Source organism: Grampus griseus, assembly GCF_964374135.1.
Source record: "Grampus griseus genome assembly, chromosome: 18".
NCBI lineage: Eukaryota > Metazoa > Chordata > Mammalia > Artiodactyla > Delphinidae > Grampus > Grampus griseus.
In genome coordinates, this window is record NC_139012.1 from 59,156,449 (window position 1) to 59,278,344 (window position 121,896).

Genomic DNA, 121,896 nt, shown 5'->3' on the forward strand with positions numbered 1-121,896 from the left:
ATGTAACGTTGCTTCTCAAAGTGTGGTCCATGGACCAGGTGAATCCATAACGTCTATGAACTTGTTAGAAATGCAGGAATCTCGGACCTCAACACAGACCGATCAAATCCTGATCTGCATTTTAACAAAATCTCCAGGTGATTCATGTGCCTATAAAAACTTGGGAAAGACCGCCTGGGCAAGCCTTAGCTCTTATTATGGTGTGGAGAAGAATTGTCATGCATGGGGAAAACCCCTTCCTAAAAATTGTGTGTTGCCCCAACATGCAGGGGTTTACAGAGTGAGGTGACTTTGGGGATTAGGCCAAACGAAGGACAATGCCAAGGGCCGCCACATGCTTGGCCAGCAGAATCTTCTCCCCTGGCCCCGCTATACTCCATCCTTAGGCCCTGCCTCTCTTCTCGATTTCAGGCTAATGCACGCCTTGCCACGTGGCTCCTGGTTTATTTCTGGGCCTGATTCCTCTCTGCAGTACAAGTGAGGCTCAGTGTTCAGTGCTTGTTCCAGATGAAGGGAAGTGGTATCGTCTGCCATATCCCATGCCATGGAAATTTACTTTACATTGTCAGAGGCACCCTCCTTTGTTACCACTGTAAGTGCACCTGTAATTTTATCTCAAACCAGCTGCCCATTTAAAAATGTATTCCTTTGTGTAAAGCCTGAGACAGCCCCACAGTTAACACCTCTGCCACTCTTGTGCAAAAATAACGATCGTGGCCTATTTGTGGGCTGGTTCTTTTTAAATTTTTATTAGAGTACAGTTGATTTACAATGTTGTGTTACTGTTAGGTGTACAGCAATGTGAATCAGTTATACATATACATGTATCCACTCGTTTTTAGATTCTTTTCCCACAAGCTCATTACAGATTATTGAGTAGAGTTCCCTCTGCTATACAGTGTTGGGAAAATAGGAAATCAGTGGATTCTGCATTAGGGGTCCTTGGGCCCCTATGTCGTCATTTGACTGGTAAGGGCCACCCAGGGCTGGGAATGCAGTTTCTTTGAGGGCATGGTGGTGGCTGGGTCTTCCCCAGGAGCAGCAGGCGGGCTACAGCCACCGCACAGCTCTCTGGACCTTGTGACGGGGTTGGGAGCTGGCGGGTTTGGGGATGTATTGTCCACTCCCCCATGGAGCCGCTCCAGCCTCTCCCTGCCCCATGGACTCCCCCTCACCTCCTTTGCTCACAGCCGTAGCCTCTTAACACACCATGAGATGCCAGATGCGAAGTGGTTTGGAACAAAAAGGGAGGAAGAAGCAACAGCTTCACTGAGGCCCCTGCGCTCATGCCGCCCCCTCCTCCCGCTGTGGTTTAAAGATTCCGTTGTGGGCACAGAAAGCTGCATGTCTTTATGTCCCCAAAGGGAGTCGTTCAAATTTGCAAAGCCTCCATCCCAGCACGCAGGAGTCCGAAGGTTTTCTGGACCAAATGATCTCCCCCAGTACCAATGTTATTGTTTTAATATAATGAAAAATGCAGTGACATCAAGGGCTCACAATAACCTCCATCATTCATCCTTTCAAGCCCTGCAAGTGTATTTAGTAAACGGATAGAGTAATCAGGGAGCACAAGGCAAGCTGCTCTATTATTGAGGTTATTATGGAATCGGCAATGTTTCCCTTCTTATTATAGTTTTCCAATTAGTGGGAAAGCAATGGCAATAGCCCAGCTTGGGGTCTCCAGGGAGATGCCTGAAATTTTACATGGGACTTAAAGGGGTAGTAGGAGTTATCAGGGCTGCGGACTTGTGCTAATCTTCCCTTTCACCAAGGGATTAGGTGGAGAATTGTGGATTTGCAGTTTTAATCAGAGGAGCTGCTGGAACTTTCATCACGGCTCTGAATCATGCCCGTGGCTCCTTCCCTCTCTGACGGAACAGGTTCACTGGATCCTGTGTGTGCAGGATCTAGGATTATCAGGGCTTTCTGGAATTGGCAGCCATGCGGGCAGCTGTTTCCTGCTCTGCGTCTGAGGAACCTTCACTCCACTCCAGGCTCTGTGCCCCCCTGTTCCTCCATGGGTGTGTCCGAGGACACCATACTTAGCTGGGCACCTCCCCTGCTCCAGCCATCCTGGCCAACCCCACTGCCTGTGCCCATCGTCTTCCCCGGAATGATGCGTCTCCTTCCTCTCGGGCCTCTACTAATCTGTAAATAGATCCTTGCTTCTTAAAAAATAGAGTATGCTGACATCCGATTATAAGAACAATTCATTTTAGAAAATGTTGATAATACAGAATATAACATAAACCACCATGTATCCCACTGCCCCCAAAGGTAATCATTTTTAGCTCTTTACCGAGGGTTTTCATATATACACCTTCATTTACTTTCCGCACTTGACAGTGTTTCATGAGCTTTTGCTCATGTCATCAACATTTCTTCTACAGCAGTGTTTTAGAGGGCAGAATAGTATCGGATTGGCCAAAAAATTGATTCGGATTTTTCCATAAGATGTTATGGAAAAACCTGAACGAACTTTTTGGCCAACCCAATATTTTATTATATGGATATCTCGTTATTGTTTTAAAATCAGTTCCTTATTTTGGGCCATTTAAGAGGCTTCTAACAGTTCTTTTATATAAACTATGCTGTGATGAATGTCTTTGCACATATCTGTTATTATTTCCTTAAGATAACATCTTAGAAGCAGAATTGCTGTGTTAAAGTGCATGTGAATTCTGAAGGGTTTTGAACGATATTGACATTTTAGGTTAAATAAATATTGCTCCAACTTCCTTTGGCCCAGCAAGCAGTTGTACTGTTCGGAGTGCACCCTAGTTTCACCAGGATAAACCTGTAAGTTTGTGAAGGGTGGGAACCACACCTCCTCCTTTTGTCCCTGCACCAAATGTGGGGCACTAGGTCTCTTGCCCAGCTAATCAAGGCTGGACCAGGTGAGGAACTCACTCTCAGGGTTATACAAAGTTCAGGGTCACATCTGGTCTTTATTTATAATACTGATCATTTTTTCCTGCATGGAATTTTTGGGCATCAATTTTGATTTTTAAAATAATATTGCATTAAAATATTATTTATCTCGATTACTAATTTTTGGCACTCCCTTAAATTTTGCTCCCGAAGTGAATGCCTCACTCTCCTCACCCTATTCGTGCCCTGTGCCAGCTTTCAAGGTCTTCCCCAACCTACTGTCACTTTCAATGCAGGGCCTTGACCGTGTTGTCCTGCCTGAGCTGACCATTGGCCGAGCAGTCAGCCATGTCTCTCTGGTCCTCTTTTTGCAACTGTAAATGTGTCCCGTCCCTTGTAGATGTAGCTGATGAAAATGAGAGCTCTAAGGTTGAGGTCATCTTTGCCCCACTTCCCTACTGGGTGTCTGATGCTTCAGGAAGGGGAATCACTGCTTCAGGGCAAGAGAATGAGAGCCATACTTCTTGGTTCTGGGCTTTCCATGGGCAGAGGTTTAATTCTGGCCAGGAGGTTCAGGAGCCTCCCAGCGATCCTCCCTTCCTTCCCCTGCTTTCTAAATCCACAGGCATCCTGCCCCATGGTCTCAATTAATGGTAATAATTATGATAGTAATAATAGACAGTGTGATCAAGCACTTACTGCATGCTCAAGAGAACACAGCCAGGAGGAGATGGGAGTCCTCATTTAAATGCAAGTCACCTGGCCATGGCAAACTGATTGCAGATTATAGTGATTACAGCTCTGGGCTTGGCCTACTGTGTTCAAAATCTAATTTGGCCATTTTCAAGGTGGGTGACTTGGGGCAAATAACTTAAGCCTTCTTAAGCAAGCCTCAGTTTCCTCAGCTATAAAATGGGAATAACAAGAGTGGCCGTCTTTTTTTTTTTAATTTTTATTGGAGTATAGTTGACTTACAGTGTTGTGTTAGTTTCTGGTGTACAGCAAAGTGATTCAGTTTTGTATATATATATACATATTCTTTTTCATCTTCTTTTCCATTATACGTTGCTTATTACAAGATATTGAATATAGTTCCGTATGCTATACTGTAGGGCCTTGTTGTTTACTTTGTAGAGTAGTTTGTGTCTGCTAATCCTAAACTCCTTATTTATCTGTCCCCCCACTTTCTCCTTGGGTAACCATAAATCTGTTTTCTATGTCTATGAGTCTGTTTCTGTTCTGTGAATAAGTTCATGTGTATCATATTTTAGATTCCACATGTGATACAATATTTGTCTTTCTCTGTCTGACTTACTTCACTTAGTACGATAATCTCTAGGTCCATCGTTGTTGCAAATGGCATTATTTCATTCTTTTTTTATGGCTGACTAGTATTCCATCGATGTGTACCACATCTTCTTTATCCATTCCTCTGTTGACAGGCGTTTAGGTTGTTTCCATATCTTGGCTATTGTAAATAGTGCTGCTATGAACATTGGGGTACATGTATCTTTTCAAGTTAGTTTCCTCTGGATACATGCCCAGGAGTGGGATTGCTGGATCATATGGTAGTTCTGTTTTTAGTTTTTTAAGGAACCTCCATACTGTTTTCCATAGTGACTGTACCAATTTACATTGCCACCAACAGTGTAGGAGGGTTCCCTTTTCTCCACTCCCTCTCCAGTGTTTATTATTTGTAGACTTTTAATGATGGCCATTCTGACTGGTGTCAGGTGATACCTCATTGTAGTTTTGATTTGCATTTCTCTAATAATTCGCAATGTTGAGCATCTTTTCATGTGCCTATTGGCCATCTCTATGTCTTCTTTGAATTGTCTGTTGAGGTCTTCTGCTCAGTTTTTGATTGGGTTGTTTTTTTGATTTTGAGTGGTATGAGCTATTTGTATATTTTGGAAATTTAGCCCTTGTCAGTTACATCGTTTGCAAATATTTTCTCCCAGTCTGTAGGTTGTCTTTTCATTTTGTTGATGGTTTCCTTTGCTGTGCAAAGGCTTATAAGTTCGATTAGGTCCCATTTGTTTATTTTTGCTTTTATGTATTGCCTTGGGGGACTGATCTAAGAAAATACTCTTACGATTTATGTCAGAGAATGTTTTGCCTATGTTTTCTTCTAGGAGTTTTATGGTGTCATGTCTTATATTTAAGTCTTTAAGCCCTTTTGAGTTTATTTTTGTGAATGGTGTGAGGGAGTACTCTAACTTCATTGATTTACATGAACCTGTCCAGCTTTCCCAACACTACTTGCTGAATAGACTGTCTTTTCTCCATTGTATATTTTTGCCTCACTTGTTGAAGATTAATTGATCATAGGTGTGTGGGTTTACTTCTGGGCTCCAAGAATGTCTGTCTTATAGGTCATGCTTTGCCAATAAAGTACCAAGCCCAATGTTCAGCACACAATAAGTGGTGATTCAGTGTCAGTGTGGCAGAAGCAGTAGTGACCCTCCAAAATCTGTTCTCTCCTTCTTTTATTGTACCAGAATCTCCCATTTTTACTAGGCATATGGTCATACTGAATAAAGACACCTCTTCACAGCCCCCACCAGTCAGTGTGGTCACCCTACTTCCAAGCCTTTAGAGAATTATAGGCTCAATCCCGGCACAGAAGGGGCCTTAAGAAATCATCTTAGTCTTTTTTTTTTTTAATATTTATTTATTTACTTGTCTGCACCGGGTCTTAGCTGTGGCACGCGGGATCTTCGTTGCAGCACGCGGGATCTTTGTTGCGGCATGCGGACTCTTAGTTGTGGCATGCGAACACTTAGTTGCGGCATGTGGAATCCAGTTCCCTGACCAGGGATCGAACCCGGGCCCCCTGCACTGGGAGCGCGGAGTCAGCCACCGGACCTCCAGGGAAGTCCCTCCGTCTTTATTACACAGTGTGTGTGGTCTGAGGCCCAGCAGTGCAGCCGTCCCCCGTGGGCTTGTCAGAAAAGCAGAGTCTGAGATGCTACGCAGCCCTGTGGAATCAGAACCTGCATTTTTACAAGATCCCCAAGTGATTCCGGGGCACCCTAAAGCTTGAGAACACTAATCTAGTCTAATCCTTAGCTCTGCCTCTCCGTCCCCCATTCATCACCTCTGCCATCTCTCCATTGCACCCCTACCTGCTCTTTCTCCCTCTCCTTTCCCTCTGGTGGCCCTCCTCCCGTATGGGGCAGAGAAATAGGACAACTTGATGCGATGTCCTTGAGAAGTTGCTTGCCTGCTTATCTAGGCTCTCAAGGTGCTCCTGCCTTCCTCACATTCTGGATGTCCCCGTACCACCGGGCTTGGCCCTGACTTACAGAGGAATGGTGGTTGCTTATGTGGAAGCAGAGTCACCAGCTTCTGCAGGGACTGCAGCATCCTCAAACCTGCATGAGAAGAGAACATGTCCCTGGTGGGCCCTAGAGGACATACTGTCAACATAGGCGCTGGGCCTGGGGATAGGCCTGGAGAGGGAGCTCAGTGAACCAAAGAGCTAGGATAGCTGAGCAACAACAGGACGGCACTGATGTCACAGCAGCCAATCCTCAAATCTGCAGACAGGGACCCAGTAGATCCTGTCAGAAAGGCCAACAGGTGTGGAATTATTTTTTCAGAGTTTGCAAAAGTCAACTTGCTCCATACTTAAACTTCTGCGTACTAGCCTTCAAATTCAGCTTTTTCAAAGATAGCAAATGTTAATTGAGCTCCTACTATAGGCTGGGCAGTGTGCAGGGTTGAGGAAGTGATGGTTCCTGTCTTCCTGTTCACAAATGGAGACAGAGACACTTGTGAATCCCTGGAATCGAAGAGGACCTGAGCTGGAGCTGTGGTATAGACACGGAGAGGACAGGAGAGATGAGGCTGGCATGGGGGAAGGTGGCCCGCCCGCTGGCTGTCAACCCCTAGGCCGTCGGTCTTGCTTCTTCCCTACCGACATCACCCTAATATTGTGCAGGTATTGGGTGATCATGGCCTTCGAGGGAGTTGGAATGTATGCAACTCCGGCAACTTGAACAAGTTAATAGAGAAAGGGAGGATTTTACTTTTTCAAAAACATCACTGTTGGAAGTAATCATGTTCCTTTTTCATCTGTTTATGTCTTTTTAGAATCTATCTCCTCCCATTGCAGTGTAAGACCCTTGACAACGGAGATTCTGCCCGCCTTGCTCAGAGCTGTTCTCCAACACTTTGGGAACAATGTCTGGCCCGTGGTAGATATTCCCATGAAACCTGAAGACCCACGCAGTCATGCAGCTCATTTCAATTCAGCAAATAGTTATTGATTTGCTGTTGTGTGCCACACCCTGTGTTGGCCCCTGGGGATACTGTGGCGAACAGACACACACAAGAAGACAAACGCAAAGCACTACAAGTGCTGGGAAAGCCCTGCGAGCCTTTCGTTAAATCAGAGGTGCCGGGAAAGCCCTCCCTGAGGCTCGAGGCAGAGTGAGAATTACCCAGATAACTGGAGGTGAGTGGGCAGGAGGGAGAGTGTTTCAGGCAGAAGCAACAGCATGAAGACTTTGAAGAGAGAGGGGACACCGTGAGCCTGAAAGATGGTCAGAGCTGTAGGAGGATGGAGTGAGGGGAAGACGGGTGACATGAGAAGGCAGAGGGGGCCAGGTGGACAGAGACGACAGAGACAGAAGGGAGAGAAGGTGGGGGGAAGGATCCAGACCAGGACTGGGTGACCGTGGAGGTCCACACGGGGGCACACGGCAGAGCTGCGTGCTAGGCACTGCAGATGTGTGTGCCTCAGTGTTGCTTAGACCTGACTGCACGGAGTGTTTACCCCATCGGCCCAAAGCCCACCACTGAGTGAGGAGCGTGGATTCCATGCTTGGCTGGAAGAGCAGTGGCGGGAGAGTCACCCCAACTCCAACAGCACCACCGGGAGGGGCTTCTGGGGCAGAAACGGTGATGGTGGTGGGTTGCTATGGAGTGGAGCTCTGGCAGTCGAGCTGGCCTGACAGTATGGGCTTTTTTAAAAAAAAAATTTTTTTAAATTAATTAATTAATTAATTTTTGTCTGCGTTGGGTCTTCATTGCTGCGTGTGGGCTTTCTCTAGTTGTGGCAAGAGGGGGCTGCTCTTCGCTGCGGTGCACAGGCTTCTCATTGCGGTGGCTTCTCTTGTTGTGGAGCACAGGCTCTAGGCGTGATGGCTTCAGTAGTTGTGGCACGCGGGCTCAGTAGTTGTGGCTCGTGGGCTCTAGAGCACAGGCTCAGTAGTTGTGGTGCACGGGCTTAGTTACTGCACGGCATGTGGGTTCTTCCCAGACCAGGGCTCGAACCCATGTCCCCTGCACTGGCGGCGGATTCTTAACCGCTGCGCCACCAGGGAAGTCCTGATAGTATGGGCTTTTAAGAAAATGCTGCATTAAAAAAAAAAAAGAAAAAAAATATATTTATTTATTTATTTATTTTATTATTTATTTTGGCTGTGCCAGGTCTTAGTTGCAGCAGGCAGGATCTTCATTGCAGCACGTGGGATCTTTAGTTGCGGCATGCAGGTTCTTTAGTTTCGGCATGTGGACTTTTTAGTTGTGGCATGCGGGCTTCTTAGTTGGGGCATGTGGACTCTTAGTTGCGGCATGCATGTGGGATCTAGTTCCCCGACCAGGGATTGAACCCAGGCCCCCTGCTTTGGGAGCTCGGAGTCCTACCCAGTGGACCACCAGGGAAGTCCCAAGAAAATGCTGCATGTATTCCTTATTATTTTATTGACATGTGCCTTTAATTTTAATTAAAATAACAGGAAGGAAGTATCTGAGGCTTTTCCTGGGGGGCTCTAAGCCCTGCATTTAGCCTGGCGAATAGGACTGGGTACACTTTCCTCCCCTGGGTCTTGCTCAACTGATGATCTTTTGTCTGAAAATGCTTCTCGCTCTGGCAGGACTTGCTATTTCAACTGAACTCAAGAAGTATTTCTCGAGCACACACTATATCAGAAGGGCTACAGAGGTAAATGAGACGGTCCTGGCTCGGGGGACCACACCATAGGGGAGAGGTATGTAATCACCAGAACTATGGTGCAGGGAGGAACTGCGTGCTCTAATGGGTTTAAGTAACGTGCTTAGAGGAGTGGGGGACCTGGGGGCAGGGAAGGTTTTGCTGAGGGGTGACTCTTGTACTGATGCTTGGAGGAGGGATAGGCAGTTGAAGCGGAGGGGACAGCATAAGTGAAGGACCAGAGGAGTAAACACACCCCAGTGTCGGAAGCTTAGAATGTGTGGAGGGACACAGCATGAGATGTGGCAGTGACCCCCTTGTGACAGCTTTACCCTGTGTGCTCAGGAGTTAAAATTGCCTCTCGAGACAGTGGGGAGGCATTGAAGGAGGGTAGAGACACAGTCTGACGTGTGGTATATAATGATCACCTTTCTCATCAGAGGGAGGATTGGAGAGGCAAGAAGTTGGAGATACGATGGGGCAGGGGACGGATGAAAATTTTAGTATCTGGCTAAGCAATTGGAAAGGACCAGTGGGCCTGGAAAGGAAAGATTAAATACTAGCTCTACGAGAGAGAGGTGTTTACCAACCTCACCTGAAATGAAGCTCACAAATAATCTAACCAACCTACTCTCGTAATTTCAGCAATTGTAATACACTAAGTGTAGTATAAAGGAGAAACACCAAGAAAGTCATTTATAATCAAATAACATGCGTTTCAGTATGAAGTAGTCAGATATTCTCACCCACACTAAAATCACTGTGGAGGTGACAGTCACAAATACAACATGATGTGAAGTGGAGCTCTTCACGTGCGATTTGAATACCTTGAGGAGTTTTCTGAAGTGCAGGACAGTTCTTGGAGAGCCAGTGATGTAGGGGAAGAATCAGTGGATACCAAGGTGGACTGGAAAAGCCAGGGGAGGATAAGGGAAGGTGTTAAGATGCCTCTGGCTTTCTAGTCTAGGTGACCGGGAGGAGAGCGCTGCCTCTCCAGAGGCTGGGAACTCCAGAATGGAAGGTTTGGCGGGGTGGCTCTCGTGCAGGTAGAGGAAGCAGGTCAGCACTGACTTTGGGAGAAAGCTGGGTGTGAGATGCGCAGTGGACCTCTCTGGGTAGGGCTCAGGAATTTCCCGGAAATCCATGAGCACTCCCTCTAAAACAAGAGGTCACCGAATTTGGCAACAAAGCAGTAGCCTGTGATGTGAGAGAGCCGAGGTAGTTACAGTAGTGAGGGATGAAGCTAGAACACAGATAAAGGATGACATTAGCGGTTAAGGAAGTAAAGCAGCAGGTTTTTTTTTTTTTTTTTTTTGCGGTACGCGGGCCTCTCACTGTTGTGGCCTCTCCCGTTGCGGAGCACAGGCTCCGGACGCGCAGGCTCAGCGGCTATGGCCCACGGGCCCAGCTGCTCCGCGGCACGTGGGATCTTCCCGAACCGGGGCACGAACCCGTGTCCCCTGCAACGGCAGGCGGACTCTCAACCACTGCGCCACCAGGGAACCCCAAGCAGCAGGTTTTAAGAATTGTTGCAAGGAGTGGTGAGTGGGAAACTAGTTTGGATACAGAGTGTGTGTGTGTGTGTGTGTGTGTTTGTGTGTGTTTGTGTGTGTGTGTTTGTGTGTGTGTGTGTGTGTGTGTGTGTGTGTGTGTGTGTGTGTGTGTGTGTGTCTAGTGTTAGGGGTGGGTGGCATAGAGAAGGGGACTTACTATTCATTTGGCATGTATTCTATTTAGCATTTGGAGAATTATACCCTAGCCAGCATTTTGTAAAATTTGTTGAATTAATAAAAAACAGTATCAAGGCTTTTTTTTTTTTTTTCCTTAAAAAAATTTCAAAGGCATCTGGCCCTGTGTTCCTGGTACACATCATTACCACTTGATCATTGTCAGTTGAATCTAGGCGTTGACTGGCCTTCCAGTGAAACCGAGGTAACGTAGTTAAAGGATGTGTTGGCAATTTAATTATTGTTTTCTAATGACCAAGCCAAAGGATCGCCTGGGATAGGTAGGAGATTCTGTTGGGCTAAGGCTCCTTGAAGAGACAGTGGGCAGATCACAAGTATTCTTCCATTTGGACATGGACAAAGAAAAATGTGATTTTTTTTTTAAAGGTCACCTGCCTGGTACCAGGACAGAAACTCACATAGGTTTTAGTCCTGAGATTAGTCGAATACGTAGAGGCTGACCTTTGAGCTCATTCAAAGGCAACACAGCCCCCAGCCCCTCCCTTTGAGCCCTCGGTAGAAAAATTCGTCTAATCCCATTTTACATCTCTGACCTGCTGGGCTTATTACCTTGGTGTTCTCCTGTTCACCCAGTTGTTTACTACAACTGAATCAAGCTGGTGTTTCGATAATAAACTCCAGGACAGGGAGAGTTTTCAGATTTGGTGTCTTTTTCCCTAATGTGGTTTTCATTGATTCCGAGAGTTGTTGGGACAGCAGTGGCTGGTTTACAATTCCCAGGCAGGGACTGAGGCGGTCTTGTGGGCTGGTGAGCGAGAACACTGTCTCCCTTTGTACAAAGATGGCTTAGGTTTCTTCACAGCTTCCTCTCCTGCAACAGCTCAGGAAGCGTAAATGGATTGGGGGATGGGGCACGTGTGGAATGGAAAGGTTTTGTAATTTCAAGGCAACCAAACAAAATAGATCCTGCAGAAAGGTTGTACCTCGTCACTAGCAGACAATAGGATTTCTCAGCTACAGATGGTGAAGAGAGAAGAGGCGAGCCAGAACATTACGTAGAAATTACTTGTCAAGTTCGATCAATTCAGAGAAAATCCAAATCCCCTTTGAAAAAGCACAGTTGATACTCGTAGATTAGTGGGGGATGTCCTTATAGATCCATTGTTTGGCTAAACTGTCTGCATATGCAGCATGTTTGCTAAATGAATGATAACATTTGCATCTAAATGGTCCATAAACAATTTGATTCTGCTCTACACAGGGTAATAAACAAGCCGCCTCCCCACCGTTGCACTTGTGAGCAGGCTGGGAGTGTGCGGACTCCTCTCTTACTGCTTGGACTGTGCTATTATTTGACAAGGCGCTGGGGCAGGAGTACATGAATCTATTAAGGAGAACCAGTCTCCATTATGCACTGGGATTTGAGGGAAGCTTTCATAATGTACAGCTTTTGGTCTCCGGCTGTCTGGGCAAAAATTAAAAAAAAAAAAGAAAAAGAAATCAGAAATCAGAGTTGCTGCCACTGTAGCAAATCTGCCTTGTGCGTTGGGGACAGTGTGAGGCGTTAATTACCATCTGTGTGCTGCTTTTTATGAGAGCGTTAAGTACCTGTGCCTCCCATCCAGCACCTGAGTATTTAGAGCACACATGTGAACGTGGGACCCAGGATCTGCGTTCGAGTTGATACTCTGAGGACTTTAGCTACCAAGTGGACACAGCCAGGTATTAGGATCACACAGATTGTTCCCTCCGTGTCCAAGCTGATGAGTTCCAGCTCTTAATTTGGAAGGCAGGGAGCTTAACGGCGGCACTGCCAACTTCCATTTTGCAGTTATGTCATGCCTGTTATGTCAAAACTGTGACTCTCTATGGCATCCTTTCATGAGATTTGTGACGTTCTGTTCTTTTAAAGGCTCCAAGGGGATAGTATACCTCGATTTAAGAAAGCTCAATCTATTAAATCCCGCTTCGCGTGAGAGAAATATAGAAGTACAGTTATTCACTTTGCGGAGGATGCACAATGGGGTTCTTTAAGTAGTAGATATTATGTGTGGCACTTAGTATGTGATTTAGTTCATTGTTTCAGGAATAGGTCTATTGGCAAAATGCAGTCTACTTCAAGGATTTTGGCGCTTCTCACTTCGGGTTATTCACCCCTTGTTTCCCAGCCCACACCGGCACTGGGACAAGCCAGCACTCAGGCGATCAGCCCAGTGGTAGCTGCTTTGAATCCCCAGTTGTGTTCCTGGAACTCTAAGCCTCTCATTCTTTACTGTGACAGGTAGTGTAAGTTGACTTGTGTAGTACAGATTCCAGTCCCTTTCAGTTTGATTTCTGGAGCTTAGAGAGCCTGAAAGCGAAGACCAGTTCTGCCTAGTTTCCCTGGCATTTGGAACTCCTCATATGATTTAGGGATCTGATCTCCCGGCAAGCACAGTGGCAGGGATAGCTGGCCCTTGTAGGGGAGGAAAACTACTTTCCCTCTACCCTTCTGAGTTCTTAGCTGAGATCCCTGTAATAAAACACAGATGGACAAGGGAAAAACAAACAGCAGTTTATTAACATGTGCACCTCATGTATACATGGGAGACACCCAGGAAAAATGAGTAACTCAAAGAGGTGGCTTAGAATTCAGGCTTAAAAACCATCTTAATAGGGACGGGGAGAGGCGGGTATAGGCCTTTGCGGTGGGAGGGGGAGAAATTGACTTTTAGGAACGATGCATGGACCCTTAGAAGAACAGATGGGAGGTGTGGTAGTTTGTGATGAAGTTTGTCTGAGTGTGGTGCTGACTTCTAGTTCTGTCTCCTGTGATGAGTCCGTCTTCCCTGGTTGATGAAACTCCTGGGGAGGGGATTTATGACAGTTGAGTTCCTTCTGAAGGATCTTCTTTAGGCAGATAAGGGGAGTTCAGAGAAAGCCTTTCCTTGTACAATGTTTGGGATTTTCCAAGTGCCTAGGGCTCAAAATAATCAATATACCAAAGTGGCATATTTTGGGGTGGCATGTCCTGAACTCCTATAGTCACATTTTGGGGTGCCGTATTCTGCTTTGGGGTGCCTTCACTCTTCTGAAGCAGCTGTGGCAGAGTTTCTGACCCTAGCGTCCGGCCTCCTAGCATCAAGATATCGAGAAGCAGAAGTCAACACAGTGGTATTTCTGCTGGAAGAATTCTGTGCAGTGGCTGGGTGTCTTCTCTGGCTGCTCTGTCCCTGACTTTGTGACTCTCTGGCCTGCCTGTGAACTACCTCATGTATTTTCTGCTTAAACTAGCTGTAGTAGATTTTATTGTCCACAAGTAAAAATCTTGACTGATATACTCCCCCATTCCTGTGTGTCCTGGGTGGTTCACACTGAGGCCTCTGGTGTACAGCTGTGCAGGTGGTGCACTGCACAACTCCAGAGGGCAGCATTCACCTAGGCTGAACACCTTTTCCTTGTGAACTGTTCTCCTGCAAGGCTGTTGTCGGTCTCTAAGCTCTGCTGCTCCCACTGCCTTCGTTTGGGCCTCACTCCACAGCTGGTACTGTAGCCACCCAAGTGTGAAGGGAGAATTTTCTACAAAGATGACAATTCTTTCAGCCCACGTGACCTTCTCCAAGGAATTAAAACTCTTTTAGTCTATAATTTCTTCTGTCCAGACATTTAGAACAAAATTTTCTTGGGCCTGGAAAATTGTATTAATCATATGTTTTATTTTTTATGATGTTTTGACATCTTGGGGCCTTGAGGACCTAGAAGAGGGACAGCCCCTCCTAAGGTTAGAGAGATAATTCCTAGAGAGAGCAAACAACTTGCCTGAGAGCAGGCCCTTGATATGCAAACCAACCAATCCTGAATCCACACCCCTACCCTCCTCCTTTTACCAGGCCCCTGCCCTAAATCACCCCAGGGGCCAAGTGTCCAGCAAATAAGAGACAATCCTTGTAGCCCAGAGGCCACTGAGATTCAAATACCTAATTCTAAACCTGCTCAGTGTTTCCTCTGCCTCACCCATTCTTTCTGAAAAAAAGTACCAATAATGGCTTTTGCCCATGATGCTTTCCCCTCACTCCTGCCTCCTGATCAACCCTGGTGCTTCCTTGTGTGGCTCTGTGTGGCACGGTGGGTCCCCCCTCCTCTTGGGAATTATAAATAATAAGCTTTTCTTTCAAAGGTACTTGTCTCTGTGTCTACCATCTTATCATATCTGATTAAAACAAATCCTGGGCATCTTAAAACACTGGGGAGGAAAATATTTGAGTGGCACTAGATAGTATTGTATTCCAAAGTCTTTATGTCTTATGACAACCTGGATTTCCCAAGACAGCACCCTTGTATTTTGATTGTCCTCTGCTTCCGGGAAGTTATTTAAAGGATTCCCCATCAATGCATTCCCCCTCATTGTTATAATGAAGCAGTAATCCTGGTGTTTTGGACAGGTCACTGACCATCAGACTCAAAGTCCCCTTTATCATTTATTTCAGAGAACCTAGGAGCTATCATGAGTAAGGCTCTCTGTGGCCTTCTAGAATCTCTAGCTCTTCTAGAATTTTGGAGGTGAATATATAGATTAAGATTCCAATAGGACTCTAACTTCATTCTTATATCTGGAAGAAAACTCAAAATGCCTGTAGAGTTTATAGTTACTCTACCAAGACCCTAAACAATTACGGAATCTCAGAGTGATAAAGGATCCTACAAATTACCTAATCTAGATATTTCCTCTATTACTCTCTTCATTATTCAGTGCTTCGTCATCCAGCTCTCTTCCCATTGCATGAATCCTTTCTGTCATTTCCAACATTTGCTCATCCCCTTGAATCTGTATTAAGGTTCATTGTTGTGTATTCCAGTGCAGGAGTTGACAAACTGTAGCCCATTGGACAAATCCAGTCTGCACTTTGCTTTTGTAGGTAATGTTTTATTGGAGCACAGCACACTCATTCATTCATGTATTGTCTGAGGCTGCTTCCACACCACAATGGCAGAATTAAGTCGTTGCCATAGAGGGCATATAGTCTGCAAAACCTAAAATATGTATTATCTGGCCAGCCCCTGTCCTAGCAGATAGAATGGGCTGGAGTCCTGGACATTATTTACAAGTTCTTCAGGGACAATGTCAAGTTCATCTTCCTCCATGAAGCATTTTTTAAAATCATCTAAGCTTCCATCAAGCGCCTCCTCAAACCATGCCAGTTAAAGTCTTTTTTTTTTTAAGTTTATCTATTTATTATTTTATTTTAGTTTTGGCTGCATCGAGTCTTCGTTGCTGCACGCGGACTTTCTCTAGTTGCGGAGAGCGTGGGCTACTCTTTGTCGTGATGCGTGGGCTTCTCACTGCGGTGGCTTCTCTTGTCACGGAGCACGGGCTCTAGGTGCGCGGGCTCAGTAGTTGTGGCTCACAGGCTCTGGAGCGCAGGCTCAGTAGTTGTGGCGCACGGGCTTAGTTGCTCCGCGGCATGTGGGATCTTCCCGGACCAGGGCTCGAACCCGTGTCCCCTGCATTGGCAGGCAGATTCTCAACCACTGTGCCACCAGGGAAGCCCCAGTTAAAGTCTTAATCATTTCATTAGCTCTTTATTATCTAAGTCTGTGTGTTTCTACTCGTCTAGTGAAGAGCCTGTTTGCTCTAGAACTATCTTTTTAGGAATATCAGTGTAACCATGGAGACAGTGGCTCCTTCTAGAACAAATTTCTTTACACTCCTGGGTAGTAAAAAATAGAGGTATTCCCTCCTCAGAGAGATTTGCTTATATTCCAGAGTAATAAAACTAATCTCTCTCTCCAGAAAGGAGGAGGGGCAGGTTTGCTAGCAACCCCGTATAAGATCAGAGTCTCCTGGTCTCAGGGTTCCTCTCCCTAACTTATCCCCACTCTGTGCACAGTCAGCACCTGTTCGTTGTCCTTTCGGAATTGGGGCTCAGGGAACCTGGACTAAAATGTTCTTCTCACTGTAAACTGTAGATCGTCTAAATCCATTTGGGCTCTTTGTCTCCTTCTGGCCAAATCTATGGATGCCTGTAACCCAACCCAACCACTGCTACTGGGCCGCTGCTTAGCAACTGCTGGACCATTTGAGAGTTGCTTTATGCACATTTAAATGCATTTATTTTGGCTCCTCGAGTCCACTAAGACGTTCCTGAGGGCAGGGACCAGACCCTCTTTTCCCTTTGTATCCTTCAGCAAACCCAACGTACGTAGGCATTCCGTAATATTTTTTTGCTTAGGCTGAAGGCACTCCTACATCCTGCCCTGAAGCGCTCTTCTTAATGGCACATGAAGACTTGCGACTATTTCTAAATTGCCATGGCTTCCCTGTGCCCAGGTGCCCCTGAGACTCTGGGATCTCAAGCCGTCCTGGGCTTGTTAAGCAGCAGAGGCGAGTTCCAGCCCACCAGAGCCCACCCAGAGAACAGCCCACCATGGATGCGGCAGCGAGGCCTAGGGAATACCGCTCCACCAGCCCTGTGGCCCGAGAGAACTGGCCATACAGTCGGCTCCCCAGATTAGAGGCAGAATTAGCAAGATGAGGACACTCCCCCTGAGGGCCTACTGTGGCTAGTAACCTGCACCCACAATAAAACAAATGCACTTTAGGGACTCTTTCCTCCTAGGTTTGCCAGATTTAGCAAATAAAAATACTTCTTACTTTATTTGCTAAGCAGGCTTCTTCTCTGCCCTCTCCCCTCGAGAGCCCATTCCCCAACTAAGCCTCAACCTCAGGATGTGGTCGCATCACTAAACCAGCCCCAGTGACAGTGGTTTTCCCGATTCTCTTTTTTTACAGAGCACCTTTCCCGGGTTGGTGAAGATGCAATCTGAATGTTTAGGGGATGGACCCAGAGTTTCAGGAGCCCTTCCTTGCGTGTTGCTGACGGACCTCGACCTCCTGTCCTTGTTCGCAGGAAGCAGGGCCACAGGGTAGGTGGTGGGCTCACCTTCTGAATGATCTGGAAGCTTTTCTGTTGCAGGAAGGGGGACTCCTTCCAGGGCCTGAGAGTGGGCTCTTGTCAAACACTTGGAAATGGATTGTCCGAGGAGACACACGTACTGATAAAGCAAAAGATTTTATTGGGAAGGGGCACCCGGGTGGAGAGCGGCAGGGTAAGGCAGCCCAGGAGAACTGCTCTCCACGCGGCTTGCAGTCTCAGGTTTCATGGTAATGGCATTAGTTTCCGGGTTGTCTCTGGCCAATCATCTTGCTTGGCCCGTCGCTGGTCTGACTCAGGGTCCTTCCCTGTGGCGCGTGCATCTCTCAGCCAAGATGGATCCAGCGCGAGGGTTTCTGGGAGGTTGGCAGGGCATGTTGTCTCCTCCCTCCTCCTTTCGGCCCCTCCCGAGTTCTCCTGGTTAGCTTTCCTCGGCAGCACTGCGTTCTTCATCGCGACCTTCTGATGAGGTCCTTCAAGCGGTTATCATCATGCCTGGCCGAGGCGGGCGGTTTCCGTCAACGATTCCCTAACATTTCGATGTATTGGGGTGCTTGATTTCCTGTCTGATTGTGTTTTGTTTTTTAACTCTGTAATTGCCAGAATGATGCGTCAAGTCAGATGTAAAAATCAAGAAATGTCTATCTCTGTGTATTAACAAAGTTGATTTGGAACCTAGGAAGAGGCAGAGAGAAGGGAAGATTGAATTACCTCATGGATGGGTGGTAATCCATGCCCCCAACTTTATCCTTAATAGATGCTTTTCCCAGTGGCCCCCTTACAGAGGGTGTACAGAGTTTATCTTGCCTACCTCTAGGCTAGTTAAGAAACCAGTTCAGTGATTTCCTTTGCTCTCGCCCCATAGGCAAGGCTTACATGGGGCTGAGCTCTGAGTGGCTGCCAGAAGTGGCCTGGTAATCACATTCCCCACAGAGGGCCCTGAAACGGTGACCCCTGTTCAGGCATCCTGGGGAGATTTGCAGGATAAATAAATGCCTCCCTGGGGATTTGCGAGGTATCTCCCTGTCAGGGCTGGGGGCAGAGATTTAAATATGAATTACCATCCCAACCTGGCAGGGATTTACAAGATAAGCCCCTTCTGTGCTCCTGGGGAAGATTTACACAGAAGGCTGCCTGCCCAGCCTTCTCTCACTCCTCTGTACCTACCACCTCTGCCCCCAAATGACAGGAGAATAGAGTTCCCTCTGCCACTCGGTTACAGGGAACCCCTACCCAATTGCCGTCTGCTCTCCTTTTTGGACTCCATTTAAGTGTTTCCTGCTTCTGCATCTGAAGGTAACTGTGATTGCTTCCCATCACCTCCTTTCCTGCCTTCCTTCCTCCCGCAGAAAGACCGGCTTTCTTCTTCAGGTGGCTTTATCTGCTCCTTTATTCTAGTCTCCTGTGGCCCCTGTTAGCATCCGTGTGTTCAGTTCTGGATTTGAGAATCTCATCCTCACCCACATACCTCCAGCAGAATCCTCGGGGGGAGAATGTTAAATCAGAACCCTGGGTTCCACTCTGGACCTCCTGAAGGAAAATCTCTAGTTTCTAGGGCCCAGAAATCAAGTTCTGTTGATCATTCTTAAGCACACCCAAGTCTGAGAGCTAACCTTGCATCCCAGAGTGGGCTCAGGGCTGGGCCTCCCTCCCCGGCTGACTTTCCGATGGGTGAGTTTCCCCCTTCTTTCAGTGGAGTGTCTCTCTGGCATTCAGCAACCTTACTGTGCATCTCTGAGTGTATTTTAAGGGCAAGGGCAAGCGTTTGGGACACCATGGTGTGCAGAACTGTCCCAAGAAAGGCCGTGGCCTGAAAAGTAACCTGGCTCATGAATATTCATGCTGGCCCTGTGGTCAGTTTTGATCACTCAGATCAATTCGAGGCGCTTTCTATAAACCTTTGTGAGAGCAGAAAACAGGTTCTGGGACCAAGAACGTAGGGAAGAAGATAGAGGTTAAGATGACTTGACAGGCAATAGGATTAAAACTTGCTCAATCCTGATCTTGCGAGTAACTAACAGTGGCCTGAAACTAAAGAATTAAACCATGAAGGCTCCCTTGACAACTGATCTGATAGGCCCAGAAGTAAATTTCAGGGCCACTGTTGTCAGGCAGAGGCAGGGGAGAGCTGAGATAAGGGGCACTGGGAGGAAGGGGGTGGGCAGTGACGGCCAGCGAGGGAGGCTTTGGTCTCTCTTCCCAGGGTAGCACCAGATGCTGAAATAGTACTGAGGGCAAATTAGCTGCCACAGCATTTATTCACCTTCAGCCCTACTTTCTCCCTTACATCCAATTATGACTTTAAAATGGAGGCAAAAATGAAAAGGGGAGGAAGATAATGAAACATAAGTCAAACGTGGCAGCTGGTGAATTTCTGATAATTGCACTGTCGGGTATCGCGTTTCATTTCTATTCCCTCATGTCGCACAGTAGCCTATGGAGAGAAGAAAAATCCCAACAACAACAAACAACTCCAAAGGTTCGAGGAAACAATATCAAATGCAATTTAATGACATTTTTCATGGGAGACAGAGTAGAGAGAAAGTAGAATTCTAAATCTGCTACTGCTTCTTGTCTTTAACATCATAAGAAAGCCTAGAAAATTATATATACATCAATTCAGATCAAGTAAAGTGATTCTCAATTTCCTTTCTCTGTCTCATCTCAATACCCTAAGAAAAGGTTAAAAAGGAGAGGGGAGTGTTTATAGTACAGTACTCAAAGTTAAATATTTTCATACAATATTGGAAAACACAAACCCTAACCCATGTAGGTAACCCATGTGATAATCTGATTTGGGGGAAACAAATCAACACTTGTCTACGACAGATTTCTTGGATCTCTTTTTAGTGAAGTTTTTCTTGGCTGGCCATTGTCCAGGTTAATACACTAGAGAGCTCACCAATCCTTAAAGGAAATCTTCAGAACAAATAATCTGAAGGTCTAACAATCTACTAGGAGACTCTACTCTTGATGCTATTTGTAGCTGAACTTTAATCGAAGCATACGTCTTTGATGTCCAGTCCATAGTCCCTTCCCCTTCCACCAGAAATTGCATCCAAGTGGAGGCTTCAACAAGCCTCACTTCTTTCACTTACGTTGAAGCCACTGGGATCAGAGTCACTGATTCACTATTGACCTTGGAGATTCTGCCTGCTACAGGGCACTCAGCCTGGAGTTCCTTGTGACTTTTATCCTAGTGGGAACCATACCCTTAATCTGGAAAGAGTATCGGTCTGGGTAGACTATGGATTGTGAACAGGCTCCTTGTTGGGTTGCAGTGAAGTAGCCAGATTAGCGCTAGGCTCTGTTCTTCATGTAACATCCCCTGATCTGTTCCCTTTTTTGTCCTTCAGCTTTGAGGATGTGAGGGTCCTATTTCTGTGGTCATACATTTTATGTGATGTTTGCAACTACCGCCCGCTGTGTCATTCTCAGATGTTGGATATTTCCAATCTCTAATTGCAAAGTAAAATATTTCTTTAGGTTTTGCTCTATATACAGAGGTAAGAAAAATGACCTATAAGAACAAGCAATGGGAGATTCTAATTTTGTAGAGTTTGGTCCTACTTTTGGGATTGGGATTGCAGTAGGTTGGTTTTGTGGAACCATAATTTTTCCATGAAAGTCATCAGATAGAACTTCCCACACTAACAGCAATAGGGAAGGATCTGGAATAGGGCAGGGAGTGCCCTTGAAGTTGCTTAGAGGCGTCAGACCCCCTTCTCCGGAACAATTTGTGTTTTCCCGAAAATTTGCTATTTGGCTAGCTTGGCTGTTATCTCTATCCCTGTCAGCGTGGCCACCAGGATCTTGTTTCTCCTTCCAAAGTCCCCTCTCCCCACCCTGCCATGTGCACCAGAACTGTCCAGGCAGTGGTGTGCTGGTAAAGGTTTTCACAGCTAGTTCTCCAAGTGGGAAACACCCTGGCTTATAGCATTGACGGTTTCCATAGGGTGAACACTGCCACCGTGGCCAGTTTCAAGCAGTTACCATGATGTCACCAAACATGGGGTTGGTAGCGCATCATTATATAGTATGTTCACCACACACATGTGATCAAGGTAAATAATCTTGAAAGCATGGAAAATAAGAGTAGTGAAATAATTAGGAAGTGATGAGTTTTGAGTATTTATTACCTTCTTTTTAATAGAACTTATTTAATTGTAAATTTATATAATTTAATTTTTGATAGTGGCTGTGCTTAACAGTTTGTAAAATTCCTAAAAAATTTAACAACTGTTACACAAGCCAGCTGTAGCACACCGTTCTGTCTTGGTCTGGGAAAAGAGGGAGAAAGGGAAGAAATGAAAGGGCACATTTAATCAACTCTACTAAAAGGCCTCCGTGCCATTCAGAATTTATGACTGGTCCTTCTGAGCCTTGGGTCCATGAATTTCTAGAAATGACATAGTTGGTATTGGTCTGAAGCCTGGACTTTGGAGCAAGACACGCTAAATTCCAGACCCAGCTGTACCATTTGCTACTGTGTGACCTTAAAAGTGTCTAATCCCTCTTAGCTTAAGTTTCTTCATGGGTGAAATAATAGTACCTGCTTCATAAGGTTGTTATGGGGATTAAATGAGATAATATGCTCAAAGTACTTAGCTCACTAGGTTACATAGTAAACCCTCAATAAGTGGTAGCCATGAGTACTATTATTATTATTAACCTGATCCGTTTCTTAAAGGTCCACGATAGCCACAGGTAGTGATGGGGTCTATCCCAGCTGCAGGTACATGGAGAGAAGGATAATTAAAGGCAATCTGCTTTGCCTGGCCTGACTTCCATTCTGCACTGACCATTTATGCAGGCTCAGCCTCAAGGGCAGGAATGACCTTCTCTTCACACCTCCTGCCTCAAGTTCAAATGCTGGTAACTCATTTCTTGCTGTTAAGGGCTGCCGTCTCCCGAGGCCTACTTTTTTTTTCTTTAATTGTAATTTGTATTGGGGTATAGTTGATTTACAATGTTGTGTAGGTGTTCAGCAGAGTGAATCTGGTATACATATACATATATCCACTCTTTTTTAAGATTCTTTTCACATATATCCCTAGGCCTACGTTTTAAATGCAAATGCAGTTGGCCCTGTGCATCTGTGGGCTTCGATTGTACTATGGCATTTTGTATAAGGAACTCGAGCATCCGTGGATTTTGGTATCCAGGGGTGGGGGTGTGGGGCGTATCGAGGACCCAACGCCCTGCAGACAGAGAGGGCTGACTGTACTCCTTAGAGGGTGGGTATCAAGTCGGCATCTGGGTGGGCATGAGGCAGTCAGATCCCAGGGCTCTGTGTTGGGTGGACTCCTGGGGACCTAAAAATGAGGAACCTGCAGTGGGCGATGTGATACAGGAAGGGGCCTGAGGCCACTGAAGACCCCACTCCTTGGTTCCCCTGCCCCCCACCCCTCCCCCTGCTTCCAGGTTGACCAGTTCTTCGAGCTGAGATGCCTCTCAAAGCAAAGCTACTTCAGACTCTCCCTGCTCCCCGAACCAAGACCCAGTGGACCCTCGGGACCCCAGTCCACTGACGAGGTGGGAACGTGCTGACTACTCTGGGTTCGTCTTCCTCTGGCCAGAACACCAGGTTTGCTGTCGGTGGGCCAGGTTCAAGCTGTGGTCCCAACACGCTTGGTGTGTGACTTTGGGAAGGTCGTTTCGTGTCTCTGAACTTCTGTGTTTTTCGTATACGGAGGACGCTGACGGGGATTCCCCTGAGTCTCAAATGAGGGAACCTTTGTGACCGTAAAGCTCAACACAGCGCACTTCGTTGGTACCATTTTCTAATCCCTGTGCCTTGTTTCCACTTCGCTCCTTTTCCTTCAATTCTTCACACATGGCTATAGAGAGGAAGGGCTTCTTGGGAGCACCATAGATGGATGAAAATAACACACCTCTACCCTTTAATCTAAAGGTTTCTAGGAACCAAACATATCCCTTCCGACCTGGGATCACTTATTCATAATACAGTCCTGTGTGCGCTACTAATAGCCTGAAGTTATTCTCGGTCAGGCTCTCCTCACTTGGCACCACAGGAGGGCAGAGGTGGCGTTTGCACGCGCCCTAAGGCCCGGTGGATGGTAATTATACTCTTAACGAGGTTTGGTTGGTTTGTTTATCTGGGGCACCTGTGATGCTACACAAATGTTTTCCAAGTGGTGGAGAATCAGGAACCATGGAAGGAATGCAGCCTCTAGAGGCATCAGACTTACAGCCAAGGAGGTCTTAGGTTCTGGGGAAGGGCCTGGGGGTAAAGTAAGGAGCCAGTCTCTCTTCACATGGACCAGCCAGCCTCAGCTTGTTCCCAGGCCGGCGGTGCGGTTCTGGGTGGGGGATGCTGGTGCCCTGTGGGACGTTCTGACAGCACTAAGAGGAAGGAGCTTACAACTCTTTCCTTGGGACTGCGCCCCTGGCGTTTGCCTCAATCAGTGACACGATGTTTATTGGTCTCCTTAGGGCTCTTAGAGAACAAAACCTCAGATCCCAGGCCCCAGCGGTTACTGTATAACTAGAGGGGGCTGCATTCCGAGCTCCTCTATCGACCGACCCTGCCCTTGCAGAGCTGGAGCCGCGGGTTGGCAGCACAGGTGGCTGCAGGATTACCCAATTGTTGGGGGGAAGGGTGTTGTGTTTCTGGATCAATTATTTTTGGCAGAGAAAAGATTGCTGATGGCCATTCAGGGCAAAAGCTGCCCGAAACTAAATCCTCACTGGGAGGCCTGCCAGGACCCAGCCGAGATGGCCAGGGGAGGGAACGGGACCGAGAGCAACGTCTGCTTGGTGAAAGGTCCACTGGTGAGCGTCGTGTGGGGTTTGGGGGCCCCGTCCGTGTAGCTGCTGCAACCAGGGATTGGCCGAGGGGAGAACAAAAATGACCAAAAGGAGGGGGAAGAGGACCTACTGGGAAGGCTTACAGGTATCAGCTTCCATCAGAAGCTTCCACTGAACATGCTTACTTTCTTCAAAAACACGAGAGACTTCCACAAGAAGAGGTTGGCCAAGTGTTCTGACAGCCGAATGAGAGAAGGCCATCTGCCTGGAGGCAGTATGGATTTTCGTGGCCTCTTCATTCATACTGCAACGGGGCGCTGGACGCATACTGACCAGTGATAGCGTGTGTGTGCTGAAAGGGGCCCTCGGAGCGTTTTAGAAGTAAGGGAAGGAAAGAGGACCCTCTCAGGTGTCTGAGTGATGGGGACAGCCCTTCAGGTCAGAGGACCTGGTCGCACCCTTCAAGTTCCTTGTGTTTGATGCCGAATCGTGGTTCTGCTTATGAACTGTCAAGGGCACAGAGGGCTCTTTGCCTGATACAAACGTGCTCCACCCCAGGGAAAGGATTGGTGGATTTTATAACTTGATAATAAAGCTCTCTCAGGAGAGAACGCCCTCCCAGAGGTGGGAGATTCATTTTATCCTTCGCTTTTTCCACTGCTTCTCTTCCCCTGCATCTTGCCCATCCTTTTCTATGAATTGCTCAACAGACGGCAAAGAGATTTTCAAGAAAGCACCAAACCCTTGAGGCCTTTGATTTCGGAGCAGGAAAAGATGGCCCGGGCTGACAGCAAGCTCATAACAGCCTGGCAAAAGAGGGTTCAACCTCTGCCCGTTCCCCCCAGCCCCGGGATCAAGCCAGAGGACACATGGCGTGGTGACGCCTGCAGTCCGGCACCCTGGCCTTCGGAGGAGACGCCATCTCCTTGTGTCCAGGCAGCGTGGCCCCTGAGGTTCCTGGGAAGGTGGCAGACTTGCGTCTGGTTGGTCTGAAATACATACCCCCGAGCTGGCCATGTCCCGTTCCCTAATCTGCTGTCGGCACGCATTTCAGAGTTAGCTCACTCTGAAATAGATTAAAAAGAGAAGCAAGAAATGATTTGGACACTGTCTCCTTTCAACCCCAAGAGTCTGCTTTGTGACCTTGGTGACTTTTGCTCGATTTAGAAGCAGCGGAGAAGGGAATTGCAAGGAGACGGTGGCGAGAAATCACCATTCTGACTGAATCCGATTAAAAGTGTTCTATAAAACTATACCAACAAATCAGGACAAACCTCACACCCAGATCTTGAATCACAAGATGTTTACGTAATATAATGCCCATGGCAGACGAATACCAAATACCACAAAGTACCTGAGACAAAAAAAGAAAGGAAGGAAGGAGAGGAGGGAGAAGGATAGAAAGGAGCCTGGAGTCCTGGCCTTCTGAGATCCAAGGGCCCAGGCAGAGTTCCTCGGGGAAGCGGGGACTGCACGTGACCGTCCGGGGCCTCTGCTTCACATCTCAGCTTCCGAGGAGCAGACCTCCGTCGCCGCAGTGATGGCAATCCCGATGGCAAGGCTGCCGTTGTCGGAGAAGAGCTGGGCCAGCGAGGTGTTGAGGACGAGGCAGTCCCCGTCAGTGATCACCGAGTCCACGCACTCCAGCACAGACCTGGGGGTGGCCTCCCACTTGAGACGCCGGTGGTTTCTGTTGAGCTCCAGGCGGTAGGTGAAGCAGTCGGCCTGGGTGGGGGTCCCGATGAGCATCATGGTGGCGAAGAACTGGGGGTGCCCTGCATGCCTCTCCCGTTTTCTAAGCACCAGCAGAAAGTGGTGGCCGAGGCAGGAGTGCACGATGATCCAGTCGGCCGGTGCCGGGAGGTGCATGTCCGTGGCCAGGAAGACGATCTCGGCTCCCTGGAGGATGTCCACCCTGTGCATCTGCCGCAGGTGGGGCACCACCACCTCCAGGTGGCCTTCCCACTGGCAGGAGAACAAGGGGCAGGTGCAGGGCGTCACCTGGGCAGCGTGTAGCCCCGCCTCCTGGTGCGGGGGGTGGTGGTGAGGGCGGGCGTGGTGGCGGAGGTGGGGCTGGCGGGCGTGGTGGCGGAGGAGTGGGGGGAGGAGGTGAGGGGGGAAGCTGCCGGGCTCCGGGGCGCTCTGGGTGACGGCGCATCGGCCGGACACATACTGTAGGCGAAAGAGAAGAACGTTAGTGGCGGTGAGATCAGTCTCTCAGCCTGGCTGAGACTCCCCCGGTGTTCAGAATGTGGAAAGCAGACTCTCCCTTACCGGTAGAGAAAGCTCTATTTCTTAAAAAAATGAGACCTGCCAGACTGTTTTCCAAAATGGCAGCACCGTTCTACATCCCCATCAGGCATCTAAGAGAGTTCCAATTTCTCCACGTCCTTGCCAACACTTGTTATTATCTGCTTTGACAAATATTTTAATGAGACAGAATTCATTGTTTTGAATGTTTTGCCAGATTTAGATGCTGAAGTCTTCTCCAAGTCATTTCATTTCAGTATAGAATGTAAATTTACCCAATCGGAAATAGAAGCTTCTTCAAGAGATTCCTCCTGCAAGAAGAGATTTTCCAAACGTATTAGTATATTTAAAAAAGAAAACAGGGCTTTCCTGGTGGCGCAGTGGTTGAGAGTCCGCCTGCCGATGCAGGGGACGCGGGTTCGTGCCCCGGTCCGGGAAGATCCCACATGCCGCGGAGCGGCTGGGCCTGTGACCCATAGCCGCTGAGCTTGTGCGTCCGGAGCCTGTGCTCCGCAACGGGAGAGGCCACAACAGTGAGAGGCCCCGCATACTGCAAAAAAAAAAAAAAAAAAAAAAAAAGAAAACAAAACTTTAAAACAATGAGGGACACGGTGGATGCCTTGGGTGGTTGAGATTCTGAAAACTCATCCAAGAAAATGCAATCTTTCTGCCTTTCTGATTCTTCAATTAGATACTCAGGCAGTTTTACCCTTCAAATAACTTGGATTGATGGTCATTAGTCATAAAGAACAAAGAAATCAATTTTTTTTGTGCTTTTTTGATACTGTTGATATTTTTGTGAAGGGACTGGAAGTCAATGGATTTTTTCCCCTCTATTTTATCATTACTATTATTTTTAGAACAAAATTTTGGTAAATACCTATTTGTCCTTCCAGTGCTGCCAGGGGTTGTGCTATCTGCGGTGCCCTTCTGGGTAGTAAGGCAACCATGGATCCCCGAGCTGTTTGTGTGCAGCTGGACCACAGTCCCCAGGGAGGGAGCCTGAGCTATGACTCCTGGGACTTTGCCCCACCAGGCACACTTCTGTCCTGCGTTAGGCTCACTGTTCCAGAGCAACTTGCCAGGGACTAGCCACTAGGCAGCTTCCACCCTGAGACTCTCTCGACCTTTTGTTCTTCATGACAACGTGCCCACCAATGCCCTCAAAACATCAGGAGCTGTGACAACACTTTCTGATCAGGGATCAGTAAGCATTTACTGAGCACCTGCCACGACCAGACCCAGAGATACAGCTGTGAGCAAAATCAACACTGCGTTTCTCGGTGTAGGTGGTACAGACATTAGTGCGTGTCTAATTAGTTACGGTTTTGAAAAGGCTCCTCCCTGGCACAAGGACTGTGATTCCTGTTTTTCAGTTGAAGAAACAGGCTTCAGTAGTCACGTGCCCAAGGTTACAAAGCTGGGAAGTGAAAGATGGGATTCATTTTCACGCCTCATGACTCTGAACACAGCAACTGCCCTCCCCTCGATAATCCCACCTCCAGCTCCCTCCCCCATTCTTTGAGGGTTTTTTTCTTTAATTAGTCTGTGGGATCTGGGCTGTGCAGGGGAGGTGGCCGGTCTGCAGTGGCAGCCTTCTCTGCGCTGCCCTCGGGTTCGCTCTCCAAGCCCCTCTGGACTTCGGGTGCCTCTGGGCACTTGCCTCGCTTCAGTTCCTTGCCAGCATGTAGAGGACCAGGGTGATGAGTGATGGTCTGTCTTTCATGCTCATCGCTGTTACGGCCATCTCCTCGGGCTCAGAGAGTGGCTGGAGGCCTGGCGAGCTTCCCTTTCTTTAGAGCACCCAGGGACACATACACACACACTGGGGGCCCGACTAGCTCTGTTCTGGAGTTGTTCGCCCCTGCGCTCTCCTCCGCCGGGAGCCCAGCTGACCTGGAGGGTCAGGGCCCTTCCAGTAGCTCCTGCGCAGCAGCTACTGGGCAGCCTGTCATCACCCATCCTGCACACCCGCCAAGCCACCTGCCCCAAGGGGGACAGTGTCTTCCCCTTGATGGAAAGGCTGTGTTCCAGAATCCTGCTAGTGATGAGACTGACTCAGCCTTTAGTGTTAAATATGGGGAAGGGAATTAACTAGTAGGTAGCGTCTACTAAGTGTTAGGCGCTGTGGAAAGTAGATATTTTTTGTGTCGTTATTTAATTTCTCACAGAAAAGATCAATTTTCTTACTTTTAAAAAAAGTTAAATCCGGCTTAGTTCCTACCTGCCTGCTGGTGGCTGATATCATTTAGTCAACCGGTGAAGGAGGGGGGCCAATTCCTAGGATCCCTTGGGATTGTACAAGTAGCCCAGGCTCATACACTCCACCAGCCAGATGCAAGGACTCCTCCCAGGTCCTCCCAACAGGCCAGGCAGAAGGTCAGCCTCTTCTGTTTCGCTCAAGAGGACCTGGTGTTGGCTTCTCATGGAAAGCCTCAAATGCTGTCCCCTCTCCCAGCCTCTGAGAAGCCCCCCCACCCTCATTTAGGTCACAGCAGTCACGAGAGAAACATGTTATGTGTGCCTTCTAGATGAAGGAACGGACACAGAGAGGTTGAGTCACTTGCCCAGGGTCACACAGCTTATAAGGGGTGCAGATGGGAATGGAGCCCAGATCAGTTAAAGGTGATATTGATCATAGCCTGGGAAGGTCACCAGCTGGATGTTGGCCAACTTTGGTCTGTTCCACCGTTTACTTGTCCAGCAGCCTTGATTAAGTCAGTTGCCCCATCAGCAAAATATTTATTTCATAGGGTTGTCAAGGGATCAAATGAAACAGTGCCTGTCAAACAGCTTTAATGACCACATCAAGTATTACATCAGTAAGGCATTTCCATTTGGACACGGTTTGGGATGAAGCGTTTCGGTGGCCTTCCCCCTCGGTCCGTGGCTGCCTGCCTTGGTACTGGTCAGCTGACCCTCGCACCTGGGCAGCACTCTGGGCTGAACACAGGCCACCGGAAGGGTCTGGAGACCCCAACATAGCACTTGACTGGGGCCTCCTGTCCCATGCCGATGCATGGTGACGGAATATCCTGAAATTCCCATCTCAGAAATGGCCTCTGGGCTATTCTCTGCCCTTCTGCAGATGCATCTTCCGTCTTCTCCATCCTGTTCTGTGCAGCTAGTATCAGAGATGTGAAACCAAAGTAAGGAGGGCATGAGGAAGAAACACCTCAACCTCCCGTTCTTCCCCGACCCCAGTCTCCCGCCATGCCTCCCATTGGCTAAACGCAGTCAGAGACATAGCAGAAGGAAGCCCAGGCGGTGCACTCAGCGAGGGTCAGCCCCCATTGGAAACGGCGCTTCACCAGTGAGGAGCACATGTGAAGAGGGAATGCCCATCCGTATGCAAATGTCTCAGTTCCCTCCTTTGTGATGTTAGCTGATCCGACCAGTCTGGGCCTCCTAGGCTGACCTTCGATGAGGCTGACGGGGGGAGGCAGGGAGGGCTAATATATGCCCACGATCATTAAGCCGTTCGACAAGAATGGATACAGCAGCTGACACGTGCACCGCCTCAGCACAGGCTGAGAATACTGAGCAGAGTACGATCCCAGTTCCTGTCTCAATAGCTCACTGTGATTAGTATAATATAACACAATGCAAAAGTGCAGGACCGGAGGGGCTCTGAGTGTGCAAAGTGGGGGCCGTAGCTATTCTAGTCAGTGCCCAGTGCCATTTACCCTGGGCGAAGCAGGAAGGGTGATGCTCTAACAAAGTAGGCAAAAGGTTTGCTGATGGGGTGAATAACAGGTTCCAAGGAGCTGGATCTGAAAGACCGTGGGATTTTTTTTTTTTTTTTTTTTTTTTTTTTTGCGGTATGCGGGCCTCTCACTGTTGTGGCCTCTCCCGTTGCAGAGCACAGGCTCCGGACGCGCAGGCTCAGCGGCCATGGCTCACGGGCCCAGCCGCTCTGCGGCATGTGGGATCTTCCCAGACCGGGGCACGAACCCGCGTCCCCTGCATCGGCAGGTGGACTCTCAGCCACTGTGCTACCAGGGAAGCCCCAACTATGGGATTTTTAAGAAATGAAAAGTTCCAAGTGGCTGTCACTAGAGGATCTGCCAGAGATGGTGAGGAGGGGGGCTGGAGAGCTGTCAGACCATATTGCCAAAGTCTTGGCACGGAGATGACACCCAACACTCAGGGGCCATCCGTAGGAGGGCTCAAGGGACATAGCTTCACACTTTAGGGAGCCCGTGTGGGCAGCATGATGGCCCAAGCACACCAACAGAGCCGGTTCCAGCTGTCACTCAGGATGGGGCAACAGTGAGTCCTGGCACTTGTCCAACCACTGGACCCTAGGCTTGGCCATTCCACCCAGACTCTCCCCTTGCTTCCTTTTGGCCTCGTCTTCCACTGGCCTTTCCGTTGTTTAATTGTTGCAGGGTAACAGAGCAGCCAGTGGTATAATCCAAAGTGACTGACTATGCAGATAAAGCGAGACATTATCAACTCACGGAGACCCCTGCGCTTGCTGTGCCCTGAGAAGGCGCTAGGAATAAACACAGCCTTAATTCTCCATTTCTTCCTGCTCTATCTTCTGATGCAAAATATGTTTCATTTAAATGATCTTCGGCTGAGCGAGGTCACAGGGCTGCTGGCAGGGAGAAGGGATTCTTTTAATTGGCAAAATGCTAATCGTTTTGGAAAATGAATTCTAATCTTCCCATCTGATACAGCGGATGTGTGAGTAATTACTTTCCTTCACTAAACTGTTAATGCAACATTAGTGATTACATTAATTAAAACTCTTACAGGCTGATAAACCCCTCAGTCAGTCTGCGGATGTCTTCCTTCCATTGGCCATATTTAACTTCCCATTTGGAAGAGAGACCTTGAATCAACCTTTAGAATAATTCGCAAAATTGGGTTTAGAAATGTTAGGCTTTATGGACTGGGTATAATTCTCTCCCCAAGCATTAGTGAGAGCATTTCCACTGAGGGTGTAATTGAATTTAAAAATGCCTTCCTTAATTTCATCAGCCACACTCCCATGGTTGGTAATGGCTATCCCTACATATCCTGGCACCCAAAGAGGAAACCTGCCCCTGGAAAACCACGTGACCCTTTCTCCAGCATCTGTTCCCTCTGGCCAGTGAGCTCATTTGGAGGACTGCTCTCTCCTTCCACTTGATTCCAGGAACCGAGCCATGCTAATTAATGCATTTCAGCTGAAGGCAGATGTTTTGCACCCAATTTCAAATGACAGGCATGTGTGGGACTTCTCTGGTGGTCCAGTGGTTAAGACTTCTCCTTCCAATGCAGGGGGTGTGGGTTCGACCCCTGGTCGGGGAGCTAAGATCCCACATGCCTTGCAGCCAGAAAACCAAAACATAAAATAGAAGCAGTACTGTAACAAATTCAATGAAGACTTTAAACATGGTCCACATCAAAAAGAATAAATGCTCTAAAAAAATAACGACGGGCATGTGCTTTGCATTTGCTCGTGCCCCTATTTGTGAGAATTAATGAAGTGAAGCTTTCAGTACAGGGGGGAAGGGGAGAGGCAGCGATGCTATCGATGTATCTCACACACAGGAGAGAAGAGCGGGGAGGAGTAACATTTCAGGGCAGATATCAGAACATTGGGATAAAGTCAAGGATGGAACTTAGTTGGGAATCAGGTCTGCAAAGAAGGGAGGCTGATACGACCCAGCAATCCCACTACTGGGCATATACCCTGAGAAAACCATAATTCAAAAAGATTCATGTACCACGATGTTCATTGCAGCTCTATTTACAATAGCCAGGACATGGAAGCAACCTAAGTGTCCATCGACAGATGAATGGATAAAGAAGATGTGGCACATATATACAGTGGAATATTACTCAGCCATAAAAAGAAATGAAATTGAGTTATTTGTAGTGAGGTGGATGGACCTAGAGACTGTCATACAGAGTGAAGTAAGTCAGAAAGAGAAAAACAAATACCATATGCCAACACATATATATGGAATCTAAAAAAAAGGTTTTTGAAGAACCTAGGGGCAGGACAGGAATAAAGACACAGACCTACGAGAGAATGGACTTGAGGCCACGGGGAGGGGGAAGGGTAAGCTGGGACGAAGTGAGAGAGTGGCACTGACATATATACCCTACCAAATGTAAAATAGATAGCTAGTGGGAAGCAGCCGCATAGCACAGGGAGATCAGCTCCGTGCTTTGTGACCACCTAGAGGGGTGGGATAGGGAGGGAGGGAGGGAGACGCAAGAGGGAGGAGATATGGGGATATATGTATACATATAGCTGATCCACTTAGCTATACAGCAGAAACTAACACACCATTGTAAAGCAATTATACTCTAATAAAGATGCTAAAAAAAAAAAGAAGGGAGGCTGGAACCTAGTTGGGAATCGGGTCTGCAGAGAAGGGTGAGTATCTGTACCCGCTCCAGGTCCCACTCTGTAGTCTTTAAAAATCCCCTCCGTTTCTCAGAAGGATGGTCAAGGCTGAAGGTTTAGTGTTCCACTTTCCATTTTCCTGGGACACCCACCTCTCCACCCCTCTTCCGCAAAACCTAGCATGACTGTGCATATGAAACCCAGGAGGACTCTGGAAAGCTTCCAGCAAACAGTTGAGAAATAAGTTACACGGAGATAGAAAACAACAAAGGGGCTTTTATTGCCTGGGATAGACTGTCTTCCTTAGAAAATGTGTCTCATGCTCCTTTCCCCCCAGACGGTTATACTTAGAACACAGAATGAATGAGAGCTTCGTGTGGGCAGCATGATAATGTCTGTAATTTTCTTTAAAAGGCTTTCATAGAGAGAATGTGACAGGAATGTGTACATTTTTAACCTACACTCCAGGGGCTGTCAATTCCCTAATCAGGAATTCTCACTTCAAGGTGATCACCTAACATTTTATCCGAAAGACCAGACTCCAGAGATAACGACTACAGTTGCTTCAATTAGTACCCGTATTTCTGATCCACACCAGATGCTGCTAATTACCATTTCCACAGAGGTTTCCATTGGTGAAATTAGTATTTTGTTACTCAGCATAGTAGATGCTAGAAATGGACTCTCCTTGATGAAATTCCTGGTTTTCAAGCTACGAAGATTGTTTAAAACACTTCAGAGGAATTCCACACTTTAGGGACGAGCCCGGAAGCTTGTTCCCTGACTATTTCTGCCTCCGGCCACTGAGTCAAGGACTTACCGTGGTCTGGTACCATCTCTAAGAGTATCAGAATCTTGCTCCTGGTAGATCACTGCATACAAACTTTCCTCACTGGCAATTAAAATTATGTAAATTGAGCAAGGAGACACTTGTTAGCAAACACACAGAAGCCTTGAGTCCTGAGTGTTATATGCCAGAAATAAAACAGAGGAAAGTGAGTTATTACTGTGAAAAGAGGAAGATAAAAATGTGGGTGGATCAAATTTTTAGAACCCAAGGTCCATGGGTGAAAAACAATGAAAGGGGTTCATACAGATGTCTACACCGGCACTGGTCCTATGGTCTCAAAAGGCTCGTGACTCAGCTGGTCGTCTTATAAATTCAGACTCTGGCTCTGTGAGAGGCTGTGAAGAAATGTGTGGACGACATTGTGAAAACAAAAAATATGACTCAGTCCTCAAGCACCCCAGGCCTTTCTTTAGTTCCTAGATCCTGGCCCATGACCACCCAGCATGCCTCCATCATGGTCCCAACTGGTATTGTCACTTTGGGACCATCAGCCCCTGTGAGATGGGGATGCTGCCTCCCTCCCTGACCTGAGAAGTCAAGCAGTGGTCAAGATCTGTCCGTACAATTCATTTTTTAATTTCAACTCGTTTTGAAAATCACTAGTGCGTGGCTTTCTCTTCTTAGCTAGGTTGGAAGTCAGAGGGCAGGGACAGGGTTTAGTTTGCTCAGTGCTTAGCCACGTGATGGGCAATGCCAGCACCGTGCAGTGTCTGGCATCTACTAGACTCTCCCTGAGTATTTGTTGCTTGAATGAACGAATGAACGATTCATGAATGGAACCGTGTCCTGCACTATATCCATGGAAAGGCTGCTCGTCTTCAGTCAGAGGCTCTGTTCTCTACCCTTCCTTCCTGTAGACGTATGTGTGGCGTGGTGTGTGTGCGTGTATGTGTGCGCACGTGCACGGGAGGCCATAGCTGTTGGCTTGTCAGGTAGGTCTCCTGGTGGCTCCTCACCCAGAACCCGACAGTGATGGGACAGTGGGACCTGACCAGGGGCAGGACACTGAAATGTACCCAGCTGCCATCATGGGAAGTCAAATAACAGCCTCGAAGGAGGAACTTCTCATGCCAGCGAGGGACTTTCTTTGCTTTTACTCTGTATAGAGATTATTCGGAGCCCTAAGCATCCCCTTTATCAATAGCAGATTGTTTCTTACAGTTTGTTTGGGAAGGACAGCCCTGGATCCAGCAGACTGTCTTGGATTGTCTTAATCTAACCCTCTTCGATTGGTCTAGACCCGCTTTCCCCTCTGGCACTCCGGCAGGACCAGTGACCTAACTAAAGGTTGGATGCCCCCATACTTCCAGTTTCTGTTAACAATCAGCAGGAAGTAACTTCAATCCAACCAAAGATTATGGGCCCTCCCCCAGTTTTCCCCTTCCCCATAAGGTGGGGGGACTAATGGGTTGTACCCACCCAGTGCCCTGAACTGGCCCTTCCAGACCATACTCCAGATAACTGGGATCTGGAATTCCCTACCCAGTGGCTCTGAGTCAGCTTCTGGGAGCCTGTGCTATTTCTGGGATCCATTATCCCGAAGGCGGACCGTTAGACATGAGGTGTGGCCCATGGGGGACTATTTGGGGCTTGGATGTGTGGGCTAGGGTGTCCACTTGCCTTTGCCTGGGACTCATTTCAGTGCAGCATGAAGCCTCATTAGGAAGAAAGTGAGACGGGTTGCGGACGGGGGGCTGTGGCCATCCAGATCGTTATGAAGGGTTAATTATTAAAGTAGGAGGGTACGCCATATTTTAAGTGTCTCTTACCTTGATCTTTTAAGTGTTTAGACATGCAGTGTGTGGGCTTCCGCCTTCACTTTTGCCTAGAGCCCCGCAAACATTAGGGGCGGGCCTGTAGTCAAACCACACAGCAGAGGAATCCTGCTCATTTCCATTTATTCTTTGACTCTGCCTTTTATCTGCGAGGTTTTGAGATGCTAATGAGTTTTGTGAATGTCGCCGATGAAAGACCTTTCCTGAAAAGCAACTTCTTGAGTAGTCAGACTTTTATGTCTGCAGCTGGCAAGTGAAACCCAGGGTCTGTGTGAGCAATTTAAAGGTTAGGATTTGGTTAGCTGAAGACCCGTTAACTGCAGGGGTCTGGGTAGGATTACTTAAGGACCCTGGGGGTGACTCAAGGGTGGTATACGTAGCATGCTGGCAGCAGTCTCACCTGATCTGGATAACCTCGGGTTGTGGGCAACAATTTTGCTCATGTACCTGGTGCCGCTATGGTAGGATCCGGGGCCATAAAGTTAGGGAGGGGGTGGGTCGCTAAAATGGTTACACATGCAAACGCAAACTTCAGAAGCAGATGTGTTGGCAGGCTACGAGTGGACAGCGGTATGTCCTGGGTGGTCTGAGACATTCTGATGGCCAGGCTGCCCCAAGGCCACATGCCACCCTTGTTTGTCTGGTTCTTTAAAGACATTGTGACCAGGAACTCCACAAATTCAGCTCTCTCCACCAGGGCTCTCAACCCTCCCCATCTCCCACCCCCGGGGTACCCTTTGGCCTGGCTAAGTTGTATTCCTCCTTCCATGTTCTGTACTGACTAGGGCTGCTCTGTCTGCTGCGTGTTCCTTTATGACACACAGCACACTTATGTGTTTTGCTGCTGGACCATGATGTGAGCTCAGGTGGTTGAGTGTTGCATCTGTTTCTTCCGTGCTGTATCCTCAGTGCCGGCAGTGCTTGGAACATGGTAGGAACCCGAGAAATATTTGTGGAGATGATGAACGAGTGAATCCTCTCCATTGAGCTGTCACCCTAATACAATCCAACCACTTCTCACCATCTGCCTGCCACCACTCTAAGGCAAGTCACCCTTACCGCCTTTCTGGGCTACTGTGATAGCCTCCTGACTAGAGGTAGTGGGTTGAAAGGTGGCCTCCAAAAGGTGTCCACATGGTAACCCCTGGAATTGAGAATGTGACTTTATTTGAGAAAACGGTCTCTGTAGATCTAGATAAATTAAGGATTTCAAGATGAGATCGCCCTGGATTATCCAGGCAGGCCCCAAATCCAATGACAAGTGTTCTTAGAAGAGACAGAAGAGAAGACACAGACACAGACGAGAAGACCATGTGAAGATAGAGGTGGAGGTTGGAATAATGCTGCTACAGCCAAAGAATGCCCGGAGCCACCAGAACCAGAGCAAGGAAGGATTCTCTCCTCGAGCCTTCAGAGGGAGCAAGGCCCTGCTGACAACTTGATTTTTACCATTTTGGCCTCTAAAAGTGTGTGAAAATAAATTTCTGTTATTTTGAGCCACCAAGTTTGTGGTTTTGTATGGCAACCCTAAGAAATGAATACACAAGTCTTCCTGCATCCGTTCTTGGCCTCATACACACTGTAACTTTTCTCACAAAATCTTTTAATAGTTTTCCATCAGTATCAGAGTGAAACACAAACTCCCTATCCATGCCATCAAGAACCAACATACTCTAAAAGACATACAGATGGCCAATAGGCACATGAAAAGATGCTCAACATCACTAATTATTGCAGAAATGCAAATCAAAACTACAATGAAGGGCTTCCCTGGTGGCGCAGTGGTTGGGAGTCTGCCTGCCGATGCCGGGGACACAGGTTCGTGCCCCGGTCCGGGAGGATCCCACATGCCGCGGAGCGGCTGGGCCCGTGAGCCATGGCTGCTGAGCCTGTGCGTCCGGAGCCTGTGCTCCACAACGGGAGAGGCCACAACGGTGAGAGGCCCGCGTACCGCAAAAAACAACAACAAAACAACAAAAAACTACAATGAAGTATCACCTTACACCGGTCAGAATGGCCATCATCAAAAAGTCTACAAATAATAAATGCTGGAGAGGGTGTGGAGAAAAGGGCAGCCTCCTACACTGTTAGTGGGAATATAAATTGATGTAGCCACTATGGAGAACAGTACAGAGGTTTCTTAAAAAACTAAAAATAGAGCTACCATATGATCCAGCAATCCCACTCCTGGGCATATATCCAGAAAAGACGAAAACTCTAATTCAAAAAGATATATGTACCCCAATGTTCATAGCATCATTGTCTACAGTAGCCGAGACAAGGAAGCAGCCTAAATGGCTATCAACAGGTGAATGGATAAAGAAGCTTGGGTATATATACGCAATGGAATATCAGTCATAAAAAAAGAATGAAATAATACCATTTGCAGCAACATAGATGGACCTAGAGATTATCATACTAAGTGAAGTAAGTCAGAGAACAATATCATATCACATATATGTGGAATCCAAAAGAGTGATATAAATGGACTTATTTTCAAAACAGAAATAGATTCACAGACATAGAAAACAAACTTATTGTTACCAAAGGGGAAAGAGAAGAGGAGTGATAAGAGTTTGGGATTAACAGATACACACTACTATATATAAAATAGATAAACAGTAAGGACCTATAGCACAGGGGACTATAGTCAATACTTGTAATAACCTATAATGGAGAAGAATCTGAAAACGAATATATATATATATATTCTTATATGTATAACCGAATCACTTTGCTGAATCACTTTGCTATACACCTGAAACAAGCACAACATTGTAAGTCAACTATACTTCAATTAAAAAAAAAGAAAAAGAACCAACATCCTCTGACGCCCAGCTAACTCTCTGCCTCATCTTTTCCCCCCTGCATCCCTTTGCTACTCTGCTCTAAGCACATTGGCCTCTTGCTGTTCTTTGAACACTCTGTCTACACACTTGCCACAGGGGCTTTGCACTGTCTATTCCCTTTACTTGGAACACCACCAGCTACCCACATGGCTCACTCTCGCACTTCATTCACGTCTCTGCTCCTCTACTCTGAGGCTGTCCTTCACTTATCTGTTAAAGAAACCCTCTCAATCCCCTTACTCTGCTTTATTTCACTTCCTAGTATTTATCAGTTCTATACTTATAACATTATATTATAGTATATATAGTGTAGGTCATATATTTATTTGTGTACCGTCTGTCTTCCCTACTGCAATGTATATTTCTTGGGACTAGGAATTTGGTTGTGTTCACCGTTGTATCTCTAGAACATTATCTGATACCTAAAAGAGCTCAGTAGGTTTTTTTGGTTTTGAAAGAATGGATAAATTCCTTTGGGTCTTAAACTTTTCCATCTTAGAGAACCTGGGTAAAGTGCACGTGTCACTGGAATGTTGATATGACAGGGACTCTCCCCACTCCCCGCTTCCTCCACCCCCTGCCCCCAGGTCTCCCCATCAGAGTTTTGTCCAACTCTGACCTGGCAAATTTCTCATAGCCTGTGGCTGCTGAGACCATGAACTTTTGGTGTCTGTAGGGCACTAGGGCGGCACTGGAGAGCAGTGTTCACTCGTGTGTCCCTGACCCTGGGTGTATCTTTGACCTGCTTATTTGCGGTCAAAGTAAAATGCAGCACAAACAAACCTGACCTCACTCTGACCAGACTTTGACCCTGGACCCGTGCTTGCGATCAGGCCTAGCTTATTGTGTCAATATGAGGCCTGGCCTCTAGGACTTTCAAGCCTGTCTCATCCTGGTTCCCAGTCTGTCTCCAAATCTCCCAGCGCTGACAAACTCACGCCTACACACCTGTATTCCTCTAAATCTTCTAGACGACAAGGCTGTGAAAGAAGCCGGGGGTCCCTCTCTGTCTGCTTAGGACCTCTGCTCAGAATTCTGGTTTCCTCCCCGAGGACGGCCTCACTGTCAGGAAACGCCGTGTCTGCCCCCAGACGTGGAGGTAGCAGACTTTCCCAGGATGATTGTCAACTTAGTATCCATGTACTAAAACCAGAGCTGCACAGATCTAGAGCAGAGCACCAGGTCATTTCACACACACAAATCCATCTTCCAACGGCAGGCTTAATTCTCAATAATCATCCTTAGCAAATTAGGCCTTCCTATAAGCCTGTCCCTAAAGTAAGAAGCGTGTCGTTTGACCAAGCGTAGTTGGAAAGACAGTGCTGCAGAGTAGAAAGAAAACATTTTTGAAGTCAGACCCACTGGGGTATGAATCCTGGTTTTGCTACTAAAAACTGTGAGACCATGGACTCATTAATTAACCTCTCCATAGTTGTTTCTTCCTCTGTAAAATGGGAGTTGTAATATCTCATAGGGTTGAAGTAAGGACTGAATGAAATACAAAGTACATTGTATCATGCCTAGCCCAGAGTAAGAAGATGTTATTACTATTATCATTATCACCGTCATCACTATTGTTATTATTGTTATTGAATAGCTAGCTAATCGAGATGTAAGCAAAGGAAATTCACCCTACATAATTTCTAGACACAAAACTGAATTGGATGGAATCATAAAAACACCAGAGCCCTTCCAAATCTCTCTTAAAACCTCCCTGACAGCTCTCATCCAAGACCAGTGTTTTCACTAGCAGAAAGCCTTTTACTAAGTCTTTTCATCTCATCACTGGCCAGTGGGTGCTGGCTGCAGTGTACAGAGTAATTTAATCCACGTAAGGAGCCTAGCTTAGTGCCTGGAACATAGGACGTACTCAATAACTGATTGCTGTTATTTTCATCATCATCATTGTTATCATCATCTACTAGCATTTTGGTCAGTGCAGCCCCGCTAGAAAGTTCAGGTGATCCTATGAGCAGGTCTGGTCATTGGCCCTCCCGTGTTCCCACCATTGCACCCCTTTCTCCTCCACTGAGCAAACCTGTCTCCTTGGGCCCCTCATGGTGGCCGGGCCTGAACAGCAGTGCTTCCCCTAAGACCAGCTCCCCCTGCTTAGGAGCCACATCCTACTTGCTGTCTTTAAAATGTGTTTCCTGAGAGAAGTTTGCCCTGTGTGTCTGCTTCCCGGAGCCTCATATCTACACTGCCCACTGCTCACCTGGCATATGGCTGTTAATATGTAGTTGACAAATGAAAATTCGGTAAAGGCAATAGTATTCATGTTGATCTGAACCATCATTATAAATAACATCTAGGGGCTTCCCTGGTGGCGCAGTGGTTGAGAGTCCGCCTGCCGATGCAGGGGACGCAGGTTCGTGCCCGGGTCTGGGAAGATCCCACATGCCGCGGAGCGGCTGGGCCCGTGAGCCGTGGCCGCTGAGCCTGCGCGTCCGGAGCCTGTGCTCCGCAACGGGAGAGGCCCCAACAGTGAGAGGCCCGCGTACTGCAAAAAAAAAAAAAATAGCATCTAGACATCTGCCATGTGGAAGAGTTCCTGAAAAAACAAAGGCATGGCTGTAGTGAAACAGATCAGTACGGCTGTTTGGCTTAAATGAAACAGATCAACAATACCAGGTGCTGGCAAGGACGTGGAGCAGTTGAAACCTCAGACGCTGCTAATGGGAGTATAAATTGGTACAATCACTTTGGGACCCCTTTTTTGGCAGTATCTGCTAAAACTAAATGTAGGCCAGCCCCTTTGACTCAGCAGTTCCACTCCTGGGCATTTACCTGTTGGGAAACAATTCTCTGTTGGGCTCTTGCATTTCTGTACACCTTGTAAGCAAGGCATTGAATGTCCTTTGTTCCAGACTATGTTTTCAAGGCTGTTTGTAATACTGAACAGCCTTGAGATACAGAGCTAGTGTCTCCCTAGCCAAAGGCAGATTTGCTTCCAGTCTTGGGACACAGATATTCTATCTCCCTCCAGAACTAAAGGCAGGCATGCTTACTGTCCATTATAAAAAAATGTGGGTTCCCCAAGCATTTGTAATACACCCTACTGTGTGTGTGGGCATCATTTGTCCCTTTCTGCATTAATTACCCTTTAGGGGTTGGGTCTCAAAGAACTGGTGCAAAAATGCAGATACTCTGCCTGCTGCTCTTGCTGTGGGTGAGAAGTGGCCCTTCACCTCTGACCCAGGAGTGTTGTGTCTTCTGCCAGCACCCATGAAATGGGCAGGCCACTTTGTGAGCCTGTAAATTGAGTACAATCTCAGACGCATCTTGGTTACGCATTCAGCCCCTGACAGAAGTGAGCATTGTGTGATCAAAAAACATACACATGGAAATTTATAGAAGGATTAATTCATAGTAGCCAGAAGTCTAAAAACCACCTAAGCGTCCTTTCAGTGGGTGCACTGTAGTATATTCCCACGATGGAATGCTACCCGGCTATCACAAGACAATGCAAGACTGCTACACATGTGGCTATATTTCCAAAACATGTTGATTAAGAAAAGCTAGACATAGAAGAGCACATACTTAATGATTCTATGTGTATGAAGTTCAAAACCATGCATGACTGACCTACGGTGACAGGTCTGAACAGTGGGACCTTTGTGTGGGAGCATATTGACTAGGAAGGGACATGAGGGAACCTCTTGGCGGGGGAGATGGAAATATTTTAACTTTTGATCCAGATGGTGGTTAGTTGGATGCATATATATGTAAAAATCTGTCGGGATATATACTAGAGATTGTGTACTTCACTGCACACTATACGTGAAAGAAGAAAAACCAAACAACAAACAAAAAAGAAAGAGTGGGAGCGTGGGTGTGCATGGCTGTTGTCTCCAGGTCACTGTTAAATGGGCATATCGTATGGGGCTTAAGGCAGAACTCAGAAAACCTTTTCTTTCATGTTCCCATGTGTTCATTTGATCCTCTAGTGATCTGGTTGCCTGGGATGCTAATAACTAGGGCGATTAGAGGATGGGGATGGGAGTCACAACGGGGACAGGCTCTGAGTATCCAGGGAGAGTTAAGAGTTCCTTGCTCTTGAAAGGTGGGGTCTGGCTGACACTCCCAGGGAGACTGGAAACCAGAGGAAAGGATTGAAGGTATTCACAGCTGTGCCTGGAGTTTGGCAAGCCTAGCCCTTTGGTCCTTGGGGCAGAAGGCTGTTTCCTGAGACCAGATTGGGGGCTAAGGACTGAAACTAATACCACAGCAGGACCAAGGATTAGAGGAGACTAACCCCTGGCTGCGGGCTGAGGCCTGGCTGAGTAAATGTCTCCTCCTGTCTCTGCAGGGAGGCTCTCCCCACCCCTGCTGATGGCTCCAAGTCAATCCCCTTAAGTGAGGTGGGGGCCGGTGTCTCATTGACTCTAAAGCTCTCCCAGTAGCTGCGTACATATTTAATGCAAATCTTAGTTAGGCTTAAGGGGGAAGACATGGGAAGGCAGAAAGGAGAATTGCTGCCCCCTGGGCTTGGGAGGTTAGCAGTCTGGCCAGTCCCTAATAACTCATTCATCCAATATTCATCTTTGAGTCATGACAGTCACCGTGCGTCTCTAAGGAACATGTTTATTAGTGTCCACAAAGATAATTTAGCCCAACATACTTCAAGGCAATTGAAATTGTCCCCAGAGGTGTGTTTCTTTACAGAATTCACTGTGGCTACCTTTCAACATTGGTCCTGTTTTGGTCCCGTTTCCCCCATTGGAGGGTCCTCACTTTCTACAAGGGTCCCAAACTCTCCAGCTGGCCCAAGGGGAAGGAGATGGTCCCCAGGCTCTGGCTCGGCCCTCTGCAGGCTAGGACGGCAACAGCCTGAACAGCGCCTGCAGCGCGGGTCCCCTCTGGGGTCACCCCAGGAGGTTGGGATGGCTTCCTATTTCTCTGCCATTCCCAGTGCTCTCAGGGGATGTTGTAGAAGGGAAGGCACGTGCCCTGCACTTGTATAACTCTGCTATAGCAGCGGACCCCAACCTTTTTGGCACCAGGGACCGATTTCGTGGAAGACAATTTTTCCACCGACGGTGGGTGTGCGGGGTAGTTCAGGCGGTAACGCGAGCCATGGGGAGCGGCAGGTGAACCTGCGCTCGCTGGCCCGCGCTCACCTCCTGCTGACCGGTACCGGTCCGCGGCCCAGGAGCTGGGGACCCCTGTCCTATATCATCCCTTGCAGTTTCATTAGGCCCAAAACTCTCCTTTCACTGTTCCGCAGAAAGTGGGCTAGACGCGTCGTCCTCAAACACTGCAGCGTGCATGCGAATTACCCGGGCGTCTTGTGAAAGCGCAGACTGCGATTCAGCAGGTGTGCTCCGGGACTGAGATTCTGCGCTCCTACCTGGATGCCAAACCTGCTGGGTCACAGACCACACTTTGAAGTTGAGCAAGGGGCTAGGCCCGCCCTTCCCCGCCCGCTTAGATCCTACCGGGCCATCTCTTTTGGAATCAAATAGATGGTCCTTAAGGACCTCAGACATTCCTCTTAAGTCTCTGATTCTTTTTTTTTTTTTTTTTTTTTTTTGCGGTACGCGGGCCTCTCACTGACGTGGCCTCTCCCGTTGCGGAGCACAGGCTCTGGACGCGCAGGCTCAGCGGCCATGGCTCACGGGCCCAGCCGCACCGCGGCATGTGGGATCCTCCCGGACCGGGGCACGAACCCGCGTTCCCCGCATCGGCAGGCGGACTCCCAACCACTGCACCACCAGGGAAGCCCAAGTTTCTGATTCTTTAACAAACTTTGAGGGCACCTTCGTAATAGAGGTGATCTGGCTCCCCTATTCTGCAGGATAACAGCTTGATTTGTCAGTCGTATGGGGTGCCCAGTACCCAGACAGAACCTGGTAACACGGACCCACTTCACAGGAGGGGCAGGGGGGGAGACATAGCTCTGGGGGAATTTTTTTTGTGTGTGTGTTATTATTTTTTTTAATTTTATTGGAGTATAGTTGATTTACAATGTTGCATTAATTTCAGGTGTATAGCATAGAGATTCAGTTATACATATACAAATATTCATTCTTTTTCAGATTCTTTTCCCATAAAGGTCATTACAGGGTATTGACTAGAGTTCCCTGTGCTCTACAGTAGGTCCTCGTTGGTTATCTATTTCATATATAGTAGTGTCTGTATGTTAATCCCAAGCTCCTAATTTATCCCTCCCCCCACCGACATTTCCCCTTTGATAACCATAAATTTGTTTTCGAAATCTGTGAGCCTGTTTCTGTTTTGTTAAATAAGTTCATTTACATCATTTTTAAAAAATTAGATTCCACATGAGTGATATCATATTTGTCTTTCTCTGTCTGACTTAATTTCACTTAGTATGATAATCTCTGGGTTCATCCACCTCACTACAAATAACTCAATTTCGTTTCTTTTTATGGCTGGATAATATTCCATTGTATCTGTGTGCCACATCTTCTTTACCCATTCGTCTGTTGATGGACACTTAGGTTGCTTCCATGTCCTGGCTATTGTAAATAGAGCTGCAATGAACATTGTGGTACATGACTCTTTTTGAATTATGGTTTTCTCAGGGTATATGCCCAGTAGTGGGATTGCTGGGTCGTATGGTAGTTCTATTTGTAGTTTTTTAAGGAACCTCCATTACTGTTCTCCATAGTGGCTGTATCTATTCACATTCCCACCAACAGTGCAAGAGGGTTCCCTTTTCTCCACACCCTCTCCAGCATTTATTGTTTGTAGATTTTTTGATGATGGCCATTCTGACTGCTGTGAGATGATATTTCATTGTAGTTTTCATTTGCATTTCTCTGATAATTCATGATGTTGAGCATCCTTTCATGTATTTGTTGGCAATCCGTATATCTTCTTTGGAGAAATGTCTATTTAGGTCTTCTGCCCGTTTTTGGATTGGGTTGTTTGTTTTTTTGATACTAAGCTGCATGAGCTGCTTGTATATTTTGGAGATTAATCCTTTGTCAGTTGCTTCGTTTGCAAATATTTTCTCCCATTCTGAGGGTTGTCTTTTCGTCTTGTTTATGGTTTCTTTTGTTGTGCAAAACTTTACAGTTTCATTAGGTCCCATTTGTTTATTTTTGTTTTTATTTCCATTTCTCTAGGAGGTGGGTTAAAAAGGATCTTGCTGTGATTTATGTCATGCTCTGAGGGAATTATTAAGCACAGAATGGGAAGTTGGTTTATCTTCTTTCTTTTCACAGTATTTCAATTCATTTTTTAGGAGCGAGTTTAGCTTTAATTAATAAATTCTTCATTTTTTATGGCTGCCTGTAATTTCCTACTATTTAGTTTAATTGGGTTTTCATGTTTGGAATTCAGAAACAGCTTCCTCCTCCGAGTTTTACGTAGTAATACATAAACAAGCATCACCCTCTTTGGCAGTGCCCGTTGATAGCCATGCCGTTCTGCTGTCACAGAGTGAATTCATTCATTTATTCACTCACTCATTCATTCAACAAATCTATATTGAGCTGTTACTATGTGCCATGGGACGTGCACAAGACAAGGTGGTCCCAGTCTTCACAGAGCAGGCTTTCCTAGCAGGGAGAGCACATGCTCACAGGGGTCAGCCAGGGATTTGTAGGAGAATGATCAGGGCAGTACCCTGTGCGGTGTCTTTTCTGCTTTCTCCTTTCTTAATGTCGAACCCATGGGGAGGGGAGGGAATGTAAGAGGGAAAAGAAGGTGCCTTGGGTGGGAGGTGAGGAAGGAGCTAGAATCCGCTCTAGAATCTAAGGGTCTGGTCTCTGTATAAATTACTTGCAAAGGCAGGGGGGTTTGGAAGGACTTTGTCTTCCTCCCTGTACCTTCCGCCATTCCACCGTGGCCAAAAAATTCTTCCATGAATCTAACACTGGATAATATGTCGGAAAAGAGATAAATTGATAATGGCACAAAGGCCTTCCTCCATAAAACACAGAAATGAGGAGTCCTCAATTCTAGCCCTGCTAACGTGCCAGCCTCCTGACAAAGAGTCAGAGTGAATGGAAATCTCTTCAGTTTCTCCCCATTACTGGAACTCAGCATTTCCACAGCATTTGATCTTGGCCGAGCACTTAACAGTAATTTCTTGGCTAATTTTCCCAAGTCTTAGTGGACAAGCCTTGGGATGAAACTTACATTTCCTTGTGTTGGCTAAGGAAGGAACTGAGGCGTAGAGTTGAACCCCCGACCATGTGTGATGGGGCGAGGACAGGGGCACCTGGCCGTAAAGGCTCCTAAAGAAATGAGATGTGGTCCCAATTCTTCCACTCCTTCCAAAACCCCAAGCAACTCTTTTCACTTTTCCAGGTCTTCATTTCCGTAACTGTAAAACGAGAATGTTGGCACCTGCCCTCCAACTAGAGGAGAGAGAGGAGATGTGAAAATGTGTTTTAAATGGTGAAATCCATTTGGAAGAAAGTATTATATGGATGCAAATCGTGGGCTGCTTGCCCCAGTGTAATTGTCCTGGCTGACACGTGCTGAGGGCCTGGGCTAAGTGCATTACACGCATCATCTCCTTTAATCCTCCTCTGGCTCCAGGAGGCGGGGACCATTATCACTAGCAATCTGCATCCCGGGAAACTAGAGCACAGAAAGGATGGGTCTCTCCCCAGCAATCCCACTCCTGGGCGTCTACCCGGAGGAAACCATAATTCAAAGAGAGTCATGCACCACAATGTTCACTGCAGCTCTATTTACAATAGCCAGGACATGGAAGCAACCTAGGTGTCCATCGACAGATGAATGGATAAAGAAGATGTGGCACATAGATACAATGGAATATGACACAGCCATAAAAAGTTAACGAAATTGAGTTACTTGTAGTCAGGTGGATGGACCTAGAGTCTGTCATACAGAGTGAAATAAGTCAGAAAGGGAAAAACAAGTACCGTATGCTAACACATATATATGGAAACTAAAAAAAAATGGTTATGATGAACATAGGGGTAGGACAGGAATAAAGGCACAGACATAGAGAATGGACTTGAGGACACGGGGAGGGGGAAGGGTAAGCTGGGACAAAGTGAGAGAGTGGCATGGACATATATACACTACCAAATGTAAAATAGACAGGTAGTGGGAAGTGGCCATATAGCACAGGGGGATCAGCTCAGTGCTTTGTGACCACCTAGAGGGGTGGGATAGGGAGGGTGGGAGGGAGATGCAAGAGGGAGGAGATATGGGGATATATGTATACGTAGAGCTGATTCACTTCGTTTTACAGCAGAAACTAACACCATTGTAAAGCAATTTTACTCCAATGAAGATGTTTTTTAAAAAAAAAGAAAGGATAGGGTCTCTCCCTATAACTTTGGGGTTAGCGGTAGTGAAGCTGGGTTTTGACCCTCGGGAATCTGGCTTCTGAGCAGGGGAACAGAGGCCGCCAGGCCTCCTGCCCCCTCTCTGTGTGCAGCCAAAGCTCAAGTATCCGCGTGTGGGTTATCTGCAGCTCGTATTTCATTTTACTCCAAGCTGACTCTTTCTTGCCATCCAGTTCAGCTCATTAGTTGGCAAGGGAGCTCAGGGACTTAGAACTAATCCTGATATTAAGTAAAGAGCAAAGCATAATTAGGAAGATAAATCTTCTGGGGGAAAAAATGCATGTAACATATTCCAAAGTCAAGCGTGGATGACTTTTCCCATCTTCTAGATGATCTACACCACTGTTCTCTTTTTCTAGCCCAGATAACTATGGCTTGATGGTGGATTTTTTTTTTTTTCTCTGATCAGAAGGGAATGAATTCTGGTCAAAGAAATTTCAGAAAATTCTGCATAGTATAAAGAAGAAAATAGAAAACTCAGAAGACCACTATCCTGTTGGTACCACTGTTAATGTTTTGGTGGGTATTTTTTTCAAAGCCTTTTAAACATAAATACCTAAATATTATATGTATGGTCTTGTACACTGTTTTTTCCATTTGAGAGCTTATGGAACAATACAGTACATGGCAAACAATGTTGATTAGCACCAGCATTTTTATTGGCTCCATTGGCCTCAGAGAACTCATGGAAGGCTCATATGGAGGGTGACATAATTGGTTTTGTGCACATCTGGCTGAGAGATACAGTTGCATGCCTACAATCATTTATTCATTCATTCAGCAGACCTGCCAGATATTGGGCATAAAAAGAAAACTAAGATTCAGTTCAGGTCTTCAAAGGTTCACTGTCTTGTTTCAGAGTCTCTGCATCAGTTTCTTTTGTGGCCTAATCTCACTGTCCTCTGTTGTCCCCTCCGCCCTTGTCCACAGGGTCCAAGAAGTAGCTTTGTCCCTGGAAGCAGCCAGGCCTTATTCACTGACCCTCCCCCCCACCTCCAGTCCCTTCCCCTTTTTGCCTCTGGGTTTAACAGTAGCATAAAACTAATTTATAGCTCTTGCCAGGAAGAGGACAAGTTTTCATCTCAGCCCGTCATGCGAAAAGCTGTGGTACAAATGAATAATTGTTGACCCATGCTACCTATTAGAGATTGTGCTGGGGTCACCTCGTGTGTTGTTTTAACACAAGAAATTAAGGGCCCTGGCAAAGGGGACTGAATTGGTAATGAGGTAGAACATTGTCTTTGTGGGTGACCTCTCCCGGTGCCATGTTCACAGCGGGGAGGAGGGGGTGGGACCTCGCTTCCGCGACCCTCCCACGAGAAGGGCCAATTCTGCCTGTGTCCACTTTTGATTGTAGGCTCAGGGCCATTTTCTCCCAGGGTCCTTATCAACCAGCTTGTGCCTGTGAAGCAACTAGAATATGCTGGACACCATGTGATGTGTTGAAGGGGACACGCACAGAGACGTCGCTGTTTTGGCCATCAGGGGGCTTGCCAGCACAAGCCATATGTGAAGCCATATGTTTCTGTGATATAAGAGAACGTGGAGTGATGCAGGCTGCGTTCCCTCTAGTATCAAATGGCTTGAGTTATAGGAAAAGGCTTGTGCAGGGGTTGGCCCTTGAAATGGACCAGAAATGATGGATGAGAGCTGGGTGGTGGAGGGTTGGGAAGAGAGTGCTTCCGGAGGCCAGGGAACAGCGTGAGCTTGGTGAGGAGCTAGTCTTTTCATGGACTGGTGAGGCCTTAGCAGAATAATGAGAAATAAGGCCGAATGAGAAAGGTGTGACCACATTACCAAGAGCTTTGAGAGCAAGATGGGGTGGGGGGTAGCATGGGGATTCACTGTGGATTGGTTTCATATCCTGGATACATGATCGTGATACACAGGGTGTATTGAATATGCCATGCTTTCTAATATTAGTGACTGAAAATTATAATGGAAATAGTGTGCATAGAACTCTTCACACAGCAGGAGCTCAACAGATACTTAATAACACGTTACATTATTCATTGTTTTGCCTTGTCTTCAGTCAAGAGCTACTGCCTTAAACCATCACTTTAGCATTTGAAAGTGTTTTCATGCCTAGTGTCTCATGTACTCCTGAATATAGGGAAGGTCAAGTGCACTTGTCACCCAGTTGATGACGTTTGCTGATATTCCTACATTCTAGGCATTGGTCTAGGCCGGCAGCAAAAGACTCTGGCCTAGTGTCACAGTGGCAGAGAGGCTGAGTTTCGGTGCAGATGCTGCCCGTCCAGGCTGACTCTGGAAGATGCAGGTAGCAGGAGGGGAAAACGCTCTTCATGGAGATTGGGACATTATGTAAAAGAATCAGCCAGAAAATTGGTTAAAAAAAAAAAAAGAGTTTAAGGTTCAATAAAGTGGCAGAATGACAGGAGTCTAGTTTTTTCCCAGCCACTGACCTGATGATGAGGGTGGTGAGGTTACAGAGCAAAGTGGGGTGAGCCAGGGAAGGAACTATTGATTTTATCTTTCTTTTGTATCTTGGAGTATGGTCCCTGAGCAGAAAGGAGAGTGGGAAAAGCTTCTGGATTATTAGGATGATTCTCAGCTAAGGTATTCATACGCTAGACTGGGGAGTCACATTGGCTGTCCCTAGGAGCCACGGTTCATGTTTTGGGATAGGGGGTGGGCTTCTCTGGGATGACGCACTATTTTAAAACAGAGAGCAGAGACCTTGGAGGGCTTCATGAAAGTGCCCTGCTAGCTCCAGTTCTGCATTCAGCACATTGCTGTCCCCAGTTAATATTGCCCTAGGCAAGTGAAAGATGGCAGAACCAGGAGTTCTGGGTTGAGCAGCCTTGGATTATAAAGCCTGTTCAGTAGAGTGTGGGCAGGAGCAACTTACTCTTTGAAGTAGTTTGAAATGGGGACCGCAGTTTATACAACTCTGACTTTCTCAAGTCACTGGTGGGTACGTAGAGGTGATCAAGAGTGTCTGTTGATTTGCCTAAAGCTGGAGTGTATGGATTTCATTTTATTCATTCATTCATTCACTCAGCACACTTTATCAACCATCTTCCATGTGCCAGGAACTGTGATACATCCTGATGATAAAATGATAAATAAGGCCTAGTGTCTGCCCTCTAAAGAGAGGACAGTCTGATGGAAGGACAGGCTGGAAAACAGACAACTACAGTACATGTGTGGTCAGTGCTATGGTAGAAATATGGCCAGGAAGTGATGGGAGCAGAGGAGAGACAAGGAGAGAAGTCTGGCCAGGGAAAGTTTCATAGAGGAGTTGATAGTTGAGCACAGCCTTGAAGGACAAATAGGGACTACCTTGGCAAAGGGCAGGTTGTGGGGAGAAGGAAAGGACATTCAGGTAGACAAAAAGCAAGGACATGTCAACAGAGTTGAAGGCTACAAATAATTCAGCCAGCCTGGGAAGTCGAGGTGGTCGAGGTCAAGGTGGGTGGGAATGATGAGAAATGACACAGAAGAGGCCATGGAGCTGTGGATGCCCTGCTAAGGAGTTTGGTCTTGTCATGAAGGCTTTAGTGGGTCCACTAAAGGATTTTAAGGGGGAAAGGGAAGAGGCTGACATCAGCAAATTTCTTACTAAAAATTTGACACGTAGATGGGGTGGGATGTAAAGAGGGATATAAGGTTAGTAGCAGTTAAAGTGTATATTTTTATCTAATTATATACACCCCTTTTTAGAGGTGCATATAGTTGTACACTGAAAACAGATCGATTCCTAGAAATTAAATGGTGGTTGGAACTTTTACAAATAGAATGGTTTTACATATTACATTTTTAAAAATAAAATCACTTTATATGTAATTTAGGTGAGTTCATTATTACCATTCCTACTATTAATATATTAATATTCTATAAATACATATGAATTAAAACAAATCTATCTGTAAAAAGCAAAGACTTTTTTATATTGCACATACTCCATCTTAGGCTGTAAAGTCATACATTCAAGTTTTGTGTACACTATCAGGTATTTTCTTTAATTATATTTTTATTTTGAACTCATTTTAGACTTAGAGAAAAGTTGCAAAAAGATTTCAGAGATTTCCTATGTACCGTGAATCCAGCTTCACCTAATGCTAACAACTTGTATAACCATCTTGCAATTGTCAATATCAGGAAAATAAAATTGGTGCAATGCTCTTAACAAATTACAGACCTTATTCAAATTTAGCAATAAGCTACTTCCTAAGTCTTGATTAGCATATGTTTGTTCAGGGAATCACTCAAAGGGAATAAGGGGAAATGAGAAGAACATTCAAGAGAAGGAGAGGAAAATGGCTCTTGACTTGGTGGAACATGTACCAAGTGTCCTGCGTGGAGAGCCTGGGTTGACCAAGCTGGATCTAACTTCTTGTCTCACGTTTAAATTGATCCACTGGGGTTAGTGGGCAAAGGTGGGACACACAGAGGGGTCTCCTTTCCCCCAGAGAACACCTTGAGTCATTACTAAAGGACAGTGTACAAATATGAAATGAAAATAAGCAGAGAGGAAATTTGTAAAAATTATGAAACAATGTTTTACTTCAGCTAATGCAAATGTATGTATATTTTCCCTAGAAGAGATGAGTTCACAAAAGTAATCTCAGAAGAGATGGAAAATCTAAGAAGCAATAGAGGAAGCTGTCATTCCTCTCTCACACCCTCCCAAGATGCAACCACCAGGCCCAGGTTGTTCCACAGAGGAATTCCACCAAATCTTTACCAAACAGATGATCCTTATTGTATTTAAATTGTTAAGCAGACTAAAAGGAAATCTGATTTTTAGAAAACCATCAAAATATTAATAATAAAATTTAATGAAGATAGCACAAAAAGAGAGTTTAGACTAATCTCATTTATGAATATTGGTGTAAATTTCTAAATAAAATGGTACAAATAGAGTATGGTAGCAGCATTTTGAAAGAATAATACCCCTTGGCTAAGAAGAATTCATATCAGGGATGCAAGAATTATTCAATATTAGAAAGCTGTTAATATGATTTACCATATAAATAGATAAAAAGAGAATTACATAATTATCTTCCTTGATGTTGAAAAGATATTTGATAAAGCAAAAAATGAGAGAAACTATCTGCAAATCATATATCCAATAAGGGGCTCATATCCAGAATATATAAAGAACTCTAACAACTCAACAACAAAAAAACAACCCAATTAAGGATTTGAATATGCATTTCTCAGAAGAAGATATATAGCCAATAAGCACATAAAAAGAGTTCAGTGTCATCAGCTTTCAGAGATATTCAACTCAAAACCACAATGAGATACCAATTCACACCCACTAGGACGGCTAAAATAAAAAAGATAGATAACAAGTGTTGGTAAGGAGGTAGAGAAATTGGAACACTCATACACTGTGTGTGGAAATGCAAAATGGTACAGCTGCTTTGGAAGACATTCTGGCCACTCCTCAGAACATTAAACATAGAATTACCATGTGACCCACTCCTAGGTACATACCTAAGAGTAATGAAAACTTAAGTCCACACAAAAAGTTTCACACAGATGTTCACAGAAGTATTATTCACAAGAGGCAAAGACATGAAAAAAACCAAATGCCTATCAACTGATAAATGGATAAAGAAAAGGTAGTATATCCATCCAATGGCATATAATTTGGCAACAAAAAGGGATGGGTGGGACCTTCAAGAAGGCGGAGGAGTAAGATGTGGAGATCACCTTCCTCTCCACAAATACATCAAAAATACATCTACATGTGGAACAACTCCTACAGAACACGTACTGAGTGCTGGCAAAAGACCTCAGACTTCCCAAAAGGGTCTTGGTGCTCCAGCTGGATGTCAGGCTGAGTCCCTGACGTGGGAGAGCCAGGGTCAGGACATTGGTCCACCAGAGACCTCTTGGCCCCACGTATTTCAAATGGCAGAAGCTCTCACAGAGATCTCCACCTCAACATGAAGACCCAGCACCACTCAATGACCAGCAAGCTCCAGTGCTGGACACCCCATGCCAAACAAATAGCAAGACAGGAAAACAACCCCACCCATTAGCAGAGAAGCTGCCTAAAATGACAATAAGTTCGCAGACACCCCAAAATACACCACCGGATTCTGTCCTGCCCACCAGAAGGACAAGATCCAGCCTCATCCACCAAAACACAGGCACCAGTCCCCTCTACCAGGAAGTCTACACAACCCACTGAACCAAACTTACCCAAGGGGGGAAGACACCAAAAACAACGGGAACTACGAACCTTCAGCCTGCGAAAAGGAGACCCCAAACACAGTAAGTTAAGCAAAATGCGAAGACAGAGAAACACACAGCAGATGAAGGAGCAAAGTAAAAACCCACCAGACCAAATAAATGAAGAGGAAATACGCAGTCTACCTGAAAAAGAATTCAGAGAAATGATAGTAAAGATGATCCAAAATCTTGGAAATAGAATGGAGAAAATACAAGAAACGTTTAACAAGGACCTAGAAGAACTAAAGAGCAAACAAACAATGATGAACAACACAATAAATGAAATTAAAAATTCTCAAGAAGGAATCAATAGCAGAATAACTGAAGCAGAAGAACAGATAAGTGACCTGGAAGATAAAATAGAGGAAATAACTACCACAGAGCAGAATAAAGAAAAAAGAATGAAAAGAATTGAGGATAATCTGAGACACCTCTGGGACAACATTAAATGCAACAACATTTGAATTATACAGGTCCCAGAAGAAGAAGAGAAAAAGAAAGGGACTGAGAAAATATTTGAAGAGATTATAGTTGAAAACTTCCCTAACATGGGAAAGGAGATAGTCAATCAAGTCCAGGAAGGGCAGAGAGTCCCATAATGGATAAATTCAAGGAGAAACATGTCAAGACACATATTAATCAAACTATCAAAAATTAAATTCAAAGAAAAAATATTAAAAGCAACAAGGGAAAAGCAACAAATAACATACAAGGGAATCTCCATAAGGTTAACAGCTGATCTTTCAGCAGAAACTCTGCAAGCCAGAAGCATGTGGCAGGACATATTTAAAGAGATGAAAGGGAAAAACCTACAACCAAGATTACTCTACCCAGCAAGGATCTCATTCAGATTCGACAGAGAAATTAAAACCTTTCCAAACAAGCAAAAGGTAAGAGAATTCAGCACCACCAAACCAGCTTTACAAGAAATGCTAAAGGAACTCCTCTAGGCAGGAGACACAAGAGAAGGAAAAGACCTACAATAACAAACCCAAAACAATTAAGAAAATGGTAATAGGAACATACATATTGATAATTACCTTAAATGTAAATATATTAAATGCTCCAACCAAAAGACATAGACTGGCTGAATGGATACAAAAACAAGACCCATCTATATGCTGTCTACAAGAGACCCACTTCAGACCTAGGGACACATATAGACTGAACGTAAGGGGATGGAAAAAGATATTCTACACAAATGGAAATCAGAAGAAAGCTGGAGTAGCAATTCTCATATCAGACAAAATAGACTTTAAAATAAAGACTATTACAAGAGACAAAGAAGGACATTACATAATGATTAAGGGATCAATCCAAGAAGAAGATATAAAATTGTTAATATTTATGCACCCAACATAAGAGCACCTCAATACATAAGGCAAATGCTAACAGCCATAAAAGGGGAAATCAACAGTAACACAATAATACTAGGGGACTTTAACACCCCACTTTCACCAATGGACAGATCATCCAAAATGAAAATAAATGAGGAAACACAAGCTTTAAATGATACATTAAACAAGATGGACTTAATTGATATTTATAGGACATTCCATCCAAAAACAACAGAATACACTTTCTTCTCAAGTGCTCATGGAACATTCTCCAGGATAGATCATATCTTGGGTCACAAATCAAGCCTTGGTAAGTTTAAGAAAATTGAAATCGTATCAAGTACCTTTTCCGGTCACAGCGCTGTAAGACTAGATATCAATTACAGGAAAAAAAACTGTAAAAAATACAAACACATGGAGGCTAAACAATACACTACTTAATAGCCAAGAGATCACTGAAGAAATCAAAGAGGAAGTCAAAAAATACCTAGAAACAAATGACAGTGAAAACACGACGATCCAAAACTTATGGGATGGAGCAAAAGCAGTTCTAAGAGGGAAGTTTATAGCAATACAGTCATACCTCAAGAAACAAGAAATATGTCAAATAAACAACCTAACCTTACACCTAAAGCAATTAGAGAGAGAAGAAGAAAAAAACCCAAAGTTAGCAGAAGGAAAGAAATCATAAAGGTCAGATCAGAAATAAATGAAAAAGCAATGAAGGAAAAGATAGCAAAGATCAATAAAACTAAGAGCTAGTTCTTTGAGAAGATAAACAAAATTGATAAACCATTAGCCAGACTCATCAAGAAAAAAGGGGAGAAGACTCAAATCAATAGAATTAGAAATGAAAAAGGAGAAGTAACAACTGACACTACAGAAATACAAAGGATCATGAGAGATTACTACAAGCAACCATATGCAAGAAATAGACAACCTGGAAGAAATGGACGAATTCTTAGAAAAGCACAACCTTCTGAGTCTGAACCAGGAAGAAATAGAAAGTATAAACAGACCACTCATAAGCACTGAAATTGAAATTGATTAAAAGTCTTCCAACAAACAAAAGCCTAGGACCAGATGGCTTCACAGGCAAATTCTGTCAAACATTTAGAGAAGAGCTAACACCCATTCTTCTCAAACTCTTCCAAACTATAGCAGAGGGAGGAATACTCCCAAACTCATTCTACGAGGCCACCATCACCCTGATACCAAAACCAGACAAAGAGGTCACAGAAAAAGAAAACTACAGGACAGTATCACTGATGAACATACATGCACAAATCCTCAACAAAATACTAGCAAACAGAATCCAGCAGCACATTAAAAGGATCACACACCATGGTCAAGTGGGGTTTATCCAGGGAATGCAAGGATTCTTCAATATACGCAAATCAAACAGTGTGATAAAGCATATTAACAAATTAAAGGATAAAAACCATATGATCATCTCAATAGATGCAAAAAAGCTTTTGACAAAATTCAACACCCATTTATGATAAAAACCCTCCAGAAAGTGGGCATAGAGCGAACCTACCTCAACATAATAAAGGCCATATATGACAAACCCACAGCCAACATCGTCCTCAATGGTGAAAAACTGAAACCATTTCCACTAAGATCAGTAACAAGACAAGGTTGCCCACTCTCACCACTCTTATTCAACATAGTTTTGGAAGTTTTAGCCACAGCAGTCAGAGAAGAAAAAGAAATAAAAGGAATCCAAATTAGAAAAGAAGAAGTAAAGCTGTCACTGTTTGCAGATGACATGATACTATACATACAGAATCCTAAAGATGCTACCAGAAAACCACTAGAGCTAATCAATGAATTTGGTAAAGTAGCAGGATACAAAATTAATGTACAGAAATCTCTTGCCTTCCTATACACTAATGATGAAAAATCTGAAAGTGAAATTAAGAAAACCACTCCCATTTACCATTGCAACAAAAAGAATAAAATATCTAGGAATAAACCTACCTAAGGAGACAAAAGACCTGTATGCAGAAAATTATAAGACACTGATGAAAGAAATTAAAGATGATACAAATAGATGGAGAGATATACCAAGTTCTTGGATTGGAAGAATCAACATTGTGAAAATGTCTATACTACCCAAAGCAATCTACAGATTCAATGCAGTCCCTATCAAACAACCACTGGCATTTTTCACAGAACTAGAACAAAAAATCTTAAAATTTGTATGGAGACACAAAAGACCCCGAATAGCCAAAGTAATCTTGAGAAAAAAAAACCAAAAAAAACAGAGCTAGAGGAATCAGCCTCCCTGACTTCAAACTATACTACAAAGCTACAGTAATCAACACAATATGGTACTGGCACAAAAACAGAAATATAGATCAATGGAACAGGATAGAAAGCCCAGAGATAAACCCATGCACCTATGGTCAACTAATCTATGACAAAGGAGGCAAGGACATACAATGGAGAAAGGACGGTCTCTTCAATAAGTGGTGCCTGGAAAACTGGACAGCTACATGTAAAAGAATGAAATTAGAACATTCCCTAACACCATACACAAAAATAAACTCAAAATGGATTAGAGACCTAAATGTAAGGCCAGACACTATCAAACTCTTAGAGGAAACTATAGGCAGAACACTCTATGACATAAATCACAGCAAGATCCTTTTTGACCCATCTCCTAGAGAAATGGAAATAAAAACAAAAATAAACAAATGGGACCTAATGAAACTTAGAAGCTTTTGCATAGCAAAGGAAACCATAAAGAAGATGAAAAGACAACCCTCAGAATGGGAGAAAATATTTGCAAGCGAAGCAACTGACAAAGGATTAATCTCCAAAATATACAAGCAGCTCATGCAGCTTAGTATCAAAAAAACAAACAACCCAATCCAAAAATGGGCAGAAGACCTAAATAGACATTTCTCCAAAGAAGATATACAGATTGCCAACAAACACATGAAAGGATGCTCAACATCACTAATCATTAGAGAAATGCAAATGAAAACTACAATGAGGTATAACCTCACAGCAGTCAGAATGGCTATCATCAAAAAATCTACAAACAATAAATGCTGGAGAGGGTGTGGTGCACTGTTGGTGGGAATGTGAATAGATACCGCCACTATGGACAAGAGTATAGAGTTTCCTTAAAAAACTAAAAATAAAACTACCATACGACCCAGAAATCCCACTACTGGGCATATACCCTGAGAAAACCATGATTAAAAAAGAGTCATGTACCACAATGTTCATTGTAGCTCTATTTACAATAGCCAGGACATGGAAGCAACCTAAGTGTCCATTGACAGATGAATGGATAAAGAAGATGTGGCACATATATACAATGGAATATGACTCAGCCATATAAAGAAACGAAATGGAGTTATTTGTAGTGAGGTGGATGGACCTTGAGTCTGTCATACAGAGTGAAGTAAGTCAGAAAGAGCAAAACAAATACCATGTGTTAACACATATATATGGAATCTAAAAAAAAAAAAAGGTTCTGAAGAACTTAGGAGGAGGACAGGAATAAAGACACAGATGTAGAGAATGGACTTGAGGACACGGGGAGGGGGAAGGGTAAGCTGGGGCGAAGTGAGAGTGGCATGGACTAGTATATACTACCAAGTCTTCTAATGTGTTTTAGAATCTGCATCCCCAGTTCGTCCATAGAGGCACAGGAGTGAGCTGAGAGCTTATGGACCTGGAGAAGACACTGTGTGTAGAGAAATCAGGACATAGCGGTGACCTGCTCGGACCCATGACCAGAGACCAGAGGTCAGCAAGACCTCTTAGTGGGTGTCAGTATGGATAGCTGACAGTGGCTAGAAAGAATGCCCATCGAACCCAATCATTGACAGCCCATAGGCAAGTGTCTATCAGCTCACAAGAGCTAATTGTTAAAGTTTCAGGAATTTTATGTGCTGATTGTTAAACCCAGCCATTATTAAAATTAAATTATGTAAACTGACAGGTAAATTACATTAAAAAAAGAAAGGTAGTAAATACTCAAAAGTTATCGCTTCCTAATCATTTTACTATTATATGTGTTCTTGAGGTGATTACATATCTTTAAACCTTTGTACCTTTATCTGTATGATGGAAATGCTAAATAATGGTACACATCTCTTCGCAAGTTCAGGTATAATGTCAGGTCAGTAGCTTGAAATTAGGCACGGTGAGAGTGTTTAGGAAATTGGCAAATGCTGGAAACCAGGGCTTGATTTCCTGTGTTTTTGACTGTCTAGAGTAGATTGAAGAAAGTAATGGAGAAAATGGTAATAAGGCAAATTACATTTAAAAGTGTGTTGTGTATATAGCTGGTTTTTTGGTGTGTTAAATAGCGCAAAAAATTGAGGAAATATTCTTGTAGTATTCTAAAATTATTACCTGATTCAGACAAGAGGTCATTCAGATCATTGAGGGGTGAGTGATATTCTGTTATTTACCTTTGCTGGTTTACTTTTATCTTGTTCACATAAAAGAAACTATCAACCAACATTCACAGGGAAATCATACACATTCATCAGTGCTGTGGTGACTTCTCATAGTAATCTGACCTTGTCAAAGGATGGCTGAATTGCAACCATAGGTTGGCTCTGGGTACAAAAGTTCAGCAAAACCAAGGCATTCTGTGTGGCTATATGGAATTTAAAATTAAGAATATTGTATATTTTATTATTTTTTAGAATTGTCTCACATCCTCTATATAAGTTTATAATAAACTTACGTACATATGTATACACGTACTTTTTCCCCAGAGAGCTGATTGTTAAACATAGATCAGAACATCACTCCAGGGACTTCCCTGGTGGTCCAGTGGTTAGGACTCCGAGCTTCCACTGCAGGGGGCCCGGGTTCCATCCCCGGTCAGGGAGCTAAGATCCTGCAAGCCGTGCAGTGAGGCCAAAAAAAAAAAAAAGGTCACTTCATAGGCCCCTCAAAACGTGGACACAACTCTGGGCAAAAGTGCGGAATGTTCAACTTGGCTAAGATTGTTTCCACTCTTGACGGAATGGGAACTCAATATATATATTAAATTCAGTTATAGAGAAAAGAATCTTGCATTTATTGCACTTCACAAATTATGAATATGTTTAAGATTTGTACTTATTTCTCATCTGAAAGAGCTTAGTTGAATAAGAAACTTCTGAGACCAGAGTGCCCTCGGTTTATGCCTTCCGCGGCACATCCCACACGGGGAATGAGCGGGCCTCCAACTCTGTTGTAACAATATTGATGGTCCCTTCTCAGTTCTGACACATAAGAGAAGTTGATGAGGGTCACTGAGTCTTGAAGTGGACATAAATCCTGAGGCTGCCCTGCATAACCTTTGACCTTTCAGTGGCTGCCGCCTTAAGGTAATTGGCTGAGTTGTTGGGAGTTAGGGTGGAGGGAATTGGGGATGTTGGGGGCTCTATAGAACCGAGACCTTTAAATGGACTCCATAATTTCCATTCCACATTTAAGGCTACCCTGGAAATTTATAGACTATGGTTTGGAAATCATTACAAGTACTAGACATGTTTTTCGTGCCTGCAGATCTGTGGAATGAGAATCTCTGGACGTTTTAACAAATGCCCTAAATAAATCAGATGTGCCCACTAGAGACGGAGAGCTGTGTCTCATGGGGATTTTGCCAGGCATGACTCCTGATCGTGGGCAGATCAGTTGCTTCAAGACTGCAAGGAAAGTTTCAGCCGAGGGCATCAGTAATTTGGACCGTCTTCCTCTAGCCTGGCTGAGACTCCAGTCAGGGAACACTGGGCTGAAAAGTACCCAAGGTGCTTACCCAAAAAGGTCCTACCTTCATACTGACCTTGTAAAATGTTTACAATATATTAATATTTTTAAAAGATAAGACTGTATATGCATAATGCTATTTAATGCACCTCTTATAAAAATACAATCAAAGGTATTGTGTTAAAAATTTACTGGAGGGCTTCCCTGGTGGCGCAGTGGTTGGGAGTCCGCCTGCCGATGCAGGGGACACGGGTTCGTGCCCCGGTCCGGGAAGATCCCACATGCCGCAGAGCGGCTGGGCCCGTGAGCCATGGCCGCTGAGCCTGCGCGTCCGGAGCCTGTGCTCCGCAACGGGAGAGGCCACAGCAGTGAGAGGCACACGTACCGCAAAAAACAAAACAAAACAAAACAAAAATTTACTGGAAGCACAGTCACCAGAATTGTGGTTATCTCTGGGTGGGATTGATTATAGGCGATTTTTTTCTTAGTGGTTTTCTATATTTTATAAGCATCCTTACAGAGCATGTGCTGATTTTGTCATTAAAAAAGTAAATGTTATTTTAAAAATAATGTGTGTAGCAGGGCGAGAGGGTGAAAGAGAGAGAGAGAAAGGGACAGGAATGAAACAAAGCAGAAACAGAAGGAAAAAACCACTTCCATTCAGAACTCCTCCTATCAGCAGGCCCCCTATTTGAGCCAGTTCCGACCCACAGCACCCAAAGTTCCTAAACCAGTGCAAAGTCCTGGGGCAACAAGTTGAGGGCACAGTTCAGCAAAGGTAGCTGAGGAGCTGTCGGCTTAGATCACAGCGGCCCACAGCCAACATTCTGGACCCTCCCAGGAAACCGAGCTCTGCATCCTCCCCCAGGAGATGCCAGGGCCCTCCGGTTGCTCAACCCAACCTCCACCTTTCAGTGAAGGTGAGAGACAAGCAGGTCCGGCCGTATCCCGTGTGCATCGGGGATGCTCCGCAACGGCTAGCCGGCTGAATGGATGGATGCACTTCTGCTTCGCATGGGAGTCAGCTTCCACACAGAGCCTGGGTGAAGGATGGTGTGTACCAGGAGCACACATATATCTTGGCTCGTGTTGTCGGGCTGATGTAGTGCTGCTGCAGACCACCCTGGATACTTAAAATCCAGGAGGTATTTTTCAGACTCTGCTGCCAGTGGCTGATTTGGTGGCTTAGACATGGGGTATTGATGTGTCCTGGAATCAGAGCAAATCACGTTCAGGAGATAGAAAAACGCTGCCACAGGGAGTGATGTAGGACGGGAATTTTAGCCCAGTGTTTGCGTGGAGCTAGTCAATTTCTCCACTTCTAGTCTTGGAGTCAGAGACAAACCCTTAGAGAAACAATGTGCTGCTCTACTTGTGTGACTGATGGGAATCTAGAACTGATACTCTACCGCAATGATTACTCTGAACAGATTCTACTGTGAAAATTTGTGTATTGTCACTACCGATTCAGTTACAGGCAGTTCTGGAGATACGAAGCAACAAACTTTACAAAGTTCCCCTGGGCCCTCTGGTTCATTTTCTTTAGTTAAGAGTGAGGGTCTGCATGTACCTCACCTGCAAGGGCCTGGGACAGACAGAAACCAGGCCCAGAGTCAGAAAGAAAGAAAATGCTCAGCTTGCATGCCCGTATCTCTCTGGTTGGTTTCCACAGGAATATGGTTGAGGAACTATTCTGTTACGCCCAAGAGCAGTAAAATAGAGAAGTTCAGAGCATGAATGTTGGAGTTCTGGTTCAGCTGTTTTATTCGCTGTGCAACCTGGGGAAAGTTACTTAACCTCTCTGAGCTTCCTATGTAAAATTAGGACAATGAGAGAAGTTCTGTCATAGGGTGATTTTAAGAATTAAAAGAGAGAGTCATGTACCTTAGCACATTGTCTGGGACAGAGGAGTTGCTAATCAGTGTCGGTAGTGGTAGTGATGATGATGATGGTGGTGGTGGTGTTCGATTCTGGAACTTAGCGAGGCAGGACTAGTTGGAGGGGGTGAAGGGTGATGGTAGTTCATACTCTGGCCATGAGGGAGGCAATGAACATTTCCTTAGAGAAATGAATGTTTTCAGGGAATTCCCTGGTGGTCCAGTGGTTAGGACTCTGTGCTTTCACTGCCGACAGCACGAGTTCTATCCCTGGTCGGGGAACTAAGATCCCGCAAGCTGTACAGCGTGGCCAAAAAAAAAAAAAAAAAAATGTTTTCAGCCTAACTAGATTTTGAAAACTCTGTAATTAGGCTTTGTTGATAGGACAAACAGATGTTCTGGAAAAGCATTTTTAGTGCCCCCTAAATGACACCTCTTATGGGTGACTTTTTTTTTTTTTTTTTAAATTTCAGGAAACCACTTCAGGGTCTTAGGCTATGAAACTGTGGTTCTGGTACACTTCCTGTCCTGAAGTTTCTTGCAGACAGGAGATAACTACTTTTGTTGTCACCTGCTCCAGTTTCTCCTTCCAAGGTTCCCAGGGCCACCCTATCCTGGAGTTTGCTGGTCTTGGTTTAACTTCCACTCCTTATGTATACCAACGTCTACTGACCTAGGGCTCAGAGGTCATTTTAGGGAAAGAGTCTTCCAAAGGGAAGGTGATTCTGTCTCTGGGGAACCAGAGAGCTTTTAACCTGGTCTTGCTGTGAGAAGGGCTCAGGGCCTGAACTCTGCCCTGGAACCCTGTGGGAAGCCTCCATCTGAGCTTTCAGAGATTCCTCAGCCGTCGATTGGGCAGGGATAGATGCCGAAGGACATATTCAGAGAACAGGAGCCTAGCTCTCCCCATGTGCTCCTTTTAGCCTAGAGCCACTCATCCAAAGGACACCTCCCAGCACCAGTGGAGATAGAGAAGAAACAAGTGAGTCATGTGGAGCAGACCAGGGACTTCTGAGAAGGAGCTGCCAGTGGACTCCCAAGCTGTCTGATGCAGAAACATGACCTGAGGTTGATAACGCAGGGTCAGGCTTGGGAGTGTGTTCCAAGCTTGCTAGATTTCACAGGGCATTCACTAACAGGATCTCCTTTTGTCCTCACCCAATCCCAGGAGAGAGGACGGACAAGCCCTGTGAGCCCATTTTATGGATGAGGAAACAGAGTCAGAGAGGTGACACAACTGGCCTAAGGCCTTGCAGCTAGGACATGGCAGGGCGATGGCCAGGATGTGGTCCCGTTCCTAGTTTATCCTTTCTTCCCCCTCACCCGAAAGAGGTTAAAGACAGTCCCTGCTAAAGAGCTTTCCCCAAGGACTTTGTTAACAACATCCCATTAATCCTCACAGCCATTCTGGAGCAGCGGGTGGCTAATATTATAATGATTATAATGATCGTTATCATGACATAGAATCACTGGGAGCCTGGGGAACAGCTTCCTTACTGCCTCGCTTTTCTGTGACCCATATGGGCATGTGCCCGTGTGTATATCTATATATCTAGATATAGATAGATAGGTAGATAGAGAGATAGATAGATAGACAGACCGACCTCCCCATCTGCAGGACATCCAGGTGAGGCAGCTCGCGCTGGGTGCTGAGAACAAGGGCTAAGGTCCCAGCACTTGTGAGCAGGGATTCTGTATGTTTTTCTGATGATCTAGGGGCACAAAAGCTTTTGAGGATGACAGGCACAGGAAGTTAACACGATTAGAGAAATTTGGGGGTGTCTTCACGGGCTCAAGTGCAGGCAGCAAATAAAGGTGCTGAGCCCCTCCTGACTGGGAATGTGAGGCCACAGCCTCTTCTCAGGAGTGGAAGGAAGCCAGCATACGGAGGCCCGCCCAGGCCTTCTGGGCTCCCAGGGGGCTGCTGGGAAGTGAGAGGGTACCCAGCCCTTGCTGTCATCACAGTCCACACTCAGAAGCAGATCGGCCAGACCAGCGAGAGGGTGGTGAGTCTGCCCCAGGACCGGGTCCTGGTTCACTGCCGGCCTCAGCTCTTTCCTCTGTGATGCTCTCGTGCAGCTGAGAAGGGGAGAGGGCCAGGTGGGAAGGAGGCTGTTTGGCTTCCATGGCGTAAGGGGCAAGAGGAAAATCCCTGCCTTTGGTGCTGGGGACCCTGGATGCTCTGGTCTGAACGTTTGTGTCCTCCACCAATTCATATGTTGAAATCTTAATGCCCTATGTGATGGTATTAGTACAGTAGGTGGGGCCTTTGGGAGATGCTTACGTCATGAGGATGGAACCGACATGAATGGGCTTAGAGCTCTCATAAAAGAGGCTCCAGAGATCTCCCTGCCTTTTCTGCCGTGTGAGAACATATGACTCTGGAGAGACCCCCGCCTGGTCATGCTGGCGCCCTGATCTCAGGCTTCCAGCCTTCACAGCTGTGAGCAATACATCTCCATGGTCTATAAGATGCTCAGTCTGCGGTACTTTGTTTTAGCAGCCCAAACAGACTAAGGCACTGCAGGTTGTTGCTCCCGGTGTCCTGCGTCTGAGGCCCCTTTGGTCAGCTTTATGCTGACAAGCCCTTCTTCCTGGCCTTATAGAGTCATTCATTCTTTTTTTTCTTTTTCTTTTTTTGGCTGCACTGCATGCAGAATCTCAGTTCCCCTGCCAGGGATTGAACCCTGGGCCACAGCAGTGAAAGCCCAGAATCCTAACCACTAGGCCACCAGGGAACTCCCCAGGGTCATTCATTCTTTCATTCACTCATCTGTCTTAGTTCAGGCTGCTGTAGCAGAATAATATAGACTGGGTGGCTTAAACAACAATTTATTTTTCACAGTTCTGGAGGCTGGGAAGTCCAAGGTCGAGTGTGGGTAGCTCCAGTGTCTGGTGAGAGCCCTTTTCCTGGTTTGCAGATGGCTGTCTTCTTGCTATGTCCTCACATGGTGGAGGGAGCTCTAGTCTTTTCTTAGAAGGAGGACACTAATCCCATCATGGGGGCTCCAGCCTCATAACCTCATCTAAACCGAGTTACCCCCCAGAGGCTCCACCTCCTCATATCATCCCCTTGGAGGCTAAGGTTTCAGTATATGAATTTTGGGGGGGACACAAACATGAAGTCCATAACACTCATCCATCCGTTCAAGAAGTGTTTGTGGAGCGTAGTCCCCGAGGCCCTGACAGTCCAGTGTGAGCAACTGACAAGTAACCAGCAGTGACCTTACATGGGAGAAGTGCCCTGGCACGGTGTGGTCACTGGGTGCCAGGGAATATTTAAGAGGAAAACGAGCACCATTTCAGAGTGTCGGGGGAGGCTTCCCAGAAGAAGTGACCTCGCAGGGAATGAACAGGAACTGGGCAAGCAAAGAGAAACAGGGGAGCAGGCTAGCTGGCACAGTCAGCAGCACCTGCAGAGGTAATGCCGCAGTGTGTAGGCTTCATTCTCATCTCAGCTCCTCCCCACAATCCCATGCTGCTCAGGTCTTTCTGGGCTGCAAGTCATGAGTTTATTTTCCTGCAGAGATCTGGCAGAAATAAAAAAATCACTGTGGGTGCTTGTTGGGTAGGGCCTGCACTGCTGCATGTTTTGGATGTGATGGTTAATTTTATGGGTCAATTTGGCTAGGCCATGGTACACAGATATGTGATCAAAGACCAGTGCACATGTTGCTATGAAGGTAAATATTTGGGGGACGAGATTAAAATTTAAATCAGTACACTATGAGTAGAGCAGATTACCCTCCACAACGTGGGTGGGCCTCATCCAATCAGTTGAAGGCCTTAAGAGAAAACAGAACGACGTACCCTGAGGAAGAGGGAATTCTGCCTGCAGTCTGCCTTCAGACTCTAGTTGCAACATCAACCCTTCCCTGGGTCTCTAGCCTGCCACCTGCCCTGCAGATTTTGTTCTTGCCAGCCTCCACCATCGTGTGAGCCAATTGCTTAAAATAAATCTCTTTCTTTCGATGCATTGATTGATCGATCGATCGATAGATACAGATCCTATTGGTTCTGTTCTCTGGAGAACCTTGACTATTACACTGGATAAACCCTGGCGCCTTTAGGTTGCCTTGATTCATTTGAAAGTGTTAACGTTTTATCCACCAGGAAAGACCATGCTTTCTGCCTTTTCTGCTGATCACAAAGGACTTGGTAGGAAAACAACAGCCCCGAATTCCATGCCTGCCCCGGGTCTCTAGAGTCCAGACAAGTCAATTCACTTCCTGGGAGTTGGTTTCTTCATCTGTCACACAACTGACAGCGGCAGTTCAGGTGACATGGCAGCATGGGGAGCCTCATAATAAAAATGACATAGGTACTACTTACGTAACATTTTTCCAGGAGCCAGCCCTCACGGGAAGCACATTACATGCATGATCTCATTTCATTCTCACAGCAAAGCCACCAGTTAGGAATCATCCTCAACCCCGTGCTAGAGATGAGGAAACTGAGGCACAGAGAAACTTAGCTGCATCACCCAGATTCACCCAGGTGGATTGGAGGCAGGAGTGAAGAAGCCCAGACAGCCGCCCTGCTAGGCCTGCATTGAGACAGAGGAGGGAGGCTGAGGCCCCCTCTGGTTTGTGTCTGTTTTGCGCCACTCCATTGCTCCGCTCCGGGGGAAAGGCCCCAGGCAACCTGCCGGCCCTGGTTCTGCCAGCCTCTTCGCCTTAGGATCCTGGTGACCGACTGGAATAAAGACGGCGAAGTGAGGCTTTATCCGGTGTTCACATCCCAGCAAAAGAAGAGAGGTGTTTACAGCCACTTATTTCCACTGACAAGTGGAGTGGAAAATTATGTGCATGGATCTGTTTTTTAAAGTGTTGTTATAAATTAGACCAGTTGAGTTATAAAACCCTTTAGGAATGGCATTCATCCGGATGGACACATCCACAGAAGCCCCAGGACGGCAGCCCTCCGGGGCGCACCCTCTGATGGCGCTTGCTTGGCACGGGTAACAGAGCGCACCGTTCACCTTCGCCTGCTTCCCATCCTCGAGATGCCGAAGGCTCATGGGGCTGCTCTTTGCCAAGTGTTGACGTATGAGATGGGGGCTTCCACTCGCCCCAGGCCTCACAAGTATTGGGGGCAGGTCTGCTCAGGGTGATGGTGCCTGGCGATTCCAGAGTCCTTCTGAACAGCCGCTGCCCCTCTTCCCACCACCTTCCCTTCCTTCTTCACATCCTGAATAACCTGGGGAGAAAGACTGTCCACCAGGGCCGCTTCTGTGGGAGTCTCTGGGTTCCCAGGGGCTTCTCTTTCTCCTCCTCCCCCAGATTCTGGGGTCCCTGGAGCAGCCTCACTGGGGAACAGCCAGCTGTGGGGCATCTCTCTGACATGCTGCTGCTGGTGTCTTCCTGGAAAGTCATCTCCTTCCCACACTCTCCCAGCAGGCTCTGTTGCTTCTCTTCTGTGTTCCCCTCTGTGCTTTGTACATAGATACAGGTACCATTATGGGTCAGTTGTGTCCCTGAAAAAGATGCTGAGGTCCTAACCCCCAGTACCTGTGAACGTGGCCTTATTTGGAAATAGGGTCTTTGCAGATGATCAAATTAAAACGAGGCTGTTAGGGTGGGCCCTGATCCAATATGATTGGTGCCCTTATCAAAAGATAATTTTGGACCCAAAGACAGACACATACAGAGGAAAGAGGATGTGGAGACACAGGGAGAGCGCCATCTACAAGCCAGGGAACTCCCGAGGCCACCGGAATGAGGTGTGGGACAGATTCTCCCTCCCAGCGTCAACCCTGCCTGTGCCTTGATTTTGGACTTCCAGAGCCATGAGACAGTTAATCTCTGAGGCTCAAGCCCGCTAAGCTGTGGTACCTTGTTATAGCAGCCTTAGGAAACTAACACAGATACTGATAGCCCAATCACAGCCCGTTACATTTATTTGATTTCTCGTCTCCACAACTATAAGCCTTGAAGGCCTGGACCGTATTGCCCCAGGATCTAGTACAGTGCCTGACACATAGTAGGCCATCAGGAAATGTCAGTGCCATAAGAATAATTAGACTTTGAGGTGGAAAACTGCTAGAGAGAATTTTGACTGTTGTCCTAATTAACTATACAAAGATGCAAATTACAAACACGTGTTACTTAAACAGCTCTGTAGCCCTCTTAATTATATCATCACCTAGATGGTGCCCCCAGGAAATACCTCTTCTGGATTATTGGGTTGATAATCAATGAAGTGGGGCAGAAAGGCAGTGAAGGGGGCGATTTGCAGCTCAGCAAGCTGCGTAGGAAGAGAGAACAGAACAAGTGTGCCCTGCAAGATACCTGGAGGTGCCTCTTCACGTGCCAGATTGATTTCTGGTTCTTATGCTTCAGCACCACCCTCCAGGAAGCGGGGCTGAGGGCCTGGGGAAGAAGCAGGAGGGATTTATGAGGGCCATCGTCAGGGAATGCATCATACCTGTGTGTTCCTAACTGGGATTACGTGCTTTTGCTCCTGGGGCATGTGTGCCCGGCTGTGGGGGACACGTGGGACCCAGGGCATCTCAGAGAAGTCTGGCTCCTGGAGCTACCAGCCCAGGCCCCCCAGAGTTAGTCCTGACACCTGCTTAGCTACTCACAGGGCACCTTCTGAAGACATTGAGGTCTCAACCCGCACCTGTCTGATATCCTGCTCCCGGAACTGGGGAGCAATGAGCAGAAAAGTTGCAGTCTTTCTGGAACGTGATTTGGGAACTTGTTCTTCAACTCTAATGTCAATTTCTTAGAGGTGACTAGATTTCCCCAGTAATCACTCATTACTTTTTCAAAGTCCAGGCAGACCTCAGAGATCTCGCAGGTTCGGTTCCAGACCACCGCAATAAAGAGAATATTGCAATAAAGCAATTCACACACATTTTTAAACTTCCCAGGGCATATAAAAGTTACATTTACACTACACTGTAGCCTGTTAAGTGTGCAATAGCATTATGTCTAAAAAAACAATGTACATACCTTAATTTAAAAATAATTTATTGCTAAAAAATGCTAACCATCAACTGGCAACGCAGGGTGGCCACAAACCTTCAATTTGTAAACAAGGCAATATCTGTGCAGCGCGATAAAACAAGGTATGCCTGTATAGTAAGCAGCATATTGGATCATGTGAAAACACACTGAGCCAAAGGGGTTTTTCTTGTAACATAATAAACTGCATTTGAATTTGAATCTTTTCTGATTTAAGCTTCAGCTCTGAATTATTACTCAGGAGTGATTAATGCCATGAAAAAGTGAGCTAAAGTTTTCATTATCAAGTGAGTATATATAGAGAATGGGGGAAAAAAGGCATAAATAATGTTAATTAATATTAATAAGGATTGCCTCTGGGCTGTGAGATTATGGGCAATTTAAGCTTTTAATATTTTTATTGCCAAATTTTGAAAATGAACATGTATTTTTCATACAATCAGAAAAACGTTATTTTTAAAGAAGTCAGTATCCTAAGTACAGTTGACACATATCTATTGTGTGAGAGCTGGGTGTACGCAGACCTGGGAGATAGAAATTCATCCTCATTCTGAAACAGGAGGAGATGTTCCGATAGCTGAAGTGTTCTCCAACTCCGCCTCCTGCCCCCACGGCCTCCAGCCCAGCCTTAAATATTAGCTCCCTGCGGTTCTACTTATTTCCTTTATTAAAGAGCAAATGAAGGCTGGAGGTCACATGGTTGTGGAGTCTATGCTCGGGTTGCCCTAGAGAGGCAACCACGAGGGATTCTTTTAATCCCCCCTCAGGACGGACAGCTCCTCCTTTGGTTTAACTGGTCCCTTCTGCTGTAGGTAGCGCCAATAGCTCTTACTGGAACCTCAGTAGAAGGTGGGCACTGTATTCCATAATGGTCTTGGGGGTACTTGCATAATAACATAATCACAGCTCAGATTGGCATGATGCTTCTGAGGGGTGGTTTCTCGGGTCTGACTGCACAATTGATTTGCCTGGGGAGTTTTTACTGCGCGGCCCACCCCCAGCCTGCTGACTTAATCCGCTTCTGGAGTCTTGTGAAAGCTCCCCAGGTGATTCTGATATGCAGCCAGCGCTGAGAAGCGCTCGTCCACTATTTCAGCCGATTCTCAGAACCGCTACAGGCAAGGCAAGTCTGCCCCAGTTTCCAAGGCAAGTCTTTTTATAGCTACTACTTGAGAAACCTTAAGTCTCGTTCTACCTCTGGAGTTTTTCCCATTTCCTTCGTGAAACCTACAGTTGATATGACTTCCAGCTTTAAAATTTTCCAATTATCTGAATGTAAACTCTCGGCCCTGTAGAGTTTGGTCTATTCCGTGATCCCCCAAGCACTGGCAGTATTTTGGCCTCAGACTTAACACCATCCAAAGACACTAGGAAGCTTTTCCTACTCCTCTCCGCCCACATTATCCTACCCTTCCTTTAAGACAGAGGTCTAAAGATGCAGATGCCTTCAGGGCAACCAGGTACCATGAAAATGTTCATCTGGTGGTTTAATCCTATAGGTCCACAGTAGAGGAGGCGATACGGATTTGTATCTGGAGTGTGTCCATCCTGCCTGTGACCTTGGGCAACTTGCTTCCTGCTCTGATCCTCAGTGTTTTTCCTCTGTAGTATCATCAGGACGTTGTGTTTTTTTTTTTGTTTTTTTTTTTTGCGGTACGCGGGCCTCTCACTGTTGTGGCCTCTCCCGTTGCGGAGCACAGGCTCCGGACGCGCAGGCTCAGCGGCCATGGCTCACGGGCCCAGCCTCTCCGCGGCATGTGGGATCTTCCCGGACCGGGGCACGAACCCGCGTCCCCTGCATCGGCAGGCGGACTCTCAACCACTGCGCCACCAGGGAAGCCCCAGGACATTGTTTTGATGGCCTACATAGTAGACGCTACAAAGTTCAAAGACACACTTTCTTCCGTTTGATCTCCACACACTATAACTTAGGCAATTTTTACATCCCATTTTACAAACCAGGCAAATTTGACTTAAAGAGGTTTAAGTGACGTGTTCAAAATCACACAAATAGAAACCGGCAGAACTTGGTTTTGAAGTCAGTTCCTATTAGTTCCAAGCCCTTAATTCGTCTCACTGCGCCATATTAAGTTGCCTAAAAGTGTCAATTATGTTCTGTGCCCCGGAGGGTAGTTAGTGGGATTGAGTGTGATAAGGGCCAGAAGCAGGCAGGGCACCTGGCGGTTCTTGCAGTCACTAAAGCATTGATAGTAATAAAAATAGTAACAGAGTAACCACGGCCCCCCGACGATTCAGTGTCTTTCCCACATTCTTCCTTCTCTCCCATCTCTGTAAGCTCAAAGGATCTGGGCCTGACCTCATCTAATTAAAGCAGAATCTCTGGGGGTGGGGACCAGGTTTTGACATTATTTTCTTCTTTTAAAGCTTCCTAGCTGAGTCTAACATGCAGGCAGGGTTGGAAACCACCTGCTAAAATTTCTCCGGACCCCCAGACTGCATCACACAGAGCCTGGCGTGTAAAGAAAGGGGTGTGATGGATTTATGAAAACAGTGCACCGGGAATGGAAAACCCAGCTTTCAATCCTGCTCTACCACTTATTAGAGAAAGGGACTTACTCTTTCTGAGCCTCAGATTCCTCATTCTAAAAGAACGAAAATGGAAACCAGGCCATCCTCTCCTGTCTGCAGGGCTGGGCTGAGAAGTGGACGCGAGACCTAGCGTGTGCTGATGTGCTCACATCTAGGAGTGCCAGAACGTGGTACCTGGGCAAGGCGCTGGGACAGCATCACTAAGTATTTAGTGATTTTCACTAGATCTTTTCTACCCATCTTTTCTTCACCCTTAAATATGAAGCCGGAGGAAATAAATAAGAAATAAAATTGCACCTCACACTTCAGGACTCCCCAGGCAGCTTGCATTAATAGGTCTCTTCAGCCATCCTCTAAGTGCTAATAATTCCTGGGTGTTTTGATGGTAGCACTTTCTCCCAGAGATGAATTGACCCCAGCTAAGAGCTCAGCTCCTTCCCCCAAATCTCATTACAATCAGCCTTGATGGCAGACAGGCTTCAGAATGTAACAAAATTAGAGCTTTTAAATCATTATCTCGACTCTGGGAACATCACATTAATAAATGGGAAGGAAGATGATGGAGAAAAGGCAGGGAAGGGATTGCAGCCTCCACGCCAGAGCTTCCCACCATGCTGTTCACCCTAAAACACAGGAGGGGAAACCGATTTCACCGAAGCCGGGAGCCCTGCCCCCAGCCAAGTCGGGGTGATGTGCTCAGCGGTAAATCTGAAGTGACCTTTTCACACCTCTGTAAATTAGTTTAGTGCTCCAGATGACCACTTCTCCCAGCTTGCTTTCCTGCCGAAGGTAACGGTAGGGAAAAATTAAAAAGTCAGCGTCTTTTATGAAACATCTTGGTAAACAGAAAGTGACTTAGGAGGCAGCCCTTTCTGTTGCTGCAACTCGTTTCCCTCTCGCTGCTCTCCGGAGCTGCTGAGCCTCGCATCATCTGTTCATTCATTCCACTGCCGTCAGCGCACGCTTGTAACCGGTAGAGAACCAGGTGGGCCCTGCGGAGCTTCCAAAGATGAAAGCCCGGTCATGTTTTCTACTTGCTACTCATCTACCAGATCGACGGTGTTTCCCACCACCCAGCCCCCTCCAAGGTGTGTGTCCTCGTCGTTTCTTTTATGGATATTTCGACGCCTCTAGAGGGTCTCCCACTGGCATTCTCTGCCCTGAGTTTAAGACTCCTCTCCGCACTCACTCTCCCCCAGGCAGTTCTTAAGGGTCTAGGACAGGGACACTTGTCAGCGGCCCCTTGTGTCTCGGAGGACTTTCCGTTTGCCCCGCGTCACACTTGCCCAGCCACACACAGCCTCTGGGCTTTGCCATTATCCTGCTTTGTCCATAGGATGACCCTTCCCCCTGCTCCCTCCTCACTACCTGGACTCATCCTCTAAGACCCAGCTCTCATCCGGAGGCTCCGCCCACTCGCCGACAAAGCCCAGGACCCTCAACACTCAGAGGTCCCTGCCTGCCTCCCTCTGGCTCCCAACACCCCAGCCCTGAAGCTTTGTTTCTTGTTTTCTCCTCTGTTTAGCCTCTGCCCGAAAGGTGTTTTCCCCCAAGCCCTGCAGGGCCGGTTCTGGAAACGTTCTCTTCATTCAGATTTGAAGTCACGTACAATTTGTTTAGGGAAGACTTTCCTGGATGACCCAATTCCTAGAAGCTTGTAATTCTCTGTAAAGCGTGTAACGTTACCCTATATATTTGTTTATTTACTTGAGCTTTATTTTTCTTTTTCCCTGGACTAGATTGAGATCAGCCCTGTGAGATTAGGGACCTGTTTATCTTATTCATTAATATATCCCCAGAGCCTAGGACAGTGCTTGGCACATAATGTTAAATAAACATTTAAACGGATGGATGGATGGATAAATCAACAGCCTTCTCTGCCAGCCCTCCTTCGCTCTCCAAGTTGTGTTATTACAGGAAGTCTGTGCTTTCTCTTATCACTCTCCTCGTGTCTGTGCTGCAGGCTTTATTATGCATTAATGGATTGCAGCAAAATCTCAGTTCCTAACAACTGACATCCTTAAATACATTTCTTCAAATTGAACATGGATATTCCCTCTCGGAGTTTATAGTCCCACAGGAGAGAAAGGGCATCCTTGGAAAGACCTCAATCCTCTGTGTGAGTTGTAAGTGCCCTAAAGGGAAGAGGTGAGGCGCCGTGGGAACGCAGGTCATTGCTTCGAAGACCGCCTAGCTGCCCACAGTCCTGGGATAACAGGCACCCCCAGATTAATACCCAGGCCAACCATGACCCGAAGATTCCCTAGGACTGTTTCTGGGAGACATACAGGTGGACTGGAATGAACACTGGGCACTAGATTTGTCCATAGAGTCACCAACAGGCTGAAGACCTACTCAACACCAGTTCTCTTTTTTTCATGGCAGCTTAGTGGCCAGTTCCAGTGCTGAGCCAGTCACTGTTCTTTGATTCTCCACCCTTTTGGCAGTTCTGGGTGGCTGTGACCCAGCTCTAGTCAATGAAATTTAAGGGCCACCATTTGGAGGTGGGGATCCTGAGAAAGCTTTTGCTTTCCCTATTGTGTGTAGTGTCACCCTTTCCTCTTCTACTTATCTTGAATGCAGTCAAGATGGCTGGAGCTACAGTAAGCATATTGCAACCATGAGGTGATACCCTGACAAAAAGGGCAGGAGAATCACAGAGAGGCCAATACTGACATTTTGAGAACTGAACGAATGCTAGAAACTATCTACTCTTAGACTTTGTTTTGTGAGAAAAATAGGCCTATATTTGTTCAAGCCACTGATGCTGAATTATTCTGTTATTTTCGACGTATTCTTAACATGATAGGGAACTAGGCAGACATGTCCAGTCTAGGCCTGGAGCTGGTCCGGAAGGTCACAGAGTTCTCAGAGGGATTGGGAAAGCTGCAGACAGCAAAGAATTAGACCAAGCACTGGCAGCTTGCTCCCGGGACAGACTCTTTAGTCTCATAGGCTTCAGGAGCTACCTAAGCTCCTGGCTACATCTTGCTCAGGTTAAAAAGCACCACCAGGGTGGTCTTGGGTCTGACTATATGAAACCAAAGTGACATTCCCCTTCCAGCTCATTGCCACCACTATCAATAAAGCTTTTCATTTTATCAACCTTTCCAACCAAGATTAATCCCTCTTTCCTTCCACAATTCTTTGTAGCTCCTCCATTCAAGGCTGGCTTCGTGGGCATCACAACTGTGCAGGTACACAGGGCCCTGCACTCGGAATGGTCCCATGCTTGATTTTAATGCACTACTGTCACTGCTGTGAAATTCTTAATTTTCTATCATACGGTCCTAGATTTTCACTTTGTGTTGCGCCTCACAAATGTCTCCAGTCCCGCCTCTGTTACAAACCTTGACTTTGGGCTGTGTCTTAGCTTCTCTGAGCCTCAGTTTCCTCATCTGTGAGACGAGAATAATCCTAGCTGCTTTGCCCGGGTGTTGGGGAGACTAAATGAGACAGAAGCAAAGCGCGGCACTGCGTCTTGCCTCTGAGTGCCCTGTTCTGGTTCCTTCTCCCGCCCTTCTCCTGAGCATTGGTCCTGGCCTGACTCGCACTGCAGTTAGTTGCACCCACGCCCATTTCCACGGTTGCAGTTCACGTTCCTGGTACGTCATTTAGGGGGTCGATTGCCAGTCAAGCTCTCTGAGAGCCGAGATCCTCTTCATTTCTTCCCACGGTACCTGTGATTGTCCTTTGTCCTTGGCGGGCCCCAGGTAAAGGTTTGATGATGTGCGGATGCTGCTCTCGAAGCTTCTAGGACTCTAGGAGAAGCCCACTTCTCCTTTGGAAGTTGGATTTAGAGAACAGCAGAATTTAACAGCAGTATAACGAAGAAGGCATAGTCCATATTTTGTGAGACTCAAAACTTGCTATCCTGGCTTGGCTTACCTAATATAAAAGAGTCAGAAAAATCTCTCCACATCCTCTGAGCTTACATGTGGAATTAGATTAGAGCTGAGACATCACCATAAGGAATCAATGCAACCAGGACCAGGCCTCTTTGGGGGGCCCAAGGTGAAGTCCACTGCAAGAGTAATAAAGGTCTTTTTCAATAAGCCAGTTTCCACCGTGGGCTCTAGTTTCCCTTAGGATTGAATTCCAGTCACATCATGATGCCTGATGGCCAAGGGGAAACCTGCTTACCGCGCAGAAAAGTTGACACCTAGACCCAAGTGTGGTTTCCAAGAAATCCGTCAGTGAAAATGAGTGGTATTGACAGACTTGTTAGGCGGAGGAGAGCTTTGGACAGAACTAACTCATTCTGTTGCATTTAGAAAAACTCTACCTTAAACAAATCCATACCTTTCAAAGTTTCAAGCATTTTAAGCACCAGCTTACATAGCTAACGCACAAGTAGTTAATGTCGCTGATATAATATAATAACCACCAGTGATGAAGCACTTGCACGTCCTTCCTCTCCTGCAATACCCTGAGGTAGGGAGTTGACCTCACCTACTCCTCGTGAGTAAATTGAGGTTTAAGAGGATAAGTGACTTGCTTGAGGGCATGGAGCTGGCCAGCCCCAGCTGACTGACTCCCAAAACTGCTCGTGTGTAAAGTGCATTCATCTCAAGTGTGCAGCTTGGTGAATTTTAACATGTGCATGACCCAGTAACCGCCACTCTGATCAAGATGTGGAACACTTCCAGTGTTCTGGAAGCTTCTCTCCGTCTCCCCACCACCCCCCAGTAATTCCTCTTCTGACATCAACTAGTTTGAGACAAAACCATCTTGCTTGTTTCCCTTCCTGCATTTTTTCCTCAGAGAAGACCGAGAGGTGCTTCTGTCTCTCAGCCCTGCTAATAAATCCTATCTATATCATGTGTTCAGTTATATGTAAAATCTCTATTTAGAGTAAAAAAAATACCTTGTATTTCTAGAGGCTTCTGTGTTCGAGACACGAGCCCCACACTCCATGATGCCCCTCTCCTGGTGGTGAGGTCAGGCCTGCCCTTAACATTAGGGAGACCCCAGGCAAGGGTAACATAGAGGCCCACAGACCACTTGTCGAGATGTTTCAGAGTTACAGCTAAGCCAATAGATTGATAAAGTACTTTTTTTTTTCCATCTTGATAAGTAAACATCTTCATAACACGTTAGAAGACCAAGCTTGAATTTAGAGTGCTCAAACTCCTCAGAATTCTGAAACATGGTGGTAGAGAGTCAGCTGTGGTTCTAGGCTGGGCAGCCTGCCCTGCCTCTCTTCCTATTTCTGGCTCCATCCCATACCCGATGTATGTACGTGGCCACCCCAGCCTGTACATCTAAGTTCTGTCCACGGCCTCCACAAAAAAGGAAGCCTTAACGTTCCTTAGTCAGCCGCCCAGCACGCTGGTGGCATGGGGCACCTTCGGAAGGACAGCTCTGCAAAAGATAAGCTCTGGATACCCAGAGAGGGGCCTGGAAGGGAAGGTGCGAGCTCCAGGTAGGAACGTTCACTTGCGGCTGCAGATTCCTTACCCCACAGGCTTGGGGCACAGCATGAGGAGGGCCAGGTGGGACCTGCAGAGCTCGGGGCTTAAAATGCCCTTTTGTCTGGTCCAAGGGTGGTTCTACAGAATTGCGATCGTTGGTCTCAAACAAGAGACCATTCTTGTCCTTCTCAAGTTCACTCTGAACAGTTGGGTTTGGTGAAGCCCCTCTTCACTGAGGGCTTGCCTTATGCCGGGCAGTGAGCCCTGTCCCGACATGAACGGAACTTGCTCCCAGCTCTGCTGCCTCGAGTCTAGTGGGGGAGCCCAGCGGTTAACAATTCTGGATCATGATAGAGGTTTGGGGAAGGCATCCTGCAAAGAGATGGCATCTGAGCAGTCTTGATGGGTGGGAAAGTACTAACCAGACGAAGAGGCAGGGAATGGTATTCTGGGGAGAGAGAAGAGCGTGGGTTAAGAACGGTCTGTGTAGTGAGCTTAGAGCCCTCCAGCCTGGGAAGGTTTGGGCGGTGACATGGGGTGTGTCAGGAGAGGCCGGTGTATCCTCTGACAGGAACAGGGACCATACCTCTGGACCCTGGCTTAAAGCAGAAGTGGGACACAGGCAAATCAACATCTGTAGCCATATGACTCTGGCGTTGATATGGAGACCGTGAAATCGAGAAGAAGATAATCCAGGCAGGAGCTAATGAAGGTTTGCTTATTCATTGATCGAATGGATGTCCATTGAGCCCTACGACATGGCAGGCACTGTTCTATATTGGGGGTAGTGCAGTGGACAAGGCAGAAAAGGGCCCTACTCTGAAGGGGTTTGAATGAGAAGGCAGGGACACCACAGATACATAAAGAAATAAATACTTCAAATTATTTCAGACAGACCGAAGTCCTGTGGATAACGAATCATGGGATAGAGATGATGGAGGAGGTGGGAAGAAGACGACGGACTAGCTCAGTCTTTCATGTGTTTCTTCATCCAGCACGTATTTATTTACTGAGGGCCTGCTATGGGCAATGGCACTAAAATGGAGAGATTTAAACAGACACTGTCCCTGGGAGAGCCAGGGGGAGTCAGGAATCATTGGAATATCCCATCACTGGAGGTTGTACTTTGAAGAGAAAGAGTATAGGCTTTGAGAGCATATAACCAAGGAACCTGACCTAGCCTGGGTGGTCTGAAAAGGCTTGCTTTGGGCGGGTGGAGGAACATTCCAGAGGCCCAGTGATGGGAGAGAGCACAATGGACAGGAAGGCTGAGCCAGGCCCAAGAGGCCGGAGAATGAGGGGGAGAGCGGCGTGGCGTGAAGCTACCCATCGTAAGCCAGGGCCCCGCTATGACCAGCAAGTTCAAGGACTTGACCTTTTTTTTTTTTTTTGAACAAAGTATACTTTTGGTATGGTAAAAAATATATAACACAAAATTCGCCACGTTTAGTAGTTTTAAGTGTGCAATTCAGTGACATTAGTTACATTCACAATGTTGTACCGCCACCACCATTATCTCTTTCCAGAACTTTAAAAAATCACCCCAGACAGAAACTCTGACCATTAAGCAAAAACTCCCTAGTTCCACTTTCCCTCAGCCCCTGGTACCCTCGAATCTACTTGTTGTCTCTATGAACTTGCCTATTTGAAATATTTCCTATAAGTGCGGCCATGCAGTTTTTGTCTTTTTGTGACTGGTTTATTGAACGTAGCATCATAGTTTCAAGGTTCACCCATGTTGTAGCGTATGTCAGAATTTCATTTCTTTTTATGGTGGAACAATATTCCACTATGTGGATATACCATATAGATTTTGCTTATCCATTCATCTGTGGATGGACACGGGTTGTTTCCACCCTTTGGCTGTTGTGACTAATGCGTCTGTGAACATGGGTGTACAAATACCTGTTGAGCCCATTTCCAGTTTTTGCGGTACATACCCAGGAGTGGAATTGCCGGGTCAGATGGGAATTCTATGCTAAATTTTTTGAGGCACTGCATACTGTTACAGCAGCTGCTCCGTTTCACAGGCTCACCAGTAGTGCACAAGGTTTCCAATTTCACCACATCCTCTGACAACACTTGTGATTTTCCATTGACTAGGATCACCAAGTCTGCACCCTCTCTCAGTACCTACTCTGACCACTCAAGTCTCGCAGGCAATCCTGGGATTCCTCATTTGTGATGAGCATGCCTTCCAGTTAGTTGAAAGAACTCAGCACCTCTATTACCAATGTCAGCTAGGAAGAGGGATGGAGATGGGAGGGAAATGGATAAGAACTGGGAAACTGGTGAAGAATTGGGGACCGCTCCCATGGGTATTTGTTAAGTAGGTATCTTTCTTTTTTTTTCTTTGCTATACGCGGGCCTCTCCCTGTTGTGGCCTCTCCCGTTGCGGAGCACAGGCTCTGGACGCGCAGGCTCAGCGGCCATGGCTCACGGGCCCAGCTGCTCCGCGGCATGTGGGATCTTCCCGGACCGGGCACGAACCCGTGTCCCCTGCATCGGCAGGCGGACTCCCAACCACTGCGCCACCAGGGAAGCCCAAGTAGGTATCTTTTGAGGGTCCTTTTACTCTCTCCATGATGAGCCAATCCTCATAGCAGGTCCTCAATAAATATATGCTCATAGCAGGAGCTCAGTAAGTAGACACATGAACAAATAGGCTACCCCATCTTCGTTTCCCCATCACGTTCAATGTCTGAAGACCTGCTAAGGGTTCTGCTCCCACCGGGACCCTCAGACTCCTGTCCAGTGGACCCAGCAAACCATCCTGGGTCTTTTCTGGTGCTGAACACTGCTCGCCATGACAATTTTTCTACAGAGTGCTTATTACTCTGCAAAAAATGAGGAAAAAATAGGCAGGTTGCCTTGAGTCCTTTTTAGAACAACAAGGGCTAAGCAAACAAAAGGATGTGGAAGGGGTAATTTATCCATATAATACACTTCACCCACATTGTGATTTAAAGATCACAAAGCACTTTGCCAGGTATTTTCTTGTTTGATCCTTACAATAAGCCATTGAGGTTGGCAGGGTAAGTACTGCAGTCCATCCCAGATTTGCAGGAAAGGGCAGATTGATAAAGCAGGGGTGATCTGCTGAAGGTCAAGCTGAAGTGTCAGGGGTGGCTCTGTCTCCATGCTTGGCACCCGTTCTGTCTCCCCCAGCGCGGTGATGATTCACCCCTGCCTTGCTGCCCCCAAACCTGCTCAGGGATTCTAGGACGAGCTCAGCCAGGCTTTCACTCATCAATCAAGAGTTTTTCTGAGGCGTCCTCACAGATTTCTGGCTAGTCTTCTCAGAAGGCGTTCTTGCAAAATGCTTTCTGATTTTTCGCCCAATCGGTAGTGAGGTTAAAAAAAAAAAGTCCTCCATTCTCTTTTTCTGTATCAGCCAGCCTGGCAAGGTCTGTTTCATTCCTGAGACTCAAATTGGAAACTGCCTTCTGTTCTCATTCATTTGGGTTGTAGCGGTCATTACATTCTAAACAATTAATCCCTGGGTGCCAATTTCTTACTAGAATTATCCTGGACTCAACAACTGGTTTTCTTAGCAGCAAGGCTGCAGCAATTATTTCGTGGCTTTTGTAAGTAAACATGCCGTGCTTGGCACTTTACAATTTTTATCATCATCACTGAGTTATCAACATTTACCTCTATCAGGGGAAACGAAAGGCTGTCCAGTTGTGAAGGCCTGGCGATCACATACACCTGTTTACCAGCATCCGTGGGGCTCCCTGGGGCTCCCTCCACTTGCTGAGAAGAGGGAGGAAGTCCCCCAGGCCCCCAGTCCTCTGTCTGAGTCGGGGACCATCTGAGAGGTAATAGTAAACCAAGGGGAAGAAGCGATCTGCCTCTAAGGTCTCAGGTTACAGGGCTGTGCTCCCTGGGTGCTCAGACCCCATAGCTGGCAGGCAGTGTCCTTGACCTCATGGGGGTTGTCTGCCTGGGTTCTCAGCTCCTTTTCTTGGGGGGCCACAGAACTTCCCTTCCAAAGCTGGGCCACTTGGAGTCAACCCAGGGAGTCTGATGTGGTCTGTGGGATTCTCCTTTCCTTCCAGCAGGAAAGACTGAGCTACCCTAGGACCATCAGGCAGCTCAACCCACCCTGGGCTGGGAGAGGCCCGCTTACCTTCCTGTGAATTTACCTAAACTTAGATCTTCTGGCATAACAGGTGTAACAGGAGACACCGGAGCAGCTCTGGGGCCAGGCTCCTGAGTTCATGCTCCTGGCTCCAACTCTCAGTGCTGTGTGGCTGCAGACACAGTGCTTACCCTCTCTCTGCCTCTTTCTTCATCTGTATACTAGTGATAGTTATTGCCCTATTTCACAGGGTTATTTTGAGGATTCAGTGAGTTAATATTTGTAATTAGAACAGCGTGCCTGGCTCATAGTAAATGTGCCTTTAAAAACAAAAAGGAACTTTAACATCTAAAGGAGCTTTCTAATGTTCTTTTGTCCCTTTTAGGTAGAATATAAAGACAGAAAGCCTAAACCACAAAACCCACTGGTTCATTTGAATACACCAGCAAACCAAGCCCAAACCCATGTTCTTTTAAAAGTACCCGTGGCACCGTCATGGTAGTGACTCCCAGACTCTCCCAAAGTGGACCTTAAAACATTTCTCAGCAGCATGTAGAGAGAGAACTGACCTGCAGATGATCAACTACCCAGTTTAAGTTAGAGCAGCTGTAATAGAGTGGATAGAAGTCAGAACCCACTAGATTCCTCTTTCCTCTTACACTGCATCACTGTCAGGACCTGTGGACTAAGTGTGCCCTCCTTGCATCTGGTAATGACAACAACAGCCCTTACAACAATCCTAGGATGCAAGTACTACTGTTACGATTCCCATTTTACAGATGGGAAAACTGAGGCAGAAAGAAGCTAGGTTGCAAGTCCAACATTGCACAGCTTATAGCTGCAGAGGCAGCGGTTGAACCCAGGCAGCGTGGCTCCGGAGTCCCTCCCTCAGCATCACACTACACTTGATTGTATCACTGACCCCAACTGTGAGCCCAGACCCAGTCCAGGCTCAGAAACCCAGCACTGTCCTCAAGCAGGAGGGACTTGCGGGGGCTTGGGCCAAATTTCACTGCTCGTCCAGCTCTGGCCTTGTAACCCGACTGTCCTCCTCATAAGTTTCCAGCTTAGCGTAGGCTTCAGGAGACAGGCTCTGTCTCTTTCCTACCCTTGAGCCTCTGTCTTGCTAACCCGCTCAGTTCTCCCGCTTCCTTACCACGTTCTTACGGTCCCGAGCCTTCCATTTACTAATTAGACCCGCATTCACCAAGCACCTAGTGTGCGATGGTCATTTACGTGAGGCCTGGGGATACAGAGCCTTGGGGGGGTCTCACCGTGTGTGACAGAGACACAGATGTGCAAATGGTTGCATAGAGTGGAAGAGTCTGAGGGCTGTGATGAACATCAATTCAGTTGAGGCGGACAAGGCAGGTTTGATTCTCCCTGGGAAGAGGGGTTATCAGGACAGGCTACACAGAGGAGGCGGCACGGGCTGCTTCCTGCTGCTGCGCATCCCTGATACCAGCCCGTTGCCTGGAATTTTGCTGGTTGTCCCTTTGCCTGCCTGGACACACCCACGTGACCTCAGAGTGCAAGAAGGAGCTGCATTTATCATCTTTACTTTCTAATTGGTTAGTAGAAAATGTGCAGACGTCTGCCGTCCAGTGCCAGCTCCAGGAACAGGGGACTGGCAGGTTCTAGCGCCCCCTAGACCGCCCAGGCGTCCTGATGTCGCAAAGTTTCACATCTGTCTGGAGTTGTACCCCTTGCCCTCCCTAACAGTGACCCTGCCCCTGGTCTTCCCAGCTTCACGTGGAAAAAACATCCTCCCAGGTTTCCCTGTTCTACTCCCAGATACCCTTGGGAGATCTCAGTTGTAGAGAGAACTTATTGTATTAATTCTACACCCAGATAACAAAAATACGATGTAGAGAATGTAAAAGACTCATCTGGTGACTTTGGATACGTTAACCGAGTCATTCCTCATCTTGAAGATTTCTCCCTTCCCTGCATGACGAGGCTCTCTTCCTTTCGTAATTTCAAACTTTCTCATTCTCAGAGAGCTTCCTGTAACCCACTATTCAAATAATGCCAGAAGTGTTTCCTGGAGACTTCCTTATTTACCATAGGAAAAAAAAATGAAAAGAGGAAGGAAGGAAGGAAGGCAAAAAGAAATCAACGTCAACGAGGGTACTACTGCGTGCTTGGCACTGATCTAGGTGCTTTCGCATGTATTAGTCACATTTAATCCTCCACCAGCTTCTCAGAGGTTGTCACTTGCCAAGGGTCACACAGCTACGAATATTGGAACTAAATTTGAAACCACACCTGAGTCCAAAGGCCATGATCTTTCCAGTACGCTGAGAGGTGTTTAAAATACATCTGTAGAATTTCACTTTTCTACTAAATTTCTGTCACGATAAATGGGTTAAGCTTTCCAATCAACTGCTCGCGTTCTCCATTTTTCTTCCATTTTATTCACCTGTTCACGCTACCATTTGACTTCAATTGTCTCAAACCCCTTTGAAAAGAGACCACGTGTGGATGAGGTCAGCAGTGAAGAGCGGTCCTCCGCACACCAAGGTCACCCAGGAGGGAGGCACAGAGCAAGTGTCACCTCTCCCCTGACAGATGGAGAAGCCAAGGTTAAATGACTTGCCCAAGACCCCGTGGGAACGGAGCCAGACTGCAGACAAGGGCTCCAGCCTCTCGGTTCTGAGGAAGCCTCCTCGGCCGAGCATTTCAACGGAGCCGTGGTGAGTGCCTGGGAGCCCGCCTTCCGCTCTCATTTCTCTTGGGCTCTTGGAGAGCCTCAGGTGTCTGGCACCGACTTCAGCAAGCGTGCTGAGAAGGGTCCGACTGGCTTTATTTAATTACCATAAACAGATGCGTCACTGGGGCTTCATGAGACAGCTTCTATTTTTTTGTCTTTTGTTACTTATTTGTTTTAATTGAACTGTAGTTGATTTACAATATTGTGTTAGCTTCAGGTGTAGACGAAATGATTCAGTTACACACACACACACACACACACACACACACACACATACACACACATATATATTCTTTTTCAGATTCTTTTCCATTACAGCTTATTACAAGATACTGAATATAGTTCCCTGTGCTATACAATAGGACCTTGTTGTTTATCTATTTTATATATAGTAGTGTGTATCTGTTAATTCCATACTCCTAATTCATCCCTCCCTTTCCCCTTTAGTAACCATAAGATTGTTTTCTATGTCTGTGAGTCTGTTTCTGTTTTGTAAATAAGTTCATTTGTATTATTTTGTAGATTCCACATATAAGGAATATCATATAATATTTGTCTTTCTCTGTCTGACTTCATTCAGTATGATAATTTCTAGGTCCATCCATGTTGCCATAAATGACAATATCTCATTCTTTTTTGTGGCCGAGTAATATTCCATTGTGTATCTGTACCACATCTTCTTTATCTATTCATCTGTTGATGGACACTTGGGTTGCTTCCATGCCGTGGCTATTGTAAATAGCGCTGCTATGAACATTAGGGTGCATGTATCTTTTTGAATTAGAGGTTTTGTCTTTTCCAGATATATACCCAGGAGTGGGATTGCTGGATCATATGGTAGTTCTATTTTTTAGTTTTTTAAGGGCCCTCCATACTGTTTTCCATAGTGGCTGCACCAATTTACATTCCCACCAGCAGTGTAAGAGGCTAGCCTTTTCTCCACACCCTCTCCAGCATTTATTATTTGTAGACTTTTTGATGATGGCCATTCTGACCCATGTAAGGTGATAATTCATTGTCGTTTTGATTTGCATTTCTCTAATAACTAGCGATGTGGACCATCTTTTCATGTGCCTGTTGGCCATCTGTATGTCTTCATTGGAGAAATTTCTATTTAGGTCTTCTGACTTTTTTTTTTTTTTGCGGTACGTGGCCCTCTCACTGCTGTGGCCTCTCCCGTTGCGGAGCACAGGCTCCAAACGCGCAGGCTCAGTGGCCATGGCTCACGGGCCCAGCCGCTCCACGGCACGTGGGATCTTCCCAGACCGGGGTACGAACTCGTGTCCCCTGCATCAGCAGGCGGACTCTCAACCACTGCGCCACCAGGGAAGCCCTTCTGACTATTTTTTGATTGGGTTGTTTGTTTTTTTGATATCGAGTTCTATGAGCTGTTTGTATATTTTGGAAATTAAGCCCTTGTCAGTCACATTGTTTGCCAGTATTTTCTCCCAATCTGTAGGTTGTCTTTTCGTTTTGTTGATGGTTTCCTTTGCTGTGCAAAGGCTTATAAGCTTGATTAGGTCCCATTTGTTTATTTTTGTTTTTATTTCTTTTGCCTTGGGAGACTCATGTAAGAAAATATTGGTACGAATTATGTCAGAGAAAGTTTTTTTGTCTATGTTCTCTTCTAGGAGTTTTATGGTGTTGTGTCTTATATTTAAGCTTCAAGCCCCTTTGAGTTTATTTGTGTGTATGGTGTGAGGGTGTGCTCTAACTTCATTGATGTACATGAGGCTGTCCAGCTTTCCCAGCACCACTTGCTGAAGAGACTGTCTTTTCAATGAGGCAGCTTCTTCACGTGCTCATCAGCTCTCCTGCTTACGGGGAGACCGGGCAGGGCTGGGGTCGGCAGAGGTGCCTGCAGTGCCAGCCCCCTGCGCCCGCTGTGGTCCTTCAGGCTGTCACCCCGAGGGGCGGGGGGGATGAGCAGGGGTCAGGCGGGGCTGGGAAGGGTGGCGATGGCATATCGCTCAAGTCTGAGGCACTTTCCTCACAGAATGCCTTTAGTTCCTTCGTGTCAGTGTCCCCCGTGAGCCCTCTGCAGCCTCTGTGACTTTCCCCGGATGTCGGAGCTGCTGGATGAGGTGACCCCTGGGGGATTACCTTGGTGGCCTCCCCTCCACAGCGCCTGGCCGAGCGTTTTCCTCACGCCCCCTGAAGTCAGTATAGACGCTGCCCCTCGCGGCTCCAGCTTGTACCCTGGAAATAGGGCTCACAAACGTCATTGCGCTCTCCTCCCAGAAGCTCACCTCTCACCCGGACACCTCCCTCAACTCGGTTCTTCCCACGGCAGTTTTGGAAAAAAGGAAATGTTTGAAGAGCGTTAGGGGGGAAGGGTCGACCCTTCCCCTAATCAAGGTAGAGGCTCAGTTAAGTGAGGTAGAAAATGGTCCTTAAAACTGCGTTCCTCTTCGATTTTAGTTTAAGAAAATAAATTTAGTAATAAAGTATGGCTGCTAATGGGAAAGGAAATTTCAAAGGCCTGTGGATCTCTCAGAAAACTGGTGTGACAGGGTAAGAGCCATATTCTCTTGAAGGACATTTTTGCTTTTGTATAAAAAGATTTCTTCTTTTCTCAGAGAAAAAGTGGCCCGTTTAATGCTATCCCAGTGCTTAGAGAACATTTTCATTTCTGACGTGGTCAGCTAGTTCCCATTGTCATTGAGAAGCAAGTGGGGAATTGACAAGACGATCACATGTCCCAGATTTGGGGGTCAATGCTGGTTTCAGATGCTCTGTCCTCCTGTCCAACCATGTAACCCATTTAAAAAAATGATCATGGGGGCTTCCCTGGTGGCGCAGTGGTTGAGAGTCCGCCTGCCGATGCGGGGGACGTGGGTTCGTGACCCGGTCCGGGAGGATCCCGCGTGCCGCGGAGCGGCTGGGCCCGTGAGCCATGGCCGCTGGGCCTGCGCGTCTGGAGCCTGTGCTCCGCGGCGGGAGGGGCCACGGCAGTGAGAAGCTCGCGTCCCGCAAAAAAATAAATAAATAAATGATCATGGAGCACAAACTTCCTTTTCTGCAGGATAACTTTGAGTCGTGCACTTAAATAAAGTTGTTGCCAAGATTTCCTTCCAAGTATTTTATGCAAATCGTAATTTTTATCGAGCCTGAATTGGAAGGCTAGGCTCTTTGTAGAAGCTTCCAGGTAAGCAGTTCTGTGACCGAGAGGGAGAGACAGCTTAAAGATTAAAAGCACCAGCTAAACTCTACCACTGATTGGATGCATCCTTGGACAAGTTACTTACTCTCTCTGTGCTTCAGCTTCCTTGTGTGTAATTTGGGGATAGATTGTCGGCATAGTTCTGAGGATTTTTTAAAAGGCAATTCAGGTAAATCACTTAGCATCACACTTAGCACTTAGTGAGTGCTCAATAAACGTGAGCTAATTCAAAAACGTATACACAGGGCTTCCCTGGTGGCGCAGTGGTTGAGAGTCTGCCTGCCGATGCAGGGGACATGGGTTCGTGCCCCGATCTGGGAAGATCCCACATGCCGCGGAGCGGCTGGGCCCGTGAGCCATGGCCGCTGAGCCTGCGTGTCCGGAGCCTGTGCTCCGCAACGGGAGAGGCCACAACAGTGAGAGGCCCGCGTACCACAAAAAAACAAAAAACATACACACATATATAGTTTTAACTGAGGTTCCCCCAAAGTAGAGCCTGAGATAAAAACTTGGATGCAGTGGTTTATTTGGGAAGTGATTCCAGGAAGCAGGAGGAAGGGACAGAGTCACTGCCATTGGCCACAGGGCTCCATTCCACCAGGTAGCCCTGGGGAGCCTAGAGCATGCCTCCCAGGATTGGCCCCCAAGAGCTGGGGCATCTGTGTGTGTTTGATGTATGCAGACAGAGGGTGAATGAGACAGGATCTTAGCTCAGTATTTTTAAATGGAATATAATATACTCAATATTAGTCCTATGGCCAGTTGTTTGTTGTGAAAAGAGAGAACACTGAGGGATGACATACCAAGAAGTGCTTAAAAACGTGGGATTTTCATTTTAAACGGCTCCGCCACAAACAGTTGTGTAAGAGTGAGTAAGCTCTTTACCTTTCCTTTGCTTTGATAGAATGATAATATACTATTTCCAAGGGAGAATCAAATGCATAGCATTTCATGCAGTTCCTGGACATAGCGCGCCTTCAATAAATGGTAGCTATTTTGTGGTTGTTCTGATCATTATTGTTATTATTGTGTGCATAACTGTGACAGCAGAAAACGACAGTCTGTGGACTTCAGGATATGTAACCAGCTTAGCCTAAGTCACAGTATACCTCTAATTTATAGAAAGGGAACGCGAGGTTCTGAGTGGCTACTTGCCTGGGACTTCCCAGCACATCCTTGGTGAAGTCGTAGGCATTAGATCTGAGGGACCATGGCACTGGCTGCAAAGCTGGGCACATCGCTAGATGGGCTGGCCAGTCTTTTGTAAAATCTGGTATTGATCTGATTTGGTTCTGTTTCTGTGGAGCCTTCCTAATGCCATGCTAACCCTGTCTTCCGTCCCCAAACGTGGTCTGCGATGGCCTTTCCCTTCCATAGAGGACACTCTCCAGTTTCGTCCTGCGGGGCCCTGTCCCTTCCACAGGCCAGTGTCTCCTGGCTGGAGTTCCCAGTGCCACCTGGAGATAGCTCTGCGGCTCACAGCTCCCTCCTAATCACCGGTTCGTGATTAAACATCTATTAAAGGACCAAGGAATTATTGAGGTACAGCATCTTGCAAGTAAAACTGCTATTTCCTGTTACACCACAATTCTAAATTATCCACAGGACCTTTGTTCTTCTGCTAAAAACATTAGGCTGGTTTCTGATGGTGCGTTCATCCTGGGCCCAAGGTCAAGATGAAAATGCAGCCTTTTGTAGCAGAACTTGATCCACCCTGCTATGTGAAAGCCTGGGGTTATGGCTTCCTGGCTTGGGTGATTTCACGCAGCGCCTCATCTCAGTCACTCGCTGTGTATTTGTGCCAGCTCTAGAGACATGAGGAGCATTGCCTTTTTAACGCCCCATTCTCACCCGGCTGGTTTATACCTTGGCAAGGTCCTGAGGACAGGGACCCTTTGGGAAGATGCCCAGTGTGTGGGGGTCATAGTAGACAGGCAGCATCCTTTTCCAACGCCCCTACCCCCCAGCAGTGTGGTGGCACAGGTAGAGCAGTGGACCCTGCCCCTTATCAGCTGTGACCTTGGGCATCACCCCTTTGGGCCTCATCTGTTAGACCAGGACCTGGAACTGGAGCGTGGCTCTGGTTCTCTGAGCTTGGACCTGCCATGCTCAAAATCTTGGTCACTCAACAGACAGGTCCTGTTACTGCTGACCCATCCCTCTCTTTCCCCCGACATCCAGTTTGAGTAGAAGTTTGATCACTCATACAAGTTGGGCAAAAGAACCTTGGTCACATCTTGTGTATCAGGTAACATCTCTAAGGGACTCCACTTACTAGTAATGACAGTAACCATTTATGGAGTGTGTATTAGGTGCTGGGTGCTATGCTAAGCACTTTATGTATATCACGATATTTCACCTTCAGAACAGTCATTTTATAGTTGAGGAAATGTGGGCTTAGGGAAGTCAAAGAGATTACTCCAGGCAAGTGACAGCATTGGATTCAAACCCAGATCAGTCTGACTCCAAAGCCCATATTCCAGGACCTCAGCTAGAATGTTACTCTTTTCTCGCCCATCACTGACTTCCCCTTTTTACCTCTTTCCTGAGGCTGGAGTGGTCAGTTACAGGTTGGGTCGGGGAGAGGGATCTTGTTCATCTCCGTGCTTTCCTCCACAGTGCTGGGGACCAGGTTTCCCCATCCACTGGGCTTCGTACCCTGTGATCTTTTTATATATATATATATATATATATACATACACACATACACACACACACATACACATATATATATATTTTTTGGGGGGCTGCATTGGGTCTTCGTTGCTGCACGCGGGCTTTAGTTGGGGTGAGTGGGGTCTACTCTTTCTTGCTGTGTTCAGGCTTCTTATTGTGGTGGCTTCTCTTGTTGTGGAGCACGGGCTCTAGGTGCATGGGCTTTAGTAGTGTGGCACGTGGGCTCAGTAGTTGTGGCTCACAGACTTAGTTGCTCCGCGGCATGTGGGATCTTCCCGGACCAGGGATCGAACCCATGTCCCCTGCGTTGGCAGATGGATTCTTAACCACTGCGCCACCAGGGGAGCCCTGTACCCTGTGATCTTGCGCTATTCAGAGACCACTCAGGGTACAAAGAGATTGGCATCTCAGAACCTCCACTGACTCCGTGTGTGTGTGTGTGTGTGTGTGTGTGTGTGTGTGTAAACTCAGGATGGAGTAAGGGAACTCAGCCCTGTGGCCTACCTCCGTGCTTTTTAAAAAGTGTCTGATGACAGTGGGATCTAGGAATTCTTTCTTGGCTTGGAAAGGTCAGAGCACCCCTCGCCTGCCCTTGATGCCAGGGGCTGCATCCTCCATTAAGCATCAACCCCCTTCATCCTGCCCGGCTCAGAGGGAAGCTACTTCCTCAAGGCAGAATGAACTGAAGGGCAGAGAGAAAATGTCCAGTCTCCCAGGGGGCTTGCAGTTTTTGCCCACCTACCTCTCCCCACCCTGCTGCATCTCTCAGCGGTGTCACTCAGCCTCAGACCCACGCCCTCCGGATCAGGTGCCCCTCACAGGGCCGCTTGCCCCTGTGCTTAGTCAGCTGCCTCTAATGAAAAGAAAGCATGCGTAAGTCACGAGGGCCCGTTCCCGGGGTGGGAGGAAAAGGGGCCTCGTCCGCACGGCTCCTGGCTCCGATGACCGGCACCAGGTCCTCAGCCCCTGTTCCACCGCAGGCACACGTGTCCTCCCAGCCCCAGCCCCTCCTCTCCCATTGCACTTCAGGGCTCAGAACCCAAGCAGGGTTCAGGGCTTTCTTTGAAGTTAGGCAGTAAGGACGAATCTGACTTTTACGTAAGGCAAGAAATTGTTCCGTTCAAAATCTCTTCAAGGCCAAGGGCAATTCACAGATACCAAGGAACAGCAAGCACCGAGGCCTGCCGGGAGGCGGAGAAAGACGGAAGGTGGGGTTTTGGGGAGTTGACTCTAACTTCCCAGGAGTGGCTTTTAGCTTTTATCGTAATGACCCGTGTTGACAATAACTGCTACTATTTACCAACTCTCTCCTCTGTGGTAGACATTTTCCTTCTGTGAACTCATTTACGCCTGCAGCGGCCATAGAAGGTGGGCGGTTTTTTTTTTTTAACATCTTTATTGGAGTATAATTGCTTTACAATGGTGTGTTAGTTGCTGCTGTATAACAAAGTGAATCAGCTATACGTATACCTATATCCCCATATTCCCCTCCCTCTTGTGTCTCCCTCCCACCCTCCCTATCCCACCCCTCCAGGTGGTCACAAGGTGGGCGTTCTTTTCTCCTTTTTATAGAGGAGGAAATGGAGCCCCTGAGAGGCAGTCATTTGTTCAAAGTCACACATCGGCCAGTGGCACAGCCTGGATTTGAATTCAGACCTGTCTGCCCCAAAGCCCATGTTTTTTTCCTACACCCACTGCTTCTCCCCATATTGACCTGGAGGATTTATAAAATATGTACTAAGGGCAAAATATAATGCTCTGTGCTTTTTTTTTTTTTTTTTTTTGGCCTCGTGGCTTGCAGGACCTTAGTTCCCTGACCAGGGATTGAACCCAGGCCCTCAGCAGTAAAACCGTGGAGTCCTAACCACTAGACCGCCAGGGGATTCCCTATGCTCTATGCTTTTGACAGTGTATCTCTTTCCATTTGATTTTTAAATATGATGTGCATGCATCCATGTTCATTATATTGTTTTTAGAATAATTCAGTAAAGAAAAGGGAAGAAGATTTATGGAGGGGGAAGGGGAATAAGGGAGGAGGATGGAGAGGCCCCAAATTGAAATGTGGATCTGACAAAGGGGAGATGGTGGGTGTGTGGTGCAGCCCATGGGGTCACACTGCTGGCCTGGGCCTGATGGGGTGCAGGAAGGGGGGTCCCCGCAATTTTCTACTTCCACAGCGTGCAAGGGATATTTAGTTAGGGCTAATTGGAAGGCAGCCTGGGGCAGTGCAGGGGATCTAGGCCTGACATCAGGAGAGCCGACTTCTGGTTCCTAAATTCTGCCACTAAATAGGTTGACTCTGCAAAAGTCGAGTAGTGGGTTGAAAAGATAGATTCACATCCTAATACCTGGAACCTGTGAATATTACCTTAACTAGCAAGAGAGTGAATATTATATGACCGAAGGTGAGATTAAATTAAGGATCTTGCAATGAGAAGCTTATCCTGGATCACCCAAGGAGGCCCTAAATGCAATAACCTGTATCCTTATAAGATGTACACACAAAGGAGAGAAGGAGGCCATGTGACCCCAGAGGCAGAGATTGGAGGGATGTGGCCACAAGCCCAAGAGCACGTGGAGTTCTCAGAAGCCAGATGAGGCAAGGGACAGACTCTTCCTTGGAGCCTTGGAGAGGCCTGGCCCTGCTGACACCTTGATTTTGGACTTCCAGCCTCCTGATTTCTCTGAGAAATAGATCACTCTGATTTTCAGCTGCCCCATTTGTGGTAATTTGTTACAGCAGCCGTAGGAACCGAATACAAGTCATTCCCCTCTCTGGCCTCCGTTTCCTCAACTGTAAACTAAGACGGTTCAGGCTCCCAGTTCTGACATTCTCCCCGTCACTCTCTGAGCCATAGAGAATGGAGCTCCATTCTCCAGGTAACCCCTTCCACGTGGTACTTTGTGTCTAAACAGGCCACCTTTCCCCTTTGGGGAACAGAGTTGGTTGAGTCCAGATGACTTTGCTAAGAGTAAAATACCATCCCAGACAGTTAATTTTTCTTTTTTTCTTATTGTTAATTGCTAGAGAAACGTTCTGCCTTGCCCCAGGAAAGCCATCCAAATGACTCTGACCTCTCTGTGGATTTCAAAAAAAGTGTTCAGTCTCAGTTTTCTCATTTCTTCCAAACAGTCCCTGCAGCTTGAGGGACCATGGTGAAGGGAGAGCCACAGAATTTGCTCTGGGGCTGCCGGATAAATGCAGTACAGAGGCAAGGGGCTCACATCACCTCTGCGCCAGCCTCAGCCTCCCCTGCTTCCCCGTCACCAGCACGCTGCTAACCGAACGGCTGCTCGGGGCTCGCGCCTCCGGTTACGTGACTCAGGAGCCTCATCTGCAATCACCATTAACCAGAAAAGCCGCATGACTGCTCTGTACCTACAGTGTCGAGTGTCTTATAATATTCACAGAAACCAAAGGGCTGGAGGAGGCAGCAAGGGAAAGCCTTTAGAATAAAGCTCACAGAGTGAGGACAGCCAGCTCAGCTCCTCCCTCATCCTTCCCCCGCCCCCGTCTAAGGTGCTGTTGGAGCTGTGAGGAGCCTCCAGCCTCGGCAGCAAAGGAAGATGGTGAAATGTCCAGAAGACTGGGGATGCGACCCTCAGACAATGGCTGTGTCAGGAGGAGCTGAGCCACCCACACCCTGCCTATGAAACAATCTTATCGGAAGCCTTTAACTGCCTTAAACTAGGTATTCAGGCTGAGTACTCCAGGGCCACCTCTAAACCTCTAAAAACGATGTTCATGTCTTTAGCGTTCCTTCAGCTGCCTGCCATGCTGTGTCAAGCAGAGTTAGTGAAAGCCCCAGGGCAGGCGCGGGATCTCCAAAGATCAGTGCATGAACGGTAGAGGTGAGGGTTGCCCTTGCCCCCCGCCTCTCCTCAGCTCCCTCCTCTGATGATCCCCAGCCCACCAGCTCCACCATCACTCAGAACACATTCATCCATACGGGTTGGTCTTAGAATGAAAGGCACGTGGATGCTTCCAGTGATGGTACTAAAATGCCCTGATTTTTAGATTTAGTATCTGTCAGGCACAAATTAAAGCCGTCATTGTCCCATATGCCCTTCCCACTGTGTGTGTGTGCGTGACTGTGAGTGTGTGTGTGTGTGTGTGTGTCTGTCTGTCAACTCAAGGTTAACGGGTAATAATCGAAAAGAGCTCCAGGGACTGGACCGGCTGGATGGAGGTATGAGTAGCCTCCCAGGAGAGGTGGGGAGGTTCCGCCCTCGGGTCTGGGTGCCGGGAGGCACTGGGGGTCTCAGCAATGACATTGGCCCTGGTGAGGGCCTTTTGGAAGTCTGCCAGAAAGTGTTTTGCTAGACTTCTTTCAGAACCTCGTTTATCACGCTCTGTGGCTACGGGGAGGAAGTCGCCCAGCCAGCCTCAGCTCAGCGCCTGTCCGCTTGGGAAGCGCTGAGCACTGACCCCAGAGGGGTCTGGCTGCCACTACAGCCCCTTCCCTGGAGAGGCCTGGGTGCAGAGACTAGCCAGGTCACCCCTCAGAGGGCACCTCTGGGGATGGGACAGAAGCAGGGAGGGCTGCCCGGGGCAGGGCATTGTACAAGCAGCCAGTGTCGATGGGAGAGGGGCCAGGAGAGAAAGGCTTTCTTGGTTTGGAAACAAGCAAAGGACACGAGGGAGAAAGCAGTGCTGAATCAGGACCAGGAGCCCGCACCTTCCCCGGTGCCAGCCTGCAGCCCGTGGGCCACATTTCAGTGACCTCCATGAATGGGGAAGCAGATGGCAGCCAGCCAAGGTCACCGGCTCCTTGGTGGTCCCTTTTCATGGGGTGGGAAGGAGAAGTGGGGGCCCGGGTCCCTTTAAGGAGCCATCCCTGTAGGCAGAGCCAGACAGACAGACACAGGGCAACACGGAGTGCCATTTGCGGTCTACAGAGCCAGCTCTGCTACGGATTCTTCCTGAAGCAGAAGACCCTCCTATTCCAGGCCAGCGACTCTAAACACCCCTTTAAAGCAGGGTGGGCTTAAGGAGTGTAACGGCTTTAACTGGGTTGTCTGCGTTCCCCGGGAAGGCTTCTGCCTTCCACTTAGAAGGAAAGGCATCAGGTTGCTTGAAGGAATCCAGGTTACCGAGTAATCGCCATAATAAAATTGAGAATGAAGGTGACCCGTAGAAGCATGGTAAATACACAATTTTCTCTGCTCAGTAAGTGAATTTTGATTATAACTCAGCACTTGCCTCGGGTCGTAAAGTACTGCTAGCATTCGCGGGAAAGGACAAAGTGCAAAAAATGCTTCCACAAAGAAAAACACAGGCTTCCCAGCCCTCTCTGTAGCAATATGCAACCTAGAAAATTGAAAGCAAGGTTGCAGTCTCTCTGTCCTTCGTCACCATTTTATGTACCAGCCTGTCATACAAAATGCGGGGAGGCACCGCACATCAATAGCTATTCTGGGTTAACGTTGCCACAGCTTTTTTTTTTTTTTCTTTAAAAGAAGAATTTTTCTTCCTATGTGGATCACAGCTTATTACATCTAAGGCATACTTCTGTGGTCTGCCTATGGAAAGGAATGCTGAGAAGGAGCAACTTCTTTCGAGGTTTTATGCATTTTTAAATATCAGTGATGGGGCAGCAATGCTCCTAGAGAGCTGTTCCTTTATAAGCTGCAAAGCGTTGTTAGCCCTCAGGTTTGAGAAGCAGGTAAAACTTACCTGATGGGCCACCTGGAGCCTGGATGAGACCTCCCCAGGGGCAACCTGGGATGCGGAGGTCTGTCTCCGCCTGGTACAGCCTCTGTAAATCCTGTGTGTCCTGCTGCAACCCCTGGTAACATTAGCGGCCGTCGATTTGATTTGTTTATCTGCAGCGACACTCATCTGAGCAAACTCTCTAAGTGGCTTTTTATAGGAAATGAAAAGCCAAATGAGAATGTACGTGAAAAAGTGAGCCATGGGAAATAGCCTCTCAAAGCACGTGTCACCTATTTTTATGTTACTAAGTTGGCTGAAGGCTTTAAGTGATAACTTTTGAAGTTCCTAATGGAACCCTACAAATTATGTACGATAACGTAATCTTTTTTCGGAGGAGACCGTTATAAAGCACATCTACCTTGAGTATCATCTCTTTTTCAGCCTCACAGAGTCGTGGAGGAGGCGGGCTAAAGAGTCATAGGTTCATTTTGAAGGTGAGGGAGGGAAGGCTCAGAGACATCGAGTCCTTCAAGGTCACACAGCTAGTCAGCACTGACCCAAGGACTCCGACACTGACTCTGGGCTCCTGAATCCGGGCAGCAGGACTACCTGTCAATATCCAGCCTGACATCACTGAAACATACACACAGATGCTTTTCCCTCCACCCCACACCAAGATCTTAGCACCCTTCTTCCCCTCCATCATCTGCTGCAGCCAACGAACCATCCAAACTCAAACTTTGGAAATGCTAAGTCTCATAAAAAATTTGTAAGGGTTTTAAAATGCGAAACAGGAATAAACAAAATTTCTTGCCGCAGGGAACTAACTAATGTAAAGCGACAAAATAATGGGAGTTTGAATGCAGTCTCAAAAGTGGCCATAAAATGGAATTCAGCATCATATTTTAATAGGTACATCATACACTCGCTTTGCCAAGGATGACTGGTGGTGAATTCTCATTTATAAAAGTAAGCCATGAAGGGAAAAAGAAAATAGGAGAATGAGGGGAAGAGAGAGGAGGGGAGGGGAGGAGGGAGAAAGGGAGAGAGAGAGTGAGAGAAGGAGGGATTGGGATTGGGAGGCTGAGCGGTTGAGGGAGATGGTATTAGTCACAGCTTGGGTACCGCGGAAAGCCGGTTCCTAGGTCAGGAGCACCATAGCTGTCCCAGAGTAGTGCATCACCCCTCCATCCAGGAGTGGCCTTGACATATGGCCCCAGGGGCTCCAGGCAGCTGTCCCTCCTGAGGACTTCCAGGAATTGTGCGGAAGCGGGGGTGGGGGGGTGTTGCAGGGAGGCATCCTTCAGCACTGGCCTGCAGGGCTTCAGCCGAAGAGAGTCTGACTGCAGGAGTTTATAAAGTGATGAGCAACAAGCAACATCTCCTGCCCAACAGCAGTGGTCAGAATGACAGAGCTGTTCTGGCAGACTATTCCGTGGCTCAGCTGCAGATGTGCCCTTCCCCCGTCACTCTGCCTTGGGTATAATGAGGACAGGAAAGCAACTCGCAAGTCCATCGTTTATTTGGGGACAGAGCCCATTGGGCTCAGACTTTCACACTGGGGGGAGTTCAGCTACGCCCTCGCACCGCCCCTCCCGCCCTACCTTCCCGTCTCCCCTGCCTCCCCTAGCCAGGGACTCTGCATTCATTTCCCTCAGCCTTGGCGGTGATGTGAAGCGGTCCCTCCAGCCCATATTTTGGCTGTTCTCTTAAAGGGCATTGACCTAAAGGCGCAAACGCAGCGGCAGCGGCGTCGGAAGCGCAGCCCGGCGGGCGGCCACAGCAAAGAGGCACCCGCAGCGCTTGCGGTGATTCGGGCAGTGGCAGCTCGGGGCTGGTTTCATTTTGATACTCTTGAAGCCAATCTGCCCCTCCTGTCCTCCGCGCACCGGGCGCATCTAGCTCGAAGGAAGGAAAGAAGACAAACTCCTCCCGACATCCCCGCCCCCCCCCCCCGATCCCCACTCACGCCGAGTCTGAGCACAAGGGGAAAACACTCTGAAGAAGGAGCCCTCTCCCCAACTCCCAGATCCCTGCCTCGGGGTTCCTGCCCCTCCACCCCGACCCCAGTTACTTCAGCCGCAGCCAGAGGGGCTTCCTAAATCCGTGTGCTCGCCTGCCTTTCCAGCACGTGGGACAGACTGCGATTTGAGTAACTTTTCAAATCCTGTCTCCTAAACACTTGCCCACAAATATTTGGGAGAGAGAGGGGCAAGCCCCCTGCTCCGTCCACCGACCTCACTTCTGACCTCCGCCCCACTCCTAGGCTGACAGCGTGGAAAAAAAAAAAAGAAGACTCTCACTCCAGTTGCTCTTGCCAGTCGGGGAAACAACACACTGTCGCCGAGAGCATCCAACCGCCAAGAGAGGGAGAATGAGCCCCGAGGCACCGGCCCCGGGTACCCAACACGGTCCTGGCGCCAGTGGACCAGCCTTTGCCGCGAGTTCCCCGCGCTCGCGGGAGGGTCACAGACGCCTCCGGAGGATGGACTTGAACCCAAGCCGCGGGAACATCAAGCGAGAGAGAGCCACTCACCTTTAGGTTGTGCGTGGGGTTTACAACGCAGACAAGTTGCCCAGCGGCGGAGAACACCCGTTTAGCCTTGTAGTGCTGAAAGCGGAGGTGAATGAGATCTAACACAGCCCCAAAGCACTGGGTGAAGAAAAGCATCACAACTTTTTTGGGGGGGTTGTTGGCACAGCAAGGCAGCGGAGGAAGCTGTAAGTCCTTGGGCTCTGGAAGGAGCGCAGCCCCTGAGACACTACGCTCCAGCCCGGCTTACTGTGCTTTCGTATTCATCATCAAAATAAGACGGTTAGAATCTTGCAGCAGTGAGGCGGCCAATCAAAAGGACAGAAATGTTATCCTTGAGGTGCAGAGACAGCCAATAACAAATGCCTCCCCTACCGAAACTCCCTGATGAATTGAGCCTGGCGGAGAATGTATTATTGAACATTACCATAGATCAGCACATTGCATTTATCTTGTGATTACAGCCAACCATACATAATGCTGGGGAGATGGGCTGACAAAACTGATTGCTTAATGTGTCTCCATTTATTAATTGACTTAATTTAACATGAGAGGCTTTCTTAACGCGCTGGCAAAAACGTAAAGCATTTAAACCGCCAAATAGTAAAACACCCTGCTCTAAAGTAAGCAGATGGATAACGCAGATCGCGGCTTGATTCACCAGAGCTGCTTGGGAGAAAATCAAATATTACAAGACTCCTCCAATTCCAGATAAGGGTTTGGCAACAGCAGAAACGTGCATCTTTCAATCTTGTGCTCCGACTCTCTCTGCAGTTCGGATTTCAGCCCCTTGATAAATCTGACTCTCCGCTCTTTATCAGAGAAAAAGCATTCCTGACAAATAAATGCTTTGGGAGTTGAGGGGGAAAAAATGTACGTATATCTATAATACTGTAATTACTGAAGCCTGAAAATATTAAAGCATAAACGTGTACGGAGTGTGCTTCTAAAAATAATGAAATCCCTGATGCATGAATGCACACACACAGAAAAACCTACACAGAGAGGAGAGTGACTTGTAAATCAGCAAAATAATTACAGATGCGGAGGGCTTTTGCTTGTCATTCATTTGCATATTGGTGGGCAGCAAATTGCTAATTAACCACTAGATTGTTGGAGACGTTAAAATAGAGGTTAAGAGCACACATACAACATCATTTGCTTGCCTCTGCAAATGCCAGCAGCACATTTCTGTGCTAGAGAAGGCAGAGGGCATTCCAGTCCTCGGACTGCACTCCCTCTCTCTCCAGAACTGGGCTGGTAGAGGTGCTAAGCCCATCCACTGGTTCTGGAAGAAAGGCTCCTGAGCAGTACACGAGGAGTCTTAGGGTTTGGGGGGAACAAGCTCTGATGGCTTAGTCAGTCTTTGGGACTAAAGCAGGAGAATTGCATGTGTCGTGTTTCTCATTCTCTTTGGTTGTTTCTCCGCTGGGAAGCCAGCCCAGACGCGGTGAGCCTGTGTGAGCATCAGTCTTGGGTGTGAATTACACTCAGCGTGTGAGCCCATTGCTTCTTCCTGAATGGCTCTGGCTCCACTCCGGCTACAGTACTCGGGTTGTAACGTAGGCAAAGCGTACACACACCTGGGACACCTACATCTGTGACCTGGTCAGGCAATTAAACCAACTACTGATTAAAGTATAGGGGAAAAAAATGCACAGTTTTCCTGAAACCAGGACAAAGCCCAGGTGTTGGTTTTCACTTGAGTTTAAAACCAAACCAATGTGTTCGGAAACAAATAAGCCAAGCACCATTTAAAATGGAAATTTTGTACTTTCTAGAATAATTGCACTGGCACAAAATTAGAAGAGGACAACATTTGAACTGATTAGAACCTCATCTGTATGATGCTTTTATAGGATATGAGTCCCCGGACCCATTCATAATATGGTTCGTAGATAAGAGTTGCTGACCTACAATACCAGAATTCTCTTTGTAAAGTTTTCATTTTCCAGAACAAGCTTTCAGCAGTTCAGCAGGAAAACATTCAGTATTCTTTTATTGCCTTCCTTAAAAGAAATAAATAAAAGTGACCATACTCCACCAGTTCATAATTCAGAAGGTCCGAACTTCCTCTTTCCACATCCTTTGTTAGAGTGGAACTATTATGCTGTTTGTTTCTACCTCTGGGTAACCTCAGACAGGTTTCTTAAAACCTCACTTAGGCTCAGTTCCCATGCCTGTAACATGGGGATAATAGCAAATTATTTCCCTCTCAAAGTTATTGTGAAGGCTAAGATGATGTATCTGGAAGAGCCCAGCACAGTGCCTGATTCAAAGCAGCCTTTCAATACTTGAGTCTGTTGAGTGTCTTGTGGAAGAGTGATTATGTTCAGAATATTTTTCCTTCCTGTTCCACGAAATATTTTTCCCCGTGAATATTCACCCTACCATCCAGGGTCACAAAAGCAGAGGACACGATAAGAGCAGACTTGACTCTTGCTATGTTCTTAAGGGTGGGTGTTCCCGGTATTACCTGGACACTGGGTCTGGGAGTGAGGGCTGAAGGGCTAAGGAGTGCATGTTGACATCAGTGGTGAGAACAGAGCCACAGACCTGCTACTGTGGATGCTTTTCCTTAATCCCAGACCTGACCGTTTGTCCTACTCTCTAGCCCCAAACTGGTTTACGTCAGTCTGCTTTGGAATATTAAGCATACCCATCTGTTCTCGGAATCAGTCCTCAAAATAATCATCCATTGGGAAATGTCTGAAGCTAACCCTGATAACAAACGCTCATGGTTAATGTCCCCCAAAACCGGGTGGCACAAACTAGCCTTCGTGTAGAGATTTAGAGCTGTGTTCGCCTCTGGCCACTACCCCTCTGCGGTAGCCACACCAATCCTCTCATGCTTCCCGTTCACCTCCAGAGCAACCAGCTTTCCATTTTATCTGGACCAGCAATTCTCAGAGATTGGTAATTAGACAAATTTGGATTGAAAGCCTACATTGCTACTTACTGTTACTTTGGGTAAATTATGTAATCTTACTGACGCTTAGTTTTGTTTGTCTGTAAAAAGGAAGCTAATGACTCCCTTGTAAAGTAGTTTAAAGATGAAGTGAGATAATATAAGTAAAGTAACCAGCCCGATGACTGGTTTTCATAATAACTTTAATGAGAAGCTAGTGTCATCATCATTATCATCATCTTCTCATCAAAAAAATTTTTGTCCAAGGCAACCCGAAGTTCTGGTGAGCATATAGAACAACCAAAGTTCTCATGCACCGCTGGAAACCACTTTGGAAAGCTGCTTGGAAGCATCTAGTAAAGCCGAACACATGGGTACCCTATGACGCAGAAAGCCCACTCCATATACCCAACAGAGGTGTGAGCGTGTGCTTAGCAAAAAACTGGTACTAGGATTTTCATTGCAATGTATTCATAATATAGTTTCATAGCAACTGTAGTCACAATAGATAAAAACTGGAAACAACCTAAGTATCTATCAAAAATAAGATGGATAAATTACATTGTTTTCTTCCTTCCTCTGTTAAATACTACATAAAAAAATAGAATAAACTACTGCTACGTGCAACAAGGCAATAACATGGATGGATCTCACAGATACAGTTTTGAGGTAGAGAAGCCACATGCAAAAGAATACATGTTGTGTGATTCCATTTATATGAAGTTCAGGAACATAGAATAGGTTATCCACGGGGCAGGAGATCGAGAGAGTGGTAACCTTGGCAAGGGTCACGACCGAAGGGGACGTGGGGTAGGTTTTAGAAAGCTAGGTAGATTCTGTTTCTTGATCTGTGTTCTAGTTTCATGAATATTGTGGATTGACTTGTTTTCCTGAAAACAGATATGCTGAAGCCCTAATCCCCAGTGCCTCAGAATGTAACCTTATTTGGAAATAGGGTCATTACAGAGGTCATCAAGTTAACATGAGGTCATTCGTGTGGGCTTTAATCCAATATGACTAGTGCTCATCTAAAAAGGGAGAATTTTGATGTAGAGGTATACACACAGGGAGGATGCCACATGAACGTGAAGACAGATCGGGACAGTACATCTATAAGCTGAGGAACACCAGAGATGACCAGCAAACCACCAGAAGCCAAGGGAGAGGCATGGAAAAGATTCTCCCTCATAGCCTCCAGGAGGAACCAACCCTGCTGACACGTTGACATCAGACTTCTAAGATGTCTCCAGCACTGTCAAGACAATAGATTTATGCTGTTGAAGCCACCCAGTTTGTGGTACTTTGTTATGGCAGCCCTAGAAAACAATACAATGGATATATCTGTTGGGTGGAAATTCTTTAGGCTGTGAACTTATGATCAATGCCCTTTTCTGTATGTAAGGTATATGCCCCAATTATACTGAAATAACATGTGAATGAGCATATAATTGAACTTTGAAGCATTCATAAAGATTTTAAAAGTTTATTGAAGTAATCACAAAGGAAAATACTTGGTTACATAAAATGTTAAACTCTATGTCAAAATAATGTCTGACAACTGACATTGAAAAAACCCAAAATATTGAGGGATATATTTGCAGCAATTATGACAGCAAAAGATTTGTATTCCTAATAAAGAACTCTTGTATATCATTTTAAAGAACTAAAATTATGTAAAACAAGATAGAGGATATAAACAGAGTACACAGAAAAAGAAATTTAAAAATTCATAAATGAATGGTAGATGTTCAATAGAACTAGAAATCAAAGAAATGCATTAAAACAAGATGGCATCTTTGGGCTTCCCTGGTGGCGCAGTGGCAGAGAGTCCGCCTGCTGATGCAGGGGACACGGGTTCATGCCCCGGTCCGGGAAGATCCCACATGCCGCGGAGCGGCTGGGCCCGTGAGCCATGGCCGCTGGGCCTGCGCGTCTGGAGCCTGTGCTCAGCAACGGGAGAGGCCACAACAGTGAGAGGCCCACGTACCACACACAAAAAAACAAAAAACCCAAAAAAACAAGATGGTATCTTTTATGTGTCAAATTGGCACTTTTTATTTTTAAACAATAATAACCAGGGCTGATGAATCTTCTTTGAGAAGGACATTGTCCTCTGCTGATGATGTGAATAATAATAACAAACATTTAAATGCTTTGTAGATATCAGCCACTATGCTAAATAGTTGGCCTTTGTAGTCAAGTATATCTACAGTCAAATATCTTATTTTCCTTTTCACAGTAACCCCATCAGATACTATTCTTGTTTCCAGACAAGAAAGCTGTGGCTCAGGAATATTAACTTGTCCACGGTTCCCTAACTAGTAAACGGTAAAGGTAGGATTTGACCCCAGATTTCTGCAGTGCCAGATACTGAGATTTACTGCCTCTGAGAGTGTATACTTCTTGTACCCTTTTCTTGAAAACAATTTGACAATATGCATTAACTGCCTAAGAAGGTCCATAAACTTTGACCTACTAACTAAATATCTAGAAATCTGTTCTTATGATATAAACAGAAATGTCAACAAATATTTAAGTATGAGGATGTTCATTGTTGTATCACTTATACTACTGGAAATAATAGAAAGAACCTATGTGTCCAACATTATTTAAGTAGACTTAAGTAATTTAAGATACATCTAGCCACAGCATGGAATAAATTATAGCTGTAAAAATAGGTTTCTGGAAAAAGTATAGAAAGACATATGCATAAAGCTATTCACTGTGGCACTATTTGTAATAGTACAAGACTAGAAACCGCCACATTATCCCTCCATAGGGGACTGGTTGAATAAACTGTATACATTTATCAAATGGTGACAATTAACCATAAAAAGAAATGACAGTTATCGCCAAATACTGCTAAGCAATGAATTCAGGTTATCTTGGTAGATTAAAAAAAAGTAATGTGAAGAATTTTGTGCATAACATGAAAATATTTATCTTAGAATGGGGGATATCTATTTATTTGTTATTTATGTTTTAAAAATGGAAGAATGAATTAAAAACTAACAACAGGGCTTCCCTGGTGGCGCAGTGGTTGAGAGTCCGCCTGCCGATGCAGGGGACACGGGTTCGTGCCCCGGTCCAGGAAGATCCCACATGCCGCGGAGTGGCTGGGCCCGTGAGCCATGGCCGCTGAGCCTGCGCGTCCGGAGCCTGTGCTTCACAGCGGCAGAGGCCACGACAGTGAGAGGCCTGCGTACCGCAAAAAAACCCCAACGAAACAAAAATAAAAATTAACAACAGAGTTACTTATAGGGGCAAGAAGGGAAGAGGGTAGAGGAGACAAAAGTAAAGCTAGACTTCTCTGAATATATCTTGTTCTGTAGTTGGACTTCAAAACCCTGAAATTATTTTATAAAATTATAAAACAAAAATAAAAAAGAAATTTTCAAAAGTCAAATCCAAATTAAAACAAATCAACCATTTGACAAGTTGGTGGCATATGCACACAGAAAAGACAATTTTAAGTTACTTTGGAACACAGTAAGATGACTATAAATCCTTAGTAAAATGTACTCCAAAGACAGAAAGAAGCTCAAAAAATTTAACTACCTTTAGCACATGTATTGCTGGTGGTAGTGTCTGTAGTGGTTTAAAAATATATCACCACCTTCAGAAAGTGGAGCCTAATCTCTCTCCCCTTGAACGTGAACCAGACTTGATGACTTACTTCTGATGAAGTGTGGAAATGATGATGTGTGATTTTTGAAGCTAGATCATCGAAGGAATTGCAGTTTCCCCATTGTTCTCTTGGATCACTTGCTCTGGGGCCGGATTTCATGCCATGAAGACATTCAACTAGCCCTCTGGAGAGGCCTATATGGAAAGGAACTAATGTCTCATGCTAACAGCCAGTACCAACTTGCCAACCGTGCAGATGAGATACTTTGGAAGCAGATCCTTCACCCTTGGTCAAGCCTTCAGATAATTGCAACTCTGGTCAAATTCTTTACTGCAACCTATAAGAAACTCCCCACCAGAACTACCTAACTGAGCTGCTCTCAAATTCCTAACTCACAGAAACTGTGACATAATAGTTGTTTAGTGTTACTTTAAGCCACTAAGTTTTGGGATAATTTGTCATGTAGAAATAGCGAATACAGAATTTGTTCCAGGACTGGGGTGCTGCCATGACAAAACCGTAAAATTTATGAGCGGCTTTGGAATTGGGCAGTGGACAGAAGCTGAGAGTATTAATGAAAGCCTAAAGGGCCTCGAGAAGACTGTGAATAGAAGCCCAAGGTCAAGAATGGCTGATTTTGGAAGGGTTTGTGAACGTGGTTTTGTCTGGGTGGGCTACACCCAGAATCATAGGAGATCCATAAAGTTTTTAAGAGAAGTAAATTGGCAGAAGTACCACATGGATTGGATTGAAAGGGGCAGAATTAGTATAAAATGATGAGAGGCCTTTGGACCCTGAAGCTTCTACTGATAGGAAGTAAGCTGAGAATACTCTTCAGTAGAAAACATGGGCTACCTTTCATGAAAAAGAAAGGATGACCTACAGGGTGGAAACAAGAGCTCAGAGGCTGGAGCTTAAAGCTATGGAGACACATTTTCAGACCTGGACTCCTAAACAAGGAACTTTCAACATTTGCCCTGATGGATTTTCCTATCTTTTGCGTCTGTGTGTCTCCTATTTTCCTTTATTTTGAATGATGGTAGTGGTGGTGGGGTGATGGTCCATGGTAGTTATCCTGTGCTTACCCTACCATTGGATGGTGTGTGTGTGTGTGTGTGTGTGTGTGTGTGTGTGTGTGTGTGTGTGTGTGTAGGTGGCAATTAACTTTTCTTTTTAGATCATAGGTCTTCAGATTGTGAGGAACTGTACTCGAGGAGCTGTTCTCTAGGACACCTGAGGAGTCTCCTCCACACTTGTACCTGATTTAGTATCAAGATCATGGACTTCAAGCGGATGGTGTAAGAGAATAAGACATTGGGGAAGTCTTTGGTAGGGGTGAGTATATTTTACATTTATAATGTAAATTAAGTTGCAGCCAGAGAGTGAAAAGAAATATGCTTGCAAATTCTTTGACATTCCCCTTTCAGTGGGTAGAGACTAATTCTTCTCCCTTTGAATATGAGCCATACACAGTGATTCACTTATAACAATAGAATGTGGTAGACGTGACACTGTGTGATTTTTGAGGCTAGATTACCAAAGGCCTTGCCATTTACACCTTGCATTCTTGAATAGCTCACTTTGGGAGAAGCCAGAAATCATGCCATCTGGACCCTCCAGCAGCCCTCTAAGACCCACTGAAGTCTTCTTTCAACACCCAGCATCCACTTGGTAGCCATGTCAGTAGGTCCCCTTGGAAGCAGATCTCCCAGCCCCGTTCGTACCTTCATATGACTGTGGCCCTGGCTAACATCTTGTCTGCAATCTCATGAGAGACTCAGACCCAGACCGTGCAGCTAAGCTGCTTCTGATTTGCTGATCCATAGAAACTGTGACATAATTAGTGTTTATTGTTGCTTTGAACCATTAGTTTTGCGGTAATTTGATGTGTGTGTATTGTTAATGAAGCAGATGAGTAATTATGTTGGTGTCATTGATGTAAGGGAAAGGAGCCACAGGTGTAAGATTGATGAGGTTAGAAAAAACACTGTAATCTTGAATTCAAATGGCGATCATTGCAACGGCGTATTTTATGTTAAAGGGCAGTAAGAGCAGAAGGAGAGGAGGAGGGACAAGGGAAAGCGAAAGCAAAGTTCCTTAATTCTGTCCACAGAAAAGACCTCGAAAATGAGTACCTGAAAACCCAGATTCTATATAAAATTTCCCACTTAAAAGCAAACAAACTAGATCTCTTTAAAGAAATGGCTCGTTCTAGATCCGGAGCAGAAATGTTTCAGATGAGCCCGGAACATCCCATGACAACAGAAAGTAAGGATGCAATGTTTTTAAAAAGTACTAGAGGGCTTCCCTGGTGGCGCAGTGGTTGAGAGTCCGCCTGCAGATGCAGGGGACGCGGGTTCGTGCCCCCGGTCCGGGAGGATCCCACATGCCGCGGAGCGGCTGGGTCCGTGAGCCATGGCCGCTGAGCCTGCGCGTCCGGAGCCTGTGCTCCGCAGCGGGAGAGGCCACAACAGTGAGGCCCGCGTACCGCAAAAAAAAAAAAAAAGTACTAGAAAAAAAATGCAAGGATCTTTTTCAGGATTTAGAAAGCAACGTGAAGAGGCTCCCACGGCCTGAAGATGGGACGGCTGGAGCATGATTAAGAATAATAACTGCAAGGGACTGAAACACATCAAATATGTTTAAATCCACACGGACATAATGACACCAGCAAAACTAATTAGTTCCCTTTGCATGGCGCTTGGCACTTAATTCACTATTTTGATAACTGGCAAATGAAGGGAATAAATAAGGTATTTATCCTGCCTTTCTTCGATGAACTGTACCTCAGTGTAATTAAATAGTCAGTGAGGAGAAGTTTCTCTTTATAGCCGTTAACAAATGAAGAAATAATGGTAGAATGAGAATATTCACCTTTTTGAAATCCCTAATGAAGTAAGGGATCTGGGCGGTGATCATCATTGGCTGCTGACATCACAGGAAGACAAGCAGGTATTGGGTGCCTCCTGGGAAGTCACAACAGGGCATTTTTACCAAAGTAACAACATGAATCTGATCAGTCTTTGAGATGTAGCTACTGATTTTCAGGAGATGCAGGGGACAGAGGAACATGATAAATGACAACATGGAGATCCAATTAGCAAAATCCAGGGCGTAGGAAACTGTACAGGAAAAATGACCAGGTTCTTTAATAAATAAATAAAACAGCTTAGAGAGAGAGGGATGGGGAAAAGGAGAGAGAGAGAAAGACATCATGTTTCAAACGGTTTTTACAATGTGCAAAAACGCCCAATGTATATTAAGTTAGGAAAATCAGAATATAAGATTGTATTTATAAAACAAATCCATCTTACTTTTTGAAGAAACATATAGCACAAGAGAAAAAAATGTTCAAAAATAGTAACAATGTGTGTGGGTAGCAGGATTATTGGTAATTTTGGAATATTGTATTTTTCAAATCTGTTTTAAGATGGAAATATTTTTATAATCACTGTCTCTCTTGGAATAAGGACAAATAGATAAATTACTAAAAATATGTCTATAGTGAGGGGAAAAAAAGCATATTACTTTAACACTTGTTTTACATGTGGTGGCCCTGTGCTGTCCATTGAGATTCTGTTTTCTGCAAGAACACTGACTAATGCCATCGTAGTGAGTTGATGGGTCCCATCTCCCTAGTATCAAGCGTATATTTTATTAAGGGTCCTTTGGGAAAGACCTGAATTCAAAGGAATAACCCAGCCCTTCTAACTCTGAGATGGGCGTGAGAAGTTAGCCCTCACATAACTGTTGAGGAAGGTCAGCATCTGAATTATGAAGTCTGGCTTTTGGTAGGTGATGAACAGGAAAAGGAAACGGACCACCTCGACATAGCCCAGGTTGGGTACAGATGGTCTAAAAGCAACAAGTTTATTCTGTAATGTTGCCAAGGCAACAGCAGCTGCTTCTGGCATTGCAGAGGGTGAGGGAGGGAGAAAACAGGAGAAATAAAGAGGCAGAATGATTCTGTACATCTTTCCTAGGAAAATAGGAAAGAATACTGACTATTTTCTGGGTGAACATGCTTCCATAACGCTTAAAGTGTCATCAGTGAAAGGCAAATGGTGTTTTTCACATTGTAATCTGCCTCGAGCTAAACAGGAACGCGGTCCCTCTTGTCATACTGTCACTTTCCCGTCTATGACTCCGAACAGCGGTGGGTGGGGCTTTCTTACAGCTCTATCCCCTTGAGTGTTAAAACACCTTGATGTTTTCTTGTGACGGTGACTGCAGCATCTATTCACGTGGCTGAAAGATGCTTATGTTTTGACTGTGTCTGGATTTGCAAGGGAAGAAGAGAGGAAAGGAATAGCCTTGGCCCTTTTCCTCCTCTTCTCCTCCCCTTAGCTCCTGCCTCCAGATCTTTCTACCTGCAAAGGAAGAGGATGAAGCAAGGAGAATGTGGCAGTGAGGAGGGAAAGAGAGCAGCAGGTCTGGGGAGTGTGCTAGAGATATTTTCAGCCAAGGGCTACCTGGCCACAAGGCAGCCCGCATGGGGACACTGGGAGCCTGGGACGAGTTGAGTCAGGGCGAGGTAAGCAGGGCTGGAGCCCAGCTCTGCCTGTGATGGCCTCAGAGAGAGAGATCAGAGCTGGAGATGAAGACAGAGCTACGGAGACGATCGGTGGCAGATGTTGAGCATCAAAATCATTCTCGAACTGGAGAAACTCACAGCTCTGATGCCCTGGCTCAGGGAAAGACTCTCTTTCCTGCCTGAACCTCATTTTGTGTGTTCAGAACCTGAAACAGTCTCTGGGCAGTTTTCACTTGCTCAGAAGGGAAGAGAATTTAGAGCCCTGCTCGTGCCCAGTTGAGGCTGAATAATTTTTCAAATTCCAAACCACTTTTAACACAGCAGAATGGCCTAGAGATCAAAAGTCTGAACTTGAGAGTCAGGCAAGTCAGGGGAGCCTGGATCTCCTGACTGGAGCTGCCGCTCCAGCTGCTTATTCATTACTTGTTATGTATTATTTCACTGGCGTCACATTTACAAGGATGGAAGCAGGTGGCTCAGCTGCTCCAGGCCTTAGCTTCCTCTCTGTCGGTGGGGACGCCAGGGCCAGCCTCCTAGTGTTGGGTTGTGACTAGGGCTGCACAGTGGACTGCAGTTCAAGTCCACCATGCCTAGTGTTGGCACAGCTTCTGTGACATTTCTATTATCATCTCATTCGTCTTTGAACATGTCTTTGAAAAGTGGGAAGGAATGGAGTTCACCTGTGCTTGCTTCTTGGATTTGAAAGTGACAATAAAGTAGGTAGAAAGTTAGGTCACAAGTTGGCCATAGACCTGTATTAGGGTTCTCTAGAAAAACAGAAGCAGCAGGAGATTTTATATATACATATATATATAAAATGTAATATTATATATATAATATGTTATATATTATCTCTTACATATAGCTATAATTATATATAATATATATCTATAATCTCTATGTATTAGAGAGAGAGAGAGCAGGGGCTGGGGGGTTGGAATTTATTTTAAGGAATTGGTGCACACATCATGGATGCTGGCAAGTTCAAAATCTGCAGGGCAGGCCAGCAGCCTAGAGGCCCAGGGAAGAGCCGACGCTGCAGTTCAAGTCCACAGGCAGTCTGGAGGCAGAACTTCCTCTTCTTAAGAGGAAATCAGTTTTTTCTATTAAGGCCTTCAACTAATTGGATGAAGCCTGCCCACATTATGGAGGGTAATTTGCTCTACTCAAGGTTTGCTGATTTAAATGTTAAGCTCATCAAAAAATACTTTCACAGAATTATGTAGAGTTATGTTTGACCAACTATCTGAGTACCATGACCTAGCCAAGTTGACAGATAAAATTGACCATGACAGGGCCCCTTAGAGCACCGTCCGAACATTGGTACCTCCTCACGAGTCAGTAACCATGACCCCAGAGAGTCACTCACAAAATAAATAAGTTCCATTAATGCAGCTCATTTCATGGCATCTGCAGAATAGCTGGGACCAGATTTCAGTTTTTCTTTATTTGTGCTGCACCCTTCTTTAGGAGAAAATCAAAGCACAGCAAAAGTTGATAGCAGGAATTATGGCAAAAAAGCAATTTCTACCACAGGTCCTGGGGTTAATATGTATTTATTCCAATCTCTTAAATATTAAGCGGAAGAGGGAAATATTTAAAGGGAGCTCTAGACTGGGGACCAGAGGTTCAACACTCCACCCTGACACTTAGGCAAGTGTCCTGATCCATAGTGAGGTGGATAATCACACCTGCACCAAATCAGGTAGCGGGGAGGACTTGCCACGATCATCTGTGTCAAAGTGCACAGATATCGGGCTTCCCTGGTGGCGCAGTGGTTGAGAGTCCACCTGGCGATGCAGGGGACGCGGGTTCGTGCCCTGGTCCGGGAAGATCCCACATGCCGCGGCGCGGCTGGCCCCGTGAGCCATGGCCGCTGAGCCTGCGCGTCCGGAGCCTGTGCTCCACAACGGGAGAGGCCACAACAGTGAGAGGCCCGCGTACCACAAAAAAAAAAAAAAAAAAAAGTGCACAGATATCAATTATACTTGAATCTGGAAAAGGGTTGAAAGCCGAAACCTTGCTGTGTAAACAGAAAGTATTGCTGCTTTTAACACTAAAAGAAAGGGAAGAGGGAACCAAGCCACATAACTCTGAGGCTGACACCTCACTCTTTTCTCTCTTTCTCTTGAGCAAAATTTCGCTATGTCCTGACAGCCCATCTCAGCTGTTTCTCCAGTTTATGGCTGCCTGCCCATCTTTCTTTGTCTGGTGCACACGAGTGATACAGAGCTCTTTCTGTAAGCTGCAGTCAGGAAAGGAGTGTGTCCTGGTTGGGAGTTCAAGGGCAAAGATGATACACAGGATTTTTTTTTTTTTTTTTTTTTTTTTGCGGTACACGGGCCTCTCACTGTTGTGGCCTCTCCCATTGCGGAGCACAGGCTCTGGACGCGCAGGCTCAGCGGCCACGGCTCACGGGCCCAGCCGCTCCGCGGCATGTGGGGTCTTCCCGGACCGGGGCACGAACCCGTGTCCCCTGCATCGGCAGGTGGACTCTCAACCACTGCGCCACCAGGGAAGCCCAATACACAGGATTTTAAAAGGTGCCTCTCGTGCATCTAGGGAAAAAGACTCAGACACTGTTGCTAAAAGTGTAAATCGGTACAAATCCTGGCGTACAGTTTGGAAATATTGAGCAAATGCTTAAAAAAGGGAAAGATACCTAGTAATTCCATTCTAAGGACTTTATCCTTAAGTAAGTAACAGACAAGTATGCAAATATATGTACAGGGATATTCATTAGGGTCTTCTTTTAAAAGTGAAAAACTGCAAGCAGCCTAAGTGTCCAGTGATATCCAGGATTGAATAGATGAATTACAGTCCATCTTGAGAGCAGAATATTATTTAACCATTAAAAATAATAAGCTGATGATGTGTACGCATGTGTGTGTGTGTCTAAAGGTATTCATGATACATTAAGGGGAAAAAGTAGGTCACAAAATGTTAAATTTAGATTTAATCCCATTAAAAATAACCACACACAGATATGTGAAAAAGTTTTGATGATGTCTTAGTTCGTTTGGGCTGCTATAATAGAATACCACAGACAAGGTGGCTTTAAACAACAGAATTTTTTTTCTCATAGTTCTGGAGGCTGGGAAGCCCAAGATCAAGGCATGGGCACATCTGGTGTCTGCTAAGGACCCACTTCCTGATTCGTAGATGGCGGTCTTTTACATACTGTCTCCTTACATGGCGGAAGGGAAGAGGGAGCTCTCTGAGGTTTCTTTTGTAAGGGCACTAATCTCATTCATGAGGGCTTTGCCCTCGTGACCTAATCACCTGCCAAAGGCCCTGCCTCCAAATACCATGACATTGGAGGTTAGGATTTCACCAGAGGAATTTATGTTTGAGACATAAACATTCAATCTATAGCAGTGGATATACACCAAAATATTTACAGTCATCTTCTCTGGGTAATAGAATGTTGGGTGGTTCACTCTTTTTAATATCTGTATCTTCTATTTTTCTACATTGAGTGTATGATTATTTGTATCAATATAGCTGAGAAAATCAAGGGGGAAAATGCCTTTCCTGGACATTATTTACTGCCCTACGATCTGCTCATCCTTGATTAGAAGGGTGAGTGCTGTGTATTCTTGAGGCCTATCAGGACATCTGAGGAGGACAATTGTACTCAGCATCATTTATTTTTCACCCTCCATGGCGTTTTAACATCAATGTTGACAGTAACCTCTCAGATTGATTTTCTCTGTCTTGTAAAAAAGAAAATCCTAGCAGACACCAAACCAGAGAGCTCTTTCTAACAAGTCTAGATCATGAACCATTGCAAGGGAAAGCAGCCATTTAATCCCATAAGAGGCCCTAACACCCCTATTGTCATAAAGACTGAAATCTTTGAGGTTTGTTAACAAAAATTCATCAAGAAGTTTCTGGGGTTAATGGCAAAAACCAGAGTCAGGAATATAAACAAAAGTGGCACTGAGAAACCTTGATAGGTGTGTGTGTGTGTGTGTGTGTGTGTGTGTGTGTTTCTGTAAGCAGAGTTGATAATTTTTCTTCCTCTTGGCCAACCATGAGACCTGATATTTTTAGCGTATGTAATAGCAGGGCTTGAAAGGCTGCTGTTTCTTGATAATACTGGGACATTTCACCCTGAGTGCTCAGAGTGTAGATAACCTAGAAAACAGCTAGCACTTTTCAGATTGGACACTGCAGAAATGCCAGTGTATAATCACGTTACCCTGTTCTCCTTTTGCACCGTTGACCTGTAATCAGGGGTTTAGTCTCCTGACTGCACATATGTTAGGACCGCTGGAAGTAGTTTCAGGCTTCTAGACCCTGAAACACCAAGCAGAAGGCCCAAATCACTCTATATCTTAAAGAGGCAGCAGATGATGAGTCAAGATGGAGGGAGAAAGGGATTGCAGGCGGGAAGGCCGACACACACCCCTGTATCTGCAATCTCAGATGGGCTTCAGGGGGCCAGGCAGTCAGCGTTTTGATGGGCCGCTTGCCTCTCCGCATTCTCATTAATCATTGAGATGATAGATTCTTCTCTCGCCATGTCTCTACCGCCTTAGAACTCCTACTAGCCTTTTTTGCATTTCTCTCAGGGCATTTAACTTATTCTGCCTTGCGCTGTAGTGACATATGAAGATTTCTTAGACTCTTGCTAGACTGCAAGCTCCCTGAGGGCACTGACAATTTCTGCATTGGCTTGGCATTGATGACGTACAGTACCTAGCAGATATTCAGTAAAAAAAATAAATAAAAACTCATTGAATGAATGAATGAATAATAGACAGCAGCGCTCAAAATTTCCTCACTTCCACTGACAGAGAGAACAAGAAGTTGAAGCTCTTTAGGAAAAACAAAAGCTGATTTTGCAGTCTCCTAATGGTTCAGTGGTTGTGTGTGATTCTCCCTTTTCAAGAGAGGAGATGGCTCTGCTATCCCTAACATCACCACTGTGGTGCTTCCTTACGCTTCCCCTCTGAGCAGAAAAGGTGAATTTAGCGATGCAATCCAAAGGGCTCATTATTCAAGGGCCTGTTCTGTATCTGGGACCCAGCCTGGTCCATTTCTGTTTGCACGCCACTGTTGACAAGCTGTCTGATGGTGGAACAGGTCCTTCCACTTAACAGTCTATGAAATGGATTCGTAAAATCAGTCCATAGGTATTTATTATTCAACTGTTATGTGCACAATCCTGAAAGGTACAATGCTCACATTTATAGAATTTTTGGACTGAATAGGAAAGCAAAGCGGTTTCTCGTAGATTACAAGTAGTCGTCTAGATCACTTAATCCATCCTCGTTACAGAAAAGATTGCACCAATCGATTCCAAGGCATCCTTAGCAACAGCACCTCCTCTTCCTCTCCCTCACCCCCCCCTCCTCTGTCCTCCAATCATCACACAACCTTCAACAAAGGACCTGTGCTCAGAGTACTATGCTAAATGCATACAATGAATACAGAGGACTGTTGGATCAATATATGCATGCTCATAGAACTGTTTTTCATGGTGTAGTTTTACACCGTGGGCTGAAAGAGACCATATCTTCCATTTCTAATGATATCCTAGCACTTTGTCACTTTGAAAGGACATGCTAATAACGTTAATAGAATATACAGCGACTTGCTGGCCCCATGCCCCTCCCCATCTCCCAGGGTCCAAAGGAGCATGGCCAGTGGCAACCTCCGGGTGTTTCTGTTAAAGGTGGCCATGGCTTCCCCGATGAGAGCTCCTGGGAGAGGGAGGCTGCCCCTGTAATTCGGCAGTGGCCCCAACTTGAGCTCCCCCAAGAAGCGTGAGCTACAAATTTCATTACCTGCACCAGCCCTTCCTTCCTTACTCCTCTGGTACCTGTAGGTCTTTCTTCAGTGAAGGAGCTTCACTCTTCCCTTACCTGAGATTTAAATTGCGCCTCACAAGTGCCCCCAAATCACTGGGTCAAATCCTCCAGGGATCATAGAGAAAAAAAAAAAAAACAGTGTTTCCAGGAGTGAGTTATAGATGGCAATGAATTCATGCACTTTCTGTAGCTCCTCATTTCCTTCCATTATGTTAATTCTTCCAACTCAATAACCTAATTCCCTGCCCCCCACTGCACACATTTTTTCCCCCTCAGGGAAGAAGCTGATTGATGCTGAAGTAAGAATCCGTCCAATTTTGTGACGGTCTAAGTACTCCAGGCAATCGCCCTGCAGCTGCCAGTGGCTATCTCAAGCCCACACCAGAGCAACCACGGTCTCAGCAGGCTCATTCAGAGCCGCAGGGAGGTCGGAGGCGTGTGCTAGGTGTGCATTTCGGAGGTTGTTTGCACCACGTGTCTTGGACAAACGCCAAGGTCAGGAAATCTCCAGAAGGCTGTGCTAACACTTCCTCTGTGATCTGTCTCGACCTGCCTTTGTGCCGCTTGGGGAGGTGCTCCTCCTGTCTGCTGCCATCGCCCCCTCCTACCGTCTGTCTTGACTCAGTGCTTTTTATTATTCAATTATTAGAGTTATTGGACGTGTTCATGGCTTATTACCCTCTGGGCGCATTTACAAGTAGGGTAGGAAAAACCCACCGCAGCTTCATTTCTGTTGTTACCACAAAGTGTGTACTTACTGTGAAACATAGTCTTTGTTCCACAAAGCTTTTATGGAATAGTCAGCCTCTCAAACCTTGATTTTCCTTTTAGGGGCTACCTAAAATGTATATAGGCATCTTCTATACAAAGTAGGTTAGAAGCAGGCGCTACTGATCGACAGGCTGGGCTAACAGCCACAGTTACTGGGAAGAGGACCCCATGAAATAAAACCTGCTTCCTGAAGGTGATACCTGGTCTTGATCATGTCAACATTTGCTTCATAGACTGTGTTTCCATGCCTTTCTGGTCTTTCTCAGAAGCTTGTTCTCTCTCTTCCGTGTGTTGTGTGAACAAACACATGTGTATGCAAACACACACACACACACAGAGCTGCAATATCGCAGGCTCTTATCCACAACACAAAGAAGTATTAACAGTTTTCTGGAGACAAAAGGGACACATTTCATGTCATCATAGCCAGCCTCCCTTGTGGATTCTTTGAACGGAGAGAGGTTCCTAATTTTCTCTCCTGCTGTAAACCCTGATGCAGAAGGAAGGCCGAGAATATATGGGCTGATGGTACCCGGGGCTGGTCTGCTTCTCTGTGTGTAAGATGATAATGGATTTGTAAAGCGCCAAGAATGCAGACCATTTTTTCTTCCTGCTTCAGAAGAGGAATGCTGGAATGAAAGGGACAGGGGAACCCAAGTTTTATTATGCTGGCTGTAAATATTCAGTGATTGTCAAGAACGCAGGGGAATGTGAGAGTTCTGTCATTTCTCCTTCCTCATTTTCTCTCATTCCTGCCGTTGTCTTAGTGCAACCCACCCCAGTGATTAGGTGGACACCCCTATGACTGGGTGCCGTGGCATCACTGCAGGACCATCTGGAGCCCAAATGATGTCCTTGCCTCCTGGCAGCTCATGTCACAGGTCCTGACCCTATCTACCCGCCGGGTATTCACCAGAATCCCCGCTCTGTCTTCTTGTAGTTCCCTGCAGGAACAGGGCAGCATGTAGCTCTGACCTCTCCTGGCAATAACACCTGGTTGCTTTATCCACTTATCTTTTCGAGGCTTGAAGGGAATGTGTCCCAAACGAAAGGCATTTGGCTTGTTCTGCCCAGGGTCCCACTCAACCGGTGAAAGCAATGCTGACTCTGAAGCACTGGAAAGGAACATTTGGAGTAATTTAAACACTAAAGGAGTGTTTGCTGGTTGTCCAGCAAACACTGCTCTGTTATCTGCTGCTCTGTTATCGGGCGGGCCAGCAGCGCTTTCACCCCCAAGTCACTCCCTCCACGTAATTTGCCGACCACAACAGGACAGCACCTGAACAAAACACTCTTCCGTGGGAGGCTGTGTTACAATGCCATTTTCATCTCAGCATCCTTCTTCCTTTAGAGATGCCTGCAGCAATTCTCACTCCCTGCTGCATCTGTAAATAGCTTCCACTGCCCATTTCCTGATGATACACTTTAGTTTGTCTCTCGGAAACATTGTCATTCCACTCCAGAAACACAGCCCCCAAACTGTTGCGTCCAGCCTTTTATTTTTTTCCCTCGGCTGTTTGAATCAGGGGATGAGGGTGACTGATGCTGCAGTACAATAACCCGCCATCACTTATTGTACCGGCTCCCGAGAGGAAAAGCTTTGCCATTGAATTGCAAATGGCTGAGCAAAAGCAGTAAACCTCTTCCAAGAACAAGGTCTGGCTTTGCCGCGCGTTGGGCTTTGCCAAATATTTCAAATAGCCTTTCTGATCTAAGCAAGGTGGGTCGTTGGTATTTATCATTAGTCTGAGGCAGTGTTCTTAAACTATAGGTCGTGATCCACTAGGGGTGTCTAAAATCAGTCGAGTAGTTTATAAGTAGCATTAAAAAACAGAATTCAGGGAACTCCCTGGCGGTCCAGTGGTTATGACTCCGCCCTTCCACCACAGGGGGCATGGGTTTGATCCCTGTTATGGGAACTAAGATCCCTCAAGCCGGGTAGAGCGGCCAAAAAAAAAAAAAACCAAACTGAATAAAATAAACACATGAATACACCTCATGTAATAAAGGTAGATGTCTTTGGAAATATTTTTTTTTTTTGCGGTACGCGGGCCTCTCACCGTTGCGGCCTCTCCCGTTGCGGAGCACAGGCTCCGGACGCGCAGGCTCAGCGGCCATGGCTCACGGGCCCAGCCGCTCCGCGGCACGTGGGATCTTCCCGGACCGGGGCACGAACCCGTGTCCGCTGCATCGGCAGGCGGACTCTCAACCACTGCGCCACCAGGGAAGCCCTGTTTTGTTTTTTTTTAATCTTTATTTTTCTTGTGAAATATATTAAACTCCCAGCAGCATATATACAATTTATATATTTTAGAGACTAGTAAAGCAAAACCCTGAATTCCCATCACTACGGTTAAGAACTAGGACAGAGCCGTGCCTTCTAGAAACCATCTGAGTGACCCTCCTCCCCCACAGAGGCAGCCACCATCCTATCCTGACTTTTATGGTAATCACCCCCTTGCTTTCTTCATAATTTTTCTACCCATGTAAACGTCAGGAAAGAGAGAGTTTAGTTTGGCCTGTCTCGGATTTCTTCGTAACAGTTCTTCTGGGATCTGCTTCTTCCACTCAGTACTGGCTGGACTATTCCCATGGGTGGAATTCATTCATTTTCAGCGCTGCATGCTTTTCCTCCTATGAGTGCATCGTGATCCATGTTCCGCCCCAGGGCTGGTAGACGTGGGATGGCTCCAGATTGGGTGTTTGCAAACAGGGCTGCTACGAACCTCCTCCTTCATTTCCTTGGCACGCCTGCAAAGGAGTTTCTCTGGATACACAGGAGAGGGGTGCTGGGTTTGTGATTCCCGCACGTTCTCCCGGGTGAGGTGCAGTTCAGTGCTTGTACCCATTTCCCCCCCACCAGCCCACACATTGTTTTATTCAGATGTTTTTCTGACTGGGGACTGTGATCAAAAAAGTTGGAAAACACCAGTCCGAAGGCTCCTAAGGTAAGAATGGTATTTTTATAAACTCGGGATTTTCTCATTGCCCGGTGGTGCTGGTGGTGTGTCTCTGTGTGTGTGGAGGTGGCCTCAGCGGAAATGAGCGCCACAGAAAGGATAAAAGGTTGCTCACATTGAATGAGCACTTGTTCCCTGCCAAGCATGGAGCTCAATGCTTTTCCGCTTTCCAAGTATCATCTCCTAAGTCTTCACATCAGCCTTAGGAGATGTGGTTAATCCCACTGGATAGAAGAACTGAGGTTCAGAGAAAATAAAGAACATGTCCATTTCTCCAAAGAATATATACAGATTGCCAACAAACACACGAAAGGATGCTCAACATCACTAATCATTAGAGAAATGCAAATCAAAACTACAATGAGGTATCACCTCACACGGGTCAGAATGGCCATCATCAAAAAATCTACAAACAATAAATGCTGGAGAGGGTGTGGAGAAAAGGGAACCCTCTTGCACTGTTGGTGGGAATGTAAATTGATACAGCCACTATAGAGAATAGCATGGAGGTTCCTTAAAAAACTAAAAATAGAACTACCATACGACCCAGCAATCCCACTACTGGGCATGTACCCTGAGAAAACCATAATTCAAAAGGACACATGCACCCCAATGTTCATTGCAGCACTATTTACAATAGTCAGGACATGGAAGCAACCTAAGTGTCCATCGACAGATGAATGGATAAAGAAGATGTGGCACACATATACAATGGAATATTACTCAGCCATAAAAAGAAATGAAACTGAGTTACTTGTAGTGAGGTGGATGGACCTAGAGTCTGTCATATAGAGTGAAGTAAGTCAGAAAGAGTAAAACAAATACCGTATGCTAACACATATATATGGAATCTAAAAAAAAAAAAAAAGTGGTTCTGAAGAACCTGGTGGCAGGACAGGAATAAAGACACAGATGTAGAGAATGGACTTGAGGACACGGGGAGGGGGAAGGGGAAGGTGGGACGAAGTGAGAGAGTGGCATGGACATATATACACTACCAAATGTAAATTAGATAGCTAGTGGGAAGCAGACAGATAGCACAGGGAAATCAGCTCGGTGCTCTGTGACCACCTAGAGGGCTGGGATAGGGAGGGTGGGAGGGAGACAAGAGGGGGAAGATATGGGGATATATGCATATGTATAGCTGGTTCACTTTGTTATAAAGCAGAAACTAACACACCATTGGAAAGCAATTATACTCCAATAAAGATGTTTAAAAAAAAGATTTGAATAGACGAAAGAAAAGAAAGAAAGAAGGAAAGAAAGGAAAGAAAGAAAAAGAAGAAAAGAAAAATGAAATATATGAATGGCTAGTAACTACATAAGAAGATGGAAGATATTCAGTCTCATTAGGAAAATAGAAAATAAAGTCACAATGAAATATACAAAAATCACTAATAAATTCTCATCTATTAGCATGGCTATAATTAAAAAGACTAACGTGTTGGCAAAGATGTGGAGAGCTGGAACCCTCTTGCGTTACTGAGAGGAATTGAAATGGCATAGCCACTTTGTGAAGCATTTTAGCAGTTTCTTATAAAGTTCACATAAATTACCCTCTGACCCAGCAATTCCAATCCTAAGACTCTCTCCAAGAGAAATGAAAACATACATTCACAAAAAGACCTGTGCACTAATGTTCATAGAAACATTATTCATAACATCCCCAAAGTGGAAATTATCCAAATGTCCATCAGCTGGTGCATGGATAAACAAAATATATCATCCATGAAATGAAGCAATGCAGCAACAAAAAGAAGAGAGGCACCAATATATGGCACAGTATGGATGAAGCTCCCGAACTGTATGCTAAGTGGAAGAAGCCAGAGGCGACAGCTCATATACTCTATATTTATAGGAAATGTCTAGAAAAGGCAAATTTATAGAGACAAGATAAATTGGTGGTTGCCAAGGGCTGGTGGTAGGAACTGGGGTTAACTGCAAAAGGGTACAAGTGGACTTTTGGGGGGTGGTGCAAATGTTTTAAAACTAGATTGTGGCGATGATCATACAACTATAAATGTCCTGCAATCATTAATCTATACAGTACAGTTACCTTAGGTGACTTTTAAGGCATGTAAATTATACCTCAATAAATCTGTTTTTTAAAACATTAAAAAAAAAAAAAAAGAACATGTCCAAGGTCGCACGCAAGGGACGTGCTGGAGCTGGAACTTGAACCCAAGCCTGTCTGTCCCCAAAGGTGCTCTTTTCTGGTGCCTTAGCACCTCCAGGCTGCACTCCTCTGCCTCATTGGCACGTGACTTTGACCCACAGCTGCCCTGATGTCACTGTGAAGGAGGACTAGTTCATTCCGGCGAACTCCTCCCAATGGTAGGATGACCCAGAACAGAGCCCCTAGGGATAAGTAGCATGAACAAGAGAGAAACTTGTTTTTTAAGCTGCTGAGCTTGGGGAGCTGTTTTACTGCAGTATAACCTGGCCGGTCCTCACAGGTACAAATATGCAAACACATTCACACGGTCTCTGTTTCTGAGTGCTTGTTTTAAGTGCGTATGGGAGCGCCTTACACAGATGGAGGCTTTCTTTGGGTGTGACATATTCTCCCGACCACGAAGAGGTGAATCACGGCGGGGGCGGCAGGGAGATGTTTTATTATCAAGGTATTCTTAGAGTGTTCTTAGGATGTTCTCAAAGCTCTAACAGGTCGTGCAGTAATTAATATATTCAGACAGATTAGTCACTTACCAGCAAAACCCTCGATTTCTATAGCATCGCCGGAGGCAGAAAACTCAGTGTTTAACTGACTCGATTAGTAGCTCAGGGTCACGAGTGAGATCA

At 46.2% G+C, this 121,896-nt stretch overlaps 1 protein-coding gene across 1 annotated transcript; it reads right to left on the minus strand.

Annotated features, from left to right (window-relative positions):
- Positions 1–25,573: 25,573 nt before the first annotated feature.
- Positions 25,574–98,627, minus strand: SIAH3 (siah E3 ubiquitin protein ligase family member 3). The gene is made up of 2 exons (XM_082675981.1): positions 98,478–98,627; positions 25,574–26,354 (listed from the first exon to the last, which is right to left on the minus strand). The coding sequence occupies exons 1-2, from the start codon at positions 98,610–98,612 to the stop codon at positions 25,680–25,682; spliced, it is 810 nt and encodes a 269-aa protein (XP_082532107.1). The 5' UTR covers positions 98,613–98,627; the 3' UTR covers positions 25,574–25,679.
- Positions 98,628–121,896: the final 23,269 nt, after the last annotated feature.

Coding starts and splice junctions, on each gene's coding strand:
- SIAH3 (XM_082675981.1), bottom strand. CDS start 98,612: ATGCTTTTCTTCACCCAGTGCTTTGGGGCTGTGTTAGATCTCATTCAC. Junction 26,355..98,477: donor ACCCCACGCACAACCTAAAG/GTGAGTGGCTCT, acceptor TTTCGCCTACAG/TATGTGTCCGGCCGATGCGC.